The sequence below is a fragment of the Lepidochelys kempii genome, chromosome 20, assembly GCF_965140265.1.
Source record: "Lepidochelys kempii isolate rLepKem1 chromosome 20, rLepKem1.hap2, whole genome shotgun sequence".
Taxonomy (NCBI): Eukaryota; Metazoa; Chordata; order Testudines; family Cheloniidae; genus Lepidochelys; species Lepidochelys kempii.
The window spans coordinates 13,985,670-14,127,511 of record NC_133275.1 but is presented as its reverse complement, the minus strand read 5'-3'; the positions used below and the strand labels follow the sequence as shown (position 1 = coordinate 14,127,511).

The following is a 141,842-nucleotide window of genomic DNA, read 5'->3' as shown; positions in this document are numbered from 1 at the left end:
TGGATCCAGTTCTTGTGTCCCTCGATCTTTGCCACTGTATGGGAGATCAGCAGGATGGTATAGGGTCCTTTCCACTTTTCCTGGAGAGGCTCGTCTTTCCAGGTACGAACAAGCACAGAGTCATCGGGCTGTAAGGAGTGGAAGGGAGAGTCCAAGGGGAGAGGCTGGGAATCCTTGGTATACCTGTGAAGAAACAAGAGAACAGCAGACAGGGAACACATATACTGTGACAAAAAAACATTACCCAGCTCCCATTCCCCTGACAGAACAGAGGTACCATTCACAGGCCATGCCCTTCCAAACATAATTTCAAAGGGACTAAGCCCTAATCTACCCTCGGGAGAATGTGGATACGAAGTAGGACGAGGGGCAAAGCATCAGGCCATCGCAGTGAGGGTTCTTGGCACACTTTTGAGAGATGCCGTTTAAGGGTCTGCTTGGTACGCTCCACTACCCCACTGGCTTGCGGTCTCCAGGGCGTATGGAGTTTCCAGGGGACCTGTAAGGCATGTGAGATGCTTTGAATGATTTTTGACATGAAATGTGTCCCGTTGTCAGATTCCATCCACAGGGGGAGTCCAAAGCGAGGAATGATCTCCTTAACAAACTTGAGGGCCACTGTCCTGGCAGTGCAGTTACGGCATGGGAAGGCTTCTGGCCATCCGCTGAACCAATCCACTATGACAAGGAGATATTTGAACCCTTGGGTCCGGGGAAACTCAGTAAAGTCTATTTGCCACACTTGTCCGGGGCCCGGAGTGGGTTCTAGGGCAGCTGGTGGCACAGGATGTCCCGGTCGGGGGTTATTCTTTTGGCAGACTAAGCAGTCCGCTTGTACCTGGGCAGCCAGGGGTCGGAGTCCGGAAGTGATAAAGTATTTTCCCATTAGCTGGATAAGTGCTTCCCTGCCACCATGAGCGGTTTGATGTAGTTTTTGCAGCACCGGCTGGATCAGGCCCTTTGGTAAGAGGACCTTCCCTTCTGGGGAATGGAGCCATCCCTCCTTTTCCCGGAGACCGAGTTTGTCAGTTAGCTGTCTCTCCTCCCCAGAGTACTGAGGGGTTGGAAGCTCCCCTACTGATGGGATAAGGGCATGCATATGGGCGTTCTCAGTCTGAGGGGATGGCAGGGTGGCAGCATGCTTAGCCTCTCTATCTGCCCGGGCATTACCTCTGGCCACATCTGGATCGTCCCTTTGATGGGCCTTACAGTGTACCACTGCCACTTCCGAGGGGAGTTGTACGGCTTCTAGGAGCTGGAGGATTTGGGGCCCGTACTTGACTGGGGAGCCTTGGGCTGTCAGCATTCCCCTTTGCTTCCATAGGCCAGCATGAGCATGCAGCACACCAAAAGCATACTTTGAATCAGTAAAAACGTTGACCTGCTTTCCTTTTGAAAGTTCAAGTGCACGGGTCAGGGCTATTAGTTTGGCAAGCTGGGCAGAGGTCCCAGCAGGCAAACCTTCAGCTTTCACAGTGTCATGGAGGGTCACAACAGCATAACCCGCCCTCCTTTGCCCATTTATTACAGTACTGCTACTGACAGTGTACCACTCATAATCCCTTGAGGGTAAATCACTTGGTTGCCACTCCTTACCACCATCAAACAAATGGCATGGTGGAGAAGTTTAATGGAACTTTGGGGGCCATGTTCTGTAAATTCATAAATGAGCACTCCAATGATTGGGACCTAGTGTTGCAGTAGTTGCTCTTTGCCTACAGAGCTGTACCACATCCCAGTTTCGGGTTTTCCCCATTTGAACTTGTATATGGCTGTGAGGTTAAGGGGCCATTACAGTTGGTGAAGCAGCAATGGGAGGGATTTACACCTTCTCCAGGAACTAACATTCTGGACTTTGTAACCCACCTACAAAACACCCTCCGAACCGCTTTAGCCCTTGCTAAAGAAAACTTACAGGATGCTCAAAAAGAGCAAAAAGCCTGGTATGATAAACATGCCAGAGAGCGTTCCTTCAAAGTAGGGGACCAGGTCATGGTTTTAAAGGCGCTCCAGGCCCATAAAATGGAAGCATCGTGGGAAGGGCCATTCATGGTCCAGGAGTGCCTGGGAGCTGTTAATTATCTCATAGCATTCCCCACCTCCAACAAAAAGCCTAAGGTGTACCATATTAATTCTCTAAAGCCCTTTTATTCCAGAGAATTAAAGGTTTGTCAGTTTACAGCCCAGGGAGGAGACGACGCTGAGTGGCCTGAAGGTGTCTCCTACGAAGGGAAATGTGCTGGTGGTGTGGAAGAGGTGAACCTCTCCATGACCCTTGGGCGTGTGCAGCGACAGCAGATCAAGGAGCTGTGCACTAGCTACGCGCCAACGTTCTCAGCCACCCCAGGACTGACTGAACGGGCATACCACTCCATTGACACAGGTAATGCTCACCCAATTAGGGTCCAACCTACTGGGTGTTTCCTCAAGCTAAAACTGCTATAGACCGGGAGATCCAGGATATGTTACAGATGGGTGTAATCCGCCCTTCTGGAAGTGCATGGGCATCTCCAGTGGTTCTAGTTCCCAAACCAGATGGGGAGATACGTTTTTGCGTGGACTACCATAGGCTAAATGCTGTAACTCACCCAGACAACTATCCAATGCCATGCACAGATGAATTATTAGAGAAACTGGGACGGGCCCAGTTCATCTCTACCTTGGACTTAACCAAGGGGTACTGACAGGTACCACTAGATGAATCTGCCAAGGAAAGGTCAGCCTTCACCACACATCTTGGGCTGTATGAATTTAATGTACTCCCTTTCGGGCCGCGAAATGCACCTGCCACCTTCCAAAGACTTGTAGATGGTCTCCTAGTGGGATTTGGAGAATATGCAGTTGCCTACCTTGACAATGTGGCCATATTTTCGGATTCCTGGGCAGACCACCTGGAACATCTACAAAAAGTCCTTGAGCGCATAAGGGAGGCAGGACTAACTGTTAAGGCTAAGAAGTGTCAAATAGGCCTAAACAGAGTGACTTACCTTGGACATCAGGTGGGTCAAGGAACTATCAGCCCCCTACAGGCCAAAGTGGATGCTATCCAAAAGTGGTCTGTCCCAAAGTCAAAGAAACAGGTTCAATCCTTCTTAGGCTTGGCCGGTTATTACAGACGATTTGTACCGCAATACAGCCAAATCGCCGCCCCACTGACAGACCTAACCAAAAAGAAACAGCCAAATGCTGTTCAGTGGACCGAAAAGTGTCAGAAGGCCTTTAACAAGCTTAAAGCGACACTCATGTCTGACCCTGTACTAAGGGCCCCAGACTTTGACAAACCGTTCCTAGTAACCACAGATGCGTCCGAGCGTGGTGTGGGAGCAGTTTTAATGCAGAAAGGACCTGATCAAGAATTCCACCCTGTAGTGTTTCTCAGCAAAAAAACTGTCTGAGAAGGAAAGCAACTGGTCAGTCACTGAAAAAGAATGTTACGCCATTGTCTACGCTCTGAAAAAGCTACGCCCATACGTTTGGGGACGGCGTTTCCACCTGCAAACCGACCATGATGCACTGAAGTGGCTTCACACCGTCAAAGAAAATAGCAAAAAACTTCTTCGGTGGAGTTTAGCTCTCCAAGATTTTGATTTTGACATCCAACACATCTCAGGAGCTTCTAACAAAGTGGCTGATGCACTCTCCTGTGAAAGTTTCCCAGAATCAACTGGTTAAAATCGTCCTTGAGATGTGGAAAATATTGTTAGTCTTTATGTACTTGGTAGTATATTTAGAGATGCATGTGTCTTATTAACTCTGTTTTTCCTAGAGCTCCAGGAAGAAATCCCAGCCAGTGTTTCACCCTAGCTGAGATTTGGGGGGCATGTCATAAATATAAAGGGAAGGGTAAACCCCTTTAAAATCCCTCCTGGCCAGAGGAAAACTCCTCTCACCTGTAAAGGGTTAAGAAGCTCAAGGTAACCTCGCTGGCACCTGACCAAAATGACCAATGAGGAGACAAGATACTTTCAAAAGCTGGGAGGAGGGAGAGAAACAAAGGGTCTCTGTCTGTCTATATGCTGCTTTTGTCGGGGATAGACCAGGAATGGAGTCTTAGAACTTTTAGTAAGTAATCTAGCTAGGTATGTGTTAGATTATGATTTCTTTAAATGGCTGAGAAAAGAATTGTGCAGAATAGAATAACTATTTCCTTCTGTGTATCTTTTTTGTAACTTAAGGTTTTGCCTAGAGGGGTTCTCTATGTTTTGAATCTAATTACCCTGTAAGGTATCTTCCATCCTGATTTTACAGAGGGGATTTCTTTACTTCTATTTACTTCTATTTCTATTAAAAGTCTTCTTGTAAGAAAACTGAATGCTTTTTCATTGTTCTCAGATCCAAGGGTTTGGGTCTGTGGTCACCTATGCAAATTGGTGAGGCTTTTTATCTAACATTTCCCTGGAAAGGGGGAGTGCAAGTGTTGGGAGGATTGTTCATTGTTCTTAAGATCCAAGGGTCTGGGTCTGTAGTCACCTAGGCAAATTGGTGAGGCTTTTTACCAAACCTTGTCCAGGAAGTGGGGTGCAAGGTTTTGAGAAGTATTTTGGGGGGAAAGACATTTCCAACAGCTCTTCCCCAGTAACCAGTATTTGTTTGGTGGTGGTAGCGGCCAATCCAAGGACAAAGGGTAGAATATTTTGTACCTTGGGGAAGTTTTGACCTAAGCTGGTAAAGAGAAGCTTAGGAGGTTTTTCATGCAGGTCCCCACATCTGTACCCTAGCATTCAGAGTGGGGAAGGAACCTTGACAGAGTCAAACAACATGGCTGGGGTAGTGGTGGCTGAACCCCCTAAAATGGCATGCAGCTCGTCACAGAAGTGGCATGTTTGGGGCTCTGAACCGCATCGGCCGTTCGCCCCTCTGGTTTTCTGGTAGGCTTGCCTCAGCTCCTTAAGTTTCACGCGGCACTGCTTCGGATCCCTGTTATGGCCTCTGTCCCTCATGCCCTGGGAGATTTTGACAAAGGTTTTGGCGTTTCGAAAACTGGAACAGAGTTCTGATAGCACGGATTCCTCTCCCCATACAGCGATCAGATCCAGTACCTCCCGTTCGGTCCATGCTGGAGCTCTTTTGCGATTCTGGGACTCCATCATGGTCACCTGTGCTGATGAGCTCTGCATGGTCACCTGCAGCTTGCCACACTGGCCAAACAGGAAATGAGATTCAGAAGTTTGCAGTTCTTTTCCTGTCTACCTGGCCAATGCATCTGAGTTGAGAGTGCTGTCCAGAGCGGTCACAATGGAGCACTCTGGGATAGGTCCCGGAGGCCAATACCGTCGAATTGTGTCCATAGTAGCCCAAATTCGACCCGGCAAGGCTAATTTAAGCGCTAATCCACTTGTCAGGGGTGGAGTATGGAAATCAATTTCAAGAGCCCTTTAAGTCGAAATAAAGGGCTTCATCCTGTGGACGGGTGCAGGTTTAGATCGATTTTACACTGCTAAATTCGACCTAAAGTCCTAGTGTAGACCAGGGCTTAGTGACATTGGTGCAAAAACTGAGGCAGAGCAGCCCACAGAGAGGCGGCGGAGCCAGGCCAATCATTTACCTGCTGGCCCAGGTGAGATCTTCCTTTTCCTCTTCCTCCGCTGGGTTCCCCTCTCAGCCCAGTTTTCAGAGGTATTCTGCAGCTCTGTCACTGGCAGTGTCTCTGTCCTGAGCTATCTTGGCGTTGGAGTCAGCCAGCTGGAGATGAGAGCCATTTCTTGAGGAACAGACGATTATTATTTATTTGTATTACAGTAGCATCTAGGAGTCCTGATCAGGTACCAGAACCCAAGATATCATCCCCTTTCTTAGAACTCTACTCAGAACAGAACTCCCTGAGACACCAACATCACTGTTACAGTCTGTGGGCTGGAGAGGTGATTTTGCATCTCTAGGGGCCAGATACCTTTGAAAATCTGGCCCCAAGTGCCTTTTGAAACTGGGATTTATGCTCCTAAATTACTTAGGGTACGTCTACACTGCGATAAAAAATCCACTGCACTGAGCCACAGAACTGGGGTCAATCGACTCGGGCTTCTGGGACTTGTGCTGTGGGGCTAAAAATCGCAGTATAGACGTTTGGGCTTGGGCTGGAGCCCCGGCTCTGAAACATGGTGAGGGGCAGGGTCTCAAAGCCTGGGCTCCCACCCGAGCCCAAATGTCTACACTGCAATTTTTAGCCCCTGCAGGCTGCATCCCACAAGCCTGAGTCAGCTGACCTGGGTCAGCCGCAGCCATGCCGCATGGCTTTTGCTGCAGTGTAGACATCCCCTTAGGTGCTTTTGAAAATATTCCCCCTAGTGATTTTAGTTACACGAGTTGTTTCAGCTCCTACTCCTCCCCTGGGTACTCCTGCCAAGTTTTGTACTTTTACCGTTACATTTTCCTTGTTTTCCCCTCCCTGGTGCTGTGAGAGAGATCAATGCAAACAACAGGGGAACCCGACTCACAGCCTATGCACGGCTGGAAACCAGTGAAATTGACAAGATGCCAAGTGCCATCAATGGCACAAAGACCCTGAAAAGAGAGAAAGATGTTGGTGCCCTTTGACAAGTGGCTTTTCAGGCCCTTGTAGATTGGCTTCCTGTTTGGAGCAGAAATCGGTGACATGGAGTCAGGTGTTTTCTTAGTGCCGTTTGTTTATTTGCAAGATGTTCACCATTCTGTTTCCCTGAACAGCAATGTTCACAGACTGCACACGCGAGAACCCCTCTTGCCGGGCCCAGGGTAAGGACATGCCCAGCTCCGAAAAGATCCTCCCACTTAAAGATTGTCTGTGCTCCTTGGGTCACTGGGTGGGTGGCTATTGTTTGTCAGCTGCACCAGGAATCCTGATTGGATGAAGGCTCCCAGCTGCTAGAGGAGAAGTGACAGGGTCACAGATCTCTGTGTTCTGAAGAGAGGAAGAGTGGCTGGGTACATGTGTTTCCTTTTCCAGGAAAGATGCTCAGAACCTCAGCTGGTATAAAAGCCGTTTGAGCCATTGGGGTAGGAAGAGGCTCAGAGTGATGCCTTCAGGCAGCATTTACCAAAAGTGCAAAGAGTCCGACCAAGGGACGCTCAAGGAACAGGAGACAGAAATGGCTTTTGGGAGAGCAGGTAACCCCAGGCTGCATTAGTGGGAGAGTGCGCAATCATTTCCTGCTAATCAGCTCACTCCTTGATAACACGCCCTGATCCTGCAGACTCCACACCCCAGTGAAGCCAAGAGGAGGGCGGTGTCAGCGAGGTTTGCAGGATTGGGCCCTACTTATGGAGCGGCATAGTGCTCAGCAGCGAAGTCAGACTCGAAGGCAGGTCTGTACTCTGGGAGGGTGGCGTTTCATACATCACAGCAGGAGGTGCTGGGCAGAGCCAGGCTGAGAATTCCAGGCTTGTCTCAGCAGCATTTCATCAGATGTTTATGTTTGGTGCTTGCATACTCTGGCAATGAGGGGTTTAAAAGCGGAGGAGCAAGAGAGAGAGAGAGTGTATGGGGATGGAGGGGTGCTGTATGATGATAGATAGATAGATAGATGTGGATGAACTGGTGTGTGGAGATTGTGAGATAGATAGGGATGGATGTGCGTGTATGGGGATGGATAGATGGATGGGGGGTATATGGAGATGGATGGAGGGGGGTGTATGGGGATGGATGGATGGAGGGGGGTTTATGGTGATGGGTGGATGGGGGGTATATGGAGATGAATGGAGGGGGGTGTATGGGAATGGATGGATGGATGGATGGATGGACGGATGGAGGAGTATGGGGATGGCTGGATGGGGTTATATAGGGATGGCTAGCATTTATGGGATTGAATGGATAAATGGATAAATAGATCCATTTTGCATCCATATTGAACTCAGGACTAGTGTCTACAATGTACGAGTTGCTGGGCGCTGGAGACCGTCGTACACAATTGCAGGTTATACCATCAGGAGCCTTGGCCCTGATCCCTGTCCCAGCCCAGGGGTGGACGTGTTACGAGAGGCATTTCAGAGCCAGAGTTCTGCTGATCAGGCGGGATGTCCCTGCGTTGTGCAATAGGAACATGCCTCGTGCAATTCTGTGCTTACAGCAGATTTGTGCTTCTTTTCTTCCTCTTTTTTTACTTTCATTCCTGGAAAGTGAAGGGGGGTGGGGGGTGGGTGTGTGTGTGTGTGTGTGTGTGTGTGTGCGCTGATTTGAGATGTAGGTGTTGGAGACACAGCTGCTTCCTTCCCCTCCCCACTGACAGCAGCACAGTGGGCTGGGGCAGTGGAGGAAGGGGGGGTTGGCTGGTGAGTACATGGTACTGTGCATGGAGCAACGCTCTGAACCAAGGGCTTGTCCCTGCCTGGAGGAGGCTACAGTGGATGGGACAAAGCAGCACAGAGCGGGGGGCAGCCTTTCTGCCTGGCAGGCTTCATGGCGCATGAGTCTGCAGCAAGATGGGGAGGAATCTTAGAGGACAGTGTATGGGGGAGCATAGGGCACTGGGGGGGAGGCCAGGGCTGGCCATAGGGAGGTGGTACAAGCAACCATCAGGAGGGGAGCACGGACTGAACAGGGGGTGAGGGGGAGATGTAGGCAGGGGTTGCAGCCACGGAGCTGTATCCTGATGGTGGAAGGCAGTCAAAGCAGAGAGAAGAAAGGGTGGGAGGTGAAACCCCAGGGAATCATCCCAGCATCTCACATGGATCTCATGGCCTGGCTCCCCCAAAGGATCCTTGGGAATACAGAGGGGACTCCCAGGAAATGGGGTTCTCTTACTTCTGGGGCTTAGGCTCAATGGAAATCCAGGTGGGCAAATGATAGATAGATAGGGTGGATATAAGGAGCAATGGTCTCAAGTTGCAGTGGGGGAGGTCTAGGTTGGATATTAGGAAAAACTCTTTCACTAGAAGGGTGGTGAAGCACTGGAATGGGTTACCTAGGGATCTGGTGGAATCTCCATCCTTAGAAGTTTTTAAGGCCCAGCTTGACAAAGCCCTGGCTGGGATGATTTAGTTGGGGATTGGTCCTGCTTTGAGCAGGGGGTTGGACTAGATGACCTCCTGATGTCTCTTTCAACCCTAATATTCTATGATTCTATAGGGATAGATAGATAGAGGGTGTGAATTCCCCTGCATGCACTGTGCTACACAGAGATTCCTGACCCCAGTGGCACGTCCATCTCTATTTATGAATTACAATAATAGTGAATTCTGAATTCCCCTAGTGCCTTCCCCGCGAGGCTTCGAGCACACCTGCCCCCGCAGCACTGGTTCGCCAGAGGGCAGGGACCAATGCTCTAACTCCCGCTGTCTCTGCTCCTGCCTTCCAGGGAATTCCTTGCTGCAGTGCGGTAGCGGCCTGAATGGGGAGGAAAGGTCAGTATTACCCCTTAACGCTGTGAACGCCATGTTGTTTGTATTATGGGTCATCCTCCTCGCCATGGTGATTGGAAAGTGTAAGTATGCCGGAGTGCGTTTAGGACTATCACACAGGAATGGACCAGTGGAAAAGACCAAGGGTGAAATCCTGACTCCATTAAGTCAATGGCCAAACTCTCATTGGCTTCAGCAAGGCCAGGATTTCAGGCCAAGAGTCCCTCCCAGCCAGGTCCCCTTGTGTCTGGCAATGGCCAGTGTCAAGACACTGCAGGAGAAGGGATATAGGCCCCCGCAATGTGTTTCATTGTGCCATAGTGCTGCTAATTGTAAGACAAGGCTCATTAAGTCAGGCCACCTGCCCTCCAATTCACAGCAGTGGGGCACCTTCCCAGAGCCCACACTGTGAGCAGGAACACGCTGGTGTTTGATTCTTGAATGTATTCACAGGTACAAGTAAGTACAATGTGTGTTGGGATGCCCTCTAGCAGCTGCTCCACGCAGGATAACAGCCTAACTACTCCTGCCAGTTAAGAGAGTAGCTCCTGTAGCTCAAAAGGTCTTTGCTGTGGCAGGGATTCACATCCTGCTGAGGAGCTTTGGTGGGTGTCATTACACAGAGCAGCCTCAGCGTTGTGAACTCTAGGTGGTGTTTGAATTAAAGCCCCAGCTCCAGGTGTCTTGTGATTAGGTGAGAATCTGAGCTTTCATTTAAAAATACTGAGACGGATTCTAGTTGCAGAGAAAAGCTTGGGAAAGTGATGTAATGGCTCAGAAGCCAGGAGGCAAAGAAAAGAAAAGTAAAGTCTATTATTTTTCAGCCAATCTTGTGATCGGTTTTTAACCTCTGGAGTTGGCCAGACTGCGCCAGGGCAGAGGTCATTCAGAGGGGACTCTGGGTGAAATCCTTGAAGCCAGTGAGGCACCTAAGGCTCCTACTGCAATCCACAAAACTCCCACTGAGCACTGTAGGCACCTAAACTCACTCGACACCTCTAGGCATGCGCACTCCTGCCTCCCTCGAGGCATCTGGATGCTTGTCTCCCACCTAAACCCCTATACAAATCCTTTCTGCTCCTCTGCCAGGGAGGAGGGATTTGAACCTGGGTCGCCCACATCCCAAGTGAGTGTTCTGACCATTGGGCTATAAATTATAAGGTGGGCAGCAGCATCTCCTCCCCTGCATTTTGTGTAGAACGAGGCAGGCACCTAACTCATTCCCAAAAGACACTACTTAGGTGCCTAAGCCAGGAGAGGAGTTCCTGTTTGTGGATCACTAGCAGAGCTAGATACTTCCCATTCCTGCAGCCTGGATTAGCATGCCCCCTAGCTCTGAGAAAAGGGCGGGGATGGCTCATCAGTATCTCCCATTGGCTACTTACACAGCTCCCCGCCTAGCGTGCTGCGTTTTGGGGATTGCACTCAGATGCATTGCTCTCCCCAGTCATTGTATCGGAGCCTGGGCATGTAACTCGGCTTTGTGGGTGTTCCTGGGATTTTCTAGGCACTGTGGTGCTCAGCATTGCAATGCCAAAATCCCTTTGGGGATATCACCCTCAGAGATTATCTCCACAGGGGGAAGTTGGAAAGTAGAAATGCAGCATGTCGCTCTACGCTGTGAGCCCAAATCGAAAACTCAGCCCCCCTCCCCCTGCCCCTCCCCAAACCATATAAACAACAGCTGGCATCTGTCCTTCTGTCTAGACTCGGAGATGTCCAAGGAGCTGGAGCAGTTGCGGACTGGTCAATCTGTGCTGAGAGGCAACGGTAACAATTCAGTTTACTTATGAGTGTCCGTGTATTTGTATTACTGATGTTGCCCCTTTGGCAGAAGCCAAAATCGGAGGTGCTGTCGGGTTTGTTCCTGTTAGGGGGAGCAATCGCTGCTCCCAAGCAGGTCTTTTCTCGCTGTGATCTTGTTTAGTTAGAACATCTTGTTCCCTTGAACACAGCAGGAACAAACAGCTGCAGGCTGTTCCCTGTCTCGGAAATGCCCCTTCTGCCCCTTCAGCTCTGTGCCCAAGAAACTCCATCTCTGCTTCCTGACAGGGTCCCACTCACAGCTCCTTCAGCCTCCCTCACACACAGGCTGTTCTGAACACCTGGGGCTACAACCAGGGTGCCCCTCGGCCCACACAGCTCTTTCCTGCCATGCAGCCTGGTGCCTTGGGTGGTCACTTTCATTGTCTGCAGCTGTTTCACTACATAAATGAGGTTGATTGCTCCTCCTGTTGTGTCTAAAAGTGGATACTTAGCACTCATTGGCTATAACAAGGACTGTGATTGTCTATGGATCCCAGACTCGCCTGTTAGGTGTATTATGGCAGCACCCAGGAGCCCCAGTTATGAACCAGGACTCCATTGTGTGAGGTGCTGTACAAACACAGTACACAAAGCCAGTTCCTGCCCCAAAGAGCTTCCAACCTAAGTGTAAGACATGGGATGATAGGTGGAGACAGACAGACAGGCAAAGGGACACAAGGAAACAAGAAATACCAAACCTCTCTTCTTTTCTGTTCTGCTCCTATTAACTAACTAATGGTTTGATCTGAAACCCACCGAACCAATAGAAAGGCTCCCATTGTCTTCAGTGGTGTTTGGCTCAGGGTCTATCTAACTAGCTAGGTTCCTGTCTGCATTAGGGAAGTTTGCACCATCGTTGCTCATAGATGTTACAGCCAGAAGGGACTGTTATGGGCCTCTAGTCTGACCTCCTGCATAGCAGAGGCCAGAAAATCCCACCCAGCGATTCCTATATCCAGCCCATATCTGGCAGTGAAGCTGGAGTGGAACTTTTAGAAAGAGACAGACAATCTTTTAATAATTCCAGGTGATGGAGAACCTGCCCCTTGTCTATAGACCGTGTCCTGATAGGTAAATGCTGATGCAAAACACTAATGTAGACACACACTGGGATAATGCAAAGTAGGACTCACATCAATGGGTCTAATCCTGGTAACCTGGGCAAGCCTTGTGCCATGTGTCTGCACTAGGGATTTGCACCAGTCCACAGTGACACTAGTACAAATTTCCCTAGACTGGATGGGCCCTAACTAAACTCACTAACAAGCTGTCCCCAGGCAGGGCTGGTAGCTGGAGGTGGGGTCTGAGTGAATGAACACAAGTCAGGGAGCCCCGAGTTCTAATCTTGCTTCACTACCTGGCCTGGGGCAAGTCGCTCTCCATCTCGGAGCCTGAGTCATGGACCGTCATGGCCAGGGGACGAAAGAAAATCCACCCGCGCCGCCTCTTCCCAGGAAGGAAACCAGCCCCGGGAGACCCCAGTACCTGACAGACCCGCTCTGCTAGGGACCACGGCCCTGCCCCACGAGATGAAGAGAGGGGTAGTTCCCAGCTCACCGGCCTCTGTCTCTTCCAGGCTCCAAGACAGCGAAGCAACTGGAGACACTTCATTTCAACCAGTCCGCCATGCACAGCACTGGTACGTACTGAAGCCCTCACAGACCCACAGCCCAGCAATACCTCTACGAACCTCCTGCACCCCAGTCACATCACTCCTCCTCCTTCCAAGCTCCCCCCAACATCCCCCATTCCCTGGCCACCTCCTTGTTCCCGCTGAGCCCTGGGTCCCCTCCCAGGAACGTGATCAGCCCTGTTTATCTCTCAGAGGTGGAGCTGGCCACGGAGCTGAAGAGGCTGCAGTCGGACCAGGCCACGCTGAGAGTGGAAGGTGAGTTCCCATGGTGGGGCGGGGGGCAGGGAGCAGGGCTCAGGCAGAGGAGGGGGTGGAGAACAGCAGAAAGAAGAGAGCGGTGTTGGGGACACTGGGGCATGGCCACTAGGTAACTCGAGGGGATGGAAGACCACGAGTGTCGATGAAGCCCCCTCGCACTCACTAGGCCCCGGTGTCCTTGGCCCCCCCTCCTGCCTGGAGGCACTCGCAGCAGCTCTGCGTACTAGGCCCAAGTGTCCTTGGCCCCCCCGCCTGGAGGCACACACAGCAGTTATGCTGAAAATCTGCAACAATATGTTGCAGAGTCAGACTGCCTGAAACTAAGCAAGGCCAAACAGGGCAAATATAAAAAACCAATGCTAAATAAAGCAGCTTTATATATAGTTTAACAAATAATACAAAGAGTCAGGAAACTAGCTGGGAACTGAATTGGCTGGCTATATGGATACTTGGGGCAGCTTGCTATTAAATAAGTATGCTAAAAAAAAAATGTATAAAAGCCTATGTAACTTCCTGCTCTGTGTGCAGGATTTAAGATTTTATTCTCCCTGTACCTTTTTGCAGCTGCAAATAAACTTTTCTGCTTCTCCACCCCGTTGTAATTATTGGGTGTAGCACACCGGGTAACGAACCAACTCAAGCTGTTGTTCAGCCTCTCGGCACTGGGTGCCGGCAATATGATTAGGGGTCTAGAACACATGACTTATGAGGAGAGGCTGAGGGAGCTGGGATTGTTTAGTCTGCAGAAGAGAAGAATGAGGGGGGATTTGATAGCTGCTTTCAACTACCTGAAAGGGAGTTCCAAAGAGGATGGCTCTAGACTGTTCTCAATGGTAGCAGATGACAGAACGAGGAGTAATGGTCTCAAGTTGCAGTGGGGGAGGTTTAGATTGGATATTAGGGAAAACTTTTTCACTATGAGGGTGGTGAAACACTGGAATGCGTTACCTAGGGAGGTGGTAGAATCTCCTTCCTTAGAGGTTTTTAAGGTCAGGCTTGACAAAGCCCTGGCTGGGATGATTTAACTGGGAATTGGTCCTGCTTCGAGCAGGGGGTTGGACTAGATGACCTTCTGGGGTCCCTTCCAACCCTGATATTCTATGATTCTATGATTAATAGCTTTTGGCGTCCCTGGGTGGGCGACGAGGCTGCAATTTAGCCTTGCCCGGACCCCTCCTGGAGGTCGAGGATTGCGGCGAGAACCGACGCCCAGCGCGCAGCGGTGAGTTCATCGGGGGCCTCGGAGGAGACGCGATTTGATCGACCCCAGAGGGCACAACGGTGCAACGCTCTCATATAGTGGAGAAGCTGTTGTGGACGGCGGTGAAGAACCGGTCCCTCGAATAAGGTAGAAACCTTTCAAAATCCGGATTATATGCTCTGTTGGAACCTGGGGACGCCCAGAGTTACCCTGTAGGTATGGGACAGGGACAGAGCTCAGGGGTTAAGGCACGGTGTACGCCCCTAGAAAAAAAAATGTATAAAAGCCTATGTAACTTCCTGCTCTGTGTGCAGGATTTAAAATTTTATTCTCCCTGTACCTTTTTGCAGCTGCAAATAAACTTTTCTGCTTCTCCACCCCGTTGTAATTATTGGGTGTAGCACACCGCGTAACAAACCAACTCAAGCTGTTGTTCAGCCTCTCGGCACTGGGTGCCGGCAACAGCGGGATGGAGAATCCCAGCGCCAGGTTCCCATGGCGATTTGGGATCCATTCCACCCTACCCCGCCAGGCCAGCCCACACAAGCAGCATTTGGGATCAAGTCACCGAGGCCGGAAACCAGGGCCCTGCCCTACTCTGGGTGACCCACCGGAGGGGCGGGGACACAGCCAGTGCCCACAGAGCCTCTGCACTCAGGGCTCCTCTTGTACCAGGCTCAGTGTGTGTGACTAGCTGGGGTGAACTGGGGAAGCCAGTTCACTCTTCAGTTCCAGGGATTCTCACCCCAGGTGCATTCCCAGTCACTGCAGGAGTCTCTGGCCTTTAAGGACTCCCATGGGCTGGGCTGCTACAGAGGGGGGATCTGGCTGTTACTTTCTCCCTAGGTTCACTTGGGACCGCTAGGAGAGGGGATATGTGTTTTGGAAGCAGGGGAGGGCCGAGGGGAGGGAGATGGGGATGGTGACTCATTAGTGGCTGAGGGGAGGCAGGTAGATTAAAGGGCTGGGCAGAAGATGACCCAGGTGTAATAAACTGAGGAGCCAGAGGTAGGGAATTGTGGGGCAGGGCAGTGTGCCTGGGTGTGAGGCGAGGGCAGGGCTCCTGCTGAGGTTTGGGGGTGGGGACCTGGTTTTAGATGAATGATTTTGACCCTTGTGAAAGGTTCAGGTTCAGCTGGTGATTCCGGCCGGGTCTCCAGTCCCTAATGACTGTATCAGACTGACCGTGTAACAAGCTCTGTGACTCCTGCTGCTGGGATAGGGGCCCCACTTCAGTGTCACAGCCAGGCCCCAAGTCCCAGTGTTTACGATCTGCACACAGGGGTGCCAGGCCTAGCTGCACACACCAGCTGCTCTAGCTGGCTTCTGGCAGCTTCTGAAGTACAGAATATGGTGAGCGCCACTCAAGGCTCACAGACTGCTTAAAGGGATACAACCCTATTCCTACATGTGACAGTGTGTTGTGTTTGCAGTGTCAGAGGGTCTGGCCAAAGCGAAAAGTGACAGAGTTTACATCAGGGCTGAAGCCTACAAGATTCTGGATGCTGTCCAGAAAAGGAACAGTGAGACACACGCCAGCCTCGACTTGCTGAGACTGTCAGCTCTTCACGGCAGGGACCGTCTTTCTGTTTTGTGTTTGTACCATGCCTGACAGAATGGGGCCTGATCTATGACTGCGGCATCTAAGCACTGCCATAATACATGTAATAAATAATGTACGGCACCCAGCAAATGGGGGCCTGGGCCATGGCACCTCGTGCAGTTAGGATTCCTGCTCCTTTTCCCCACAAGCAGTGTTAATGTTCAGGGGGCTAGCTGGGATTTCCCCTAGTTTGTCAAGGAGTCAGTTTTGTCTAATAGTTAGAGCAGGGGACTGGAATGCAGGACACCTGGGTTCTATTCCCATCTCTGGGAGGTATATGAAGTCTAGTGGTTAGAGCAGAGGGCTGGCCACTGGGACTCCTGGCTTCTATTCCCAGCTCCTTGAGGCCAATGTTGTCCAGTGCAGTGGCTTTCAACCTGTGGTACGCGGATCCCTGGGGGTCTGCAGACTATGTCTAAGATTTCCAAAGGGGTCTGCACCACCATAAGAAATGTTTTAAAGGGCCGTAAACGAAAAAAGGTTGAAAACCACTGGGCTAGTGGTTAGAGCAGGTGAGGCTGGAAATCAGGTCTCCTGAGTTCTCTTCTCAGCTTGAGAATTGGTCTTTCACTAGGTGTCTGTGAAGCACCTGGCCCAAGGGGGCCTCGCTCTCAGTCGCTGCCTAACCCAATGGGCCACATCTCGGCACAAGGAGAACAATAGAGAGCCAGAGAGGAGTACGGGCTGTGTGAGGTGGGATTGGGGTGGTGCCTTAGATTTAGGCCATATTTTATTGAAATCAATTATTTTCTTTTTTCAGGAGTTTTTGACAAAGAATGCTAACAGCAAGCAGTACTGGATTGGCCTGCACGATGTTAGCAATGAAGGGACATTTATATGGGTCGACGACAGTTCTGTGTCATACAGGTCAGCCCAATCCCGCTCACTGGTACATGAGGGCAGGGTGGGGGGTTGGCTGCGGTGCAACTGGCCAATCAGTACGTTTCAAACACATTGAGTCACTGGCTGAGTGGGTGGAGCTGCCCTTTCTTGATTCATCTTCCATCTGCTCTGCTCTTTAAACTGTCCAGAGTTTCCCCACAGGGAACCAGAGCTAGTGCGGTAGAGAACAAAGTGGTGGATGATGCTCAGCTTTAAATTGTCACCTTCAGCTGAGCAGTAGCAGTTTTCAGGGTCTTACGGGGCAGTTTCCCCTTTAAGAAGAAATCGGTGGAATCTGGCTCCTTCTTAGTGTAACTTGTTTATTTACACTAGACCTGGGGCAGAGGTATCACCAACAGCACCCAGCTCAGTCCCCTCTTGCATAAACCTCAGCCCAAATAGCCCAGTGTTCCCAGGAAGTGACTCTATCCTGAGAATTAACTCCACGTAGAGAGTCAGGCTGGAAGCGAGGACTGACTAAAGAGAATGTGGATCACAGCACTAACCACGCAGGGTGACCTCCAAGCCTGGTAAGTGCTCAGCCACTCAGGAAAAGCACTTGTAAGACTGTGGGTAACTCTCACTGTAACAGTATGGCCCTGATCCACCACTGTATTACCCCAGGTTTACACCAGTGTAAATTCCATTGAAGTTAATAGCTAGACCAGTTTAAAACTGGAGTAACAGAGGTCAGTCAGGCCCTATATCATTACACTTGGCTCTTATCCAGTGCTCTGTAACATTCAGCCTCAAACCACTTTCCAGAGGGTGAGGCCGGATCACCCTCTCTGGAGGCTTAAGTGGGATTTCAGGGAGTGCATTTCACCAGGGCTTCCCTCGAATGCCTAGCTGAGTTTGCTACTCTCTTTGATCCCCAGCAACTGGGATCGAGGGGAGCCCAACAATTTTGGCAGTGGTGAGGACTGTGATGATGCTCAAAGATGGGAAGTGGAACGACGCTGCGTGTACGATGAATGGGGATGGCTGGATCTGTGAAAAGAAGTGGACTTGTTAAACAGTGGCCAGGAGGAACACACAGCCAGTGCATCTTAACCACAGAGCCACCCCGCTGCCCTCTGCCCCTTCCATGCAAGGTCTGCCAGCTCTTTACAAACTTCAGTGCATTAAACCTCACAGACCTCACCCCTTCCACTCTTGGGAGCAAGATACTATCACCCCAACTTTATAGCTGGCGAAACTGAAGCACAAGGACTTACCCAGGTCACAGCAGTGAATCAGTGGAAGAGACTGGATTAGTACCCAGGAGTCCTGACTCCCAGTCCCCTGCTCTTATTACACCACAGTATTTCACATGGCTGGAAACAGGAGTCCTGACTACTACTGCTCTAACCACTAAACCATCCTCCCCGCCAAGAGCCAGGGATAGAACCCAGGAATCCTGACTCTCAACCCCCCTGACTCTAATCCCTAGACCCCATTCAACTCCCAGAGCTGGGAAAAGATCCTAAGTGCCCTGAATTCCAGCCCCTGCTCTAACTATTAGACAAAACAGACTCTTTCACAATGTGGCAATTTATTGGGTGGAAAACCCAGCTAGCCCCCTGAACTATATTAATCCATTATCAGCATTTATGGGGAAAGGGGGCAGAATCCTTACTGCACAAGAAGTCAAATTTTAGAACCTGCCAGTCAATCCCATCAACATGGTATAGATCTGGTCATTTCTCTATAGTAAAGGATGTGACCAACTTCCTGGTTTAGTGCAAATTTTCCTCCCCTGCTAACTAGGGCTAAAATTTACACAGCTCCAGCCGCCGCTACTGCCCCGGGGCCCTTTAAATCCCTGCCTGAGCCCTGCTGCCGAAGCCCTGGGGTAGGGGTGGGGGGGCTCTGGCGGGGATTTAAAGAGCCCCGGAGCTCCAGTCACCGCTACTGCCCCAGCCCTTTAAATCCCCGCCGGAGCCCTGCTGCCGAAGCCCTGGGGTAGCGGCGGTGGGGCTCCGGCGGGCATTTAAAGGGCCGGGGCAGTAGTGGTGGTTGGAGCCCCGGGGCCCTTTAAATCCCCAATGGAGCCTGGCCACCACTACCCCAGGGCTCCGGCAGCTGGGCTCAGGTGGGGATTTAAAGGGCTCGGGGCTCTGGCAGCTGCTACCACAGCGAAGCCCCAGGCCCTTTAAAGCTCTGCCAGAGCGCAGAGCCCTGGGGTAGCGGTGACAGCCGGGAGCCCCCAGGGCTCCTCAGTGATTTAAAAGGCCCAGGGCTCAGCTGCGGTTGCGGCAGCTGGAGCCCTGGGCCCTTTAAATCGCTCCCGAGCCTCCAAGCCGCCTCTGCAGCTGGTAGCTCGGGTGTGATTTAAAGGGCCCCGGGCTCCCAGCCGCCACTACCGCAGCTGGAGCCCTGGCCTGGGGAGTTAAGGCCCTGCCTCTTCCAGTTGAGGCCACGCCCCTGCTCCGGACTCTGGCGTATCGGTAAGTCCTCTAACTTACTTTCACCCCGGGGGCGCCCCAGGGATGTGGGGAGCTCAGGGACTAGTGGGTAGGGTTGCCAGGTGTCCAGTTTTTGACTAGAACGTCCGGTCGAAAAGGGAAACTAGCAGCATCCAGTCAGCACAGCTGACCGGACACTAAAAGTCCAGTTACGTGCAGTAACCCGCCTCTGCCACCGGGGAGCGGGAAGAGCAGCAGCTGTTGCTGGAGAAGCGGCTCCGCTCAGCAGCTGCTGCTCTTCCCACCCCTCCAGGCCTGACAGACAGAACTGATTGGCTCCTGGATTGGTCTCCAAAGTAGATACCAGTGCCGTCCGGGGGGGGCAGGGGGTAAACTGTCTGCCTCCCACCCCGATTTCCCCAGCCCCTCACTCCAGGGGCCAACCTCCCTCATTCTGCTGTGCCCTGATTTCCCCTCCCCAGCGACCCCCCACCACACTGTGCCCCCAAAAAGTTACGGTTTGCTGAATAGGATTATCCTATCTTTTTATATCTAACATTATGAATAATGATTGTATACCTGTATTTCAAATGTGTTCGCTCCCGGGGTCACACCCACAAGACAGCTTACTTCTAGTCTGGCCAGCACATTGTCAAGGGATTATACAAGTTGAATGGCCCATCAAAGAACACTTAACTCACACTGGACCATAGAAAAGGCTTATCCCTACCTGATGGACTTTCCAGCTAGAGTATGGGTCATGGCCTCTGTTATGACTCATCGAAGCAGGCGTGGGCATGTGACTAGATCATGGGATACTAAACTCCATCTTGTGCCTGTACTGTTCCACAAACTGTGCTGAGGGCTTTGCTTGGAACAGTGGGTTTCCCTCCACACAGCAGAAGCTATAACAGGCCCAAGAAACATCTCCATTTTGCCTCGTTCCTGCTGTAATCTCTGGGCTATGGAAGCATTCTAACCAAAGGCCTGAGGACCTTCTAGGTCATTTGGAAGCAACCAGAGATTTAACAAGCCAGCAGTTTAGTGCATCCCTGCTTCAAGCCTGAACCAAGAATTTTGCAATTATTGTATGTATTTGATTCCTTTAACCAATTTTAAGGCTCACCTCTTGCTTTCTATAAAGAAAGCTTTAGATATGAGATACTAAAGGACTGACAACCGTGTGATTATTGGGTAAGATCTGAGTTATATATTGATCTGGGTATGTGGCTGCTCCTTTGGGATCAGAAGAACCCTTTGTTTGATGAAATTGGTTTTAAATAATCACGCATCATTAGGTCGAGTGTCTGGATGTTGAATCCAGGACTGGAATATCTAAGGAGGCTGAATTTCTGACTTCTTGTTAGCCAGAAGTTTACTTTTGTTGCTGATTTGGTATATTTTATGGAAGAATAACCACCAGTTTTGGGGTGTATCTGCCCTATTTCTCAGCAGTTTGGTCTGAATTTGGTATTCAGTTGTGACCCACTGAGGCATGGTGACAAGGCAGCAGGTAAGTCCTAGGGGCATGAGTCATGGGGGCTGGAGTGGAGAGCAAGCGATGGAGTGGGGGAGAGGTGGGGCAGGGCCTCAGAGGAAGAGGTGGGGCAGGAGTGTTTGGTTATCAGGGTTTAGAAAGTTGGCAAGCCTACTAGTGTGGAGGAGGGAAGGAGGGACAGAGGAATTGTGAGGGTTAGCAATAAATGCACTCCAACCCAAGCCCTGTGAGTGAGTGTCTCATGGCACAGGGGCTGGCCTCTCCAGGGGAACACTCACCATGCCTTTGGCTACACTGCTCCCAAAGGAGCCAGACACTGCAGCTTAGCAGCTACACCTCAGAACACAGCTCCACTTGAAAGACAGCACTTAGACATGTTTATATAGTGAAGCCAAGTATAAGTTCAATTAAGAATAGAAGTTTGAAAAGCAGCAAGTAACAAATATTGGAAACAAATAGTTAAACGTCAAATAAAATCATAACATGGTTTCTAGAGCCTAAACTTAACTAACCAGAGATACTTCCCTGTCTAACAAAGCTTATCTCACCCAAAGTCTTTCTCTCAGCACTTAACAGCTGGGACCCTCCTTTCGTAAGATATGCATGCTGGTAGCCTGTCCCCTAGTTGTAGGCTCATATGTGTACTCCCAGTTATACCCGTCCTCCCACATCCATTGTCTTTGCTGGTAAACAGGATGCCCCCTGCTGGATGCTTTCTCCTGTCTGCATCTTTCTTGTAGAATTTGCAAACTCTTGATTAGGTTCAGGCTCCATAAAGCAAATAGGCATCCAGTGTGAGTCTTACAGCACACACCGGCTCAGACGGAGAGAGAAGCATCTCTCACCTCCTGCTTGAAAGGAACCTGCTTATCCCTGTCACGGCATCACTCGCCACACTGGCGCCACCTGCTGGTCATTTCAGGAATTAGCTCAGTGCAGCAGGTGCGTTCTCAGCTGGTGGCTCTCCCGTTCTCACCTCCGCCTGCAGACCCATTACAGCTCCTTTCTCTCATCTGCTTTGTGCCACAGCCCTCCAGCCATGTCACCATCCGGTTCCCCACTTCCAGGGGACTCCTCCAACAAGCATCCAGCCACTCCTCTCAGCAGCTTGGCAGTCCACAGCCAGGCTGCTCCTTCCTTCCAGCTCACTCTGTCTATTCCCTGGGCCACTTCCCCGCAGCCTCGGTTCCTTCTGCTCCTGCCTCCAGCTCCTTTTCCAAGGGCCTCAAGCCTGTAAGTCCTGGCGGCCTGTCAGGAGCTCTCCCGGTCCCTGTTAGCACCTGCCCTTCCCCCAGTGCTGGTCTCTCTGTAGCCCTCTAGGAAGCCAGTCTTCTCCCTAGGACTCCCTGTAGCAGACTATGTGCTCTGGTCTGCAGCTTCCTTTTATGTAGGTTGTCTGGGCCCTGATTGGCTGCTCCAGCTGCCACCCTAATTTTCTGCAGCCGCTGCCCTAATTGGCTGTTTCCCCAGCAGCCCCTCCTTTGGCTGCCTGCCCCTCAGCCTCCCTAGATGGATTTTAACCCTCTTAGGGCCAGTGCGAGGCAAGCGCCCTGTCACAATCACCCTCTGGTAAGAAGCCCCCAACTTAAACCACATATTTTTCAGCATCTATACATAACTTCTTAACTATTATCCGTACATACGTTTCATAGTGATTGTGATGACCAGTGAGCTACTGGCTTTCGGTAGAGACCTTTCATGTCACCTTTGGTGAATTATTATACTTATTCCTGACCCAGGGGATCCATGTTAACCCTGTGCATCCACTTTGTCCCCTCTGCCAGTTGGCACCAAGAGGTCCCTGGGGTCACATGGATAGGATTTGGGGGAAGGGCAAATGTGTGCGCGGGGGATGGGTTCAGGGGTGGAGAGGGCATGTGTGTGGGGTGCAGGATGGGATCAGGGATGGGGAGGGAAAGTGTGTGGGGTCGGGAGATGGGATCGGGGCAGAGAGGGAAAGTGTGTGGGGTGGGGGATGGTATCAGGGCCCGGGAAGGCTGTCTGAGATGCGGGCCCTGATACCATCCCCTATCCCACTCACTTTCACCAGGCTGGGGCAGGGGGTTGGGGTGCAGGAGGGGGTGCAGGTTATGGGAGGGAGTTTGGGTGCGGGAGGAGGTGCAGTGTGAGGGCTCAGGGAGGGAGTTTGGGTGCGGGAGGGGGTGCGGGTTCTGGGAGGGAGTTTGGGTGCGGGAGGGGGTGTGGGCTCTGGGCAGGAGTTTGGGTGTGGGAGAGGGTGTGGGCTCTGGGAGGGAGTTTGCGTGCGGGAGTGGGTGCAGGGTGCAGGCTCTGGGAGGGAGTTTGCGTGCGGGAGTGGGTGCAGGGTGCAGGCTCTGGGAGGGAGTTTGGGTGTGGGAGGGGGTTTTGGCTCTGGGAGGGAGTTTGGGTGCGGGCTCTGGGCGGGAGTTGGGCTGTGGGGTGGGGACTCAGGACAGAGGCTGCAGAGGTTTGGGGTGCAGGAGGGGATGAGGGGTGAGAGCTCTGGGAGGGAGTTAGGGTGTGGGGTGCAGGCTCAGGGCTGGGGCATCAGGTGTTTGGGGTGCAGGAGGGGATAAAGGGGCGGGCTCTGGGAGGGAGTTTGAGTGTGGGAGTGGGTGCGGGTTGCAGCCAGGCAGTGCTGACCTTGGCGGTTCTCGAAAATGACCAGCACTGCAGCATGGACTTTGTTTGGCCCAAAGCGAGGGAGAGAAGCAGTGGGGTGAAGCTATGGAGTTAGCTGCAATACTGTACCTCTTCAGATGCTTTGAGCAGGGGGTTGGACTAGATGACCTCCTGAGGTCCCTTCCAACCCTGATATTCTATGATTCTATGATTCTATGTGCAAAGAGCAGGGCAGGGAATCACAGCAAAACGGGCCCAGAAATCACCAGAAACAGGCTACAGGGATGAGCAGGGCTTTTCCTATAATGGCTCCTCCTGGCTGCTGGGGGATGCTGTGGTGCTGGGCCTCAGACTGTCTCTCCTGTGCACTCAATGCTCCCCCGGAGACAGAGGAAACAGCCTAACCATAGGGGTGAGAAAGAGGGGAGAAGGGAACACAGCGGGGCTGGCTGTTTGTGGGGCTGAGAAGTAGGGGAGAGTAGTCGGGGAAAAGGATAAGGGCTAGGCGCATAGGCGCAGAGGGGAGAGGGGGAGGAGGAGGGAGATGTTAGGGGCAGGGGCAGAAGGGGTGGGGTGGGGGAGGGGGTAGCAGAGTCAATAGCCCCCGGAACAGATGCCCTTCCCAAAGCTGGCACAGAGCCCAGGATTCCTGAGTTAGCGCCCTTTAAGGGTTTGTGTTGTGTGTACGCAGGCATTTTCAAGCCACACTCATTCTCGTTAGGGTGGACTAATCCGCCGTCTTAGACAAGCCCTGCCTCTCAGCATTCCTCCGCTGTCAGGCAAATAGCTGTGAACCCACTGGCAAAGCGTGTGTCCCATCCCTCTCTAGAGGCTGGTGCAGAGAGAGGATAAGAGTCGACCACTTCTACCAATTCCTCCGTTAGCTCAAGTGGCAGAGGTCCATGCTGTATATTGAAATGCGTCAACTCTCCTGTGGTCCCACAAGGAGGGTTATTTTGGCTCCACTTGGTGGTATTTTGTTTTTTTTCAGGTTGCAAAGCCATGTACTCAAAAGTGTGGAAATGCCAGTATTGGGGCCAGGGTCCTGTGGGTAATAGTGAACGATCATGGCATTAAAAGCCGTGTCATAATGCATATGCACAAGGGCCAAATTAAAGTTGCGGGGGTAACCTTAATTAACCATTGCCTGTTTGGTGCTCGCATTTGCAGCTAATTTTTTTTATGTCGCTTTTTGAATGTAGTTCGTTATAAATATCCCCTACTCATTGGGTCGTCTGCAAACTTCGTCAGTGACTTTATGGTTTCTTCCAAGTCATTGAAAAAAACCTTAAATAATGTGGGGCCAAAACCGGACCCCTGTGGTGCACTGCTGGAATCACCTGTTTGATGATGATTCACCATATGTATAGTCTCAAAGTGTAACTTTCAGTTAGTTCATTCAGCTTTAGTCCATTTAATGTGTATCATCATGTTAATTTTATATCGTTCTAGTTTGAATGCAGTACCAAGTGAAATGCCTTTCAGAATATTAAAGTATATTAAATCAACACTACTGCTGTTATCAAGCAAACTTATAGACTCAACAAAAAAGATATCTAGTTACTTTGACAGGAGCTGTTTTCCATAAACCCATGTTGATTGACGTTACTTATATTACTGTTCTTTAATTCCAGTATCAGCTGCTCTGTTATCTTGCCTGGGATCAATCTCAGACTGACAGGTATATAATTACCTGGGTCATCCTGTTTGCTTTTTTAAAATATTGGCACAGTGTTGGCTTTCTTTGACTCTTCTGGAACTTTCTCCATGTTCCATGACTTGTTGAAAATGAACATTAAAGCAAGCTCTTCAGCAGGCTTTCTTAATACTCTTGTTTGCAAGTTATCCAGACCTACTGATTAAACATGAGTCCCTACTGGTTAACATCCTCCTGAGATACTAGTAGAATGGAAAGAGTGTTATCATATGAAATGAATCATCATTTGTGTTTTTCCCAAATATAGAACAGAAATATTTATCGAACACTTCTACCTTTTCTCTGTTATTATTGATAATTCTACCATTTCCACCTAGTAATAGACCAATACTATTGTTAGGATTCACTTTGTTCCTAATAGAAGTGAACCCTGATCCAGACCATTACTACAGGGAAATAATAGAATAATCAGTCCTAATACAGAAAAGGCAGAAAGCAGAATCCCACTATACATATAAAATGATGGGGTCTAAATTAGCTGTTACCACTCAAGAAAGAGACCTTGGAGTCATTGTGGATAGTTCTCTGAAAAGTGGATACTCAATGTGCAGCGGCAGTCAAAAAAGAGAACAGAATGTTGGGAATTCTTAGGAAATGGACAGATAATAAGACCGAAAATATCCTACTGCCTCTATATAAATCCATGGTACGCCCATATCTTGAATATTGCGTGCAGATGTGGTCTCCCCATCTCAAAAAAGATATATTGGACTTGGAAAAGGTTCAGAGAAGGGCAACAAAAATGATTAGAGACATGGAACAGCTGCCGTATGAGGAGAGATTAATAAGACTGGAATTATTCAGCTTGGAAAAGAGACGATTAAGGGGGGATATGATAGAGGTCTATAAAATCATGACTGGCTTGGAGAAAGTCAATAAAGAAGTGTTATTTACTCCTTCTCATAACACGAGAACTAGGGTCACCAAATGAAATTAATAGGCAGCAGGTTTAAAAGAAACAAAAGGAAGTATTTCTTAACAGAATGCACAACCTGTGGAACTCTTTGCCAGAGGATGTTGTGAAGGCCAAAACTACAACAGGGTTCAAAAAATAAAAACTAGATAAATTCATGGAGGATGGATCCATCAATGGCTATTATGAGATGGTATTTCTAGCCTCTGTTTGCCAGGAGCTGGGAATGGGCGATGGGATGGATCACTTGATTATTACCTGTTCTGTTCAGTCCCTCTGGGGCACCTGCATTGACAGGATAGTGGGCTAGATGGACCTTTGGTCTGGCCCAGTATGGATGTTCTTATGTCTGTCTGACCCCCTTTGTTCGACTCCCAGATGTGTGTCCCGACTGCTTCCCTCAGCCCACCCTTAACCTACACCTCTTACCTCTCCAATCCTTTGTTCTTGAGCTGGGGAGAAGCTGTTCAGCCTCCCTAAGAAGAGGTGGGGAAGTTCATTGTGGCATGACGCCCCATATTCTTTATAGTAATATTACTGTGATGTGAGTATGGCATAATTATGATGTATTTTGTGCAAGATAAGGCATGTGAGAGATCATTGGAAAAGTTATGATTTACTGAATATGATTATCGTACTAGTATGCATGTATCTTTTTTGTATCTGAAGTTTGGGATATTGTCTATGCATCTATTACAAATGTGTTTACACCTGGGGAACACCCACTAGGCAGAATGCAATCAGTGTAGATGGGTGGCTGGGAAAGGCCATTAGGGAGAACAATAGGTCTTTGAAGATGCTAGTCACCCGCCAGGGAGCCTTCCTGAGAAGCCTTCCTGGGGACGCTGCAAACAGTCTCTGAGTTATGGCTGCAGGGACATGTGACCAAGTCACTTGGTACTGGACTTCATGATAATACTAGTGTTTTTCCACTGACCAGGAGTGGGAATCAAACTGGGAGACAAAGGGTCCCTGCCATATGCAAAAACTATTTAAGGCAGGGGGGTGACATCATCATTGTTCGTTCTTCACTGACTCCCCGCCCAAGAAAGAAGGCTGCTGGAAACACCTGAGAAACAAAAGGACTGAACTAGGGGGAAGGGCTGAACCCAGGCTAGAGTGTTGCCTTCCCTGTGTCTGGAATATCTGGAATTTAGTTGGATTTAGTTGGTGTTGGTCCTGCTTTGAGCAGGGGATTGGACTAGATGAAATCCTGAGGTCTCTTCCAACCTTAATCTTCTATGATTCTATTAATTTTAAGCTGCAAGCAAGGGCAGCATGTCTTCAAGACTCTCTGTAAACTGCCTTTAGGGTGAGAATTTGCTGCTCATATCCAATTATGTGAATATATTGAACTTAGATTGCGTTTTTGTTTTATTTGCTAGATAATCTGCTTTGATCTGTTTGCTATCCCTTATAATCACTTAAAATCTATCTTTTGTAGTTAATAAACTTGTTTTGTCTAAAAGTAGTGTGTGGAAATCATAACTTGGGGCAGAAAGCTGTGTATTGCCTTCTCCACACTGAGGGAGGGGGTGAATTTCATGAGCTTATGCTGTACAGTTATCTCTGCAGTGCAAGACGGAACAATTTTGGGTTTACCCTCAAGAGGGATGTGTGTACTTGAGTACTGGGCAATTCCTTAGCTAAGCCTTCCCATGCAAAGGTGATTTCAGTGTCTGTGTGTTTCTGCAGCTAGGTGTGTCCCTACTTGTGTGGTGGTGAAAGTGTGAGGCCGGGAGCATGTCTGCAGCTTGTCACAGCACTACAGGGTGAAAGGGAGTCAAGGCTGGTGGGTCAGGCAAAGTCAGTGGTACCCCAGTTCCAGGCAGCACCTCAAAGAGCTGGGGGGAACCAGTCACATCCTTATCCCCCTGCCTTATTGGTTGCTAGGCATCAGTGTCCTGGCAATTGGATTTGGCATTTTCTTCTCAGATGCTCCACTGATATGGGAAGCATGGCCCAGACAGCTAGGCAACACTCACACTTCTGGTTTAGCCTGCCCAGAGAGCAAACAATCCCTTTCCACCCACTAGGTAACAATGCAGCATATAGGGGAAACTGAGGCACACATAGGCTTTATATAAATATTACAAAAAATTACCACTTTGTCACACAAATCAAAATGGGGTTATGGCAAATAGATCCTGTCAAACTAACTTGATAGCTTTTTCTGACAAGATTACAAGTTTGTTTGATAAAGATAATAGTGTTGATGTAATATACTTAGACTTCTGTAAAGCATTTGACTTGGTATTGTGTGACATTTTGATTCAAAAACTAGAACAATATAAAATTAACATGCCATAGAGTAAATGGATTAAAAACTGGCTAACTAATAGGTCACAAAATGTAACAGTAAACAGGGAATCGGTTCTTGACCCTACGTTAGTTAGCATTTTTATCAATGACCTAGAAGAAACATAAAATCACAAAACTAAGGTGTCATACAGCTAAGGGTAGCCTAGAATTCCTGCTTACCTGTAAGGGGTTAAGAAGCTGAAATAACCTGGTTGGCACCTGACCAAAAGGACCAATGGAGAAAGAAGATCCTTTCAAATCTTGGGGTGGGGAAGGCTTTGGTTTTGTGTGTTCTCTTGGGAAGCAGAGAAGCATCAGGTCAGAAAACTCCTTCTCCTATAAACCATCCTAACAGTCTCCCTTATTACAAAAGTTGTAAGTAAAAGCCAAGCAAGGTGTGTTAGATTATCTTTTGTTTTGCTTGTGAATTTTTCCTTTGCAGGAGGGAGGTTTTTTCCGGTTTTTTGTAACTTTGAAATGAAGCCTAGAGGAAGTTCTGCTGTGTTTTTGAATCTTTTGTTACCCTGTAAAGTTATTTTCCATCCTGATTTTACAGAGGTGATTTTTACCTTTTTTTTTTTAAAGAACCTGACTGATTTCTCTATTGTCCCAAGACCCAGGGGTTTGGGTCTGTGATCACTTTGTAACCAATTGGTTAGGATATTATCCTCAAGCCTCCCCAGGAAAAGGGGTGTAAGGGCTTGGGGGGGTTATTTTGGGGGAATAGGAACTCCAAGTGGTCCTTTCCCTAATTCTTTGTTAAATCATAGAATCATAGAATCATAGAATATCAGGGTTGGAAGGGACCCCAGAAGGTCATCTAGTCCAACCCCCTGCTCAAAGCAGGACCAATTCCCAGTTAAATCATCCCAGCCAGGGCTTTGTCAAGCCTGACCTTAAAAACCTCTAAGGAAGGAGATTCTACCACCTCCCTAGGTAACGCATTCCAGTGTTTCACCACCCTCTTAGTGAAAAAGTTTTTCCTAATATCCAATCTAAACCTCCCCCACTGCAACTTGAGACCATTACTCCTCGTTCTGTCATCTGCTACCATTGAGAACAGTCTAGAGCCATCCTCTTTGGAACCCCCTTTCAGGTAGTTGAAAGCAGCTATCAAATCCCCCCTCATTCTTCTCTTCTGCAGGCTAAACAATCCCAGCTCCCTCAGCCTCTCCTCATAACTCATGTGTTCCAGTCCCCTAATCATTTTTGTTGCCCTTCGCTGGACTCTCTCCAATTTATCCACATCCTTCTTGAAGTGTGGGGCCCAAAACTGGACACAGTACTCCAGATGAGGCCTCACCAATGTCGAATAGAGGGGAACGATCACGTCCCTCGATCTGCTCGCTATGCCCCTACTTATACATCCCAAAATGCCATTGGCCTTCTTGGCAACAAGGGCACACTGCTGACTCATATCCAGCTTCTCGTCCACTGTCACCCCTAGGTCCTTTTCCGCAGAACTGCTGCCTAGCCATTCGGTCCCTAGTCTGTAGCTGTGCATTGGGTTCTTCCGTCCTAAGTGCAGGACCCTGCACTTATCCTTATTGAACCTCATCAGATTCCTTTTGGCCCAATCTTCCAATTGGTCTAGGTCCTTCTGTATCCTATCCCTCCCCTCCAGCGTATCTACCACTCCTCCCAGTTTAGTATCATCCGCAAATTTGCTGAGAGTGCAATCCACACCATCCTCCAGATCATTTATGAAGATATTGAATAAAACCGGCCCCAGGACCGACCCCTGGGGCACTCCACTTGATACCGGCTGCCAACTAGACATGGAGCCATTGATCACTACCCGTTGAGCCCGACAATTTAGCCAGCTTTCTACCCACCTTATGGTGCATTCATCCAGCCCATACTTCCTTAACTTGCTGACAAGAATACTATGGGAGACCGTGTCAAAAGCTTTGCTAAAGTCAAGAAACAATACATCCACTGCTTTCCCTTCATCCACAGAACCAGTAATCTCATCATAAAAGGCGATTAGATTAGTCAGGCATGACCTTCCCTTGGTGAATCCATGCTGGCTGTTCCTGATCACTTTCCTCTCATGCAAGTGCTTCAGGATTGATTCTTTGAGGACCTGCTCCATGATTTTTCCAGGGACTGAGGTGAGGCTGACTGGCCTGTAGTTCCCAGGATCTTCCTTCTTCCCTTTTTTAAAGATTGGCACTACATTAGCCTTTTTCCAGTCATCCGGGACTTCCCCGGTTCGCCACGAGTTTTCAAAGATAATGGCCAGTGGCTCTGCAATCACAGCCGCCAATTCCTTCAGCACTCTCGGATGCAACTCGTCCGGCCCCATGGACTTGTGCACGTCCAGCTTTTCTAAATAGTCCCTAACCGCCTCTATCTCCACAGAGGGCTGGCCATCTCTTCCGCATTTTGTGATGCCCAGCGCAGCAGTCTGGGAGCTGACCTTGTTAGTGAAAACAGAGGCAAAAAAAGCATTGAGTACATTAGCTTTTTCCACATCCTCTGTCACTAGGTTGCCTCCCTCATTCAGTAAGGGGCCCACACATTCCTTGGCTTTCTTCTTGTTGCCAACATACCTGAAGAAACCCTTCTTGTTACTCTTGACATCTCTGGCTAGCTGCAGCTCCAGGTGCGATTTGGCCCTCCTGATAACATTCCTACATGCCCGAGCAATATTTTTATACTCTTCCCTGGTCATATGTCCAACCTTCCACTTCTTGTAAGCTTCTTTTTTATGTTTAAGATCCGCTAGGATTTCACCATTAAGCCAATTTGGTCGCCTGCCATATTTACTATTCTTTCGACTCATCGGGATGGTTTGTCCCTGTAACCTCAACAGGGATTCCTTGAAATACAGCCAGCTCTCCTGGACTCCTTTCCCCTTCAAGTTAGTCCCCCAGGGGATCCTGGCCATCCGTTCCCTGAGGGAGTCGAAGTCTGCTTTCCTGAAGTCCAGGGTCCGTATCCTGCTGCTTACCTTTGTTCCCTGCGTCAGGATCCTGAACTCAACCAACTCATGGTCACTGCCTCCCAGATTCCCATCCACTTTTGCTTCCCCCACTAATTCTACCCGGTTTGTGAGCAGCAGGTCAAGAAAAGCACCCCCCCTAGTTGGCTCCTCTAGCACTTGCGCCAGGAAATTGTCCCCTACGCTTTCCAAAAACTTCCTGGATTGTCTATGCACCGCTGTATTGCTCTCCCAGCAGATATCAGGAAAATTAAAGTCACCCATGAGAATCAGGGCATGCGATCTAGTAGCTTCCGTGAGCTGCCGGAAGAAAGCCTCATCCACCTCATCCCCCTGGTCCGGTGGTCTATAGCAGACTCCCACCACTACATCACTCTTGTTGCACACACTTCTAAACTTAATCCAGAGACACTCAGGTTTTTCTGCAGTTTCGTACCGGAGCTCTGAGCAGTCATACTGCTCCCTTACATACAGTGCTACTCCCCCACCTTTTCTGCCCTGCCTGTCCTTCCTGAACAGTTTATAACCATCCATGACAGTACTCCAGTCATATGAGTTATCCCACCAAGTCTCTGTTATTCCAAATCACTTGGTGGTGGCAACATTTGTGTCTTGGGGAAGTTTTAACCTAAGCTGGTAGAAATAAGCTTAGGGGGTCTTTCATGCAGGTCCCCACATCTGTACCCTAGAGTTCAGAGTGGGGAGGGAACCCTGACATAAGGGGACTAGTAAAAAACAAAGAGGACAAGTCACTGATACAGAGCGATATGGATCTCTTGGTAAACTGGGCACAAGCAAACAAGATGCGTTTTAATATGGTTACATGTAAATGTATACATCTAGGAGCAAAGAATGTAGGCCACACTTACAGGACGGGGATTCGCTGGGCGCAGAGGTGGATAATAAAGTGAACATGAGCTACCAGTGTGACGCTGTTGCCAAAAGAGCTAAACACATAAACAGAAAACTCTTGAGCAGGAGTAGAGAGGTTATTTTACCTCCGGATTTGACGCTGGTCTGACAGCTGCTGGAATACCGTATCCAGTTCTGCTGCCCCCATTTCAAGAAGGAGGTTGATAAACTGGAAAGGTTTCAGAAGAGCCACAAGAACGATTAAAGGATTAGAAAACATGCCTACAATGATAGATCCAAGGAGCTCAATCTATTTAGCTTACCAAAAAGAAGGTTAAAGGATGCCTTGATTACACTCTATAGTTACCTTCATGGGGAACAAATATTTAACAATCAGCTCTTCAATCTAGCAGAAAAAATCTAACACGCTCCATTGGCTGGAAGCGGAACTTAGGCCATGTCTACACTAGCGAGTTTCCAGTGACACAGCTGTACCGATACAGCTGTGCCGCTGTACAATCACTTTTGTAGCCGCTCTCTACTGGTGGGAGGAGCTCTTCTGTCAACATAATTAAATCACCTCCAACAAGCCGTGGCACCTCTGACAACAGGGGGGCTGGAGCCCAAGGGCTCCATCTCTGACTAGCAGAGCCATGGGGCAAACAATGGAGGCCTCAGGCCCAGCACAATGAAGCATGGCTGTGTAAAGGCCGGGGGGCACAGACCATCCTGGAAATCCAGGATACCGACATTGTTTAACTGTAACTTACGTTCATTGCCAGTTACTTCCCCTTTCCCCCACCCCTTATATACTGATTTTTGTGTGTTTTATCGCTGAACCCACATCCCCTTTAACCCAGGCTGGGTTTTGGCCCACTCTCACTTTTTCTGTGTCTGCAGAATTGTAGCTTTTTGGTCATCAAGTAAGTTCTCCCCAAACACCTCCCAGTTTTCGTTACCGTTTCCCACTATATATTCATGGTCCCACTCACGTAAGCCAGCTGCTGCTTTAAGCTTTGGGAAATTGGCCCTCTAGAACTGCAAGTACACATGACCCTAATTGGTGCCGTATTCTGTTCGCACAAAGTAAATGCAACCGGATCATGATCACTGGTACCTCGGCAACTGCTAATGTTCAGCTCAGTGATTAACTGTTCTTTGTCCCTCAGAACGAGGTTCCATACTGAGTTCCTTTGCATTGGGAGCAGGATTCTCTGTGTTAGGAAATTATCATCTATTGTTTTTATACACCCCAAGGAAGTTTTGTTACCAGCCAAAGGAAATGTGTAGCAAGTGTTTCCCAGGTTGAAGTCCCCCATAATAACAGTGTTTCTTCCTACACGTTATTGACAGATGCTTAAGAAGCAGTTTGTTCTGTTTCCTAGTGAGATTAGGTGGTCTGTAACAGATGCCCACCAGTACCCCCCCCCCCCATATCCTCAGTTTTACTTTTAGCAGTGAGAACTTTAATCCATTAGCCTTTGTGGTCCTGTGATTCTGCATGGTCTGGGACAGGTAACGGCGCCTTTGAGGTGAAGTACCACCTCTCCCCTTTTTCCCATTCTGCCCTGACGGAACACGTTTTAACTATTGATTTTTAACGTTCCAGTCACAAATCCAAGCCAGCAAGTTTCAGTAATACCAGCCATGTCGTGTGTCCTCTCTCCTACCTGAGTGTCTCCAACGCCTCTTGTTTATTCCCCAGGCTCCGGGCATTAATATAGAGATAATTAAACATGTGCTCCTTACATGCCCCTTTGTGCTTGGATTTGTCAGATGCATAACACTGAGTCTGGTTTACATATCTGGGGGTTTGTACCATGTGAAGGGGAACACTCGCTGGCAGCTCCACCTAGTGGTCAGGCCAGGTGTGCTGAGTTGTCTTCTTCCCAGGCTTCCCATTTGGGTTGGGGTTTGGGATTCTGGACCCTTGCACCTTCAGGATCATCCCCAGTTAGGTTCCCACCAAGGGATAGACTTCTGTCATTGTCACCTTTTCAGGGGTTGGTAGGGGAGCTCGGGCCCACCCTCTCCACAGGACTCTGATCCAGGGCCCAGCAGTAGGCTGTTGAGATCGGCACTTTGGAGTGTGATGCAACTGCCTCCCTGGATCGCTTCCTACCAGCATCTCTTCCTGCAGGGTAAATTAAAATCGCTGAGCTTCAAAAGTCCCCCGTCCCTCTTGGTTAGGTCTGTATCTCCAAGCCTCAGGCTGCAAGAGTTCCTGGGATGCCCCTTCCCAAGAGTTCAGAGCACAGGTCTGCTCCCTTCCGCTGCCTGCCCCCTTCTGAGATGCTCTGCTTCCCCTTTTAAGCCCTGCCTCCAGCCTGTGCAGGCACGTTCCAGGATCTGCAGAAGTGTGTCTGAATTGGCGTCTTTGTAGGCCACTGCAGAAGGGGTCTCTCCTGCTGACCACAGAATCTAGTTTATTCTGGTGGTGGCGTTCTTCATCTTCGCTCACGGAAGGCAGCTAGCTGTCCTGCCGTGCTTCTACCTATTGCAGAATGCCCTGTCCATTCTTCTTAGCATACAGTCCCCACTAAGGACTGTCTGTCTCCTTTGGGCAGTTGTGGATGTTCTCTTGGGCTTGTCTGGGTCTGTCTAGCCTGAGCTGGCAGCAGTTCTCAGTTCTTTTCTCTAATGTCTGTAGGTCCTTCCCTCTGGTTCGTTCTTGGAGGTTGCTCTCTTCAGATGCCTTACTCTGCGCCTGGCAGCGATTTGATACTTCCAGCTGTGAGCAGATCCTTGGGGTTCTCCTACCTCCGGAGATAACAAATTTCCAGTCATCTTTTCTGTTTTCTTGTCTCCCTTGGTCACTGGACTCCACAGCCTCCCAGTGTGGTATCTGCCATGGTGCTGGCTGGATCTGAGTACCCAGGAATTTCGCCATAGCCTTGGTGTTTTGCAACATGATCAGCTGTTCCTCCGGACCACAAACCTTCTCCTCCATCAAGCTGCCAGCCTCACACCTCATGCAGATGGAGTCTCCTCAGGCAGGAAGTGAGTGTGGCATATCTGGTGCAGGTCACAATAGCTGTTCACTCTTGTAATGTGCCGATAAAGGCTTCAAACGCTCTTCCACAAACTCCCATGGAAACTCGGCCCTTAGCCGCTTGCTGTTATCCTGTCCCTATGGAGGAGATTGCTGATGATCTAGGGCTCTTTAATCTAAGAGACAATGGCTGAATGAGATGCTGAAGTGAGACAAAAATCAGACTAGAAATTTTTATCAGTGAGGAACCATCAGAACAATGGATCTAGGGACATAGTGGGGTCTCCATCACTTGGAGTCTTTAAATCTGACCTTAACATCTATTAATTAAATATATATCTGGTTTAATTGGTTTGCAAAGTGCTTGAATTTCTCAAGGAGAAAAAAAATCCAGTGATGGCTCATAGGTGTTTATATCCCAAGGCTGGAGTATGAAATGGGGTAAAGGCGGCATGCCCCAAGGTCAGTATATGCTGCCTTATCACTCGACAGAATCATGAAATGTGAGGTTAATATAACAGTATTTACAACTCTCTCATAAACATTGTATCCTTGGTAATGAAAAAGCAAAGTAATGTTTGTTGGGTTGCAGTAGGGATAATGCAGGGCCTGTGTACTTATATGTATATTTTGCTAACCTTTTACCTCAGTAGAACAAACATTTAAACATAGAGTCGTGTGACTGAAAGGAAACCTGACTCACTCTTCTAGCTCAGATCTACCTTGCATAGGACAGCCCAGGATTCAGTCACCAGTGCCCTGAAGGACCAAGGGAACTTGTGCATCCCCTGGGGCTGCAGTTGCTGCAGGATGGGGGTCTTGGTTTGGAGGAAGTGAACTTGGAGGAATGAACTCAGGAGATGTGGATTCTCAGATGATGTTGGGCAAGGCCCTTCCTTACCCTATGCTTCAGTGTCCCCATCTGTAAAATGGCAATAATGATACTGACTGACCTCCTTTGTAAAGCGCTTTGAGACCTGCTGGTGGAAAGTGCTATATAAGAGCTAGGTGTTGTTGTTATATAGCTCATAACCATGAAGACAAGAAATAAGTTTAAAAACTACCTTTCTGGGGAGCATCCCCTCTCAGAAAAGCTCCTTATCTCTTATCCTTATTTCAATTGTCTTCAGCTACTGTGTGCTGTTTTCAGTTATTTTCTGTAAAAGCCCTGGAAGCAAATCCAGCCCCACACTTAGTTTGCTGGAAGTCAAGGTTGCTTTCAGACATCCTCAGAACGCAATGAGACCAGGAGTAAGTGAACAAGGTGTGATAAATGAAGGGTGGGGGGTAGCCCCCGTTTATGAACACCCAGCCAGCCAGTTAGCTGTAACATTCCTCCTTGTCTGTTCTCTGCTTTACCTGTAACGGGTTAACAAGCCCGCAGGTAAAAGGAAAGGAGTGGGCACCTGACCACAAGAGCCAATGGGAAGTTAGAACTTTTTAAAATTGAGAAAGAAACTTTCCCTTTGTCTGTTCTCCGGAGAAGGAGACATGGAGCAGCAGTGTTGTGTAAGGCTTGAACCTGGTATGACATTTCATCTTCCATACCTAGAAGAAATTATTTGGACAGGGAATGTTTCGTTAGACACAGTCAGGTTTATTTTTTTATTTTGGCTTGGGGATCTCCTCTGTGCTAACCCCGATGCTATTGTTTGCTTGTAACCTTTAAGCTGAACCCCCCCAAAAGCTAGTTGGGTGCTTAATATTTGGAATTGCGCTTTTAAAATCTAGCAAAAGCCTAAGCTCTAGATATATTTTTTTCTTTTTAATTTTTTTTTTTTACCTTTTTTAAGAACAGGATTGGATTTTTGGTGTCCTAAGAGGTTTGTGCATGTTGTTTGATTAGCTGGTGGCAACAGCTAATTTCCTTTGTTTTCTTTCTCAGCTCTTCCCCGGAGGGGCATGAAAGGGCTTGAGGGTACCCCACAGGGAGGAATTCCCAAGTGTTCCTTCCTGGATCCAAGGGTTTTCTTTGGGGTTTTTTATTGTTGTTGTTGTTGTTGTTTTGTTTTGCATTTGGGTGGTGGCAGCGTTTACCAAGTCAAGGTCAGAGAAAAGCTGAAACCTTGGGAGTGTAATACAAGCTTGGAGTGGCCAGTATTAATTTTTAGAAGCCTTGCAGGCCCCCACCTTCCGCACTCGGAGTGACAGACTGGGGATTCAGCCTTGTCACACGGACATGAGCTTTGACACACGTTGGCTACATCTTCACTGACAAAACAGTTGTTTCTACAGGGGTAGGGTGACCAGACAGCAAATGTGAAAAATCGGGACGGGGGGTGAGGGGTAATAGGAGCCTATATGAGAGAGAGAGAGCCAAAAATCGGTACATGTGGTCACCCTGTACAGGGGTGATAGCTCTGTAAAGGGGGATTAGCCATTGGAATAAACTCCCAGGGGAAGTGGTGGATTCTCCATTTCTTGATGTTTAGAGATCCAGGCTGGAGGCCTTTCTGGAAGATGCTTTAGTCCAACGCAAGTTACTGGGCTCAATGCAGGGGTAGCTGAGTGACGTGGAAGGGCCTGTGGAGGTCAGACTGGATGATCTAATGCAGCGTCTCCCAAACTGTTTTGGCCACGGAGCACTTTTTAGTCTATTACCGAATACTTATAATATTATTCTGTAGTCGTTTGGTTTTCAAATAAAAAATTGCGTTATTTATGCTCAAATATATTTTATTTTATAAAACAAAGCAAAAATACAAATTTAAAATAACTTGAACTAACAATTTTGAACTGGAAAGTGCTTATAAAGTAGTACAAAAATGAAGGGCAAGAGTCATAATTAAACTCTAGATTCTTTCACGGAACACCTCTTCACCTCATGAGGAACACCAGTGTTCCACGGAGCACAGCTTGGGAAACGCTGATCTAATGGACTCTTCTGGCCTTAAATTCTCCGCATCTCAATATACAGCCCTAGTGGAGACGAGGGACAAGTAGTTTTTACCTCCATGTAACTTGCTGAGGTCAACACTAGACCCCCCCACACGCACACACTTCAGCTTGAGCTCACCTAGCTACATGGAAGTAGAAATTCCAGAGCCTTGTCTCCACTAGGGTTGTACTTGATCAGCGCTATGCCCGTTTTGCAGTGACGCCATAGCCCTAGAGGTCTACTGAAGCTCCAGAGCTGCTCCTTTGGCCCCCAAAGAGACTCACACTTGTATGTGCTGAGGCTCAGGGTCACTCACCGCCAGTGACCAGCGAGCACCATTATTAATATGGAGTTATGACTGCGTTCCAAGCTAGTTTTTTATTCTGTACCATAACTGGTGTCAATTTGCTAGTAGAGGTAAATTGATGAAAGATTAACAGTGTGTTAACTTCCTGCATGTTTAACTTTGAATTAGGTCTCAGAGCAACCTGGACTACTGTTTGTTTACACTCCCTAACTTCGCTTTCAGACACACACAAGGGAGCAGTCCCAGGCTGTGGGTGTCAGATGTTCACGGGGTGTAAAGTGGCGGGTTAGTTGGGCTTTTTCTGAAAATGACACTGTTCTGGATGGGCTCCCTGGGTGTGTGTTTGGCTCTGTGCAGTGGCTTCGTGTGATTGGCCCAGGTTCATCCAGTGCAGAGCCAATTCACGCTGGCTGGTGGGGGGAGGCTGGGCTTTCCCCTCCCGTGTCCGGCCAGCTGCAGAGGCCCTGAGCACCAGGCTGGGCTCCCTGCCCCCTCGCCAGAGAGACAAGGGCCCCTGGCTGGCACCAGCATAGCGCTGCGGCCTCTGCAGTCGCTATGGGGAGAGCTGCGGGGGGAGCAGGGAGGGGCAGCGGCACAGTGCCCCCCGGGTGGAACCGGGCAGACAAATCAGCTGCTGATACAAGAGCAGAGGTGGCTCCCGGGCCCTGCGGGCTGGAGCGTGAGCTGTGGCCCCTGCTCTCTGGAGCTGGCGGGCCGGGCTCTGCTGGCGCTGGAGCCAAGCGACGGCCCCGGGCTGCGGCCGCTCGGAGCCACACCCCGACCCGTGCGGACCCCCGGTAGGGGGCAATCGTGTCCCAGCCTGGAGCCCATCACCCACGGAGCCGAGCTGAGCCAAGCCGAGCCGAGCCCCTCCTCTGGCCCCGCCTGGCTATGAAGGCCGCTCCCGGAGCTTAGCCCGTGAGTCCCAGCGTCCGTGCCCGGCCCAGGTGAGCGGAGCGGCTGGTTCGTCCCCTGCCCGGGTCGGGCTCTGCATGGCCCAGCCCCCCCACTCGGTGTCAGCGGGGCTTCCCATGAGCCGGGATCCCGGCAGCAGCGTATGCCCCGGGCTGGGAGGGGGAGCCGGGGGCGGGGGGCAGGGCTCGGAGGGCTGCTGGCGGGGCGGCAGCGGAGGTGCCCCATAACTATTGAGGGCGCGGAGCGATGCAAAGGCTCTGGGGGCACGCAGCGGGGCTCAGGGCAGGCGCGCCGGGGACAAAGGCGTTTTGGTTTCCAGAGCGGCTTTGCACGCTGTGCTATGGAGTCTCAGCCGGGGAACGGTCTTGCAGGCAGCTGCTCCTGAGGTTACAGCCCACCGCGACGGGGAAGTCCCTCCTTGGCTGCACCAGACTTGTCAGGCTGTAGGACTCAAGGGAAAGGCTGCTGCAGCTGGTGTCCAGGGAGCTCTGGCAGGTAAGGAAGCCAGGGCCTGGGGAAGGCCGGCTTTGGGGTAGGTAGGCAGGCGGGGAGTGGCCGTTGTGCCCCCCAGGAGAGCCCAGCCCCAGGTGTGTGATGGGGGGAGACGGGCAGGAGCTGGAGGCGCCGGGAGTAAAAGCTTGAAGCCAGCTGTGTGCAGGAGGGTCCCGGAGAGGCTCTAGCTGGGCGGGAACCGCCCTGAGCCTGCAGGCAGCTGGGGCAAGGTCCAGCTCTGTGCGGCAGCCCTGAGCCAGTTCTGTGCAGGGGGGAAGGGCAGGAAAGGAGCCAGCTGCGCCAGGGAGGTGCTGGGCACGGAGGGCTAGAGCCAGCTGTATGCGGAGGGAGCAGGAGCCGGGAAGAGGTGCGAGCACTAGCCACTCTGCAGCATGGCCGAGGGAGCCAGCGCCCTGCTGCCAAGTGCCTTGCCCTGCCCGCCCAGGGGAAGCTCGCGGCAGTTTTGTAGAGCCCAGGCCTGTGTGAGGAGAGGGAGAAGTCGGCAGTGAGTCTCATACACCAGCCAGCCCCAGCCTGTGCCCTGGGGAAGAGCCAGTTGGCTCCGGTGGATATAAACCGTGGTAGAAGTCTTGGGGGGAGAGGGCGATATGTGACCCTGTGTGACCCCCCCCACACACACACGCACACGCTGCCTCTGGGGAGCAGAAAGGGCTATTGGCTGTGTGGGGGAGCCTGGGGGGTTAGGAGCAGGAAGGGTTATTGGCTGGCTAGGGGGGCTGGGTTCTCTCCTGGCTCACACATAAAATCATAGAAGATTAGGGTTGGAAGAGACCTCAGGAGGTCATCTAGTCCAACCCCCTGCTCAAAGCAGGACCAACCCCAACTAAATCATCCCAGCCAAGGCTTTGTCAAGCTGGGCCTTAAAAACCTTGAAGGAAGGAGATTCCACCATCTCCCTGGAGAACCCATTCCAGTGCTTTACCAACCCCCCAGTGAAATAGTGTTTCTTAATATCCAGCCTAGACCTCCGCCACTGCAACTTGAGACCATTGCTTCTTGTTCTGTCATCTGCTACCACTGAGAACAGCTGAGCTCCATCCTCTTTGGAATCCCCCTTCAGGTAGTTGAAGGCTGCTGTCAAATCCCCCCTCACTCTTCTCTTCTGCAGACTAAACAAGCCCAGTTCTCTCAGCCTCTCCGCGTAAGTCAGGTGCCCCAGCCCTCTAATCATTTTCATTGCCCTCCGCTGGACTCTCTCAAATTTGTCCACATCCTTCCTGAGGTGGAGGGCCCAAAACTGGAAGCAGTACTCCAGGTGTGGCCTCACCAGTGCCGAATAGAGGGGAATAATCACTTCCCTCAATCTGCTGGCAATGCTCCTACCAATATGCCGTCGGCCTTCTTGGCAACAAGGGCACACTGCTGACTCATATCCAGCTTCTCATCCACTGTAATCCCCAGGTCCTTTTCTGCAGAACTGCTGCTTAGCCAGTCGGTCCCCAGACTGTAGCGGTGCATGGGATTCCTCCTTCCTAAGTGCAGGACTCTGCATTTGTCCCTGTTGAACCTCCTCAGATTTCTTTTGGCCCAGTCCTCCAATTCGTCTAGGTCACTCTGGACCCTTCCCTACCCTCCAGTGTATCTACCTCTCAGCAGCTCAGTAACGTACATACAGCTTGTAACAAAGGGACCCAGTGGCAGTTCACCCCCGGTAACTGCCCAGTCTTTCCCCCCAGGATGCTGCCACTCACGGACTGGGTGCTGGAGCTGCTGAGCATGGAGCGGACCCCCTTCCGCGCCTACATCGTTTCCGCCCTGCTCCTTGCTCTGCTGGCCCTGCTCTTCCGCACCCTCCTGCAGCTTGGGAGATCCTGGCACCGCTACTATGTGACCTGCCAGCGGCTGCACTGCTTCCCGGAGCCCCCGCGTCGCAACTGGCTGCTGGGACACTTGGGGATGGTAGGTGTCATGTCCCGTGGGGGCGAGAAGGGGGTGAGTGTCTTTTCTCCCCTCTTACTCCTTGTTGCCACTGAGACATGGCTTGACCCCTGCTGGGAGGAGCCACCCTGGCTCACCCCAAGGGAGGGGCTGGTAGAATAGTCCCTGAGAGCGCTGGGGGCAGGTGACCCTGCTGGTTCAAGCCTCTCCCTCTCTCCCAGGTGAAGGGCTTTGGCCCCAGCTGGTGCTGGCAAGGGGAGCATGGCATGGCAGGTTGCTCAGGGCGCCGTGCTCGCTGCAGCTGCATGACACATGGGAATGGGGTTGGGACCGAGCAGGGGTAGGAGACGAGGGTCCTGGGACAGCTCCGCCAGGTTCTCAGCACGCGCCCTGTCTGGCACCAGAGTGAGCAGCATCTGAACTCAGTCAGACTTCCTGACCCAACGAGGCGGGCCTGAGCTGGAGGCAGAGGCATTAGCCACGCTGCTGCTCCCCCTCTGCTGTGGGTGGGGCCCTTCCTATGGCTGCTGGGTCTGATGCACCCCGGATACGGCAGGGCCCTGGGATCCACCTCTGGCACTGGATGGGGCAGGTGGGATGCCGGCCCACATGCAGAGTGAGACAGAGGTGCAAATGGCCTGCTCTGGGGAGCATCCCCCAAGATGGATGGGATGTGAGCACTGGGCCAGGAGTGAGGGTCTTGACAGATACACTTGGTGAGGCATTGCACACGGCAGTCCTGCCTCTGATCACAGGATCCGATTCTGCCCCTGCCTGGCATGCGCTGACTTGCTCAGGAGTCCCAGGTACGATTGGGTCCCTCCTATATTAACTCTGCCCCGTTCCTCCTGCAGTTCATACCTGGAGAGGAGGGGCTGAGCCTGGTGTCCCAAACAGTGGCTACATTCTCCCAGGTCTTTGTGACATGGATGGGGCCCTTCCTGCCAGTCCTGTGCCTGGTGCACCCTGATTTCCTCAAGCTGATCACAACAGCCTCAGGTACGCTGACTCCTGGGGGTGGTGGTGAGGCTCTGAGGGTATGTCCGTACAGCACGTAGACACCTGTAGCTGGCTCGGGCTCAGACTGTGGGTCTGTTACCCTGCAGTGTAGATATTCCAGCTGGGGCTGGAGCCTGGCCTCTGGGACCTCCTCCCTGTGGGATCCCAGATCTTGGGCTCCAGTTAAGCCCAAATGTCTATACCTCAGATTTACAGCCCTGAGTCCGAGTCAGCTGACATGGGCAGGTCACGGGTGTCTACGTGCACTATAGACACAACTTGTGGGGCCAGAGATGGGAGACACCAGCTGGGCCCCTCTAGCCCGTCCCCTGGGAACCTATGCAGGACTGGCCCCAGCAATCTGTTCTCCAGGGCCCTGGCCAGGCTAGCTGTGAACATCCCAAGGGACAGGGCTCCCAGCCAGTCCCTTACCCCCAGTAAGACATCATGACATCATGGTGGTATGAAGGCTTTCCTGACTTCCCCAGGGCAGGGCTGGGAGCCAGTCACCTGAGACCCTGCAGAGCAGCCTGACCAGAGCCCTGGGGAAGGCACCAGACAGGACAATCCGCCTGGGGAGCTAATGGCCGTCTCCCTGCAATAGCTCCTCGGAGTCCGCACTGTCCAGCCTGGGTTTCCCTCTGCTCCAGGTCAACCCCCCAGCCCCGTGGGTCACAACCCTCGTGTTCTCATACATAATCAGTGCAGGCCCCTTGGCTCAACTGACTCGCTCCTCTGCCCGGGTGAACCAATCCTTCCCTGCCACCTTGGCTGCTCTCCCCTGTGTTCTGCACTGTGTGGGCCCAGCAGCCTCTTCTGGCCTTGACCCCTGGGATTGGTTTACTATCCAGGGGGCCCAGAGCTGAATGCAGGGTGGGTCAGGCCAGGAGGGACCATTCTGCTCCTCTAATCTGACTGCCGGTGTCACACAAGGCAGAGACCCTCCCCAGAGCTCCCTTCAGCCAGCCCCAAGCTCCTGGCTGTGCTGGAGGGAGCGTTACAAAGGGACAGCCCATCTCCATGTAAAGACTCCCAGGGATGGCAAAGCCCCTGTGTCCCTGGGCCAGCTGTTCCTGTTAGGGGGCTTATTCCTTCACCCACTTACTTCCCTGGTCCTTCTCGCATGAACCGAGAGCAACAATACCCGAAATCCAAAGGTGCAAACAATTCGATGTTTATTGGGGTGAACTTCCAGCAAGCATGATTCCAGTTTCCTTCCTTAGTATCCTCCTTCCCAGCTCTGACACCACAGAGCCTTACACCTGTGTCCCTGTTCCCATTCCTGCCCTTAGCCAAACATTATTCCAATTTCCCCAGCCCCATTCCCTGTTCCCATTTCCCTCACCCACATGCCCACCCCCTCCCACCCACACCCACTCACTTCCTCATTGACTACAGATTATATAGTAAAACTTGAGTTCTGCTTAGCTATACCTTAACCAATCATTTTCCTGAAATTTAACTAACCAGTCCTAACATATTGTAAGATGATTATGTACCCAATTATATCCCACCACCTTAATTAGTTTACACCTAGCAAAATTACAAAAATACAAAAGACAGGAACAATCACAGAACCAGACAGAGATGATACAGACAAACAATAGCAAAGTGGGAACTATAATGACAAGACAATACAGAAATGAGGATTTCACATCCCAGCTATTGATAAGTGAGTTCTTGCCAGACAGGATGCTATCAAACTAAGTTTCCGTTTACATTTTCTAGGCACTTCCCTTTCTCTGGAGGTGATAGGAATACAATCCTGTCCTGATAGTGCCTAACAGCCCAATAGCACCTTATTTCAATGTGACTAGTTTGGAATGTGAGGATGTGACTGTTCGCTTCCCAGCTTATGGCTGCCTCTGCTGCTTAGCCAAAGGTCTTAGCTAAGAACAGGGCCTCAGACTGTCATAGTAAGAGAAGGCCCTTACACCAGCAGACAGTGATTTTGATTCTTTCTTTTATACCTCTATAATTAGCCAAGTGATAAGAATACACCTAAATTCTTAGGGGATAGGCCTTTACAGGCAGGCCTGAATATCTATATCCTAACAGTTCCCAGGGCTCGATCCCCTCCCTGTTTAACACCTGCACTGTGTTGTCAGTCTGAGTTCGTTCCCGCTGGATCTGACTCTGCCGCTGTCTGCTGGATGGCAGAGCCCCCTGCTCCCAGGCATCCCTGCCCATGGAGGGGCTGGTAGCAGGGATCTAGGCACCTCTTTTCCTGCCCTTGAAGAAATTAAATCCATTGGGCTCCTGTAGCCTCCCCCAGAGAGGCAGGTTTCCCAGAGCTTGAGGTGTTCTGGTGGCTCCTCCCAGACCCCTCCCCAGCTGTCGCTGTGCTATTTGAGGTGGGGGCACATTGGAGGGAGGGGCTATTGCCTCCCTGCTCCATTGTGGGACAGCTCTGCCCAGGCAGCCCCAGGAAGCTTCAGCCTGTCTCTGGGGCCGTGCTGCAGTGGAAACCTTGTCGGGCAGGCTGGGCTGTGCAGCTCTACAGAATCCCCTTTTCCCCCCCGGGCGGTTCTGGATCCCCCCTGGAGGACAGGCTGCCTTAGTCCAGCTCCTCCAGCTCCCTTGATGTGACTGCTCTTGCTGCAGGCCACTGTCTGCACCAGCTCACCCTGGGCAAAGGCCGTCAACGTGCTCTGTGCAGGGAGGCAGGGGAATAAAATGGGGCCATGTAGCTGCGGGGGCCAGGTGTTTGGGGGGTGGGGTCTTCCTTGTGCCCTAGTTTGTACCAATTCCTGTTTGGCTCTTGAGAGATTGTGTCATTTACTGCTTTGGGGAGTCCAGCCCAGCCCCTGCTACTCTCTGGATCCAGGGGCACCCAGAAGGCTGCCTGCTGCCATAGGGGGATGGGGCAGAGTCCCACTGGGGTGTGGGCGAGGAGTGCAGGAGCAGGCAGAACGCCTCCAGGTGTCCCAGCTCCGCCAGCGCAGGCCCCTCTCTGGTGAGCGAGTTGCTGGGGCTGTGCGCTGCAGGGGGACGCGCAATGAGCTGAAGCCAGACTCCGACGGAATCCAGCCCCCAGCCTGGTCGCTGCTCCCTGGCCTGGGGGCTCCTGCTCCAGCCTCTTCTGCCCCCTTGCGGAGGGGACATCTGTCCCCGTTAACGTACTGCTGCCACTCTTCCCAATTAGCCCTGCTCCAAGTGGCGCCTGGGCCCGCAGGGCCAAGGGCACGTGGCGCTACGCTGGGGCTTGTTTGCTCATCCCTGAACTGCTGCCCTGCAGGGTGGTTGAGAAGTGACTCTGGAAGTTTCACCAGGGCCCTAAGTCCAGAGCCAAAGCAACAAATAGAAATGCTGCCCCTCCCCGCCAGCCTAGCATCCAGCCCTACCCCGCCAGCCCTTTGTATGACTCGCTGTGCCCAGGAGCCCAGTGCAGTCTGCGGGAACTTTGTAAACAATCCCGTTGCTGATGCAGCAGCGGGAACAGAGTCCAGCTCCCTCCCCCAGTGCCAGGCGGGCTTGGCAGGACACAGAGAGGGGAGGTCTGGCCTTAGTCCTCAAAGCCAGCAGCTGGGTCTGAGCAATGAGCGTTGCTCCCTGGAGCAGAGTTGGATGTCACGGGGCCAGGAGAGAGGTGCTTCGGGGCTCAGGAGCCCTCAGTCTCCTGCTCAGCTCAGCTGGATGGCAGAGAAGCGCAGGGCGGGGATGCAGTGCTGGGGCTCTGTGAATGCATGTAGCCAGTTCATGCCAGGGCTGAGGGCTCATGCTCACTGCCCACTGAGCCCCCGGGTTCACCTCTGCACGGAGAATGGCTGGGAGCCGTGTTTGCAATAACACAGGGAGCCCCAAGTGGCCCCATCCAACCGACTGCCAGGTGAGGGCAGCCCTCCCTCCCCCATTAGAAAGGAAGCCAGAGGTGCTCTGAGAGCAGCCAGCAGTGGGTCTGCTTGGGGAGCTGCCGCTCCTGCAGTGGGCTGAGTCGGGCGCTGGGCCCAGCATGTCGCCCTGGCCGGAGACGTGGCCGGAGTCCCAGCTGGCCCGTGGCTAACCCCTGGCTCCTTGTTGTAGGGTCAGAACACGGAGGAGGGGATGCAGTGCGTAGATGAGCTCGTTGGGGGCTACAGCCACTCCTGCCTTTGGTGGTTTGGGCCCTGGTTTCCCATTCTCCGGCTCTTCCACCCAGAGGCCGATAAACCCGTGCTGCTGGAGTCAGGTAGTGAGGGTGGCCCCAGCCCCAGGAGTTTGTGTGTCCGTCCGTCTGTCTGTCCTGGGGCTCAGCAGGGGTTGGATTCCCAGCAGGCGCCTGGAGCTCTCGATGTTATGTGTGCTGCACCCGCCATGACGGGACCTCTAGGGACATGGGCCCAGTGGTGAGAGGGCAGCTGCTCCCTAGAAAAGCCCCCGGGCAGGAGGACTGGCTGCTGCGACCAGCCCTCCTCCACGTGGCTGAGGAGGAAGCTGCCTGGCTGTCGGGGCTGGGGGAAGGGATCAGGTCTCAGGCCGAGCTCAGCTCCGCAGGTGGCTGTTCATTGGGCTGCTTGTCTGGCTGGGTGCTGCCAACCCAGGGTCCTTAGTGAGTCCCCCTGGCCCCAGAGGAGTTAGGGCAGAGGCTGTAGCCATCCCTTGGCGTCCTGAGAGGAGCACGTCCCACTGGCTGAAGCCCAGCTGGAGCTGCCGTCAGGCTCTGGGCCAGTGACCCATGGGAGCAAAGGTTCATTGCAGCCCTGCCAGCATCCCTGGCTGGTGATAGGCGAGTGGGGGATCTGATAGCATCCAGCTGGCTCAGGGACACCTTCATCAACTCAGTCCATGGTCCCAAAGGGGGCACGGCAGGGCTGTGGGGTGAAGGGGACAATGAGGGAGGTGGTCCAGGGGAGAAACAGGTCAGGGAGAGTCATAAGGACCAAATGGCCGATATTCTTGCGGGGGCCTATGGGGAGCAGCAGAGAGTGTGAGGCTGATACTGTTGTGGGGGTGCATGGCCGTGAGGCTAGTGGGATGTTGGGGGTGGGGGAATCTGGAGAATGGTGCAGAGAGGGGGTGGTCCTGGGGCTAGTGGTGCAGGGGGGGCAGTTTCTGCCCCTTATTGTCTCTGGCTGACCCAGGGAGAGGAGCAGCTGTGGCCAGCTCAGTCTCAGAGAGCTGGGCCTGCCAAGCCACCTTTGCCCGTCTCCCGTGTCACCCACCCGAGTGCCAGCCATTCACACAGCCCTGCGAGGTAGGGAGTCACTGAGGTACAGAGGGGGCAGGGGACTCACACAGCATGTCCATGTAAGAGACAGGAATAGAACCCAGGAGTCCTGGCTCCCAGCCCCCTCCAGACCCTGCTGTAGCCACAGGATCCCCACTCTGCTCGCAGAGCCAGGGAATACAGCTAATAGGGAGTTTTAAGGATGCCAAGCTCTCTATTGTGAAGGCCCCACGTGACTGCCAAGCTCACGCAGTCCGTGGGTCACAGGCACTGCCCCAGGAGGAGTCTCTGTCGCGCTGCAGGCCCAGCCCAGGCTGCGGATGCTGCTTGTGCCCCGTGTCCTCCTACCTGTCTGTGACTCGCTCAGAGCAAGCCTGCTCTGCGTGAGGGGCCTGGTGGTTCAGCACCTGGTCCCTGTCGTGTGGCTCCTTCACGCTGTTCACTGAGCCTGTCCCGTTGCCCCAGCAGCCACCCTCCTGGCTCCTAGGGTAGAGCCTGGAGCAGGGTGTCCAGCAGGGTTCTGCCTTGTCTGATGGGGGCTGCTTTCACAGGGTGATGCGCCAAGGCTCCTTAGGAAACAGCCTGTGGAGCAGGTGGGCACTGGACAGACCCACATTCCTGCAGCTGCCCCTTTCCAGACCAAAAGGGGGCCCAGTGGAGCTGCAGCTCCAGCCGGGGCTCTGATAACAGTAGTCCTGCACTCCTTCCCTGTGTCCTAAACCGTGTATGTGTGTGTGAGCGCTAACGCCAGGGTGCACCCCATTACCGCCCCCAGTGCCGTGTGTGTCTGAGCACTAACACCGGGGTGCGCCCATCTCTGTTCCACTCTGCCGTGTGTGTGTCTCAGCACTAAACCCCAGGTGTGCCGCATCTCTGCACCCCCGAGCCATGTGTGTCTCAGCACTAACCCCTGGGCCTGCCCGTCTCTGGTCTCCCCCACAGTTGCCATCGCACCCAAGGACTACCTGTTCTACGGCTTCCTGAAGCCCTGGCTAGGTGAGTGCCCTTTCTTCTGGGCTTGGATCTGTTGTGCTTGGTGTCATGGGGCCCGGACCCCAGGGGAGGGGCTTGTGGGGAATGGAGGGTGTGATGTTCCCCTCTGGTGTTATCTGGACCGATGATCAGCTAGGTCACTCCAATCCTTGACTCTGGGAGCCAGCCTTACCCTGCTCTTCTGTGAGAACCCCCACTCTGGGGCTGTTCACACACAGCCCCTGGCATGTAAGCTGCTCCTTGGTCTGTGCAGTCGAATGACACTAGCCAATATCTCTGGTCCCAGACACAACCCTAGGAACCTCCGTCTTGCAGTGTCCAGTTATGCCCGCTGCAAGCTTATGAGATTTCATCAATTTAACAAAGAAATTGATATTTACCAGGCTTGTTCTCCCAAGGGGAGTCTCTGACACACTTCAAACCAAATGCACTGCGTCAGGTAGAATAAACAAAGAGATTTATTGACTACAAAGATAGATTTAAGTGATTTATAAGTCAAAGCAAAACAAGTCGGATTTGGTCAAACAAAATGAAAGCAAAACACATTCTAAGCTGATCTTAACACTTTTATTGTCCTTACAAATTTAGATGCTTCTCACCACAGGCTAGCTGGTTGTCCTTCAGCCAGGCTCTCCCCTTTGATCAGCGCTTCAGTGGCTTGGTGAGGTCTGTAGATGGAGGTGGAAGAGAGAAGAAGACCATGGCAAATGTCTCTCCCTTTTATCATGTTCTTTCTTCCCTCTTGGCTGTGTCCCCCCACCCTGACCTTTCGGGGTCAGGTGAGCATTACCTCATCGCAGTCCCTGACTGACCAAGGGAAGGGGAGTGACTCACCAAGTTCCTACACCAAAGGCTCTTAAGCAAAGTAAGCTATCATGGGATAAGAGGGAAGGTCCTTTCTGGATCAGTAACTGGTTAAAAGACTGGAAACAAAGGGTGGGAATAAATGGTCAGTTTTCAGAATGGAGAGAGGTAATAGTGGTGTCCCCCAGGGGTCTGTACTGGGACTAGTCCCATTCAACATATTCATAAATGATCTGGAAAAGTGGGTAAAGAGGTGACGACAAAATTTACAGATGATACAAAACCGCTCAGGATAAGTCCAAAGCAGACTGCAAAGAGTTTCAAAAGAATCTCTCCAAACTGGGTGACTGGGCAACAAAATGGCCGATGAAATTCAATGCTGATAAATGCAAAGTAACGCACATTGGAAAACATAATCCCAACTATACATAAATAATGATGGGGCCTGAATCAGCTGATAACACTCAAGAAAGAGATCTTGGAGTCATTGTGGATAGTTATCTGAAAACATTCACTCAATGTGCTGCGGCAGTCAAAGAAGCGAACTGAATGTTGGGAACCATTAGAAAAGGGAGAGATAATAATGCAGAAAAATATCATATTGCCTCTATATAAATGCATGGTACCCCCACATCTTGAATACTGCATGCAGGTGTGGTTGCTCCATCTCAAAAAAGATATATTGGACGTGGAAAAGGTTCATAAAAGGGCAACAAAAATGACTAGGGGTATGGAACAGGTTCCATATGAGGAAAGATTAAAAATGACGGGGATTTTTCAGCTTGGAAAAGAGACGACAAAGGAGGGATATGGCCACTGTTGGCAGACAGGAGACTGGGCTGGATGGACCATTGAGCTGATCCAGTCTGTCCATTCTTATGTCAGTGTGGAGCTGGAGCTACTCGTGCCATAGCCGTGAGCGCCAGCACATGGGTGTGCCCAGGATCACACACACGCCGTCACATGCGCACGTACCTCTATGTGCATACCACCACGCACCTGCACGTACACACACGCATGCCCCTGCATGTTCATGCCCACACGTGCCCCCACAAACACACACACACATGCTTCACTCACACCCCCACCCATGCACGCATTGCACACGTGCACGCACTCTCGTGCTGCCCAACATGCACCAGGGAGGTTGATTCTCGCTGAGCACCCCAGCTGGCTGCGACTCAGCGGGCTGCAGGGGGCCTGGGCTGCGGGATCTCTGCCAGGGCTCTGAGCTGAGTGCCTGTCATCTCAGGGGACGGTTTGCTGCTGAGCAATGGTCCGAAATGGGTCGGCACCGGCGCATGCTGACGCCAGCCTTCCACTTCGACATCCTGAAGCCCTACATGAAGATCTTCAACCAGAGCACTGACATCATACATGTGAGTAACCCCCTCCCGTCATGGCACCAAATCTATGCCTGTGCCTCTGGCCCCTCCCACGGCACACACTGCCCTGGCACCCGCCAGCCTGCCCGGGACCCTCCCCCATGGCACACGCTGCCCTGGCACCCGCCAGCCTGCCCGGGACCCTCCCGCATGGCACACGCTGCCCTGGCACCCGCCAGCCTGCCCGTGGACCCTCCCCCCCACGGCACACGCTGCCCTGGCACCTGCCAGCCTGCCCGTGGACCCTCCCCCCCACGGCACACACTGCCCTGGCACCCTTCAATTCCCAGCCTGCCCGTGATCCTCCCCCCATGGCACACACTGCCCTGGCACCTGCCAGCCTGCCCGTGACCCTCCCCCCATGGCACACGCTGCACTAGTGCCTTCCTCCCTTGGCATATGTGGAACCAGCAGCCTGCCCTCCCCATGCCTCCCCCACGCCCTATGCAGTATGCTGTACCATCACTACGCAGTGCTTCTGGCCCTGCACCGCCCCCCGGGCATATACTGCACCGATACCCTGCCCATCCACCCGCCTGCCCACTGCTCTTTCACCTGCCCCCACCACATGCCCAGCCCTGTCACTGCACCAGTCCACTAGCCTCCTCCCCTGTCTGCTTGCCTGTCTCTGACGCTGGCCCACCCGCATTGCATGGGCACTGGGCTCCGCAGTGCTGTCCCTGCAGGCAGCTGCTCGGGGGCTGTTGTTCCCCCACAGGCCAAGTGGCGCCGGCTGGTGGCGTCAGGCTCCACCTCCCTGGACATGTTTGGTCAGATCAGCCTCATGACCCTGGACAGTTTGCAGAAATGCGTCTTTGGCTGCAACAGCAACTGCCAGGAGTGAGTGACGCGGGGGCAGCTCCCCCAGCAGGGCCCCGCGCTGACCCGAGGGTGGGAGCCCCCTCACTGGGGGAGGTCAGAGTGGGGCGAATGGGCTGCAGGGTCCCTCCCTCCCTTCCTGGCCTGGCCCCAGTGAGCCTGGCCGGATTCACGGAATGGGTCCCTGAACTGGAGATCCCAGGGCGGGGAGGGCGTTACTGCAGGCCTGGGCAGGGGCTCTCCAGTGGGGTGTCTGGAGGCGTTGGGGGGTTGCTATAGTGGCTGCGCCAGGCCCGGGTCAGCACTGGGGGTGGAGCTCCTGCAGCTCACTGCGCGGAGGCTGGTGCTTGGTGCTTGCACTCGCAGGTCTGTCTGCTAACGCCTGTGGGGTCGGCATGGCTGTGCTGTGACTCTTGGGGGATGATCCTGCTGTTGCATGCCTCTCGCTGCCAGGAAGCTCCTCGCCTCAGTCCCATCACCCCAGAACCCTCCTTCCCCCAGTTTGTACGTGTACTGCAGGGCCCTCGTCGGCAGCTTGTACCTGTTTTACTGCACTGGTGCACATACAGACATGAGTATAATTCTTGAGGTTCAGATTTATAGCCGAGATGGAGAGCTTTGCAGAGGCAAAGAGTTCTTTCAGAAATAGTCCATTGGTTATAGTCCAGTGTTTATATTCAGGGCGGTCCAGTCAGAACTGGGATCTCAGTCCTTGTGGCTTAGGCTTCCCCTGCATGAAGCCTCAAGCAGATCTGAGATAAACAGGATCAGGACCCAAGGGTCTTTTTGTACAACTCCAGGCCTTCTTTGACAGGTTGGAGTCCTTAGACCAACAATAGGCAATCGGGGCGACTCTGAAGTAGGTCCATCACCGGTAATTAGCTACACGAAGTAACACAAGGCAGTTGCCGGTTTTTCCACCAGTCGCAGATGATTGGCTGTACATTTCAAAGAGAGAGGAATACAGCGACGATATCCTGCGTTTACAGTTCATTGATGTTCTTTTGATCTCTGAATTAACCGAATACAGCATGGACAGGGACTGTTTGATTACATTGTTGACCTCTGCTAGTATGTACGTAAATACCCAAAACCACAAACGTGATCTCCCCGTATGTTTTTAAGGGTTGAATCTGAGTCATTTGTCCTGCAGGATGCTTAACCCTTTCTGGTCATTTGTCACCGTCCCACACTGGCTGAGCCGCAGCAGCAGCCAGAGGCACCCAAGCTTGGTCCCTTCCTCGCCGGCCCGGCCCGGAGATCCCGTGGCTGGGAGATCACGCCATCGCTCTGTGGCGAGGCCCAGCCCGCCGGGATCCCCCAGCTCTGATCAGGGGGCCCCCGCCCCGGCCTGTCAGGCACATGCTGGCCTGTTGTGTTGCAGGACACCCAGTGACTACATCGCAGCCATCCTGGAACTCAGCTCCCTGGTGGTGGGACGCCAGCACCGCCTGCTCCTGCACTGCGACTTCCTGTACCGCCTGTCACCCGACGGGCGGCGCTTCCGGCGCGCCTGCGACACCGTGCACCGCTTCACGGCCGACGTGGTGCAGCGGCGCCACCAGGCCCTGAGCCACCAGGGCAGGGAGGCCTGGCTCAAATCCAAGCAGGGCAGGACGGTGGACTTCATTGACATCCTGCTCCTGACCAAGGTAACGTGGTGGGGGGGCCTGCCCCGTGGGGGTGGGAGGAGGTCACGGATGTCCTGCGATTGGCCAAGAGGACATGGGGGGGCCTGCCCCGTGGGGGTGGGCGGAGGTCACGGATCTCCTACGATTGCCAAGGGGACATGGGGGGCCTGCCCCGTGGGGGTGGGCAGAGGTCACGGATCTCCTACGATTGCCAAGGGGACATGGGGGGCCTGCCCCGTGGGGGTGGGCAGAGGTCACGGATCTCCTGCGATTGGCCAAGGGGACATGGGGGGCCTGCCCCGTGGGGGTGGGGGGAGGTCACGGATGTCCTGAGATTGGCCAAGAGGACATGGGGGGGCCTGCCCTGTGGGGGTGGGCGGAGGTCACGGATCTCCTGCGATTGGCCAAGGGGACATGGGGGGCCTGCCCCGTGGGGGTGGGGGGAGGTCACGGATGTCCTGCGATTGGCCAAGGGGACATGGGGGGGCCTGCCCCGTGGGGGTGGGGGGAGGTCACGGATGTCCTGCGATTGGCCAAGGGGACATGGGGGGGCCTGCCCCATGGGGGTGGGCGGAGGTCACGGATGTCCTGCGATTGGCCAAGGGGACACAGTGGGAGATCCTGCCCTCGGGAGTGTGGGGGTTCGTTGACGTCCAGGGCAGGGCCTGGAGTTCCCATTTGGCACTGCCAGAGAGTCCTGGGGAGCCAGGTGGAAGGTGCTGTGTGATGTCCGTCACACCGGGACTTGCCCCCCGGCCCAGCTCTCTGGGGCGGCCCAGCCAGAGCTGCCTTCCCGGCATGCTCAGCGTGGAGCGATATGAACTGCACTTGGCGACATGAGGCTGGCACCTCTGGGGAGCTCTAACGCCAGAGCCAGGCTGGGCATGGGGGAAGGGGGGAGCCCACCTTGGGGCCTGGGGCTGTGGGGCAGGGCAGGGACTGCCTCTTTCCCCGGGCTGGGTGGAGGGGAGATGGCCAAGCTCACTCCACCCCAAGATGTCCCATCCTCCCAGGCTCTGAAGTGGGGGAGGCGTGGGCCGGTGGGGCTGGGGTCCCTGAGTCACGGGGAGCCAGGTTACCCATCCAGCAGTGTGTGCTTTGTGCAGGATGAGGACGGCCAGGACCTGTCAGACGATGACATCGCAGCTGAGGCCGACACCTTCATGTTTGAGGGTGAGGAGCCCCCCTGGAGAGGAGGTGGGGGGGCTCGCCTGCTGACCTCACCGCCTCATGTGGGAGGACGGGGTCTCTGCGGATGACATGGCTCTGGGGGGAGGGCAGGAGAGCTGGGTTCAGTCCCTGGCTCTGAGTGAGCTGGGTGTGCCTTTCCATGAAATGGGGCTCAGACAGATCTGCCCCTGGGCACTGCCAGACAGTCCCAGCAACGGAGGAGGTGGTGGTAGGGGAGACAGATGCTCAGAGTCACCCCATTTGCCCCGCAGGCACGAGGGGCCTGGAGTTCCCAGCTGGCACTGCCAGAGAGTCACGGGGAGCAAGGCCCCGGAGGAGGTGCTGGCAGGGGGTGGCTCCCTCCAGCCCCGGACTCTCCACGGTCCCTCTCTGCCCCCGGCGGCTCTCACGCTGCGCTGGCCTCTCTCTCTGCAGGCCACGACACCACAGCCAGCGGCCTCTCCTGGGTGCTGTATAACCTGGCCTGTCACCCCGAGTACCAGGAGCGCTGCCGGGAGGAGATCAAGGACTTACTGCGGGACAAGGAGTCGGAGGAGGTTAAATGGTGAGATGGCTGCTTCAGCTGCAGTGCTGACCCCCAGCACCCCCACTTCCACGCCCTGTAGTTCCAGCACAGCCCCCACCCCACCTGTGAGGGTTAGCCCAGCCGCTGCCCTCCCCTCCCCTCCCCACCAGTCTATGCCTAGCACTGGGGTCCCTTCACCTCTGCCAGCCCCACAAGCTGGAGGGCTTCCCCTGCAAGATGGGCCTAGGCTGCTCCACAGTGCCCGAGGGCCCTGCTGCTCTGGGTTTTGCATGTCCCCCCTGGATGCCCAAGGACCCTGCCACTCAGATGTGCATGCTCCCCCCCCCACCTCGTCACGGTGTTGTTTGTCCCCTCAGTGCCAGCTCCATGCCTATGCGAGTCTGTCCCAGCCCCATTGCCTGGCTCATGGGCTCACACTGGGTCCCCCATGCATCCACCTCTGGGGCCAGCGCTAAGCTCTGCTCTCTGCAGGGAGGACCTGTCCTGGGTGCCCTTCTCCACCATGTGCGTCAAGGAGAGTCTGAGCCTGCACCCGCCCGTCACGGCCATGTCCCGGCTCTGCACCGAGGACATCAAACTGCCCGACGGACGTGTCCTACCCAAAGGTACCAGCCTTCTTCCCTGCCCCCCAGCCAGGGGCATGGCACCGGAACTGGGCCCATAACCCCTGTGGTGCACAACCCCTCCCCTCCTTCTCCCTTTCCTCTCTCTAATGAGGCAGTTTCCTCTCTGGCAGGGAACATCTGTCTGATCAGTATCTATGGGACGCATCACAATCCTGCTGTCAGGCCGGAGACCCAGGTACCACTGGTCACTCTGTTCTGCCCCTTTGGCTCTACTCCACCCCACGGCCACCTCCAGCGTGGCACCAAGGGGTGCTGTGCTGCAGAGAGTGGGATTGCGGGGCTCGGTAGGGGCACTGTCCCCTCGGAGTCATTGCTGACCCAATGCCCCAGCGTGGCACCAGGGGGTGCTGAAGCGCCGTCAAAGTAGCAGCTTCCTATGCCCAGTGACCCTCCCCAGAGAGGAAGCTCCTCCTCCCCCCCCAGCTCGCCTAGAGGGGAGTGAGGGTCGCACCCCCATTCACACTGGGTGGGGATGGGTCACTGAGTGCTGGGTGGAGGCAGAACCATCCCCGCTGCCAGCGCATGGCCCCAGTCAGAAGCTCACTCTTGGGGAGCCTGGTGCCCAAGCTGCACCCGGGGAGGGGCTGCCTTTGCTCCCCCTTGGCTCAGGGACCAGCCCCACACCCCACCCTTCGCCCTCGCTCCCCTCACCGTGCCTTGTGCTTGCTGCTCCAGGTCTATAACCCACACCGCTTCGACCCAGAGAACTCCAAGAACCAGCCCCCACTGGCCTTCATGCCCTTCTCTGCTGGACCCAGGTAACCTGCCTGCCGGGCTCAGAGCCCCTCGCCGCACGAACTGCCCCCTCCCCCACCCCCGGCTGCCCACCAGCAAGCGGCTCCCTGGCTGCAGTGAAGCATTGTGGGACAGGCAGGAGGTGGCCTCTGGTCAGTGCTGGGGCCAGCTGTTATTGCTGAGGATCTGTCCCTTCTCCCACAGGGGGGTGGGCTCCCCCCAGCATCTGTCTGTCCCTGCTCCCCCATCCCTGCCCTCACAGGGGGTGTGGCTTCCAGGCGAAGAGCACTGGCTGACACCCCTGGCTTTCTCGCAGGAACTGCATCGGGCAGAACTTCGCCGTGGCAGAGATGAAGGTGGTGCTGGTGCTGACCCTGCTGCCTTCGCCCTGCGGCTGGACCAGAGCAGGCCCGTGCGGCGCAAGCCCGAGCTGATCCTGCGCAGCGAGAACGGGCTGTGGCTGCACCTGGAGCCGCTGGGGCCCAGCCGTGAGGGCCGGTCCCCCGCACCGCGCTCCTAGGGCCGTGCGCTCCCGCCCGCTGCAGGGATCCAGCCTGCTCCGCACAGCTCAGGGGCCTGCCGAGTGGAGGACCAGGTGGGGATCATGGTGGGGCCAGCTCTCTCCTCTAATCTAGACCAGCCCTCTGTACCAAAGGAGGCGCTGTGGGGTCCGGGCATGGGGCCCCTCAGGTGCTGCAGGCTCCTTTCAGACACCAGCTGCTTAGCCCTCCCCCACCTGCCCCTGGGAGGCAGGGTGACAAGTGCCTCTCCCCAGCCCCGCTGGATGCCCACGGCCACCTGGTGACTCAATGTCAGAGCTAGAAATGGAGCCAAGCAGCCTGGCTCCCGGCGCTGCCCACTCACAGCCTGGGCGACCCCTTGGCCTGCGTTCCCTGCCCCCACTGGCCAGAGGCAGGGTGCCAAGCTGTCTGGCCACTAGTCTAGGATGTGGGAGACCCATGTTCAATTCCCCGCTCTGCCACAGGCTCCCTGAGTGGCCTTGGGAAAGTCACTCAGCCTCTGGCCCTCAACTCCCATCAGTGCAATGGGGCTAATGGCCCTGCCCACAGGGGATGAGGGTAAATGCAGTTGGGGGGTGAAGTGCCACATACTTATGGTGGGGCATCTAAGAACACGTGGTCAATAACCCTAAATGCTATGGGCTTGTTAGTGGATCAGCCCACCTGTGCCCCGATGCTGCTGTCTGTAGCTGAGGGTCTGGTCTGTCTCTCACTCCTCTTCCCCGGAGGGTAGGCATCTTTCCTCCTGCTCTGTCCTGCTCCCCCCACTCCTGCACTCATCAATCCACCTGCCTGGCCTGGGGCATGAACAGCTGAGAGGCCTGCAGGCACGTGGCTCAGTGCTCTGGCCGATCTTCCTGAGGGGCCCCCAGTGCCCCAGGTGAGCGCTGGCAAAGGCCATTTCTCACTCTGCTGCAGGTGGCTTTGGGGTGGGGCAGCGATCCAGGGGGCAGCTGCCCAGCAATCGCAACTTGCTGTCTGCAGTCACCTGCGGGAGTTGGGGCAGGGAAGCCTTTGTTACTCATGCACATGTACAATTCCCCATTGTGTGTGTGTATCGCCAGACCGTGCCCGGGAGGGCTGGCTGCAGACCCAGCAGGGACCCACTCCCTCCCACAGGGAACTCATGGCTCAAAGAGACAAACAATGGTTGAGAGAGTGAGCAGGGGGCCATATGTGGCCGCTGGGGCAGATGGACCTGGAGCTGCGGGACAGTTGGTTTCATGATATTTCTAAGTTGGTTCCGGAGCATGGTGAAGTCCAAGGCCCCTGCTGCAGGGTCAAGGCCACGAGGCTTTGGGATCTGGCCTCGGGGTTTCAGGATCTGGCCCTGGAATCTGGCCACTGAGCTTTGGGTTCTGTCCACCGGCCACGTGGCGGCAGGCTCCAGCCCCAGCCCCCCCCCACCCCTCCCGCCATCTCCCCAGTCCCCACTGCCTCCTTGAGCCCCAGACTTCAACCGCGTGCTCCATTCCTTGGCCACAGGGCTTCAGGCCCCAGGATCTGGCCACGGGTCTTCTGGCTCTGGTCCCCAGCTGTGAGGCAGCAAGTGCCAGCCCCAGGCTCACCAACCCCCCTTTGCCCAAGCCCACTCTGCGTCCTCCAGCCCCGGGTTTTTGGGCTCTCTGGCTCTGGCTCCTGACCATGCAGCAGCGGGTGCAGGCCCCCAGCTCCCCCCTCTCCACCATCAACTCTGGCCCCTGCTGCCATTCCCACCCCCACAGTCCCACATTGCCTCCACCAGCTCTCTATTCATTCCCCCCAGTGCCCCGGGCCCCCACTGCCTCCATATCCACCTCCCCATACAGGGTTTAATTTGTCTCCGGGCTTGCCAGGGCTGTGTAACTGCTGTGAAAAGTGATATTTGTATGTTTGGTAATGTCACTTTTCACAGCAGACTTAGTAGCTAGCTGGGAGGCTGTGAAAAGTATATTAACATACAAGTATCACTTTTCACGGCAGCAGATTTACTAGCTCACAAGGCTAAAAATAACCAAAGCAACCAAAAAAGCAAAAGAAACTACAATAAAAAAGACAAGAACATGCAAAGCACGTTTGTTTGCGTTTCTATTCTGTTTAGGGCCAGTAAAGAATAGAGAAAACTGTACTTTATTTTTATTATTCAGTCTGCAAAAAAACCCCAAACCCTACGTAAATAAATTACACTAATTTGGACGTGTGTGTATGTGCGTATTTGTTTATTTTTTTCTTAAAGTTAATTAAGTATTTTAGGAACAAGTGTCAGAGTGGCCACCAGCAAGAGTCACTGCTGCTGGCGAGGGGCCCCTGCGTAACGGTCAGGCTTAAGAAAACTGGGGGAGATGAAAGAACTGCTTGTTGACCTGTGAACGACTGATTCTTGTAACATCGGTGTTGTCCAAAGTCGCAGTGAACACCTTTGTGTAGTGATATCTAGCTGTATTCATATTCTATGTGGAAAAATTGAGTAGTTTATTTAGACATCATGGGCTGGTTTGCTTCATTAATAATGCGTTGTGTAAAGAGTGAATGGAATCTTTGTATTAATACATTTTGATACATTTGTGTTTGAATGGGGTGGGGGCCCAAATGTTCTTTGTGCCCAGGGCCTCAATAAATTTTAACCCACCTCTGCCTGCTGTGACCTCTAGGCTAGCGCCCAGTCACTGGCAGGGAAACTCTGGGCAACTGAGCGGGGCGAGGGGCAGCAAGGGCCCAGGTCTCAGTGCCCAGTTCTGTGTGTTATCACCACCCCCTTGTAACAAAGCAGCCTTTGACGGGACACTACTGAGAGTATCAATTCAGGACAAATTGCTTAGAGCAGGGCCGTCACAGCCCAAGGCTGGGGGTCCTTTACTACTAAGGCCCACGAAACCAGCCAAACGGAGAGGACTTCAGTTTTATCCCACTGGCTAACCAGAAGTCAGACAGTCCAGTTTCCCAGTATTACCACCAGCACCGCTCCTTATGGGGATGAATGGTTATGAAAACCAATACCCCAGTAACAGGAAAAAGGTTATCCCGATCCCAAGGGACCAAGCCCCAGACCCAGGTCAATGTACCAGTCAGATCTTACCCACAAATCATGAATCTAAAGGTTTAGAATCTAAAGGTTTATTCATAAAAAGAAAGAAATATAGATGAGAGTTAAAATTGGTCAAATGGAATCAAATACATACAACAATTGCAAAGTTCTTAGTTCAGGCTTGATAGGATTACTGCTGATTTAAACCAATCAAGTCTCTGGACTACAGACATCCCAGCTTGGATGGGTTGTTCTGTCCTTTGTTCAGAGCTTCAGGTTCAAGCACAGTTCCTCCAGAGGTCAGAAGCAGGACTGAAGACAAAATGGAGGGGTTTCCAGGGCCTTTTATATCCTCTGCCATGTGGAAGGACCCATTTGTTCTTTCTGTGGAAAATCACAGCAACAAGATGGAGTTTGGAGTCATGTGGGCAAGTACATGTCCATGCATGACTCAGTTTGCCGGCGGCAGCCATTGCTCACATGCTACCTTGAACGTTCCCAGGAAGGCTCCTCAGATGTGGATTGGAGTCTCCCAAGGTCCATTGTCAGTTAAGTGTTTCCTGATTGGACACTTACGCAGAACAGTCCTTTCTCAAGAAGCCGACTGAATGCTTCACTGATGCTACTTAGAATCAAATACATTGAGATACAAGTACATAACCAATATTCATAACTTCAAATACAAAAATGATACACACATACAGACAGCATAATCATAACCAGCAAATTACAGCCTTTTCATAGACACCTTACTAGACCTCTGTACAAGATTTGGTGCAACTATAGGACCTTGGTTGCAACAATGATCTATACTGTCACAGTTCATGTCAATAACGTCACACCCCTCGTCTTCTCTGCCTGCTGGGTGTGACAGCAGCATCCATATGGAGTAATGCCATCTGCAGCAAGGAACCTTGGTCCGGGTTGCCCAGCGCACCAGGACCGGCAGCTCCAGGCATTTGAACCGGCCAATGGGGTGGTGCTAAAATAACTCAGCGGCTGAAAAATAAAACCAGAGTAACAGAAATCCTGTGTGTAGCTGCTTCTAAACCATGTGGGCAGGAGCCCAGCCCCAGCTATGCTGCCTGGGCAAAAGGGCCAGGGATTAGCCCCCGACCCCGCCCATGTGAGCCTACTGGGGTGTGGGGTGGCACTCACTTTGATGATGGGTTACACAGGTATTTACTAGACGGCAGCAGGATATTGGGGCTCAGGAGTCTTGGGTTTTGCATCTGTCTTGGGGAGGAGAGACAGTGGTCACAGCCAACGGCTGGGCGGCAGGACTCCTGGGTTCTATTTCTGGCTCTGGGAGGGGAGTGGGATCTAATGGGTTATAGAGTCATAGATTTCAAGGCCAGAAGGAACCACTGTGCTCAGTCAGTCTGTCCTGCATAGCACAGCCAGAGATCTTTTAGACAAGAGACCTTCTTAGAATACATTAAAGTGGCAGTTATTCTAATACTTAGATTCACCAAGCCAGCAACAAAACAGCTTCCCCAATACCTTACTGGTTACCCAGAAGCCAGAAATATAGTTCCCTTATAGCAACCCAGCCTTCAGCTCCCACCCAGACAGCCAAGTCAAATATGATGAGGATTACTGAAAATCTTGTTCATTATATAAAAAGTTCTACCAGTCCCAAAGGATCGCACACATTACCCACCAAGTTAATGAATATTTCAGATCTTATCCAAACCCATGCTTACAGCCAATTCTTATCAACTAAATTAAAATTTATTAAAAATGAAAGGAGAGAGTATCGGGTAGAGATCATTACACATACAGATATGAATAGAGTTCTTAGATCAGTTTCATAATAGAGATGACAGGTTTCAGAGTAACAGCCGTGTTAGTCTGTATTTGCAAAAAGAAAAGGAGTACTTGTGGCACCTTAGAGACTAACCAATTTATTTGAGCATAAGCTTTTGTGAGCTACAGCTCACTTCATCGGATAAAGTGAGCTGTAGCTCACAAAAGCTTATGCTCAAATAAATTGGTTAGTCTCTAAAGTGCCACAAGTACTCCTTTTCTTATAGTAGAGATGGTGAGCTTTAGAGTTGAAAAAAGTACTTTCAGAATTAGTCCATATGTGTGGCAGTCCAATGTCCAATATCAGGGTGACTCAGGTGGGACTGGAGACCTCATTCTTGTGACTCAAACTTCCCCTCATGAAGCTTAAGCAGATCAGAGATGATAGGATCAGGGCCCTAGAGTTCTTTTTATAGTTTTCTAGCAGCCTCTTGACAGCGTGCAGTCCTTGGGTGAACAATAGGCAATTATCCTAGCTTTGAAGGAGACCTCCTATTTCCTAAGCATCACCGATAATTAGCTACATGGATTAACATAAGGCAACTGCCCATCTTCAGCCATTTACAGGTAGTTTACCACAAACTTCAAAGAGAAATAAGGACGATGATATTACTACATTCACAATTCATCTAAACGTTAACATTGCCTTTTGATCTCTGAATTAACAGAATCCAGCGATAGACAGGAACCATTTGCTTACATTGTCAAACTCTAACAATATGTAAACAGACAAAAAACACAATCATTATCTACTAATATGTCTTTAAAGGTTGAATCTGGGTCAATCAGCCTGCTAGTTGTGTAACCCTTTCTGGCCCTGTGTCACAAACCTAATACCTAGTTTAACAACACTAACACCCAGGCGAGCCAGACTGGTTCCAGCTATGTCTTTGTCAGGGTTCAGTTGAGGCCTAGGGGTCTTGACATGAGCTGGCACCTGGTCTTCCAGCTTCCCAGTCTCTATTCCTAGACTGGGTGATCCCCTGTCTGTTGTAAAGTTCCTTTCTTTACCTCCAAGAGGTTTTGACTACTTGCAGTTCTCTCTGATGGTTTTCCATGGATAGTCTTGGGATGGAGCAAGGCTGGACAACTGAGCCTTGCATTACATCACCGGCCAACCAGGGCAGGTACACCTCTCTCCTGCTTAAACAGGCCATCCCGGAGACATATTATCCCCTGGTGACTGACTTTGACTCCAAGTTTATAAAGCTTAATAATTATTATTATTAATACATTATTCCTTAAATATTACCTGTGCATACGTATGTCTTGTAATGAGTATGAATCTTGACAAGTTCTGAGCTTTCTGTAGATACCTGATATGTTACTGTTCATGGAGCAATATCCTGCAAGTCCTGGTTGGCGTAGAGAGTTTATCAGGTCAGAGGTGAGAGATGTGTGCAAAGAACAGGGGACCCTTTGCCAAGGAGTCTCTATGTAACACCTCCCCTTTCGTTATTACCACCCCTTGGTGCTGCTCATGTAATTCCACTAGCAGCCTTTTCTGTAAGCTTTCGGGTATTATTACTAATGGGCGCCATGGCAAACGACCATTGTCCATGGATAACTCCACTTTCCTGAAATAGCAAGGGCCAGATTGCTCTTTGATTGTGTGATTTGGCCACCATGAAAGTGCTTAGTGCATCACCTTAACTAAAGCGGGGTCTGTGGTTGTTTCCAGAGCAATTTCCTTAGCTGTAATAGGGTGGTGAGCCAAGAGACTGTACACACAGGGTTTTCATAGAATCATAGAATATCAGGGTTGGAAGGGACCCCAGAAGGTCATCTAGTCCAACCCCCTGCTTGAAGCAGGACCAATTCCCAGTTAAATCATCCCAGCCAGGGCTTTGTCAAGCCTGACCTTAAAAACCTCTAAGGAAGGAGATTCTACCACCTCCCTAGGTAACACATTCCAGTGTTTCACCACCCTCGTAGTGAAAAAGTTTTTCCTAATATCCAATCTAAACCTCCCCCACTGCAACTTGAGACCATTACTCCTCGTTCTGTCATCTGCTACCATTGAGAACAGTCTAGAGCCATCCTCTTTGGAACCACCTTTCAGGTAGTTGAAAGCAGCTATCAAATCCCCCCTCATTCTTCTCTTCTGCAGGCTAAACAATCCCAGCTCCCTCAGCCTCTCCTCATAAGTCATGTGTTCCAGACCCCTAATCATTTTTGTTGCCCTTCGCTGGACTCTCTCCAATTTATCCACATCCTTCTTGTAGTGTGGGGCCCAAAACTGGACACAGTACTCCAAATGAGGCCTCACCAATGTCGAATAGAGGGGAACGATCACGTCCCTCGATCTGCTCGCTATGCCCCTACTTATACATCCCAAAATGCCATTGGCCTTCTTGGCAACAAGGGCACACTGCTGACTCATATCCAGCTTCTCGTCCACTGTCACCCCTAGGTCCTTTTCCACAGAACTGCTGCCTAGCCATTCAGTCCCTAGTCTGTAGCGGTGCATTGGATTCTTCCATCCTAAGTGCAGGACCCTGCACTTATCCTTATTGAACCTCATCAGATTTCTTTTGGCCCAATCCTCCAATTTGTCTAGGTCCTTCTGTATCCTATCCCTCCCCTCCAGCGTATCTACCACTCCTCCCAGTTTAGTATCATCCGCAAATTTGCTGAGAGTGCAATCCACACCATCCTCCAGATCATTTATGAAGATATTGAACAAAACCGGCCCCAGGACCGACCCTTGGGGCACTCCACTTGATACCGGCTGCCAACTAGACATGGAGCCATTGATCACTATCCGTTGAGCCCGACAATCTAGCCAGCTTTCTACCCACCTTATAGTGCATTCATCCAGCCCATACTTCCTTAACTTGCTGACAAGAATACTGTGGGAGACCGTGTCAAAAGCTTTGCTAAAGTCAAGAAACAATACATCCACTGCTTTCCCTTCATCCACAGAACCAGTAATCTCATCATAAAAGGTGATTAGATTAGTCAGGCATGACCTTCCCTTGGTGAATCCATGCTGGCTGTTCCTGATCACTTTCCTCTCATGCAAGTGCTTCAGGATTGATTCTTTGAGGACCTGCTCCATGACTTTTCCAGGGACTGAGGTGAGGCTGACTGGCCTGTAGTTCCCAGGATCCTCCTTCTTCCCTTTTTTAAAGATTGGCACTACATTAGCCTTTTTCCAGTCATCCGGGACTTCCCCGGTTCGCCACGAGTTTTCAAAGGTAATGGCCAGTGGCTCTGCAATCACAGCCGCCAATTCCTTCAGCACTCTCGGATGCAACTCCTCCGGCCCCATGGACTTGTGCACGTCCAGCTTTTCTAAATAGTCCCTAACCACCTCTATCTCCACAGAGGGCTGGCCATCTCTTCCCCATTTTGTGATGCCCAGCGCAGCAGTCTGGGAGCTGACCTTGTTAGTGAAAACAGAGGCAAAAAAAGCATTGAGTACATTAGCTTTTTCCACATCCTCTGTCACTAGGTTGCCTCCCTCATTCAGTAAGGGGCCCACACATTCCTTGGCTTTCTTCTTGTTGCCAACATACCTGAAGAAATCCTTCTTGTTACTCTTAACATCTCTTGCTAGCTGCAGCTCCAGGTGCGATTTGGCCCTCCTGATATCATTCCTACATGCCCGAGCAATATTTTTATACTCTTCCCCGGTCATATGTCCAACCTTCTGTCACGGAGTCCCCGGGCGATGCTCTGGAACTGCTCCCCATGAAGCCAGTCAGGACTCTGGGGCAGTCACCTTTCTGTGAGCAGCCTGTCTGCAGGACACACAGCTCACACAGCTTCCACCTTCCTGGGTCTGGCCTCGGAGCATTCAGCATCCTCTGCCCCTCCGTGTGCTTCCCCCCAGCGAGTCCGCTCAGGCGGGGCTCCTGGGGAAGCCAGAGGGTCCTGCACCCCAACTTCGCAGTCAGACGTGACTCTCAGCCAGCCAGTAAAACAGAAGGTTTATTAGATGACAGGAACATGGTCTAAAACAGAGCTTGCAGGTGCAGAGAACGGGACCCCTCAGCTGGGTCCATTTTGGGGGGCCGTGAGCCAGACAACCACGTCTGCACTTCACTCCATGTCCCAGCCAGCCCCAAACTGAAACTCCCTCCAGCCCCTCCTCCTCTGGGCTTTGTTCCTTTCCCGGGCCAGGTGGTCACCTGATTCCTTTGTTCTCCAACCCTTTAGCTCTCACCTCGCAGGGGGGAAGGGCCCAGGCCATCAGTGGCCAGGAAACAGGGTGTCGGCCATTCTCTGTGTCCAGACCCCTGCACACACCTGCCCTCTAGGGCTCTGCAATGATCATACACCCTTACCCCACCACCTAGATACTTAAGAACTGCATAGGGGAAACTGAGGCACCCCCACACTATTCGGAGGAAACATTAAGAACAGGCCCACTTCGTCACATCTCTCCCCCCTTCGAGATCGAACTGAGCGGGGTCACTTTACCCGGTGACCTGGGGAAGTTCGAAGCCACCAATGTTCCCATGGATGCCCCAGCATCTCTCCCATTCCTTGGTAGGAGTTACACCAGGCCCTTCCAGTTTCACGCCCTCCCTTAGGTCGGGGGTGGTCGATAGCACTAGCAGGCTGCATGTGGGAAGGTTTCTGCAGCCCATGCCCTTTGGCCACCCCAAAACCCCAGGGGGTCAAACTGGGATTGGGTTTTCTCCGAGTGCTCCAGTCTGGAGGGCTGCAATTCGGGCTCTCTTGGTTAAGAGCCCCCATCTTGACCTGGGCCACATACTGTTCACTTACAGAACTAGCATGGAGACATCCCTTTCTCCACAACCTTGTCTCCCAACAAGCTGGCCAAACACAGCCACTTGCTTATAGGACGGTATACCTTTCTTAACAGCTTTCACTTCATCTGAGACCTTCTCAAAGCTATCCACACTGGATCTTTCAACAGGAAAGTCAGTGGATCCATTCACAACAGAAAATTTCTGGCTGTTAGGAACTGAAACTTTCTTGATTAAATCATTTTCACACCCTTCAGTTGCAGTAAACTGCTTGCAAAGACTCCATGAGGATTCCTTTCCGTAGGGCTTCTCTATGCAACAATTCACCCCTCCCAGAAATTCTGCTCTTACCCTCTTTACCTAGGGCTTGCTCTAGGGGAACACTTTCCTGAGCAACAACAGACTCTTTCTGGGTCTCCCTTACATCCAGAATCATTTCTGGCCCATCAGGAGGATTCCTACATAATCCCCTTTGAGGCAAACTTACAGACTTCCTAGATAAAAGGTTAGAAGCCTTCTCCTTCCCTTTGCCACACACAAGTTCAGGAATCTTTTCCTTCTTGCTACAGGTTTCCACACCCTCAGTAGGTAACACAATCACACACCTTCATGCTCTCCTTGTGCCCTGGCTAGGATCTCACCCTGATTAGACAGAGTTGCTCCACCCTTTCCAACAACACACTAGCAACAGGCAAAATACAAGCACCAGAATTGTCTGGTCTCTGGGATTTTACATAGACCCTAACTGGATGTGACCTAGTTACAGGGCCATTCTCCCGAGCAGACAGAAACTTAGGACCCTTCCCTTCCTGGGCTTTAGCTGAGTCCAGAACCAGCTCTGAGACAACTGCACGACCCTCAACCATCACAGGCTGAAAGGCCCCTTCTGTCTGCTCCACAGACCAAGAAGACCCAGACACACTTTCTCCTTTACCAGACACACAGGTTGGGATCTCATTCCCTTTGTCCCAGCACACAAGGCTGGTCACAGACAACTGCTTGGAGATCAGGGTAGCTCCCTCCATAGGCAAGTCAATACCCCTGACAGACAGAGACCCATTTCCTTCACTGTCCCAATTCTCCACCCAGCTAACAGGTAAGGTCCAGGGACTCTCATCTTCCGCTCTCCTCGCCTTCCCACCCTGCTGACTGGACACAGCCATCAGATCACAAGGCTGCCTAGGCTCATCCAAACTTTCCTTACCAAGCACCTTGCCACTCCCCACAGATCCCCTGCCCTGCCTGTGTCTCCCCCCACTCTGCTGGGGTCTCAGCTCCCACTGTGCTCAGCGCTGCCCTGGCTGTCCCAGTGGGGCAGGCCACTGCTTTCCTCAATGCATCAGAGCCAGGGAGAGTCCCCACTCTTGTGTGCAAGGGGGCAGGGAGCATCTCTCTGTCCCACCCAGCCCCAGGGGTCTGGTTACAGGCAGGCAGGTATCCTGAGCCTAGCGGCTCCTCCCTGCTGCCAGCCAGGTCATCTGCATTTTCACTGACCATTTCCCTCTCCGCCGATTGGTTCCCTGGATTCAAATTCAAACCCTTGGCAGTTACAGGAACAGGGCCTGGATCCTGTCCCAAAGAGACACAGTCACCCCATAACAGGGTCTCGCAGCTGGTGTCCTGGGGCACCCCAACGACCAGCCAGCCCCACTCCTCCTGGGTCTGCACAGGGATCTGGACCATAGGGAAGGCGAGGGGCTTCGTCCCTGGGACCCTCACACAGCTCACACAGCCCCTCAGCATCTGAGGCTGCACCACCCAGGGTCTGACACCAGTTCTCTCTGTCCCAGGATCTCGCCACCCCAGGAATGTCTCCCCATTGACCATCACCTTCCGCTCCCACTGGGGGTCCGAGGGGCCTGGCCCCAGGAGACTCCACACAGACACATAGGTTGGGGTCAGGAGTGGGAGCGTGTCCACCTCCCCACCCATCTGGCTGATGGAGTCTGTGGCCTTGGGACCCAGCAAGGGAGCTAGACACCGGGGCTTTTCCGTAGGGTCCCCTTGGTTCAAATCGCCAGCCTGCTCAAAGGCAGTGAGGTGGGCATCCACACCCCCCCCCCTTAACTAGGGGCAGCAATTTAGTCTCGAGGTTCCCTGCGGAACTGGCCCCCCGGGGTCTATCCCCACTCACCCCGGGGAGGTCCCCTAGGCCTCTCCGCTCCCCCACCGCCAGTTCATGCTGCTGCTGCTTCTGCAGCTCTTTCTCGGGCTCTCGCTGTCTCCCACAGTCCTCTTGCTCCCTCGGACTCAGCTCCAATCCCGTCCGTCTCGATCCCCCGATGGGGAACCCGATCGTGAAGACCCCCGTCTGGACGGGGACAGGAGTCTTGGGGATGCCTGGCTCCCACTCCAGCTGCTCCCAGATCCTGCGATAGCCCCAGTTGGGGTCAGGAATCTGTTCCTTAGAGCGGTCATCCTCCTCCAGCTGCACGATTAACTCTGCTTTGGTGAACTTTCCAACGCTCAACCCTCTCTTTCTGCACAGGGTTACAATGTCCTTCTTAAGGAGACGGTGACAGGCCATCACTCCGCTCCTCCCAAGTTGTTGTGGACTCACAGGCCCGTGTGTTCTCAGCTCCCCACGGTTTCCAGGGAGAACCCCTAGTGTGCCAGCCCTTCTCGAGGTCACCACCTCTTTGCCAGGGTCGAGCTGCAGACTCCTCCGCCCCTTGGACTGCTCACTGCAATCCCCAGGGGAACCCTGTTACTGCAAAAGTCCTTCTCTCTCCCCGGGCCAAGCTGCAGGCTCCTCCGCCCCTGAGACTGCTCACTGCAGTCCCCAGGGGGACCCCATTACTGCACAGTCCTTCTCGCTGGTCACACACTCCCAGGGGTTAACCGCCCCCCGAAACCGCTCCTCTCTGAGCCTTCAGCAGGCCTGGTCCTCGGCAATCCCCCTTCGTGTTACTGCTCCCCAGTCACTTACTGCAGGAAGCGCCATCCACGGGGTGCAGTACATCCCACCGCTGCCACCAGTTGTCACGGAGTCCCCGGGCGATGCTCTGGAACTGCTCCCCATGAAGCCAGTCAGGACTCTGGGGCAGTCACCTTTCTGTGAGCAGCCTGTCTGCAGGACACACAGCTCACACAGCTTCCACCTTCCTGGGTCTGGCCTCGGAGCATTCAGCATCCTCTGCCCCTCCGTGTGCTTCCCCCCAGCGAGTCCGCTCAGGCGGGGCTCCTGGGGAAGCCAGAGGGTCCTGCACCCCAACTTCGCAGTCAGACGTGACTCTCAGCCAGCCAGTAAAACAGAAGGTTTATTAGATGACAGGAACATGGTCTAAAACAGAGCTTGCAGGTGCAGAGAACGGGACCCCTCAGCTGGGTCCATTTTGGGGGGCCGTGAGCCAGACAACCACGTCTGCACTTCACTCCATGTCCCAGCCAGCCCCAAACTGAAACTCCCTCCAGCCCCTCCTCCTCTGGGCTTTGTTCCTTTCCCGGGCCAGGTGGTCACCTGATTCCTTTGTTCTCCAACCCTTTAGCTCTCACCTCGCAGGGGGGAAGGGCCCAGGCCATCAGTGGCCAGGAAACAGGGTGTCGGCCATTCTCTGTGTCCAGACCCCTGCACACACCTGCCCTCTAGGGCTCTGCAATGATCATACACCCTTACCCCACCACCTAGATACTTAAGAACTGCATAGGGGAAACTGAGGCACCCCCACACTATTCGGAGGAAACATTAAGAACAGGCCCACTTCGTCACACCTTCCACTTCTTGTAAGCTTCTTTTTTATGTTTAAGATCCGCTAGGATTTCACCATTAAGCCAAGCTGGTCGCCTGCCATATTTACTATTCTTTCGACTCATTGGGATGGTTTGTCCCTGTAACCTCAACAGGGATTCCTTGAAATAAAGCCAGCTCTCCTGGACTCCTTTCCCCTTCAAGTTAGTCCCCCAGGGGATCCTGGCCATCCGTTCCCTGAGGGAGTCGAAGTCTGCTTTCCTGAAGTCCAGGGTCCGTATCCTGCTGCTTACCTTTCTTCCCTGCGTCAGGATCCTCTCTGCTTCCCTGTGTAAAGACACAAATGGGACAGCGCCTCTGATGGGGTATGATACACACCTACTGGTAGGCAGCGGAGATCACAGCCCATCTCTGAAGCTCAGCTCAGTTCAGTGGAACCCCTGCCTTTGGGCCTAGGGTTTATGATCAGTGATGAGGGCAAACATTTGTCTAAACAGGTCCTCATGGAGTTTAATTACCCCCAAAATGGTGCCGAAAGCCTCTTTTTCTATCTGTGAATAGTTTCTCTCAGCCTTTGAGAACATTCTGGAGTGAATTCTCTGGGGTTTTCACTCCCATCTTTACCAGTGTGCAGTGACAGCCCCAGCACCTATAGGAGAGGCCTCACTCACAGACCAGTGCTAGGGGATCCCGGACTGAAATATTCCAGGAGCCTGGAATGACTCCGATTCTTTTTTGAGGCCTCAAAACCCTTGTTTTCCTTTTCTGTCCAAACTGGCTTCGTATTTGTCCATAACAGCGTGGACATCGGACTGCTTAATGCGGCTCCATTTGGAAGTAGCCTTCCATAGCAGTTTAACGGGGCCAGAAACAATCTAAACTCCAAGACATTCTGTGTTACTGGTGCATTCTCAGTGGCTTCTTTTAACGGGTTTACCCTTCTCCACCGCCACAATGCTCCAAGCGAGTAACCTGATTTTGAAACACGTACACTTATCTTCGCAAAAATATAGCGTTAGAGTTAACAATCTCTGTAGAACCTCCTCTAGCCCTTCTGAATTCCTCTGTTATCAATAGGTCATCAAAATAACCGTCCTCACCATTCACCCCCTGCCGCGCCTGACCGTTACTCTTCGATACACAGCAGGTGCACTAGCTCCCCGCAAGGGGGTCATAAGATCAGCTTTCACACCCAATGGCCCCTTATGTGGCTTCAAGGTCAGATATTTTTTAATCTGGTTCCAGCACCCCCTGCTGGTAGGCTTGAGACAAGTCTAGCTTGGGAAACATCACTCCTGCTGTCAGTTCTGCAAATCTTGTAGTTTAGCAATTGGATATTGGGCCACTTTCAGCCCGGAGTTTATGGTGATGTTATAGTCCCCACAAATTCTTCTGCTGCCATCCCTCTTTGGGGTACACACAACTGGGGCAGCCCATTCAATGATCTTGAACTTACACCATTTTGCAATTCCTCCATTTGGTTTTCCGCTGTCTATCGCAGAGCATATGGAACAGGTCTCTGTCACCAATCCACAGGACCGGAGCTATGAGCCCAGCTTTGCAACAGCCTCTGGGAGAACTCCTTCAGTGAGCCAGGCCCCTAGTGACCTCACTCTTCCTCCAGGGAAAGCACATGGCTTCATTGCCTCCTTAGGCTGGACCTCTGGGCCTTCAGCACCCCTGCTTCACACTGAGTGTGCCACTCAGCAAGTCCAACTGAGGCAGATCTCTGAGGGGGACTTGTACAATCTCATGGAGTAATGCTCCTCTTCCAGCAGCATCCGTAGGGACACCCAGCTGGAACACAGCAAAGGAAGTCCTTGGCTAGCACAGAGAAAAGGATGTTACAGCAGAGTCCATCCTGGTCAGGACAGAGCCCAAAGCTCTGTCCCTCTGATCACTCTGTCCCAGTTCAGGTGTGTGCCCAGAAGCCCTCAGAAGCCAACACTTAATCACCCCCTGGCACCTCCCCAGTCCTTTGTTCTCCAGCTGGGCAAACACTGCTTGCTTCCTGCTGAGAGGTGGGCCATCCATGGTCATTGCTATCAAAGGCTCTGTGATTGGGTTTGCCATTGTCTTATTGAGAACTCCATTGATATGGGGCCCAAGCCCCAGACAGTTAGGAGCCATTCACACCAGAGTCTCTGAGCCTCTTCAGAGAGCAAACAAGCCTTTTTACCCCCTAGGGTAACCCTGCAGCTCATAGGGGAAACTGAGGCACATATAGGCATAATAAAAAATATCACAGAAAATTCCCACTTTGTCACAGTGGGTTTAGAAATGGCCTTGTCAGATGCAACCAGCCTTGCTGCTGTGCCTTCTACCAATCCCATGTCTGTATTATATACAGCTTTGTAGTTTTCTTTCCGTTCCCCATCTCTGTCTGGCATGTGGTGCACCACACTCCAATCCAGTCAAACGTTGGATACCCACTTTCTGCCCATCAATGGGGGACCATTTCCTTCCGTTACAATTAACTCTAATGGGGAACAGCTACCTTTATATATTGCAGTGACTGGGAGACTGCCTAATACTCCTGTCTGCCCAGTATTGTAATTCTGTAAAAGCAGCTCAGTGTCTCTCAATCATCCCACAGGGGATTTGTAACTGTGGAAGAAAACTCAGTCTTCACTCTTACAACAAATCAGAGACAGTTTATTCATGCAATTTCAGGGATGACAGCAATTGGACAGAGTGTCTGTCCTTAGGCAAATCTTCAAAGTACAAACAATATAAAGCAATATTTATCCCCTTTCATTACATATATCTGTGTCCTGTTTATACATTTTTCATCCCATTATCCTGAGTCAACATTGCGTTCCATTCTTATCTTAAAGCAAGGTCCCTTGTAGTTTTCCCATCCGCCTCGCACAAACCCCGCTTCTACAAATCTCGCATTATTAGGGTTAAGGTTGGCCTGTTTCTTGCTCGGTCTCTTAACCAAACTAAAATACCTGCACACAAGTCCTCTTTTCCCTTTCACACTTCCACATAACCCCCTGAGCGACCATGGGCATCGCCACTCCTGTATCTAGTTCCAGGGTCAATGTCACATCATTTCTCTTTGCATTAAGATAACGAGGGGGATGACAGGACCAAGCCTGGGTCATTATCGTACTCACGCCCTACCAAGGCCCTTCTTCCTAGCCCCATGGTCTTTTCAAATGTCTGTGTATTTTTCTTTGTGGATTCAAAGAGTGCAATCTCCATGGCTCCCTCTAGTGGCCGTTTCTGCCTCTCTCGTAATTCAGGTTTCAGAGGGGTAGTCGCATTAGTCTGCATCAGCAAAAACAACAAGGAGTCCTTGTGGCACCTTAGAGACTAACAAATTTATTTGGTCATAAGCTTTTATGGGCTAAAACCCACTTCATCAGATGCATGGAGTGAAAAATACAGTAAGCACTATATATATATGAAAAGATGGAAGTTGCCTTACCAAGCGGTGGGTCAGTGCTAAAAGGCCAATGCAATCAAGGTGGACGTCTCCCATTTCCAACAGTTGATAAGAAGGTGTGAGTATCAGCAGAGGGAAAATTACTTTTTGTAGTGGTGACAAGTTTCAGAGGGGTAGCCATGTTAGTCTGTATCAGCAAAAACAACAAGGAGTCCTTGTGGTACTTTAGCAACTAACAGATTTATTAGGGCATAAGCTTTCGTGGGCTAAAACCCATCTGATGAAGTGGGTTATATCCCACAAAAGCTTATGCCCAAATAAATGTGTTAGTCTCTAAGGTGTCACAAGGACTTCTCATTGTTTTTACTTTTTGTAGTGACCCAGCCACTCCCAGTCTTTATTCAGGCCTAATTTGATAGTGTCCAGTTTGCAAATTACTTCCAGTTCTGCAGTTTCTCGTTCAAGTCTGTTTTTGACGATTTTTTTTGTTGAAGAATTGCCACTTTTAAGTCTGTGTAACCCTTCTGCCCGTCAGAGTTGGCAGCAACAAGGGCCGGGTTCAATATCTAGGGGTTCCATTCCAATAACAGAATGCAAACGGGCTCGAGCCCCCACCCAGTGACCTGGGACAAATATATACCACCCCTGCTGGGCACCTCCAAGAGGCAATACTTCCCCTCTCGCAAGCACAGAGTCTGAGTGTAGCAAAAAGCCTTTTAATAACAGAGAGAAACAATGTGGCATTATGTTGGGGAAACACCACCAACAGGATTCATAACACAACCCATGAGCAAAAACCCCACCCCAAGCAAATTGGGGCATGCCCTTTCCCTTTGGTTCTTGAGTCCAGCAACCCCAAATCACCCAAAGTCCCAAAAGTCCAATGGCCCAAAAGTCTCTGTCCCTGGTCAGGGCAGCCCCAGAGTTCTGATCTGCAGAGCTTTACCTCCCAACCTGGGTGGAGATGGGGGCGGGGGCAAAAGGCCCCCTGACCGCCCCACAGCTCCATGGGCCTTCGCTCCGCTCCGCTCGCTGCACCACAAACTGCTCCGCTCCGCAGCCCACCAGCAGCTCCCGCCGTCCCACAGACCGCCCCGCGTCCCACCAGCAGCTCCCGCCGTCCCACAGACTGCCCCGCGTCCCACCAGCAGCTCCCGCTGTCCCACAGACTGCCCCGCGTCCCACCAGCAGCTCCCGCCGTCCTACGAACTGCTCCACCAGCCTGTCCACAGGGCGCTCCCGCCGTCCCGCAAACTGCTCCACACTAGATCTTCAGGCTCCCCCACTACTTAACACAGCGCTCAGGGATTGCAGCTCTTAGTAAATTTAGCTCTTTCATGATTTCAGCTTCTAGTAGGGGAGCCTCAGGGCTGGTGCACCATGAGCCCAAAGTGAGCTCCACAGCCTGTAACGAGACTCCCAATGGAATCAAAGTTAGCTCTGATATTCCACAGTGGAGAGAGGAGGTGAACAGCCCTCCCTAGGGGACTGGTGCTGGCCCTGGCCCTCCAACAGCCTCTCCCATGTGTTCCCTGGCCGGCCAGGGCTCTGTCGGCATCCCCTTCCCCTGAGACCACAGAGCTCGGCCTTGGCCGGCGAAGGTTAAGCTGCCCCTGTGTATCGCCGCTTTGCCTGCCCTGCCCGTGTGTCCAGGCTGCAGCAAGCGAGTTCCTGGTGAGGTCCTGGTGTGCAGCGAGAATGTCCTGCTGGAGCCATTTCAGCCCAGGGTCGGCGCCCGCACGGGGGGCTGGGGCAGGGCAGCACTGGCAGGAGAGGTTGCAGGGGCAGCACTGGCTAGTGCTGCTCTGATGGAAGCCAACACAGCGTGGGGGAGAACGTTACTAACGAGGGATTGGGGGGTGCGGGGGTTGTCCCTCTTGGAGGGAATGAGTGAGTCTGTCTTATCACCCCCTCCTCTCTAGGGGCTGGCACCCCCTTGGACATCCTTCCTCATCTGCCCCAGGCAACACACGGCCTGGGTGGCCTTAACTGGCCTCTCCCTGCCTACGGTCTGTCTCGGGGTGGCCACCCTGCGGCTCCAGAGCCACGTGCGGCTCTTCAGAGGTTAATATGCGGCTCGTTGTATCGACGCCAACTCCAGGGCTGGAGCTACTGGCGCCAACTTCCCAGTGTGCTACAGGGTGCTCACTGCTCAACTCCGGGCTCTGCCCCAGCCCCAGCCCCCAGCCCCACTCCACTCCTTCCCCCAAGGCCCCCCCCTCCCCGGAGTCTGCCGCGCCCTTGCTCCTCCTCCCCCCTCCCCCGCGAGCCTTCGGCACGCCACAGAACAGCGGATGGCGGCGGGGGGAGGCAGAGGGATGGAGAGTTCGGTGCTGGTTGGCGGTGCTGCTGGTGGCTGGGAGACACGGGGGGCGGTGGGGGGGGGCTGACGGGGGGCTGCTGACGTGTTACTGTGGCTCTTTGGCAAGGCACCTTGGTAAATTCTGGCTCCGTCTCAGGCTGGTCACCCCGGTCTATCTGCACAGCAGCTAGGAGGTTGCTCCCTAGCCAGGTGGAGAGAGGCACAGTTTTACACAAGCTGGCGCGTGAACAATAGCCGTGTGGCCCCAGTGTGCGGGTGGCCGCCAGAGTACAATTCCGCTCACCCCCAGGGAACATACTCAGCTGGGAGTCAACCGGCTGCCGTGGCCATGCTGCTGTTGGAAGCAGCCGAACTCCTGTGTACCCGTCTGCCCATGCTGGGAGGCAGCCCCTGCGTCTCAGTACAGGCCTGACCCCCAGTGCCCAGCCCTGTCCTGAGCTGGAAATTGCCCACTTCCACAGTGCGAACTGGGACTCTCTCCTCCACACCCCGCACGCTGCACGGCTGGCAGGGGCTTGGGGTCTGAGTCATGGTGCCTGTGTTCTTGGGCAAAGCATCTCCGGTCTGTGTCTGGTGATAGACAAGGTGGTGACTTGGAGGGCAGGTGCAGAGGGCCCATCTGCCCTGGAATGGGGCAGGGACACCCCTGGCTCAGGAGGTGAGTGGGCAGGGTCTGGACTCTGCCTGAGACCTTTCTCCTTGGCAGACATCAAGCAGCAACACTCCTGCCCCAAACAGTGGGACTAGCACTGGTGGGAAGCCCCACAGGACCAGCTGCTCCCCAGGTGTGTCTGCAGTTCAGGTCAAGGGCAGTAGGGTAAGGATCAGTGAGGGAAGGGCCAGCCCCATGTTGCCCAGTGACCTGTGTTCCCAGCCAGGAGGTAACAGGCTGGCTGGGAGGGTGCTGTCTTGGGGAGGTGGGGTGGGGGGAATGGGGCCCTCGGTGAGGGAGGGACACTATTGGGAGGGTGAGGAAGGAGATCTGTGGTGCTGGGGGGTCATGGGAGCTGGGCATGGTGGACCCTGGCTTCCCCCAAAGGGCACAGCATAAAGGTCTCTGCTTGTTCTCAGGCACCTTTCTGGGACAGGCCTGGGACCAGGGCCGGGAGCAGACATGGGGCAGAGTGAGTCCGAGCCCCAGGATGAGCAGGAGGTAGGTGCTGTCTAGTTCCTTGCTGGGGCCCCTGGCAGTTTGTCCTCCGCAGCCTGGCAGTCGCTGGAGCGAACGAGTTCCCAGCCTCTCAACCCATCGTGCTACCCGGGCCACCCACGTTCAGAGAGCTCCCCCTTCTGGTGCTGTCCACTGACTGGACAAGGACCTGAAGAGACCCTCCCCACCAGCACCATTTCCTGGGGGCTGGGGACACTTCCCTAGTGCAGGGCACCTTGGCTGGAATCCCAGTCAGAGTCCTCCCCAGGACCTGCACTTGCCCCAGCAGGATGCCCCTCCCCTCTGACTTGGGAATGTTCAATCCAGCATCCAGGTCACGTTCCAGCTCCAAGGATCCCCCATCTCCCATGGGAACCTTCTTCCCAGATGTGGTCCTGGGTTTGGCAGAAGCCTCTCCAGAGCCCAGCGGCCCTCTGGGATGTGTCTGGGAAGGTGTGGCCTCCTGGGGCCTGCCCAGGACACAGTCTCCCAGGATTGCTGGAGTCTTGCCCTCCACTTCAAGGTCCTTTCTACTTCTGCACTGTTACGTGCCCCTTGAACAGCTGTCAGCCTCACTCCAGTGGTGGCTGCATTTCTGTGGTGGGCCAGTGGTCCCTGCACACACTGCACACTCAGCAAGGCGTGTTGGGATGGAAGGTGCTATAGAGAAACCCTTATGCCCAGATGTTGGGGGGAGCAGCCAGAGGGCTGGGCCCATGGGCTTTGATGGCAGCATCAGCCTGCCTGCCGGCGCTGAGGCGCTGTCTGCATCTCTCTCCACACAGGATGCAGTGCTCACAGCCGTGCTGCCCAACCTTAAGGTCTTTGTGGAAAATCAGCTCCAGACCAGCATGGTGAGGAGGGGCGGCTGGGGGTTATGCCTGGCAGGTGGGGCCAGGTGTGGTGTCTCCTGGAGGGATTGTGTTTCTGGGGGATATGGAGCAGTGTAGTGGTCCCTCCCGTGGGCAGTGGAAGTGCTGGCCCGCTGGCATAGCCCACGGTCCCGGGCCCAAGGCAGCACAGCTCCTGGTGGGATGGGAGGCTCTGGTACTTGCCCAGGAGGTGGGTGGAGGGGCTGATGGGGTCAGACACTGTTCTTGGACTGCTGGAGGGACTGGGAAAGAATTTCCCCCTGGTTTGAGCTGTGGGGAGCCTGCTGGCTTCCAGTTCCTCTAGTGCTGTGTGTGGCTGCCTTGCCCCGCTCACATTGGTCCCTCTGCCAGCAGGGGTGGGGTGTGTGGCAGGCGGGAATAGTCACTCGCCGAAGGGCAGGCTGTGGGGGGTTCTCCCTCCTCTCCCAAGACCTGGCCAGGGGCAGCCTCGCTGATGGAGCAGCCAACCCAGCTACTGTACAGCCCGGGCACCCTGCAGTGCAGCCCCCCTCCCTGTGATGTGGCCCATGCGGTCACAGCCTGGTCAGGTCAGGTGCTTGGCTTGTGGTGCTGCTCTATGTGCTGGGACCGGTTGTTCCTGATTCACAGGGTCTGGGGTCTGAGCTGCGGCCTTTGCAGAGCATCCTGGGGTGAGCCCTGTAATGCATCAGATCCCAGGGGTCACATTGTCTCCGCAGGGCAAGCCACACAGCCTCAGCACCTCTGAGCCTGGGCCTCTGGGCTCCAGCGGCCCCTGCTGCCCACAGTGAGCTCATGTTTGGGGACAGTTCCCTGTCAGGGATTGCTGCATAAGCTAGTACCTGCAGTGACACTGTGCGGCCTTTCCAGAGCGGGGGTAGTTACTAATCCCCTGCAATAGGGTGTTGGGGACCCTTAGGTTAGCATGAGACAGGTGAGCATGGGACAGTTTGTCGTGGTGGGAGCCAGGGCTGTGCCACGTCCTGATCCTTTGAGCTCCATCCTCGTGGTCTCCTATTTGGAGTCTCTGCTCCCAGAAGCACCCTGCAGCCATCTGTTCCCTTGGTCTCCAGCCAGGCTGCATGCCCACACCCAGCCTGCCTCGGCTTAACTGTGAACAGCCCAGTCCTTGGGGCTCTGTTGTCTCTTTGGGATCCTACACCACAGGGGCAGGTGTGACAAAATGGGAATTTTTGGTAATATTTTGGAGTCCCGTTGCCTCGGTTTCCCCTATATTTTGCATGGCTACCCAGTAGGGGAAAAGGATTGTTTGCTCTCAGGGCAGACTGAGAGACATGAGGGGGAGGGGGAGGGGTGTGTGTGTGTCCTCGCTGTCTGAAGGGGCTGAAGTGGTCATTAGACAGGACTGGCTGAGGCCGACCCATATCAGTGGAAAACCCCGGTCACCAGGACATGGATAACTGGCAACCAGTGCCCCACCGCCTGTCAGCAGGGAAGCTGAGCAGAGACCCTGGCTTGAGACCAAAGGACTGGGTGGTGGGAGGTGGGGGGAAAAGAGTGCGCTTCTGGAATAGGCTGGGAGCTCTCACTGCTTGGCCCAAGGAAGGGAGTCAGAGACAGCTGGCATGGCGTTGCTCTGGGCTGGCGGGAACTGCCTGTGCTTTAAGGCTCATGGTGAAGCGAGCACTTCCCATGCTGGGTTCCAGCTGCCGAATCAACCCGCCTGGGTGAGTGTCTCTGGTGCATCGGTCCCTGTGGAGTGGACTCTGCCAGGAATCTCTCCGTTGGACTCGCTGAGCAGAGTTCAGGGGGTGAAGCCGGAGTGCTGCCGGCACCGCAGCAGTTCGGCCTCAGGGGGCGGTGCGGCTCCGTGGCCTGCCCTGGAGGAACCTTGGCAGCAGAGGTGACACGTGGGGGTATCATGCCATACGCCCTGTGGGCTGCAGCACGGCCTCCCAGTCACTCGCTGTGCCTTCTTCAGTGCCATGCAGGGCCACTTCCCAGCTCAGAACCAGCTCCTGCTCGCCCCCCGCCCACCCTCCTCTGCCAGCCCCACCTTTGGCCACAGGCTCCCGGTCCTGCCTGGCCTTTGGCCGCGGGATCCGGCTCCCCATGCTCTATTCCTGGCTCCGGGGTGGACTCCGCGAGGTTGGACACTGGTGCTGGTGCAGCCCCGGCGCACACACGTGCCCACACAGCTGCAGGAGGTTAAATGCCAAGGCTTCCCCCTCTCTCTGGTGAGTCATCCTCCCTGTCACAGAGCTACAGGGTCTAGCCTATGCCTCTCCCCCTGGAACCAGTCCCTTGGGAGTGACCCCTTCAGTGTGATGGGTCCCAAGGACCACACAGTTACACAGGGTAGGCCCAAAACGTGGTCCTTGGGTGCCAGCCTTGCCTGTCTGCAGGAAATTAGGCTGAGCCAGTGTGACGGGTTGGATCACAGAAACCCCCTTGGGGTTGCCAACTGATGTGCCAAGACTACTTCTGCCCCTGCTTTCCTGCCCTGGCAGCTTGGGACTTCAGTGCCCTACCCGGTTGGAGCCAGACCCACTAGCCTGCTGCAAACCCAGACCCAGGTCTGAACCACGTCCCCTAACCGCTGTAGGCTCAATTGAAAACAGGTTAGGAAGTGTTCCTGTCGTTAACACTCAGATGCTCAACTCCCAACGGGGTCCAAACCCCAAATAAATCCATTTTACCCTGTATAAAGCTTATACAAGGTAAACTCATAAATTGTCCGCCCTCTATAACACGGATAGAGAGATACGCACAGCTGTTTGCCCCCCCACGTACTAATACATACTCCAGGTTAATTAATAAGTAAAAAGTGATTTTATTAAATACAGAAAGTAGGATTTACGTGGTTCCAAGTCGTAGCAGACAGAACAAAGTGAATTACCAAGTAAAATAAAATAAAACACGCAAATCTATCTCTAATACAGTAATAGAACTGAATACAGATAAAATCTCACCCTCAGGGATGTTTCAATAAGTCTCCTGGCTAGAGTGAGGAGGGTGGGACTGGGCATCAGGACTCCTGGGTTCTCTTCCAAGCTCGGGGAGGGCTTGTGGGTTAAAACAGAGAGCCAGGATGCCTGGGTTCTGTACCTCTCCAGGTGCCTCTCTCTCGGATGCCAGGCAGCCCTTGGCTGGGAGGGCAAAGGTCTCCCCTACCTGGTCTCTCCTGTGGCCTGTGTGTTCTTCTCTAGGTGGAAGCCCTGACCCGGCAGCCCCGAGACACCACTCTCCATGCCGAGAGAGACATAGAGCTGGCCAAGCTGCCCGAGGGCACCCTGAACAATATTAAGTGCAGATACTTCCTGCAGGGAGGGATGGGAACAGCCCATCCCCATGCCTCAGCTGGCCACGCTGTGGGTGCTGCTGTCCAGGCAAGGGCAGGCCGGGGTGGGGGCAAGTTGTGGTGATGCAGGAGCTCTGTCCTCTTGGGGAGAAAGCTGCTCAAGAGCTAGGCCTGAGAATCACACCACCACCACGAGGAGGCAGGTCAACATGACTGGGGACTCCCCTACTAAGAAGAACACACAGGCCTGTCACCAGAGCTGATCCGGAGCACAGGATGAGCTGTCTGCCAGGAGCTAAGATTCAGGATGTGGATATGAGGCTGAAGAGGATCCTAATGGGAGCAGGAAAGAATCCACTGATTGTCCCTCATGTGGGAACAAATGACACTAGATTCTCGCATCAAGGGAGACTGTGCCAGGCAAGGGAAGATACTTAAGGAAATGGAGGCTCCGGTGATCTTCAGTGGGATTCTTCCCTCCCTAGAGGAGAGAGTGAAGGCAAGACAAGATGAGATGATCAATAGAGGGCTCAGGCAGTGGTGCTAGGAGGAGGGCTTTGGGATGTTTGACTGCTGGGAGGCATTCACGAGCAGAGGACTGTTCTCATGGGATGGACCGAAACCTGAGTAGGGAGGGAAATAGCCGTTTGGGATGGAGTTGGTGCAACTGGTTAAAAGAGCTTTAAACTAGGAACTCACAGGAGATGGTTGGGAGATGCTCACGTAATCTCCATGCCTGATTCTAATATTGACCGGAAGGAAAAAATCAAGAAGGACAGACACAGCAATGGAGAAAGGACCAGCAGTGGGTAGGAGAATGGACATTTAGAGGAAGGACAGTGCCGATACCATTCAGGAAGGCGATACTGGAAGCAGAATGACTGTACCCAATTGGGCGAGGAATGTGGGTGAAGCCAAGCAGCAGCAATTAAGATGCCTGTACACCAATGCAAGGAGGCTGGGTAACAAAATGGAGGAGCTAGAGTGACTGATACAGGAAGTGAAACCAGACGCTCTAGGGATAACAGAAACCTGGTGGAACAGGCATGACTGGAGTACAGGGATTGAAGGGTATGTGCTGTTCACGAAAGACAGAAACAAAGGCAAAGAAGAAAACCCTTGAGTCATCAGTTTACCCATAAACAAATCTAGTGTTCTCCCTTGAACTATTGTATTTTCTCTACAAACCCCCTACCTATGCCCAAGTAAGGGTTCTGATGTATAGACCCAAACTCTGCATCAGTTCCACTGGGATTCCATCTCCTGACTGATCGTGCGGGGGGCTCTGCCTGTCTCCAGCACTCAGGACCCTGAGCTACCACCATTACCGGGAACCCCGCCCAGTTCAAGCCTCATGGAGTGGGTGAGATTCCCCTGCCCCTCGCCCCTCCGTTTTCTTTTCTTCCTCAGGTATTAACCTTTCAAATGTAACCATTATGTTTGTTTAGCCCTCCTTGTGTAGTTATCACTATGATTCAATAAATAACTTCTATGGTTCAGCTGGTTGCCTCTCTCTCTCTCCCTCCCAATTTTACTCTGTATTTTCCGCTTCCCCCATTTACTCTGCAGCAACCCTTCTTTTACCGAAGCTAAAGGTCCTGGTAGCGCCCAAAAATACTGTGGGGTTTGCTCATGAAGTGGGTTACTGCCAGTACAACTGTAACGTGAAAGTGGGATGGGGATGTGTTAAACTTGGGGCACATAAGGGGGATGGGAAGCTGAAAGTGCTGCTTCACCCAGCCCATTGAGTACAGGGACATATGTGGGGATCAGCTGGAGAGGGCTGATGGACCCGGTCCACTCAGACTTGCTCTGCTAGTGCGTGTGTGTGTGCGTGCGTGCGTGTTCATCTAGTTCTAGGCTGGAGGGACCCAGCCCTGGGGAACCGAGGTCCTGCAGGGTGGCTCCACTGGGAGGGGACTTGCAGAAGGAAGGAGTAGAGCTCCCTATGAACACACAAGTGACAAAAGCAGCACATTAATAGAATTACAGAATCCCTCCCTCCCCAGAAGAGTAACCCTAATCAATGAGCCTACCAGATGTGCCTGTTACTTTGGGGTCACAGCATGCAAAAAGCCTTTTTCCTTCCTCATGAAAGTTGGATCCAAGGCACGGTGGTTAATGATGCTGGGAGATTACTTTAGGTGGAAAAACTGCTGTAATAGTTGATTTTAGCCTGTTAATGTTAAATTTAGACTAAGAAGCATGTTATGATTTTCATTTTGTATGTAACAAGTTCTGTTTCCATTATCCTGACTCAGTCCCTCTTAACTCTTAACCTTTGATAATAACTTTAGGATTATTCCACTCTGCATATATCTCAGTGCTGTGAGGTTATCAAAGATCTGATCCTGAGCTGTACCAATCACGCTGTTTGGATTCTGTTCCCTTGGGGACAGCTAACCTGGTAATTTCTGTGAGTGTGAGTGGTAATTCCTGTGACTGTAACCTGATGCTACTGGGGGACACTTTCAGAGGGGCTTGGGGGCTGCGGTGCAACTACTGTTACCGTGCACGGCAGAGCAAGGGCTGGCAGAGCCCTGTGGAGATTGGTAGGATGGCTAACAGACTGGTGATGTTATGCTTGACTAGATATCAGCTCCCTGAGAAAATCTTCCTCTCGCCGGATGGGTAACAAGGTGACTCAGAGCCCTGGGCAAGCCAAGAAAGCTGCACACATACCCCTGTCACCTGCTTTCCCTCCTCCAGATGCCTCTTTATCTTAACATATTTGAGGTTTGGCTAAGGACTGTTCTAAAGAGGACCCCGATCAACTGTTCTCCATGTGCACTGGAAGTAGGAATCAGCTTAATCTGCAGCAAGGGAGATTTAGGTTAGATATTAGGAAAAACTTTCTAACTATAAAGATAGTTCATCTCTGGAACTGGCTTCAAAGGGAGGTTGTGGAATCCCCATCTGTCAAGGTTCCTTCCCCACTCTGAACTCTAGGGTACAGATGTGGGGCCCTGCATGAAAACCCCCCTAAGCTTATTTTCACCAGCTTAGGTTAAAACTTCCCCAAGGTACAAACTATTTTACCTTTTGCCCCTGGACCTTATTGCTTCAACCACCAAGTGTCTAACAAATATACAACAGGGAAAGAGCCTGCTTGGAAACGTCTTTCCCCCCAAAATCCTCCCAAACCCTACAGCCCCTTTTCTGGGGAAGGCTTGATAAAAATCCTCACCAATTTGCATAGGTGAACACAGACCCAAACCCTTGGATCTTAAGAACAAAGAAAAACCAATCAGGTTCTTAAAAGAAGAATTTTAATTGAAGAAAAAAATAAAAGAATCACCTCTGTAAAATCAGGATGGTAAATACCTTACAGGGTAATCAGATTCAAAACATAGAAAGAAAAGGAGGACTTGTGGCACCTTAGAGACTAACCAATTTATTAGAGCATAAGCTTTCGTGAGCTACAGCTCACTTCTTCAGATGCATCTGAAGAAGTGAGCTGTAGCTCACGAAAGCTTATGCTCTAATAAATTGGTTAGTCTCTAAGGTGCCACAAGTCCTCCTTTTCTTTTTGCGAATACAGACTAACACGGCTGTTACTCTGAAACCTGTCAAAACATAGAGAATCCCTCTAGGCAAAACCTGAAGTTACAAAAAGACACAAAAACAGGAATACACATTCCATTCAGCACAACTTATTTTATCAGCCATTTAAACAAAACAGAATCTAATGCACATCTAGCTAGATTGCTTACTGACTTTTTACAGGAGTTCTGACCTGCATTCTTGGTCTGGTCCAGGCAAAGGCCACACAGAGACCGAGAGAACCCTTTGTTTTCTGCCCCACCCTCCAGCTTTGAAAGTATCTTGTCTCCTCACTGGTCATTTTGGTCAGGTGCCAGCGATTGTCTTTAGCTTCTTAACCCTTTACAGGTGAAAGGGTTTTTTCCTCTAGCCAGGAGGGATTTAAAGGTGGTTAGCCTTCCCTTTATATTTATGACACCATCATTGGAGGTTTTTAAGAACCCATTAGACAAAGAGCTGTAAGGGAGGGTCTAAGTATAGTGCTGGACTGGGATGATCTTTCTAGGACCCTTCCAGCCCTACATTTCTAGGATTCTCTGAACTGTGGAGTTTAACTGGTGAGCCCTACAGTGAACTGACCCTTCAGCCTTCACCCAGCTCTAGTCCAATGTGAATTATTAACAAAATGAGCTGGTCCCTGATACAGAGAAGTCACAAGACCAGTCAGCACAGCAGGACATACCCTATCAGAGATACCCAATGACAGTCATTCCCTTGTAGTGCAGTGGGGGAAGTTAGGGAATCCTATGGGTCTTCTCTGATAAAGTCTTGCAGTATACAAACAGGGACTTGGCTTAGAAAAGCAGAGATGCCTTCCCACACACACTATTACAGGCACCTATCCTAAGTCTGTAAGTAAACAGACGCAGTTCACAGATAGCCTTCTGACCCAGAAATAGGCTAGACAGGAGGGAGGCTAACTCACCAAAACACAGTCCGTGCCGCTTACAAGCCAGAATTCATCAGCAACACTGAATTCCCAGAAAAACAAAGAAGAGAATATGATTAAGAACCAGTCCCCAGATCACTAACTACAGAGATTAGATCTAGCTTTGTGGGGATCCCGAAAGAGTGGTTAGAGACCCCAGAGAGGCACTGAGGTCTTCTTCCATCTCCATGGAGAATGGGCAAGGGAAGAAGCCCGCACATCATGGTTACAGTGGACAGGCAGGAAGCCCCAATTTCTCTGAAAGAAGAAATCAGGCCTCTGAGCAATTGAAGCAGATACTTCAAACAGTTTCGTAGGAAATGTGTGCACAGTGAATACAAAGTCTGGGGCTGGGTTATTTACATCTGACCTTATTTGTGAGATACATGGCCAGCACCTGAAAAAGAAATGTGAAGAGTCGTCAGTCTTTTGTACAGTGCCCCTTACTACACATAAACAGAGAGGAGAATACTAGGGAACAATAATATGATGACATGAACAGGGAATAAGCTGCAAGATATGGTATAGAAAGCAATCACCAGAACAGGAAACACTACAAGATATGGGGAACCCATATTACTTAATATTGTCGCTTTTGAATGAGCAGAATGTGTCAATTCAACAGGGGTCTCTATTGATTTCCTTCCAATATCCAACTGTTAGAGGAACATTGTCTCCCCATTGAGAGCTGTAAGCAATAACATCCCAGACTCCCTCTGCCTTTCGCCCTCCTCTGCTAACTGCTGCCTGAGGAATCCTCACAGGCCCTGAACCCAGGGGGACAGTAAACTGGAGAATGAGGTGGTGATGGAGACTAGAAACCTGACCATACAGTGACCTTTTTATATGGAGGTGGAGGATCACAGTAGCTAACTTGGGAGGATGAGTTATATCTGCTGAGTGCCTTCTTTGAAGGGCAGAGCATCCTTATCTCCCAACAACATCAGTGGGAGTTTGAGAACACTCAGCAACTCATAGGATTGGGCAATACAAATACAAAGGCTTTGGGTGACTAAAGTTAAGCACTAAAATCTGCAGTTATGCCTAAATACCCATTATAGCCACCTGCAGAGGTGCTGATTAGGGCACCTAAATCTCTATCAACATTGTGGTGTTTAAAATAGATATTTGAAAAACAAGGGGAATGATGTTTAAAGGCATATTTGTCAGACAACTTTATGCCAGGTGACTGAATTTTCCAAACCTGGGTACCTAAACTTAGACTCCTAACAATCACATGTAGGTGCATAAATAGGGGTGGGGTTAGTTGTAAAGTCACCTTTTTGCTGCCCTATGTTGCAGTGGAGCAGGGCAAAGTAGCCACAAAGCTGCCCTAAGAGGCCGCTAGGAATTCCCCAGCATGTGCAAATCCCTAACACACAGAGAACTAGCAGATATAGCGTAGAGCCAGCATAGCTGGCTGTAGGTCACCAACTCCTAGCTTCCCACCCAAGTATATGGGGTGTGAGCTGGAAACAGAAGATGGCACGGGAGCAGCACTACGACTCACCCCTGCGGCGCCTCCTGCTGGTCGTTCGGGAATTAGCTCTTTCCAGCACGGAGCACCCTCTTTCGGCCGGTGTCTCACTGTCCCCTGGCCCCCTGGCCCTCCCGGACCCTGGTGCCTTTTTATCTGGGGTGCTGCCCCCTGGCAATACCCCCCACACCCTGCCTCTGGGTCTCCCCTCTCCGGGGAACCCACAACCCTCCAATCTCCACCTTGCCTCAGTCTGCGCTACTGCCAGTCACTATCAAGCCCCCACTCCCTGGGGCAGGCTGCAGTGTAAAAGCCACTCATCATAGGCCAGGGGGGTTTGGACCAGCTGCCTTCCTCTACCACCCACTACCTCTGTGGGCCTAGGACCAGGCCCTGCAGCCTGGGGAGTTGCCAGCCTGGAGCTCCTCTGGCCTTTCCCCAGCCCGGCTTCACTCCCACTCCCCTTTCTGCAGACAGCCAGGCCCTACGCCCTACAAGCCTGGACAGAGCCTTTCTGAGCGCCTAGATCCCAGCCTTTTCATACAGGCCAGCTGTGGCCTGGTTGGGGCATGGCCGCCTCTGTGGCTCTTTCCCCAGTCAGCCGAGGCTCGCTGCTCTCCTAGCAGCAGCAGCCCTCTGGCACGCTGAGCCCTCTCCCAGGGCCGATTTCAAGCCCTTCAGAGCAGGAGCCGGTGACCAGCCCACTACAGGCACACACAGTGTGCGCTGTGCTACCGCAGGGTTTGGCAACGTTTGGCACGCAGCCCCCCAGGGTAAGCCCCTGGCGGGCCAGGCCAGTTTGTTTACCCGCCGCGTCCGCAGGTTCGGCCCATCATGGCTCCCACTGGCCGTGGTTCCCCGCTGTAGGCCAATGGGGGCTGTGGGAAGCGGCGCGGGGCGAGGGATGTGCTGGCCACGGCTTCCTGCAGCCCCTGTTGGCCTGCAGTGGGGAACTGCGGCCAGTGGGATCCGCGATCGACCAAAGCTGTGGACGCGACAGGTAAACAAACTGGCCCGGCCCGCCAGGGGGCTTACCCTGCGGGGCTGCATGCCAAACGTTGCCGACCCCGGTGCTACAGCAATCTCCCGTACAGCAATCGCTGTTACAAGACAGCATAATTTAGAACAACCCAGAGTCTAAAGCTCAGGTGTATTTGAGGATCTGGGCCAGTACTTGGCTGTTTCTATAGTAATGACCCCTGAGCAAGCAGTGTAATATACATGCTTATCACTGAGCTTGTCCAGAGGCTGCACATCCATCAGAATGACTAGATGTCCTGATGTGTAATAAAGACACCTGGAGTCATAAAAAAATCACCCCGGCCTACTTTACAGGGCCTGATCCATCTCTCCCTTACAGCATCTGAGCAGTAGGAGAATGGCTAATACGGGCCAGTATTATGGTTGCTGTATTCTATTTATAAAAGTATAATACTGGCCAGTATTATAGTTGCTGTATTGTTTTATAAAACAACAAAAAAATAGAAAAATAAAAAATACAAATGAATGTTTTGAATTAATTTGGGGAAAAGAATTTACAGCACAGTACAAGAATTTAAAACATTTAAAGCATTCCTTTCTTTCTCTCCAGTATTATAGTCTCTCTTGTTCCAATTTTGGGTCGCGGGAGCGAGTAGTATAAGGGCCCTACCATCAATCAAATGTTAACCCCACCCCTTGACCCTGTAAGCCCTGCACACAGGTCACTGGAAGTCCCACCTCATGGGAGTATTACTTCCGGGGTCACTACACAAAGGTGTTCACTGAGACTTTGGACAACACCGATGTTACAAGAATCAGTCGTTCACAGGTCAACAAGCAGTTCTTTCATCTCCCCCAGTTTTCTTAAGCCTGACCGTTATGCAGGGGCCCCTCGCCAGCGGCAGTGACTCTTGCTGGTGGCCACTCTGACACTTGTTCCTAAAATACTTAATTAACTTTAAGAAAAAAATAAACAAATACGCACATACACACACGTCCAAATTAGTGTAATTTATTTACGTAGGGTTTGGGGTTTTTTTGCAGACTGAATAATAAAAATAAAGTACAGTTTTCTCTATTCTTTACTGGCTCTAAACAGAATAGAAACGCAAACAAACGTGCTTTGCATGTTCTTGTCTTTTTTGTTGTAGTTTCTTTTGCTTTTTTGGTTGCTTTTGTTATTTTTAGCCTTGTGAGCTAGTAAATCTGCTGCCGTGAAAAGTGATACTTGTATGTTAATATCACTTTTCACAGCCTCCCAGCTAGCTACTAAGTCTGCTGTGAAAAGTGACATTACCAAACATACAAATATCACTTTTCACAGCAGTTACACAGCCCTGGCAAGCCCGGAGACAAATTAAACCCTGTATGGGGAGGTGGATATGGAGGCAGTGGGGGCCCGGAGCACTGAAGGGAATGAATAGAGAGCTGGTGGAGGCAATGTGGGACTGTGGGGGTGGGAGTGACAGCAGGGGCCAGAGTTGATGGTGGAGAGGGGGGAGCTGGGGGCCTGCACCCGCTGCTGCATGGTCAGGAGCCAGAGCCAGAGAGCCCAAAAACCCGGGGCTGGAGGACGCAGAGTGGGCTTGGGCAAAGGGGGGTTGGTGAACCTGGGGCTGGCACTTGCTGCCTCACAGCTGGGGACCAGAGCCAGAAGACCCGTGGCCAGATCCTGGGGCCTGAAGCCCTGTGGCCAAGGAACGGAGCACGCGGTTGAAGTCTGGGGCTCGAGGAGGCAGTGGGGACTGGGGAGATGGCGGGGGGGGCCTGGGACTGGAGCCTGCCGCCACGTGGCCGGTGGACAGAACCCAAAGCTCAGTGGCCAGATTCCAGGGCCAGATCCTGAAACCCCGAGGCCAGATCCCAAAGCCTCGTGGCCTCGACCCTGCAGCAGGGGCCTTGGACTTCACCATGGTCCGGAACCAACTTAGAAATATCATGAAACCAACTGTCCCGCAGCTCCAGGTCCATCTGCCCCAGCGGCCACATATGGCCCCCTGCTCGCTCTCTCAACCATTGTTTGTCTCTTTGAGCCATGAGTTCCCTGTGGGAGGGAGTGGGTCCCTGCTGTGTCTGCAGCCAGCCCTCCCGGACACGGTCTGGCGATACACACACACAATGGGGAATTGTACATGTGCGTGAGTAACAAAGGCTTCCCTGCCCCAACTCCCGCAGGTGACTGCAGGCAGCAGGTTGCGATTGCTGGGCAGCTGCCCCCTGGATCGCTGCCCCACCCCAAAGCCACCTGCAGCAGAGTGAGAAATGGCCTTTGCCAGCGCTCACCTGGGGCACTGGAGGCCCCTCAGGAAGATCGGCCAGAGCACTGAGCCACGTGCCTGCAGGCCTCTCAGCTGTTCATGCCCCAGGCCAGGCAGGTGGATTGATGAGTGCAGGAGTGGGGGGAGCAAGACAGAGCAGGAGGAAAGATGCCTACCCTCCGGGGAAGAGGAGTGAGAGACAGACCAGACCCTCAGCTACAGACAGCAGCATCGGGGCACAGGTGGGCTGATCCACTAACAAGCCCATAGCATTTAGGGTTATTGACCACGTGTTCTTAGATGCCCCACCATAAGTATGTGGCACTTCACCCCCCAACTGCATTTACCCTCATCCCCTGTGGGCAGGGCCATTAGCCCCATTGCACTGATGGGAGTTGAGGGCCAGAGGCTGATTGACTTTCCCAAGGCCACTCAGGGAGCCTGTGGCAGAGCGGGAATTGAACATGGGTCTCCCACATTCTAGACTAGTGGCCAGACAGCTTGGCACCCTGCCTCTGGCCAGTGGGGGCAGGGAACGCAGGCCAAGGGGTCGCCCAGGCTGTGAGTGGGCAGCGCCGGGAGCCAGGCTGCTTGGCTCCATTTCTAGCTCTGACATTGAGTCACCAGGTGGCCGTGGGCATCCAGCGGGGCTGGGGAGAGGCACTTGTCACCCTGCCTCCCAGGGGCAGGTGGGGGAGGGCTAAGCAGCTGGTGTCTGAAAGGAGCCTGCAGCACCTGAGGGGCCCCATGCCCGGACCCCACAGCGCCTCCTCTGCCCGATGCAGTTCCTGCGAGAAAGCCAGGGGTGTCAGCCAGTGCTCTTCGCCTGGAAGCCACACCCCCTGTGAGGGCAGGGATGGGGGAGCAGGGACAGACAGATGCTGGGGAGAGCCCACCCCCCTGTGGGAGAAGGGACAGATCCTCAGCAATAACAGCTGGCCCCAGCACTGACCAGAGGCCACCTCCTGCCTGTCCCACAATGCTTCACTGCAGCCAGGGAGCCGCTTGCTGGTGGGCAGCCGGGGGTGGGGGAGGGGGCAGTTCGTGCGGCGAGGGGCTCTGAGCCCGGCAGGCAGGTTACCTGGGTCCAGCAGAGAAGGGCATGAAGGCCAGTGGGGGCTGGTTCTTGGAGTTCTCTGGGTCGAAGCGGTGTGGGTTATAGACCTGGAGCAGCAAGCACAAGGCACGGTGAGGGGAGCGAGGGCGAAGGGTGGGGTGTGGGGCTGGTCCCTGAGCCAAGGGGGAGCAAAGGCAGCCCCTCCCCGGGTGCAGCTTGGGCACCAGGCTCCCCAAGAGTGAGCTTCTGACTGGGGCCATGCGCTGGCAGCGGGGATGGTTCTGCCTCCACCCAGCACTCAGTGACCCATCCCCACCCAGTGTGAATGGGGGTGCGACCCTCACTCCCCTCTAGGCGAGCTGGGGGGGGGAGGAGGAGCTTCCTCTCTGGGGAGGGTCACTGGGCATAGGAAGCAGCTACTTTGACGGCACTTCAGCACCCCCTGGTGCCACGCTGGGGCATTGGGTCAGCAATGACTCCGAGGGGACAGTGCCCCTACCGAGCCCCGCAATCCCACTCTCTGCAGCACAGCGCCCCCTGGTGCCATGCTGGAGGTGGCCGTGGGGTGGAGTAGAGCCAAAGGGGCAGAACAGAGTGACCAGTGGTACCTGGGGCTCCGGCCTGACAGCAGGATTGTGATGCGTCCCATAGATACTGATCAGACAGACGTTCCCTGCCAGAGAGGAAACTGCCTCATTAGAGAGAGGAAAGGGAGAAGGAGGGGAGGGGTTGTGCACCACAGGGGTTATGGGCCCAGTTCCGGTGCCATGCCCCTGGCTGGGGGGCAGGGAAGAAGGCTGGTACCTTTGGGTAGGACACGTCCGTCGGGCAGTTTGATGTCCTCGGTGCAGAGCCGGGACATGGCCGTGACGGGCGGGTGCAGGCGCAGACTCTCCTTGATGCACATGGTGGAGAAGGGCACCCAGGACAGGTCCTCCCTGCAGAGAGCAGAGCTTAGCGCTGGCCCCAGAGGTGGATGCATGGGGGGCCCAGTGTGAGCCCATGAGCCAGGCAATGGGGCTGGGACAGACTCGCATAGGCATGGAGCTGGCACTGAGGGGACAAACAACACCGTGACGAGGTGGGGGGGGGGGAGCATGCACATCTGAGTGGCAGGGTCCTTGGGCATCCAGGGGGGACATGCAAAACCCAGAGCAGCAGGGCCCTCGGGCACTGTGGAGCAGCCTAGGCCCATCTTGCAGGGGAAGCCCTCCAGCTTGTGGGGCTGGCAGAGCTGAAGGGACCCCAGTGCTAGGCATAGACTGGTGGGGAGGGGAGGGGAGGGCAGCGGCTGGGCTAACCCTCACAGGTGGGGTGGGGGCTGTGCTGGAACTACAGGGCGTGGAAGTGGGGGTGCTGGGGGTCAGCACTGCAGCTGAAGCAGCCATCTCACCATTCAACCTCCTCCGACTCCTTGTCCCGCAGTAAGTCCTTGATCTCCTCCCGGCAGCGCTCCTGGTACTCGGGGTGACAGGCCAGGTTATACAGCACCCAGGAGAGGCCGCTGGCTGTGGTGTCGTGGCCTGCAGAGAGAGGCCAGCGTAGCGTGAGAGCCGCCGGGGGCAGAGAGGGACCGTGGAGAGTCCGGGTGTCCTTGCTCCCCAGGACTCTCTGGCAGTGCCAAATGGGAACTCCAGGCCCTGCCCTGGACGTCAACGAACCCCCACACTCCCGAGGGCAGGATCTCCCACTGTGTCCCCTTGGCCAATTGCAGGATATCCGTGACCTCCCCCCACCCCCATGGGGCAGGCCCCCCCATGTCCCCTTGGCCAATCGCAGGACATCCGTGACCTCCCCCCACCCCCACGGGGTAGGCCCCCCCATGTCCCCTTGGCCAATCGCAGGACATCCGTGACCTCCCCCCACCCCCACGGGGCAGGCCCCCTCATGTTCCCTTGGCCAATCGCAGGAGATCCGTGACCTCCGCCCACCCCCACGGGGCAGGCCCCCCCATGTCCTCTTGGCCAATCTCAGGACATCCGTGACCTCCTCCCACCCCCACGGGGCAGGCCCCCCATGTCCCCTTGGCCAATCGCAGGACATCCGTGACCTCCCCCCACCCCCACGGGGCAGACCCCCCCACCACGTTACCTTGGCCAGGAGCAGGATGTCAATGAAGCCCACCGTCCTGCCCTGCTTGGATTTGAGCCAGGCCTCCCTGCCCCGGTGGCTCAGGGCCTGGTGGCGCCGCTGCACCACGTCGGCCGTGAAGCGGTGCACGGTGTCGCAGGCGCGCCGGAAGCGCCGCCCGTCGGGTGACAGGCGGTACAGGAAGTCGCAGTGCAGGAGCAGGCGGTGCTGGCGTCCCACCACCAGGGAGCTGAGTTCCAGGATGGCTGCGATGTAGTCACTGGGTGTCCTGCAACACAACAGGCCAGCATGTGCCTGACAGGCCGGGGCGGGGGCCCCCTGATCAGAGCTGGGGGATCCCGGCGGGCTGGGCCTCGCCACAGAGCGATGGCGTGATCTCCCAGTCACGGGATCTCCGGGCCGGCCGGCGGGGAAGGGACCAAGCTTGGGTGCCTCTGGCTGCTGCTGCGGCTCAGCCAGTGTGGGACGGTGACAAATGACCAGAAAGGGTTAAGCATCCTGCAGGACAAATGACTCAGATTCAACCCTTAAAAACATACGGGGAGATCACGTTTGTGGTTTTGGGTATTTACGTACATACTAGCAGAGGTCAACAATGTAATCAAACAGTCCCTGTCCATGCTGTATTCGGTTAATTCAGAGATCAAAAGAACATCAATGAACTGTAAACGCAGGATATCGTCGCTGTATTCCTCTCTCTTTGAAATGTACAGCCAATCATCTGCGACTGGTGGAAAAACCGGCAACTGCCTTGTGTTACTTCGTGTAGCTAATTACTGGTGATGGACCTACTTCAGAGTCGCCCCGATGGCCTATTGTTGGTCTAAGGACTCCAACCTGTCAAAGAAGGCCTGGAGTTGTATAAAAAGACCCTTGGGTCCTGATCCTGTTTATCTCAGATCTGCTTGAGGCTTCATGCAGGGGAAGCCTAAGCCACAAGGACTGAGATCCCAGTTCTGACTGGACCGCCCTGAATATAAACACTGGACTATAACCAATGGACTATTTCTGAAAGAACTCTTTGCCTCTGCAAAGCTCTCCATCTCGGCTATAAATCTGAACCTCAAGAATTATACTCATGTCTGTATGTGCACCAGTGCAGTAAAACAGGTACAAGCTGCCGACGAGGGCCCTGCAGTACACGTACAAACTGGGGGCAGGAGGGTTCTGGGGTGATGGGACTGAGGCGAGGAGCTTCCTGGCAGCGAGAGGCATGCAACAGCAGGATCATCCCCCAGGAGTCACAGCGCAGCCATGCCGACCCCACAGGCGTTAGCAGACAGACCTGCGAGTGCAAGCACCAAGCACCAGCCTCCGCGCAGTGAGCTGCAGGAGCTCCACCCCCACTGCTGACCCGGGCCTGGCGCAGCCACTATAGCAACCCCCCAACGCCTCCAGACACCCCACTGGAGAGCCCCTGCCCAGGCCTGCAGTAACACCCTCCCCGCCCTGGGATCTCCAGTTCAGGGACCCATTCCGTGAATCCGGCCAGGCTCACTGGGGCCAGGCCAGGAAGGGAGGGAGGGACCCTGCAGCCCATTCTCCCCACTCTGACCTCCCGCAGTGAGGGGGCTCCCACCCTCAGGTCAGCGCGGGGCCCTGCTGGGGGAGCTGCCCCCGCGTCACTCACTCCTGGCAGTTGCTGTTGTAGCCGAAGACGCATTTCTGCAAACTGTCCAGGGTCATGAGGCTGATCTGACCAAACATGTCCAGGGAGGTGGAGCCTGACGCCACCAGCCGGCGCCACTTGGCCTGTGGGGGAACAACAGCCCCCGAGCAGCTGCCTGCAGGGACAGCACTGCGGAGCCCAGTGCCCATGCAATGCGGGTGGGCCAGCGTCAGAGACAGGCAAGCAGACAGGGGAGGAGGCTAGTGGACTGGTGCAGTGACAGGGCTGGGCATGTGGTGGGGGCAGGTGAAAGAGCAGTGGGCAGGCGGGTGGATGGGCAGGGTATCGGTGCAGTATATGCCCGGGGGGCGGTGCAGGGCCAGAAGCACTACGTAGTGATGGTACAGCATACTGCATAGGGTGTGGGGGAGGCATGGGGAGGGCAGGCTGCTGGTTCCACATATGCCAAGGGAGGAAGGCACTAGTGCAGCGTGTGCCATGGGGGGGGAAGGTCCCAGGCAGACTGGCGGGTGCCAGGGCAGTGTGTGTCATGGGGGGAGGGTCCACGGGCAGGCTGGGATTTGAAGGGTGCCAGGGCAGTGTGTGCCATGGGGGAGGGTCCTGGGCAGGCTGGCGGGTGCCAGGGCAGTGTGTGCCGTGGGGGGGAGGGTCCACGGGCAGGCTGGCGGGTGCCAGGGCAGTGTGTGCTGTGGGAGGGGCCAAAGGCACAGGCATAGATTTGGTGCCATGACGGGAGGGGGTTACTCACATGCATGATGTCAGTGCTCTGGTTGAAGATCTTCATGTAGGGCTTCAGGATGTCGAAGTGGAAGGCTGGCGTCAGCATGCGCCGGTGCCGACCCATTTCGGACCATTGCTCAGCAGCAAACCGTCCCCTGAGATGACAGGCACTCAGCTCAGAGCCCTGGCAGAGATCCCGCAGCCCAGGCCCCCTGCAGCCCGCTGAGTCGCAGCCAGCTGGGGTGCTCAGCGAGAATCAACCTCCCTGGTGCATGTTGGGCAGCACGAGAGTGCGTGCACGTGTGCAATGCGTGCATGGGTGGGGGTGTGAGTGAAGCATGTGTGTGTGTGTTTGTGGGGGCACGTGTGGGCATGAACATGCAGGCGCATGCGTGTGTGTACGTGCAGGTGCGTGGTGGTATGCGTATAGAGGTACGTGCGCATGTGACGGCGTGTGTGTGATCCTGGGCACACCCATGTGCTGGCGCTCACGGCTATGGCACGAGTAGCTCCAGCTCCACACTGACATAAGAATGGACAGACTGGATCAGCTCAATGGTCCATCCAGCCCAGTCTCCTGTCTGCCAACAGTGGCCATATCCCTCCTTTGTCGTCTCTTTTCCAAGCTGAAAAATCCCCGTCTTTTTAATCTTTCCTCATATGGAACCTGTTCCATACCCCTAGTCATTTTTGTTGCCCTTTTATGAACCTTTTCCACGTCCAATATATCTTTTTTGAGATGGAGCAACCACACCTGCATGCAGTATTCAAGATGTGGGGGTACCATGCATTTATATAGAGGCAATATGATATTTTTCTGCATTATTATCTCTCCCTTTTCTAATGGTTCCCAACATTCAGTTCGCTTCTTTGACTGCCGCAGCACATTGAGTGAATGTTTTCAGATAACTATCCACAATGACTCCAAGATCTCTTTCTTGAGTGTTATCAGCTGATTCAGGCCCCATCATTATTTATGTATAGTTGGGATTATGTTTTCCAATGTGCGTTACTTTGCATTTATCAGCATTGAATTTCATCGGCCATTTTGTTGCCCAGTCACCCAGTTTGGAGAGATTCTTTTGAAACTCTTTGCAGTCTGCTTTGGACTTATCCTGAGCGGTTTTGTATTATCTGTAAATTTCGTCGTCACCTCTTTACCCACTTTTCCAGATCATTTATGAATATGTTGAATGGGACTGGTCCCAGTACAGACCCCTGGGGGACACCACTATTACCTCTCTCCATTCTGAAAACTGACCATTTATTCCCACCCTTTGTTTCCAGTCTTTTAACCAGTTACTGATCCAGAAAGGACCTTCCCTCTTATCCCACGATAGCTTACTTTGCTTAAGAGCCTTTGGTGTAGGAACTTGGTGAGTCACTCCCCTTCCCTTGGTCAGTCAGGGACTGCGATGAGGTAATGCTCACCTGACCCTGAAGGGTCAGGGTGGGGGGACACAGCCAAGAGGGACGAAAGAACATGATAAAAGGGAGAGACATTTGCCATGGTCTTCTTCTCTCTTCCACCTCCATCTACAGACCTCACCAAGCCACTGAAGCGCTGATCAAAGGGGAGAGCCTGACTGAAGGACAACCAGCTAGCCTGTGGTGAGAAGCATCTAAATTTGTAAGGACAATAAAAGTGTTAAGATCAGCTTAGAATGTGTTTTGCTTTCATTTTGTTTGACCAAATCCGACTTGTTTTGCTTTGACTTATAAATCACTTAAATCTATCTTTGTAGTCAATAAATCTCTTTGTTTATTCTACCTGACGCAGTGCATTTGGTTTGAGACTCCCCTTGGGAGAACAAGCCTGGTAAATATCAATTTCTTTGTTAAATTGATGAAATCTCATAAGCTTGCAGCGGGCATAACTGGACACTGCAAGACGGAGGTTCCTAGGGTTGTGTCTGGGACCAGAGATATTGGCTAGTGTCATTTGATTGCACAGACCAAGGAGCAGCTTACATGCCAGGGGCTGTGTGTGAACAGCCCCAGAGTGGGGGTTCTCACAGAAGAGCAGGGTAAGGCTGGCTCCCAGAGTCAAGGATTGGAGTGACCTAGCTGATTATTGGTCCAGATAACACCAGAGGGGAACATCACACCCTCCATTCCCCACAAGCCCTCCCCTGGGGTCCGGGCCCCATGACACCAAGCACAACAGATCCAAGCCCAGAAGAAAGGGCACTCACCTAGCCAGGGCTTCAGGAAGCCACAGAACAGGTAGTCCTTGGGTGCGATGGCAACTGTGGGGGAGACCAGAGACGGGCAGGCCCAGGGGTTAGTGCTGAGACACACATGGCTCGGGGGTGCAGAGATGCGGCACACCTGGGGTTTAGTGCTGAGACACACACACGGCAGAGTGGAACAGAGATGGGCGCACCCCGGTGTTAGTGCTCAGACACACACAGCACTGGGGGCGGTAATGGGGTGCACCCTGGCGTTAGCGCTCACACACACATACACGGTTTAGGACACAGGGAAGGAGTGCAGGACTACTGTTATCAGAGCCCCGGCTGGAGCTGCAGCTCCACTGGGCCCCCTTTTGGTCTGGAAAGGGGCAGCTGCAGGAATGTGGGTCTGTCCAGTGCCCACCTGCTCCACAGGCTGTTTCCTAAGGAGCCTTGGCGCATCGCCCTGTGAAAGCAGCCCCCATCAGACAAGGCAGAACCCTGCTGGACACCCTGCTCCAGGCTCTACCCTAGGAGCCAGGAGGGTGGCTGCTGGGGCAACGGGACAGGCTCAGTGAACAGCGTGAAGGAGCCACACGACAGGGACAAGGTGCTGAGCCACCAGGCCCCTCACGCAGAGCAGGCTTGCTCTGAGCGAGTCACAGACAGGTAGGAGGACACGGGGCACAAGCAGCATCCGCAGCCTGGGCTGGGCCTGCAGCGCGACAGAGACTCCTCCTGGGGCAGTGCCTGTGACCCACGGACTGCGTGAGCTTGGCAGTCACGTGGGGCCTTCACAATAGAGAGCTTGGCATCCTTAAAACTCCCTATTAGCTGTATTCCCTGGCTCTGCGAGCAGAGTGGGGATCCTGTGGCTACAGCAGGGTCTGGAGGGGGCTGGGAGCCAGGACTCCTGGGTTCTATTCCTGTCTCTTACATGGACATGCTGTGTGAGTCCCCTGCCCCCTCTGTACCTCAGTGACTCCCTACCTCGCAGGGCTATGCGAATGGCTGGCACTCGGGTGGGGGACACGGGAGACGGGCAAAGGTGGCTTGGCAGGCCCAGCTCTCTGAGACTGAGCTGGCCACAGCTGCTCCTCTCCCTGGGTCAGCCAGAGACAATAAGGGGCAGAAACTGCCCCCCCTGCACCACTAGCCCCAGGACCACCCCCTCTCTGCACCATTCTCCAGATTCCCCCACCCCCAACATCCCACTAGCCTCACGGCCATGCACCCCCACAACAGTATCAGCCTCACACTCTCTGCTGCTCCCCATAGGCCCCCGCAAGAATATCGGCCATTTGGTCCTTATGACTCTCCCTGACCTGTTTCTCCCCTGGACCACCTCCCTCATTGTCCCCTTCACCCCACAGCCCTGCCGTGCCCCCTTTGGGACCATGGACTGAGTTGATGAAGGTGTCCCTGAGCCAGCTGGATGCTATCAGATCCCCCACTCGCCTATCACCAGCCAGGGATGCTGGCAGGGCTGCAATGAACCTTTGCTCCCATGGGTCACTGGCCCAGAGCCTGACGGCAGCTCCAGCTGGGCTTCAGCCAGTGGGACGTGCTCCTCTCAGGACGCTAAAGGATGGCTACAGCCTCTGCCCTAACTCCTCTGGGGCCAGGGGGACTCACTAAGGACCCTGGGTTGGCAGCACCCAGCCAGACAAGCAGCCCAATGAACAGCCACCTGCCGAGCTGAGCTCGGCCTGAGACCTGATCCCTTCCCCCAGCCCCGACAGCCAGGCAGCTTCCTCCTCAGCCACGTGGAGGAGGGCTGGTCGCAGCAGCCAGTCCTCCTGCCCGGGGGCTTTTCTAGGGAGCAGCTGCCCTCTCACCACTGGGCTCATGTCCCTAGAGGTCCCGTCATGGCGGGTGCAGCACACATAACATCGAGAGCTCCAGGCGCCTGCTGGGAATCCAACCCCTGCTGAGCCCCAGGACAGACAGACGGACGGACACACAAACTCCTGGGGCTGGGGCCACCCTCACTACCTGACTCCAGCAGCACGGGTTTATCGGCCTCTGGGTGGAAGAGCCGGAGAATGGGAAACCAGGGCCCAAACCACCAAAGGCAGGAGTGGCTGTAGCCCCCGACGAGCTCATCTACGCACTGCATCCCCTCCTCCGAGTTCTGACCCTACAACAAGGAGCCAGGGGTTAGCCACGGGCCAGCTGGGACTCCGGCCACGTCTCCGGCCAGGGCGACATGCTGGGCCCAGCGCCCGACTCAGCCCACTGCAGGAGCGGCAGCTCCCCAAGCAGACCCACTGCTGGCTGCTCTCAGAGCGCCTCTGGCTTCCTTTCTAATGGGGGAGGGAGGGCTGCCCTCACCTGGCAGTCGGTTGGATGGGGCCACTTGGGGCTCCCTGTGTTATTGCAAACACGGCTCCCAGCCATTCTCCGTGCAGAGGTGAACCCGGGGGCTCAGTGGGCAGCGAGCATGAGCCCTCAGCCCCGGCATGAACTGGCTACATGCATTCACACAGCCCCAGCTGCATCGCCGCCCTGCGCTTCTCTGCCATCCAGCTGAGCTGAGCAGGAGACTGAGGGCTCCTGAGCCCCAAAGCCCCTCTCTCCTGGCCCCGTGACATCCAACTCTGCTCCAGTGAGCAACACTCATTGCTCAGACCCAGCTGCTGGCTTTGAGGACTAAGGCCAGACCTCCCCTCTCTGTGTCCTGCCAAGCCTGCCTGGCACTGGGGGAGGGAGCTGGACTCTGTTCCCGCTGCTGCATCAGCAACGGGATTGTTTACAAAGTTCCCGCAGACTGCACTGGGCTCCTGGGCACAGCGAGTCATACAAAGGGCTGGCGGGGTAGGGCTGGATGCTAGGCTGGCGGGGAGGGGCAGCATTTCTATTTGTTGCTTTGGCTCTGGACTTAGGGCCCTGGTGAAACTTCCAGAGTCACTTCTCAACCACCCTGCAGGGCAGCAGTTCAGGGATGAGCAAACAAGCCCCAGCGTAGCGCCACGTGCCCTTGGCCCTGCGGGCCCAGGCGCCACTTGGAGCAGGGCTAATTGGGAAGAGTGGCAGCAGTACGTTAACGGGGACAGATGTCCCCTCCGCAAGGGGGCAGAAGAGGCTGGAGCAGGAGCCCCCAGGCCAGGGAGCAGCGACCAGGCTGGGGGCTGGATTCCGTCGGAGTCTGGCTTCAGCTCATCACGCGTCCCCCTGTAGCGCACAGCCCCAGCAACTCGCTCACCAGAGAGGGGCCTGCGCTGGCGGTGCTGGGACACCTGGAGGCATTCTGCCTGCTCCTGCACTCCTCGCCCACACCCCAGGGGGACTCTGCCCCATCCCCCTATGGCAGCAGGCAGCCTTCTGGGTGCCCCTGGATCCAGAGAGTAGCAGGGGCTGGGCTGGACTCCCCAAAGCAGTAAATGACACAATCTCTCAAGAGCCAAACAGGAATTGGTACAAACTAGGGCACAAGGAAGACCCCACCCCCCAAACACCTGGCCCCCGCAGCTACATGGCCCCATTTTATTCCCCTGCCTCCCTGCACAGAGCACGTTGACGGCCTTTGCCCAGGGTGAGCTGGTGCAGACAGTGGCCTGCAGCAAGAGCAGTCACATCAAGGGAGCTGGAGGAGCTGGACTAAGGCAGCCTGTCCTCCAGGGGGGATCCAGAACCGCCGGGGGGGAAAAGGGGATTCCGTAGAGCTGCACAGCCCAGCCTGCCCGACAAGGTTTCCACTGCAGCACGGCCCCAGAGACAGGCTGAAGCTTCCTGGGGCTGCCTGGGCAGAGCTGTCCCACAATGGAGCAGGGAGGCAATAGCCCCTCCCTCCAATGTGCCCCCACCTCAAATAGCACAGCGACAGCTGGGGAGGGGTCTGGGAGGAGCCACCAGAACACCTCAAGCTCTGGGAAACCTGCCTCTCTGGGGGAGGCTACAGGAGCCCAATGGATTTAATTTCTTCAAGGGCAGGAAAAGAGGTGCCTAGATCCCTGCTACCAGCCCCTCCATGGGCAGGGATGCCTGGGAGCAGGGGGCTCTGCCATCCAGCAGACAGCGGCAGAGTCAGATCCAGCAGGAACGAACTCAGACTGACAACACAGTGCAGGTGTTTAACAGGGAGGGGATCGAGCCCTGGGAACTGTTAGGATATAGATATTCAGGCCTGTCTGTAAAGGCCTATCCCCTAAGAATTTAGGTGTATTCTTATCACTTGGCTAATTATAGAGGTATAAAAGAAAGAATCAAAATCACTGTCTGCTGGTGTAAGGGCCTTCTCTTACTATGACAGTCTGAGGCCCTGTTCTTAGCTAAGACCTTTGGCAAAGCAGCAGAGGCAGCCATAAGCTGGGAAGCAAACAGTCACATCCTCACATTCCAAACTAGTCACATTGAAATAAGGTGCTATTGGGCTGTTAGGCACTATCAGGACAGGATTGTACTCCTATCACCTCCAGAGAAAGGGAAGTGCCTAGAAAATGTAAAAGGAAACTTAGTTTGATAGCATCCTGTCTGGCAAGAACTCACTTATCAATAGCTGGGATGTGAAATCCTCATTTCTGTATTGTCTTGTCATTATAGTTCCCACTTTGCTATTGTTTGTCTGTATCATCTCTGTCTGGTTCTGTGATTGTTCCTGTCTGCTGTATAATTAATTTTGCTGGGTGTAAACTAATTAAGGTGGTGGGATATAATTGGGTACATAATCATCTTACAATATGTTAGGACTGGTTAGTTAAATTTCAGGAAAATGATTGGTTAAGGTATAGCTAAGCAGAACTCAAGTTTTACTATATAATCTGTAGTCAATGAGGAAGTGAGTGGGTGTGGGTGGGAGGGGGTGGGCATGTGGGTGAGGGAAATGGGAACAGGGAATGGGGCTGGGGAAATTGGAATAATGTTTGGCTAAGGGCAGGAATGGGAACAGGGACACAGGTGTAAGGCTCTGTGGTGTCAGAGCTGGGAAGAAGAAAAGGAGTACTTGTGGCACCTTAGAGACTAACCAATTTATTTGAGCATGAGCTTTCGTGAGCTACAGCTGTATTGGTTAGTCTCTAAGGTGCCACAAGTACTCCTTTTCTTTTTGCGAATACAGACTAACACGGCTGTTACTCTGAGAGCTGGGAAGGAGGATACTAAGGAAGGAAACTGGAATCATGCTTGCTGGAAGTTCACCCCAATAAACATCGAATTGTTTGCACCTTTGGATTTCGGGTATTGTTGCTCTCGGTTCATGCGAGAAGGACCAGGGAAGTAAGTGGGTGAAGGAATAAGCCCCCTAACAGGAACAGCTGGCCCAGGGACACAGGGGCTTTGCCATCCCTGGGAGTCTTTACATGGAGATGGGCTGTCCCTTTGTAACGCTCCCTCCAGCACAGCCAGGAGCTTGGGGCTGGCTGAAGGGAGCTCTGGGGAGGGTCTCTGCCTTGTGTGACACCGGCAGTCAGATTAGAGGAGCAGAATGGTCCCTCCTGGTCTGACCCACCCTGCATTCAGCTCTGGGCCCCCTGGACAGTAAACCAATCCCAGGGGTCAAGGCCAGAAGAGGCTGCTGGGCCCACACAGTGCAGAACACAGGGGAGAGCAGCCAAGGTGGCAGGAAAGGATTGGTTCACCCGGGCAGAGGAGCGAGTCAGTTGATCCAAGGGGCCTGCACTGATTATGTATGAGAACATGAGGGTTGTGACCCACGGGGCTGGGGGGTTGACCTGGAGCAGGGGGAAACCCAGGCTGGACAGTGCGGACTCCGAGGAGCTATTGCAGGGAGACGGCCATTAGCTCCCCAGGCGGATTGTCCTGTCTGGTGCCTTCCCCAGGGCTCTGGTCGGGCTGCTCTACAGGGTCTCAGGTGACTGGCTCCCAGCCCTGCCCTGGGGAAGTCAGGAAAGCCTTCATACCACCATGATGTCACACTGGGGGTAAGGGACTGGCTGGGAGCCCTGTCCCTTGGGATGTTCACAGCTAGCCTGGCCAGGGCCCTGGAGAACAGATTGCTGGGGCCAGTCCTGCATAGGTTCCCAGGGGACGGGCTAGAGGGGCCCAGCTGGTGTCTCCCATCTCTGGCCCCACAAGTTGTGTCTATAGTGCACGTAGACACCCGTGACCTGCCCATGTCAGCTGACTCGGACTCAGGGCTGTAAATCTGAGGTATAGACATTTGGGCTTAACTGGAGCCCAAGATCTGGGATCCCACAGGGAGGAGGTCCCAGAGGCCAGGCTCCAGCCCCAGCTGGAATATCTACACTGCAGGGTAACAGACCCACAGTCTGAGCCCGAGCCAGCTACAGGTGTCTACGTGCTGTACGGACATACCCTCAGAGCCTCACCACCACCCCCAGGAGTCAGCGTACCTGAGGCTGTTGTGATTGGCTTGAGGAAATCAGGGTGCACCAGGCACAGGACTGGCAGGAAGGGCCCCATCCATGTCACAAAGACCTGGGAGAATGTAGCCACTGTTTGGGACACCAGGCTCAGCCCCTCCTCACCAGGTATGAACTGCAGGAGGAACGGGGCAGAGTTAATATAGGAGGGACCCAATCCTACCCGGGACTCCTGAGCAAGTCAGCGCATGCCAGGCAGGGGCAGAATCGGATCCTGTGATCAGAGGCAGGACTGCCGTGTGCAATGCCTCACCAAGTGTATCTGTCAAGACCCTCGCTCCTGGCCCAGTGCTCACATCCCATCCATCTTGGGGGATGCTCCCCAGAGCAGGCAATACATTTCCGAGACTGCCCCTCTCCCCAAGGACCTACAGACTGGCCTGACCCCTAGTGTCAGGGGACCCTCCGACACCAACCCTATCTCCCCTCACTGCGCTGGTGGCTGCTCTGAGGCCAAACATGCCTCACTCCAAGCAGCCAGTTGGGTCTCCTAGGTCCCTCTGTGCTCTGAGGGGCAGAGTTCCTGCAATGCCCGATGTCACAGCACATGGTGATTGGCTATGCCCTTGCCAAAGCTACACCAGGTGGGGCCATCCTGCCAGGGGCTTTATAACCCTCCCTGCTCCACAGCAAAGGCGGCCGAACAGGCCCAGGGGCCACTTACCACCAATGCAGGCAGAGCCATTGGGGTGCAGCTGGCTGGCAGGGGTGTCACGGGGCTGGGCCAGGGAGCATGGCAGGGGCCAGTGGTGAGCAGAGATGCTTCTATGGATTGGTTCCCTTAGAGCCCCTGCCACTGGGCAAGTGTCTGGGCACCAGCACCCAGAGCCACCCACCAGGGCACATCCCACACTCAGCCTGGGGCCCTGCCTGGAGAATGTGGCATTTGAGTGCAGGGCACTGAGTGGTTAGGGGGCCATTTGCACCCCTGTCTCACTCTGCATGTGGGCCGGCATCCCACCTGCCCCATCCAGTGCCAGAGGTGGATCCCAGGGCCCTGCCGTATCTGGGGTGCATCAGACCCAGCAGCCATAGGAAGGGCCCCACCCACAGCAGAGGGGGAGCAGCAGCGGCAGCGTGGCTAATGCCTCTGCCTCCAGCTCAGGCCCGCCTCGTTGGGTCAGGAAGTCTGACTGAGTTCAGACGCTGTTCACTCTGGTGCCAGACAGGGCGCGTGCTGAGAACCTGGCGGAGCTGTCCCAGGACCCTCGTCTCCTACCCCTGCTCGGTCCCAACCCCATTCCCATGTGTCATGCAGCTGCAGCGAGCACGGCGCCCTGAGCAACCTGCCATGCCATGCTCCCCTTGCCAGCACCAGCTGGGGCCAAAGCCCTTCACCTGGGAGAGAGGGAGAGGCTTGAATCAGCAGGGTCACCTGCCCCCAGCCCTCTCAGGGGCTATTCTACCAGCCCCTCCCTTGGGGTGGGCCAGGGTGGCTCCTCCCAGCAGGGGTCAAGTCATGTCTCAGTGGCAACAAGGAGTAAGAGGGGAGAAAAGACACTCACCCCCTTCTCGCCCCCACGGGACATGACACCTACCATCCCCAAGCGTCCCAGCAGCCAGTTGCGACGCGGGGGCTCCGGGAAGCAGCGCAGCCGCTGGCAGGTCACATAGTAGTGGTGCCAGGATCTCCCAAGCTGCAGGAGGGTGCGGAAGAGCAGGGCCAGCAGAGCAAGGAGCAGGGCGGAAACGGTGTAGGCGCGGAAGGGGGTCCGCTCCATGCTCAGCAGCTCCAGCACCCAGTCCGTGAGCGGCAGCATCCTGGGGGGAAAGACCGGGCTGTTACCGGGGGTGAACTGCCACTGGGTCCCTTTGTTACAAGCTGTATGTATGTTACTGAGCTGCTGAGAGGTAGATACACTGGAGGGTAGGGAAGGGTCCAGAGTGACCTAGACAAATTGGAGGACTGGGCCAAAAGAAATCTGAGGAGGTTGAACAGGGACAAATGCAGAGTCCTGCACTTAGGAAGGAGGAATCCCATGCACCGCTATAGTCTGGGGAACCGACTGGCTAAGCAGCAGTTCTGCAGAAAAGGACCTGGGGATTACAGTGGATGAGAAGCTGGATATGAGTCAGCAGTGTGCCCTTGTTGCCAAGAAGGCCGACGGCATATTGGTAGGAGCATTGCCAGCAGATTGAGGGAAGTGATTATTCCCCTCTATTCGGCACTGGTGAGGCCACACCTGGAGTACTGCTTCCAGTTTTGGGCCCCCCACCTCAGGAAGGATGTGGACAAATTTGAGAGAGTCCAGCGGAGGGCAATGAAAATGATTAGAGGGCTGGGGCACCTGACTTACGCGGAGAGGCTGAGAGAACTGGGCTTGTTTAGTCTGCAGAAGAGAAGAGTGAGGGGGGATTTGACAGCAGCCTTCAACTACCTGAAGGGGGATTCCAAAGAGGATGGAGCTCAGCTGTTCTCAGTGGTAGCAGATGACAGAACAAGAAGCAATGGTCTCAAGTTGCAGTGGGGGAGGTCTAGGCTGGATATTAAGAAACACTATTTCACTGGGGGGTTGGTAAAACACTGGAATGGGTTCTCTAGGGAGATGGTGGAATCTCCTTCCTTCAAGGTTTTTAAGGCCCAGCTTGACAAAGCCTTGGCTGGGATGATTTAGTTGGGGTTGGTCCTGCTTTGAGCAGGGGGTTGGACTAGATGACCTCCTGAGGTCTCTTCCAACCCTAATCTTCTATGATTTTATGTGTGAGCCAGGAGAGAACCCAGCCCCCCTAGCCAGCCAATAACCCTTCCTGCTCCTAACCCCCCAGGCTCCCCCACACAGCCAATAGCCCTTTCTGCTCCCCAGAGGCAGCGTGTGCGTGTGTGTGTGGGGGGGTCACACAGGGTCACATATCCCCCTCTCCCCCCAAGACTTCTACCAGGGTTTATATCCGCGCCCTCAATAGTTATGGGGCACCTCCGCTGCCGCCCCGCCAGCAGCCCTCCGAGCCCTGCCCCCCGCCCCCGGCTCCCCCTCCCAGCCCGGGGCATTCGCTGCTGCCGGGATCCCGGCTCATGGGAAGCCCCGCTGACACCGAGCGGGGGGGCTGGGCCATGCAGAGCTCGGCCCGGGCAGGGGACGAACCAGCCGCTCCGCTCACCTGGGCCGGGCACGGACGCTGGGACTCACGGGCTAAGCTCCGGGAGCGGCCTTCATAGCCAGGCGGGGCCAGAGGAGGGGCTCGGCTCGGCTTGGCTCAGCTCGGCTCCGTGGGTGATGGGCTCCAGGCTGGGACACGATTGCCCCCTACCGGGGGTCCGCACGGGTCGGGGTGTGGCTCCGAGCGGCCGCAGCCTGGGGCCGTCGCTTGGCTCCAGCGCCAGCAGAGCCCGGCCCGCCAGCTCCAGAGAGCAGGGGCCACAGCTCACGCTCCAGCCCGCAGGGCCCGGGAGCCACCTCTGCTCTTGTATCAGCAGCTGATTTGTCTGCCCGGTTCCACCCGAGGGGCACTGTGCCGCTGCCCCTCCCCGCTCCCCCCGCAGCTCTCCCCATAGCGACTGCAGAGGCCGCAGCGCTATGCTGGTGCCAGCCAGGGGCCCTTGTCTCTCTGGCGAGGGGGCAGGGAGCCCAGCCTGGTGCTCAGGGCCTCTGCAGCTGGCCGGACACGGGAGGGGAAAGCCCAGCCTCCCCCCACCAGCCAGCGTGAATTGGCTCTGCACTGGATGAACCTGGGCCAATCACACGAAGCCACTGCACAGAGCCAAACACACACCCAGGGAGCCCATCCAGAACAGTGTCATTTTCAGAAAAAGCCCAACTAACCCGCCACTTTACACCCCGTGAACATCTGACACCCACAGCCTGGGACTGCTCCCTTGTGTGTGTCTGAAAGCGAAGTTAGGGAGTGTAAACAAACAGTAGTCCAGGTTGCTCTGAGACCTAATTCAAAGTTAAACATGCAGGAAGTTAACACACTGTTAATCTTTCATCAATTTACCTCTACTAGCAAATTGACACCAGTTATGGTACAGAATAAAAAACTAGCTTGGAACGCAGTCATAACTCCATATTAATAAAAAAAAGAAAAGGAGTACTTGTGGCACCTTAGAGACTAACCAGTTAGTCTCTAAGGTGCCACAAGTACTCCTTTTCTTTTTGCGAATACAGACTAACACGGCTGTTCCTCTGAATCCATATTAATAATGGTGCTCGCTGGTCACTGGCGGTGAGTGACCCTGAGCCTCAGCACATACAAGTGTGAGTCTCTTTGGGGGCCAAAGGAGCAGCTCTGGAGCTTCAGTAGACCTCTAGGGCTATGGCGTCACTGCAAAATGGGCATAGCGCTGATCAAGTACAACCCTAGTGGAGACAAGGCTCTGGAATTTCTACTTCCATGCAGCTAGGTGAGCTCAAGCTGAAGTGTGTGCGTGCGGGGGGGTCTAGTGTTGACCTCAGCAAGTTACATGGAGGTAAAAACTACTTGTCCCTCGTCTCCACTAGGGCTGTATATTGAGATGCGGAGAATTTAAGGCCAGAAGAGACCATTAGATCAGCGTTTCCCAAGCTGTGCTCCGTGGAACACTGGTGTTCCTCATGAGGTGAAGAGGTGTTCCGTGAAAGAATCTAGAGTTTAATTATGACTCTTGCCCTTCATTTTTGTACTACTTTATAAGCACTTTCCAGTTCAAAATTGTTAGTTCAAGTTATTTTAAATTTGTATTTTTGCTTTGTTTTATAAAATAAAATATATTTGAGCATAAATAACGCAATTTTTTATTTGAAAACCAAACGACTACAGAATAATATTATAAGTATTCGGTAATAGACTAAAAAGTGCTCCATGGCCAAAACAGTTTGGGAGACGCTGCATTAGATCATCCAGTCTGACCTCCACAGGCCCTTCCACGTCACTCAGCTACCCCTGCATTGAGCCCAGTAACTTGCGTTGGACTAAAGCATCTCCCAGAAAGGCCTCCAGCCTGGATCTGTAAACATCAAGAAATGGAGAATCCACCACTTCCCCTGGGAGTTTATTCCAATGGCTAATCCCCCTTTACAGAGCTATCACCCCTGTACAGGGTGACCACATGTACCGATTTTTGGCTCTCTCTCTCATATAGGCTCCTATTACCCCTCACCCCCCGTCCCGATTTTTCACATTTGCTGTCTGGTCACCCTAACCCTGTAGAAACAACTGTTTTGTCAGTGAAGATGTAGCCAACGTGTGTCAAAGCTCATGTCCGTGTGACAAGGCTGAATCCCCAGTCTGTCACTCCGAGTGCGGAAGGTGGGGGCCTGCAAGGCTTCTAAAAATTAATACTGGCCACTCCAAGCTTGTATTACACTCCCAAGGTTTCAGCTTTTCTCTGACCTTGACTTGGTAAATGCTGCCACCACCCAAATGCAAAACAAAACAACAACAACAACAAAAAACCCCAAAGAAAACCCTTGGATCCAGGAAGGAACACTTGGGAATTCCTCCCTGTGGGGTACCCTCAAGCCCTTTCATGCCCCTCCGGGGAAGAGCTGAGAAAGAAAACAAAGGAAATTAGCTGTTGCCACCAGCTAATCAAACAACATGCACAAACCTCTTAGGACACCAAAAATCCAATCCTGTTCTTAAAAAAGGTAAAAAAAAAATTAAAAAGAAAAAAATATATCTAGAGCTTAGGCTTTTGCTAGATTTTAAAAGCGCAATTCCAAATATTAAGCACCCAACTAGCTTTTGGGGGGGTTCAGCTTAAAGGTTACAAGCAAACAATAGCATCGGGGTTAGCACAGAGGAGATCCCCAAGCCAAAATAAAAAAATAAACCTGACTGTGTCTAACGAAACATTCCCTGTCCAAATAATTTCTTCTAGGTATGGAAGATGAAATGTCATACCTGGTTCAAGCCTTACACAACACTGCTGCTCCATGTCTCCTTCTCCAGAGAACAGACAAAGGGAAAGTTTCTTTCTCAATTTTAAAAAGTTCTAACTTCCCATTGGCTCTTGTGGTCAGGTGCCCACTCCTTTCCTTTTACCTGCGGGCTTGTTAACCCGTTACAGGTAAAGCAGAGAACAGACAAGGAGGAATGTTACAGCTAACTGGCTGGCTGGGTGTTCATAAACGGGGGCTACCCCCCACCCTTCATTTATCACACCTTGTTCACTTACTCCTGGTCTCATTGCGTTCTGAGGATGTCTGAAAGCAACCTTGACTTCCAGCAAACTAAGTGTGGGGCTGGATTTGCTTCCAGGGCTTTTACAGAAAATAACTGAAAACAGCACACAGTAGCTGAAGACAATTGAAATAAGGATAAGAGATAAGGAGCTTTTCTGAGAGGGGATGCTCCCCAGAAAGGTAGTTTTTAAACTTATTTCTTGTCTTCATGGTTATGAGCTATATAACAACAACACCTAGCTCTTATATAGCACTTTCCACCAGCAGGTCTCAAAGCGCTTTACAAAGGAGGTCAGTCAGTATCATTATTGCCATTTTACAGATGGGGACACTGAAGCATAGGGTAAGGAAGGGCCTTGCCCAACATCATCTGAGAATCCACATCTCCTGAGTTCATTCCTCCAAGTTCACTTCCTCCAAACCAAGACCCCCATCCTGCAGCAACTGCAGCCCCAGGGGATGCACAATCTGGCGCAGGATCGGGTCCTACAGTTTTTGGCTGGATAATATTGTTCTATAGAGTCCTGTGGAAAAGAAAACCCTGCCGCCACCTGAACTCTGGGTCGCTCCAGCCCCACCAAACCAACATGGGATAAGTTCCCTCGGTCCTTCAGGGCACTGGTGACTGAATCCTGGGCTGTCCTATGCAAGGTAGATCTGAGCTAGAAGAGTGAGTCAGGTTTCCTTTCAGTCACACGACTCTATGTTTAAATGTTTGTTCTACTGAGGTAAAAGGTTAGCAAAATATACATATAAGTACACAGGCCCTGCATTATCCCTACTGCAACCCAACAAACATTACTTTGCTTTTTCATTACCAAGGATACAATGTTTATGAGAGAGTTGTAAATACTGTTATATTAACCTCACATTTCATGATTCTGTCGAGTGATAAGGCAGCATATACTGACCTTGGGGCATGCCGCCTTTACCCCATTTCATACTCCAGCCTTGGGATATAAACACCTATGAGCCATCACTGGATTTTTTTTCTCCTTGAGAAATTCAAGCACTTTGCAAACCAATTAAACCAGATATATATTTAATTAATAGATGTTAAGGTCAGATTTAAAGACTCCAAGTGATGGAGACCCCACTATGTCCCTAGATCCATTGTTCTGATGGTTCCTCACTGATAAAAATTTCTAGTCTGATTTTTGTCTCACTTCAGCATCTCATTCAGCCATTGTCTCTTAGATTAAAGAGCCCTAGATCATCAGCAATCTCCTCCATAGGGACAGGATAACAGCAAGCGGCTAAGGGCCGAGTTTCCATGGGAGTTTGTGGAAGAGCGTTTGAAGCCTTTATCGGCACATTACAAGAGTGAACAGCTATTGTGACCTGCACCAGATATGCCACACTCACTTCCTGCCTGAGGAGACTCCATCTGCATGAGGTGTGAGGCTGGCAGCTTGATGGAGGAGAAGGTTTGTGGTCCGGAGGAACAGCTGATCATGTTGCAAAACACCAAGGCTATGGCGAAATTCCTGGGTACTCAGATCCAGCCAGCACCATGGCAGATACCACACTGGGAGGCTGTGGAGTCCAGTGACCAAGGGAGACAAGAAAACAGAAAAGATGACTGGAAATTTGTTATCTCCGGAGGTAGGAGAACCCCAAGGATCTGCTCACAGCTGGAAGTATCAAATCGCTGCCAGGCGCAGAGTAAGGCATCTGAAGAGAGCAACCTCCAAGAACGAACCAGAGGGAAGGACCTACAGACATTAGAGAAAAGAACTGAGAACTGCTGCCAGCTCAGGCTAGACAGACCCAGACAAGCCCAAGAGAACATCCACAACTGCCCAAAGGAGATAGACAGTCCTTAGTGGGGACTGTATGCTAAGAAGAATGGACAGGGCATTCTGCAATAGGTAGAAGCACGGCAGGACAGCTTGCTGCCTTCCGTGAGCAAAGATGAAGAACGCCACCACCAGAATAAACTAGATTCTGAGGTCAGCAGGAGAGACCCCTTCTGCAGGGACCTACAAAGACGCCAATTCAGACACACTTCTGCAGATCCTGGAACGTGCCTGCACAGGCTGGAGGCAGGGCTTAAAAGGGGAAGCAGAGCATCTCAGAAGGGGGCAGGCAGCGGAAGGGAGCTGACCTGTGATCTGAACTCTTGGGAAGGGGCATCCCAGGAACTCTTGCAGCCTGAGGCTTGGAGATACAGACCTAACCAAGAGGGACGGGGGACTTTTGAAGCTCAGAGACTTTAATTTACCCTGCAGGAAGAGATGCTGGTAGGAAGCGATCCAGGGAGGCATTTGCATCGCACTCCAAAGTGCCGATCTCAACAGCCTACCGCTGGGCCCTGGATCAGAGTCCTGTGGAGAGGGTGGGCCCGAGCTCCCCTACTAACCCTTGAAAAGGTGACAATGACAAAAGTCTATCCCTTGGTGGGAACCTAACTGGGGATGATCCTGAAGGTGCAAGGGTCCAGAATCCCAGAGTGTTGCTGCTCACAAACAGGGAAGAATTAGTAGGGGAAGCAAAAGTGGATGGAAACCTGGGAGGCAGTGACCATGAGATGGTCGAGTTCAGGATCCTGACACAAGGAAGAAAGGAGAGCAGCAGAATACGGACCCTGGACTTCAGAAAAGCAGACTTTGACTCCCTCAGGGAACTGATGGGCAGGATCCCCTGGGAGAATAACATGAGCGGGAAAGGAGTCCAGGAGAGCTGGCTGTATTTTAAAGAATCCTTATTGAGGTTACAGGAACAAAGCCTCCCGATGTGTAGAAAGAATAATAAATATGGCAGGCGACCAGATTGGCTTAACAGTGAAATCCTTGCTGATCTTAAACACAAAAAAGAAGCTTACAAGAAGCGGAATATTGGACAAATGACCAGGGAGGAATATAAAAATATTGCTCGGGCATGCAGGAGTGAAATTAGGAAGGCCAAATCACACTTGGAGTTGCAGCTAGCAAGAGATGTTAAGAGTAACAAGAAGGGTTTCTTCAGGTATGTTAGCAACAAGAAGAAAGTCAAGGAAAATGTGGGCCCTTACTGAATGAGGCAGGCAACCTAGTGACAGAGGATGTGGAAAAAGCTAATGTTCTCAACGCTTTTTTTGCCTCTGTCTTCACGAACAAGGTCAGCTTCCAGACTACTGCCCTAGGCAGCACAGCAAGGGGAGGAGGTAACCAGCCCTCTGTGGAGAAAGAAGTGGTTCAGGACTTTTTAGAAAAGCTGGACAAGCACAAGTCCATGGGGCTGGATGCGCTGCATCCGAGGGTGCTAAAGGAGTTAGCGGATGTGATTGCAGAACCATTGGCCGTTATCTTTGAAAACTCATGGCAATTGGGGAAGGTACCGGATGACTGGAAAAAGGCTAATGTAGTGCCCATCTTTAAAAATGGGAAGGAGGAGGATCCAGGGAACTACAGGCCAGTCAGCCTCACCTCAGTCCCCGGAAAAATCATGGAGCAGGTCCTCAAGGAATCAATTGTGAAGCACTTAGAACAGAGGAAAGTGAAGAGGAACAGTCAGCATGGATTCACAAAGGGCAAGTCATGCCTGACTGACCTAATTGCCTTCTATGACAAGATAACTGGCTCTGTGGATGAGGGAAAAGCAGTGGACGTGTTATTTCTTGACTTTAGCAAAGTTTTTGATATGGTCTCCCACAGTATTCTTGCCAGCAAGTTAAAGAAGTATGGGCTGGATGAATGGACTATAAGGTGGATAGAAAGCTGGCTAGATCCTCGGGCTCAACGGGTAGTGATCAATGGCTCCATGTCTAGTTGGCAGCCAGTGTCAAGTGGAGTGCCTCAGGGGTCGGTCCTGGGGCCGGTTTTGTTCAATATCTTCATAAATGATCTGGAGGATGGTGTGGATTGCACTCTCAGCAAATTTGCGGATGATACTAAACTGGGAGGAGTGGTAGATACGCTGGAGGGCAGGGATAGGATACAGAGGGACCTAGACAAATTGGAGGATTGGGCCAAAAGAAATCTGATGAGGTTCAATAAGGATAAGTGCAGGGTCCTGCACTTAGGATGGAAGAACCCAATGCACAGCTACAGACTAGGGACCGAATGGCTAGGCAGCAGTTCTGTGGAAAAGGACCTAGGGGTGACAGTGGACGAGAAGCTGGATATGAGTCAGCAGTGTGCCCTTGTTGCCAAGAAGGCCAATGACATTTTGGGATGTATAAGTAGGGGCATAGCGAGCAGATCGAGGGACGTGATCGTCCCCCTCTATTCGACATTGGTGAGGCCTCATCTGGAGTACTGTGTCCAGTTTTGGGCCCCGCACTACAAGAAGGATGTGGATAAATTGGAAAGAGTCCAGCGAAGGGCAACCAAAATGATTAGGGGTCTGGAACACATGAGTTATGGGGAGAGGCTGAGGGAACTGGGATTGTTTAGTCTGCAGAAGAGAAGAATGAGGGGGGATTTGATAGCTGCTTTCAACTACCTGAGAGGTGGTTCCAGAGAGGATGGTTCTAGACTATTCTCAGTGGTAGAAGAGGACAGGACAAGGAGTATTGGTCTCAAGTTGCGGGGGGCGGGGGGGAGATTTAGGTTAGATATTAGGAAAAACTTTTTCACTAGGAGGGTGGTGAAACACTGGAATGCGTTGCCTAGGGAGGTGGTGGAATCTCCTTCCTTAGAAGTTTTTAAGGTCAGGCTTGACAAAGCCCTGGCTGGGATGATTTAATTGGGGATGGGTCCTGCTTTTGAACAGGGGGTTGGACTAGATGACCTACTGAGGTCCCTTCCAACACTGATATTCTATGATTCTATGATGGCATATATCACATTGGTGGATGTGCAGGTGAACGAGCCTCTGATAGTGTGGCTGATGTTATTAGGCCCTGTGATGGTGTCCCCTGAATAGATATGTGGGCACAGTTGGCAACGGGCTTTGTTGCAAGGATAGGTTCTTGGGTTAGTGGTTCTGTTGTGTGGTATGTGGTTGTTGGTATTTGCTTCAAATTGCGGGGCTGTCTGTAGGCAAGGACTGGCCTGTCTCCCAAGATTTGTGAGAGTGTTGGGTCATCCTTCAGGATAGGTTGTAGATCCTTAATAATGCGTTGGAGGGGTTTTAGTTGGGGGCTGAAGGTGACTGCTAGTGGCGTTCTGTTATTTTCTTTGTTAGACCTGTCCTGTAGTAGGTGACTTCTGGGAACTCTTCTGGCTCTATCAATTTGTTTCTTCACTTCCGCAGGTGGTACTGTAGTTGTAAGAATGCCTGATAGAGATCTTGTAGGTGTTTGTGTCTGTCTGAGGGGTTAGAGGAAATGCGGTTGTATCGCAGAGCTTGGCTGTAGACGATGGATCGTGTGGTGTGGTCAGGGTGAACGCTGGAGGCATGTAGGTAAATCTAAATCTAATCTAAAATCTAAAGGTTTATTCATAAAAGAAAAATATATAGGTGATAGCTAGAATTGGTTAAATGGAATCAATTACATACAGTAATGGCACAGTTCTTGGTTCAGGCTTGTAGCAGTGATGGAATAAATTGCAGGTTTAAATCAAGTCTCTGGAGTACGTCCACAGCTGGGATGGGTCATTCAGTCCTTTGTTTCAGAGCTTCAGTTTGTAGCAAAGTCCCTCCAGAGGCAGGGCCGGCTCGAGGCACCAGCTTTCCAAGCAGGTGCTTGGGGCGGCATTTAGAATGGGGCGGCAGTCCGTGTCCCGCTGAGGCAATTCAGCGGTGGCTCCGCCGCTTTTCCCGCTGCAGTGGCTTTCGGCGGCAGCTCTGCCGCTGTTGTGGTGGTGGCAATTTGGCGGCAACTGCTTAGGGTGGCAAAGTTGGTAGAGCCGCCCCGTCCAGAGGTCAGAAGCAGGATTGAAGACAAGATGGAGGAGCTGCAGCAGCAGATTTTTATAGTGTATCTGCCTTCCCTCAATGGGTCAATTCAATAGCTGATGGTCCTTAATGGGCCCTCGAGCAGGCTAGGCAGAGCTGACACCAACGTGCCTGGGGTGTCACCCAGAAGCTTAGCACAAGTTTTTGAAAGACAGACAGTATAGAGCCAATACTTATAACTTTAAACAAAAAAATGATGCATGCATACAGATAGCATAATCATAACCAGCACACCATAACCTTGTCCATAGCACCTTACACGACAACCTTTGTACAATATTTACTGCAAATATATAACTGTGGTTGCAACAGTGATCTATACGGTTACAAATTATGTCAAGAACATCACACGGGAGAATAATTTCTGGCTAAGATATAAGAACGGGTGGTCTTCTCTGTCGATTTCTTGGGACAGGATGGCCCCGATCCCCCCCTCCGAGGCATCCTTATGGAGGATGAAGTAACTGTCGAAGTCCGGGCTATATGGGACCGGCTCCCAGCAGAGGCACTCCTTGAGTGTCTGGAAGGCATCTCCACATTCTTGGATTCACAGCACGTGCTGCGGGCTGTCCTTAGTCAAAAGCCCTGTCAAGGGGGCTACGATGGAAGCGAACTGGGGGATGAATCGCTGCTAGTAGCCGGTGAGCCCCAGGAATTGTCACACTTGGCGTTTCATGGTGGGTGGCGGGCAGGCTGCCAGTACTTGAACCTTCCCCACGAGGGGTTTCATCCGTCCTCCCTCTATGGTGTATCTGTATCTATGGTTGCCTCTTTCCATTCAATGTGGCCCTTTTTTGGACTGGCCGCTAGTCCTGCCTTTCTCAGGGATCTCAGGACCGTGGCTACATGTTCCAGGTGGTCCTCCCACTGGTGGCTGTAGACTACCACATCATCCAAATACGCCACTGCGTAGTCTTGATGGGGCCATAGAAGGCAATCTATTAGTCGTTGGAACATCTCCAGGGCCCCATGGAGGCCAAAGGACAGCCAGGTAAATTGGTAAAGTCCCGTTGGGGTGGCGAATGCCGTCTTCTCCTTAGAGATGGAGTCGAGTAGGATCTGCCAGTACCCTTTATGAGGTCAAGGGTGGTGATGAAACGGGCCTTCCCTAAGTGACCAAGCATTTCATCCACACGGGGCATAGGATATTCATCGAACCTTGAGATCACGTTGACCCACTGGAAGTCTATACAGAAGTGCCTTGTTCCATCGGGCTTGGGTACCAAGACCACCCGACTGCACCACTCACTCTGTGATGGCTCAATGACTCCTAGAGTTAGCATGGCCTGTACTTCCTCCTCGACCTCCTGCCACATTCGGTGCGGCAGGGGCCTGGTCGTCTCCCGGATTACCTTCCCCGGTTCAGTTTGAATGGCATGATGGACCAGGGTCATGTAACCGGATAGGACCATAAAGGTTATCCTGAAAGCCTGCAGGAGACATTAGGCTTGTGCTGCTCCTCCGCGAGCTGGGGGCCTGTGGGGTCCTCTGTCAGGGGTGCGCCGGGACCCAACTCTGGTTCTGGCGGGTAAAGGTTAATTAATAGGCCCTCCCACTCCCACCATGGTTTCAGTAGATTCACATGATATTGCTGGGTCTTCTTGCACCGGTTGGGCTGGTGGACCCCATAGGTGACAGGCCCGACCTTCGGGCCACCTCATAGGGTCCCTGCCAATGGGCCAGCAGCTTTGATTCGATCAATGGTAGGAGGAGCAGGACCCGCTCACCTGGCTCAAAGGCATGAACCTGAGCTTCCTGGTCATAGGTTCGTGCCTGGGCTTACTACGTGGCTTTTAAGTTCTCGCGTGCTAGGGCTCCAGCCTGAGCGAGGTGCTCCTGGAACTGGAGGACATACTTCAGGAGGCCCTGGGTTGAAGATGGAGACTGCTCTCATGTCTCCTGCATTAAGTCTAATAGGCCCCCACGGGCGGCGGCCATATAGTTACTCGAACGGGGAAAATTTGTTGCTGACTGGGGTACCTCGTGGATTGCCAGCAGTAAGGGCGGGAGTTGCTGGTCCCACCAGCCTAGCTTCTCTGGGGGGAATTTGCACAGCATCTCCTTCAGGGTCCAACTGAATCGTTCCACCAGCCCGTTAGTCTGTGGGTGGTAGACGGAGGTGTGTAACTGTTTAACTCCCAGGAGCTCGCATACCTGATGCAACAGCTGGGAGGTGAAGTTGGTACCCTGATCCATTAGGATTTCCCGGGGCAGGCCCACCCGAGTGAAGACCTTCACTACTTTGCTGGCGATGGTTCGGGGGGCGGTGCTCCACAATGGCACGGCCTCGGGAAAATGGGTGGCATAATCAGCAATGACCAGCACATACTGGAATCCCGTGGCACTTCTCAGGAGCAGGCCCACCAGGTCCATGGCCATCCGCTCAAAGGGCATCTCCACTATGGGCATGGGAACCAAAGGGGCCTTGGGTACCTGTGAGGGAGCCACTAATTGTCACTCCGCGCAGGAGCTACAATAGTTCCTCACCTCCTGGTGAACGCCGGGCCAAAAGAACCGTGTCAAAATCTGGGCGAAGGTCTTTTCATGGCCCAAGTGCCCTGCGGCAGGGATGTGGTGTGCAAGCTTCATTACTGCTCGTCGGTGGCATCGAGGCACCAGCAGCAGGGTCCGTGGTTCTTCTGTGCGGGGATCCCGTTCCACCCGGTAAAGACGGTCATGGCGTAGCTCAAAACAGGACCACTGATTTGCGCGATGCGGGTCGATCTCGGCCCCATTGACAGTAGCTAGTTGTCCATAGGCCCGACTAAGGGTGGGGTCTGCTCTTTGATCATGGCAAAAGTCGGTGTTAAGTCAGAGTTTGACAGCCAGCCCAGGTGGGAGGTCCTCAGATTCCTCAGTCCCTTTCTCGGGATCCGGGGCCTCTTCCTCCTCTGGTTGGGCCTTGGGGCAATCTCCTTCCAACAGAGAGGTTGAGCGCAAGATCTCCTCGAACGCCTGCCAGTCATGCCCCAGAATCACCAGGTAGGCTAGTCGAGGAGCCAGACCGACGACCATCCGTCTTGTGACCCCGGCCACCATTAGCAGGATCCGGGCACTGGGGTAGGGCTGCCCGTTGCTGTGGATGCATTGCAGCCGGATTGTCCCCAGGTGGGGGTCGCCCTGGGGCCCCAAGGTCTGACAGATTAGCGTCTGGCCACGCCCAAATTGATCAGGGCCAGGGTTGGGTGGTCCCCAACAACTACCGGAACCATGATCTTGGGGACCTCTGGCATCAGGCCCGAGTCTCTTCCACAGAGACGTGGCCGAAGCTGCAGTCCATCTCAGTGCAGTCATGCTGTAAATGTCCATATTTCCAGCATAAAAAACAGGGCCCAAGTTCCGAGCGATCACCCTGGGTGGGGGCTCCCGTTGGGCCCCTGGGGGGACTCTGATTGATCCTCGAGACACTCAGCATGGGGGGCACAGATCCTTGTCGAGGTGGGAGTTCAGGGCATCTGGCCCAAAGCCCCGAGCAAGCCTCTTGCCCGTGGGGGAGGCTCCGCACTTTGGTCTGAGTGTCCCCTTTCTTTTCGGGGTTAGGGAGCTCTGGCCCTGGGGGATGCGCTCTGGTAGCTGGCCTCACCAGCGCTTTGGCTGCAAGGAAGTCTTCCATCAATGCGACGGTGGCGGCTAGTGTCGCTGGCCGATGGCGAAGCGCCCAGGCCCTTCCTCGCGCCAGGAGGATGTTTATGAACTGTTCTAAAATAATTTGCTCCGTGACCTCATCCGCGGTCCTACTCTGGCTGTAGCCACTGCTTGCACGCTTCCTTCAGCTCTTGGGTCTGGTGCCTGTGGGGTAGGTCTGGCTCTGGAACAGCTGCTGAAAGGTTTCTGGGCTGACGTCCAAGGCATCCAGGATTGCTGCCTTTACCTGGCTAGACCCTTGCATCCTCCGTAGACAGCCCACTGTATACTGTTTGGGCTGTCCCGGTCAAGTATGGGGCCAAAAGAGTGGCCCATTGGTCAGGGGCCCACCCTGCAACCAGCTCCACTCTTTCAAAAGTTGCCAAAAAGGCTTCAGGGTCATCATCAGGTCCCATCTTGGTCAGCCGCACTGGCGCAGTGATGTGGGATCACCCAGCCGCGTCTCCCGGTTGGGGCTCTGCGGGACGAGCCAAGTACTGTCGCCAGCTGCTGCCGGCATTGCTGCTGTTGTTCCTGGTTCTGACCCCCCAGTCCCGAAGCAGCTGCTGCTGCTGTGCTCCCAGCTGCTGGATGAGCTGCTGCTGGAGCTGGGCCGCATGCTGCTGCTGATGGAGCTGGAGCTGGGCTGCCTGCTGCCGCTCCTGGCTCTCAGTCAGGAGCTTGATAAGTTTGACCATATCCATGACTCTTTCTGGGGTATGCTCCCCCCCAGACCTCTTCTCACAGGGGTCGAGGGATCATGCCCAGGTTCTCCACCATGTGTAGTGAGGTTAGCCAGGACTCATCTCTCTCTGGGACAGCAGGGAACAACACCGCCTCGCTAAATTCGGGAAGAGGTCTTGCAGGAAATTAGTCCGGCTGTGGGAGTCTTCCTCTGTGACCTTTGTGAGGGCAGAAATAAACACAGTAAGCCCAAGTCCTAGGTCAGGGCGGGGCAATGGTGAGTCAGGCCCTCAGGCAGGGACTGACAAACCAGAGTATATAAACAGTAAGCCCAGGCCCTTAGCGCTGAAGGGCCTGGGAGAGGGGGAGACTGCCACCTACGAGCTGAGTGGATGGGGGACACAGGCCCTCCAACTCCACTGCGTCCCAGCCCAAGGCCCTAACAGAAGCAGAAGACCCACTGCTGCGTCAGTGGGGATCCTGGCCGCAACACCCTGACAGGGGTTCTAGCAGTGCCGCAGCCAGACTAGGGTTGGCTGCCCCCGGGCTACTTCCAGACTCCCCCTCTTGAGGTACCTGGGTCAGGGTGGTGTCCTTAGTGGGTCCAGCACCATGGGTTCCTCGGGAAGCTGGAAGGGGTAGACTCAACAACTCCTTCTGGTAGCTGGCCCTGGGCAGGTCAGACCAGTCCTTGGGTTTACCGCAGGCCGCTGGGGTTTACCGATCGTGAGCTAGGCCGGAGGTGTCTGGCCTCCCCGGCGGCTGCTCTCTCAGTGAGTTCTGGGGTCAGGCCTTTATACTTCCTGTGCCATTCCTGACCCCCTGGGGGGCGGGCTCAGAGATCCCTGGCTCCGCCCACTCTGGTGTCCAGAGGGACTTGTCTCTCTCTGGGGCAGCAGGGAACCACACCGCCTCACGACCGTCTGTAACTCAGAGGAGCAAGGAATGGATCTTCTTGCTGTCAGATGTTCTTGGCTGTCTGTACGGCTCTCTCAGTCTCTCCATTTGCTTGTGGGTAACGTGGGCTGCCAGTGATAGGATCAAAATCATATTTCATTCAGACCGACTTAAATTCTGCTGCAGTGAATTGTGGGCCATTGTCCATCACTAGTTGTTCTGGATACCGAAGTGAGCAAACGTGCTCACTGCAACGTTATGTCTTTCAAGTACATTATTTCTATATAGCTGGAAAAATAGTCCACAATGACCTGGTAATGATGTCCCGTGAATTCACAAAAATCTGCAGCTAGTCCTTTTGCAGTTCTCTCTCTTGTAGAGATGGTTATTCACTAGTTCAGCATTGCCTGTTAAGTTGATTTGGACTAGATCAACTTTCAAAAGCCCAATAGCATCAGATCCTCAAGTTCTTCCACCTTTCTCACTAGGCCCATCATGGCTGCCACACTGCAGCTGAGAAAATTGTTGGTCTTTCATCACATACACACTGAACACAAAGATTTTATCTTTGTAAATTGGTTCAGTGATAAATTGGCATATGCAGTTCAGAATCCCTTCAGGGAGGGTCAGAGCGGAGTCAGATGAAGCTCTGGGAGGGGTTGATGATGATAGTAAGTCCTTTATGAGATGACTGTGACATCTGCTTTTGAGTCAATTTTAAAGTCAATAGTCTTGCTTTGAATATTCAATGTCACTCTCCAGGCATGTGCCATGTCATCACAAGTGATAGATCCCAGAAACAATGGGTCTTGATTGTCTGCAATATGAGTCAACTCCCTGACTGCTTCCGTGCAACTAACAGCTGCAAAATGTCCATATTAGATGCATTTATTACACCATACGCCTCTGGCTGGACATGCATCATCCCTTGGGATATGACTTTTCCACACCTTGTGCATGTAGGCTGGCATTTCATAGAATCATAGAATCATAGAATATCAGGGTTGGAAGGGACCTAAGGAGGTCATCTAGTCCAACCCCCTGCTCAAAGCAGGACCAATCCCCAATTAAATCATCCCAGCTAGGGCTTTGTCAAGCCTGACCTTAAAAACTTCTAAGGAAGGAGAGTCTACCACCTCCCTAGGTAACGCATTCCAGTGTTTCACCACCCTCCTAGTGAAAAAGTTTTTCCTAATATCCAACCTAAACCTCCACCACTGCAACTTGAGACCATTACTCCTTGTCCTGTCCTCTTCTACCACTGAGAATAGTCTAGAACCATCCTCTCTGGAACCACCTCCAGGTAGTTGAAAGCAGCTACCAAATCCCCCCTCATTCTTCTCTTCTGCAGACTAAAAAATCCCAGTTCCCTCAGCCTCTCCTCATAACTCATGTGTTCCAGACCCCTAATCATTTTTGTTGCCCTTCGCTGGACTCTCTCCAATTTATCCACTTCCTTCTTGTAGTGTGGGGCCCAAAACTGGACACAGTACTCCAGATGAGGCCGCACCAATGTCGAATAGAGGGAAACGATCACATCCCTTGATCTGCAGGCTATGCCCCTACTTATACAACCCAAAATGCCATTGGCTTTCTTGGCAACAAGGGCACACTGCTGACTCATATCCAGCTTCTCGTCCACTGTCACCCCTAGGTCCTTTTCCGCAGAACTGCTGCCTAGCCATTTTGTCCCTCGTCTGTAACGGTGCATTGGGTTCTTCCGTCCTAAGTGCAGGACCCTGCACTTATCCTTGTTGATCCTCATCAGATTTCTTTTGGCCCAATTTTCCAATTTGTCTAGGTCCCTCTGTATCCTATCCCTGCCCTCCAGCGTATCTACCACTCCTCCTAGTTTAGTATCATCCGCAAATTTGCTCAGAGTGTCCCTCTTAGCCTTGGAATTCTTTCTCCTTACCTCAGGGGTTTTATGATAAAGACTCGTAACACTTAAGTGTCTGTTTGTAAGTGGGAACAGCTTTAGTCAGGCCTGTGCCAATACTAAATAAAGAGCGGCAGGGTCCCAGCACAGTTAGGGAGGACTGAAGGTAGGATTTAGTGTTGTGAGAGCTGGGGAGCTGGGTGGTCCCTCCAGGAGCCCCCACTGGGGAGTTACCCCTGGAAGGCAGTAATGGATGGGGCCCTTGCTCCTGCCCGCTTTGCTGGATCTTGCCGTCCAGTGGGGGACTGAACATCAGTCTGGTGAGCGTGTCGGTGGGGGCTAGTTTGCGGTTATGACCCGTTTCCTTATGGAGCTGACAGGCCAGCTGTGGGATTACTGGCCAGGGAGGGAAGGGGCAGGATTTTCACCAGGGTACCGTCACTTGTCACCGGGAAAGCCAGCGAGAGCATTGCAGCACCCTGTGCTGCAGAGACCACTTGCTGCATGCAGGCTCAGGAATGCATGTTCTTCCCCAAGGGGAGCCTCGTCCCCAGGCTGCCCTGATCCATGTCAGCAGGCCTGCAGGACACCAGGATCTCCACCCTTACTGCCATACGCTCTGATGGAAAATGGGGTAGCAGAGGAAGGCGGGAATGGGCTCACATCATTTCCCCGGCAGTAAGGAAGGTGTGCACATATCCACATTTAGAGGAAAGTATTCTGCTTTTGGCAATCCCCTCGCATTGCTGCACCCCGGGGTCGGCCTGGCTGTTCACCTCTCCTGCCCCGGCCTCATAAGGCTAGATTATCGATTCAGACAGGACCACTGTGAGCACCTCATCTGACCTGCGTAACACAGGCCACAGGACTTCCCTGAATCAACTCCTGTTGGAATTGGAGCCGATCCTTCTGAAAAACCTCCCATCTCGATTTAAACAGCGTCAGTGATGAAGAATCCACCACAATGCTTGGTGAATTGTTCCAACGGCTAATTACACCCCCCCTCCCCACCCCAGTTAAAAATCTGCCCTTTTTTCCTGTCTGAATGTTTCTAGTTTCAGCTTCCAGCCACTGGCTCTCCTTAGACCTTCGTCTGCTAGCGGGACTAGCCCATTATCAGTTTTATTCCCCATGTGGGTACTTGGAGACAGGGATCACGACACCCCTTAGCCTTCGCTTTAAGAAGCTCCTTGCATCTCAGCATAAGGCAGGTTCCCCCCCATTTAATCATTCTCATGGCAACTCTCTGCCAATTTTTCCCCTTCCTTCTCGAATTGTGGGTGTCAGACCTGGCCATGGTATTCCAGCAGTTGTCGCCCCCCGCCAGACAGTGAGATAAAATAACCCCTCCGCTGCTGCTTGCGATGCCTGTTTATCCATCGGCCAGATGCCACCCTCCCATTGACGTGCGGACACTCGCCCCTTGGGGCTTCCTACTCCAGGTGAGTTCAGGTCCCGCTTATGGCAGCCGCCGGCCCCCCGGCTCCATCCCTGAACTCCTTGAGCCTCCGGGGATTTGAACAGCTCCCGGCTCATCCCAGCCACGACAACTGTCCCCTGGAGCCCAACAGCCCACATGCCAGTCTGATTTTTTTTTTAAACAAAACTTTATTGGTAATTGTTTCAAATATGTTTACAACAAAGCACACTGTTAAAGAGGAAGTGGGGGCAGTGACACAAGTTTTGTCGGAGGACACAGACGTGTTTCCCGGGGTGGGGTGGGATCAAATCCAACCCCACCCCCACCTGCTCCGTGCATGCCCTCCTGGGGGTCGGGGGCGGAGGGGTGCCCTGCTGGCCCTAGAACTCAGCAAACTCCTCGGCGCACTGCTCAGTGGTGGAGACCTGGATCTCCTCTTCCTCGTAGTCGTCGAAGTTACTCGTGTCGCCAGGGCCTCTGCACTTTGGTATAAAGGGAGCTTCCACCTGCAAAGGGAGGGGAGGGGGAGGTTGGGGACGAGGTGAGGGATCAACATTTGTACACCCCCCACACACTCCTGGGTCTGCTGCGGGGGCACGATCAGGCCCCAACTTTGCAACAAGGCAGGCAAGGATCAGCCCCCCCATCCCCAATCCAGCCAGAAACCCTCACATTTTGCAATCATGGAAGGGGGAGCCCATGACCCCACTTAGGAGCCCAGGATCAGGGCCCCCAGCACTCTTAAGGGAAACAGGATCGGGCCCCTACGCAACAAGGTGAGGGATGCAGGATCAGCGCCTCCTCAAGCTTCCTTTTATCTAGCCAGAACCCCCTCCTCTCACTTTGCAATCAGTGAAGGGTAGGGGGGCAGGAGCCCCTTGGATCCCCGTAAGAGCCCCCACTTGCATCATCAGAAGGGTTTTAATCCGGACCTTCAGCACAGCCCTCTCCCACCAGACATGGAGTAATAACGCCATTAGCTGGCAGCAACAGTAGTAGGCTGTTGTCCTCAGGGGGTGGGGACAGGACCTTGCTTTTGCCACCATGTTACAAACAGGTGACTGAGGGCTCCCGACTTTAAACCAATGCTGGGTGAGCATATCTCCCCCTAGTGGTTGCACCCAGCCACAACACCCTGCTACAGAGTCCCAGTAACCAATGCGCTCCTAGAGGCCTGGGAATTGATGATCTCAGGTTCAATTCCTGCTGACGGAGGCTGCACCAGGTGGGAGTTACCCAGGCTCTCCTCTGCCTGCCGCCGCCCTCCTATCTTCCTCTGGTAGATGGCGATCCAGTCGGTGGTAGCAAACCACCTGTGGTTCTTGATGTCGTTGACCCCGTTCTTGAGGTTGCCAAAGCGTTTGGTGAGGTCCACCTGCAGTAGGTTCTGGAGCAGGTCCCTCAGGTCAAAGCTGAAGTAAGCCGGGAACCGGACTTGGGGTGGGGAGGAGAGACAGAGGTCTGCCCTGCCCTCATGGCTAGATTCATAGATACACCTAGTAATGTACAGCCCCTAGCGCAGGGGGGGTCCTGGGCTACACCTGGGGCACGTAGGCACTACCATAATACACGTAGTAATGTACGGCCTTATAGCACAATGGGGTCCTGACCCATGACTGGGACTTGTAGGCACTATTGTAATACACCTAATAATAAAGAACAAGCCCTTTAAAAACACTCCAGGACAATGAGTGGACAAGAAGTTAGTCCTCAGGCTACTGAGGACTGACACAGGAGCTGAAATGGTTAATTAGCAGCAGCTCCCCAGCTCTTATTGAGCATTTTTCCTCCACAGGGCTGCCACATCACTATCCTCATTTTACATAAGGGGAAACTGAGGCACAGGGAGAAGTGACTTGCTCAAAGTCACTCAGCAGGCTGGTAGGAGAACCGCGAACAGAACCCAGGTCTGTTGAGTTCCCACTAGGCCACACAACTTTGCTTTTTAAAAACCCCACTAGGTTTAAAGCTGACCGTGTCCGACACGAGTGCTTTGAGATCCTTGGCGAGAAGGCGCTGGGGTGGGCAGAGGAATATTATGGGCTCTTGGTTACTATGGTGATGAGTGCTCTACCACTGCCTGGAGGTGACTGATGTGTTTAAGGAACATTTAGTTTTGCAACGTAGCAGAGTTGTGGAGAGTTTTGCAATTCACGACAGTGTATAAGAAAACCAAAATCACCTGTTCCAGGAGTCCCCATGAGAGTTACAGGGAGCCCAGTGGTGGTGGGGTGGGGAATGGAGTCCATGTATTGGAGAAGTAGGGTACACAGCAAGGGAGGGTCCATGTTTGGGGCGTAGGAGTGGGGGACATAATGGGGAGGATGTCCATATGTTGAAGAACAGGAGTATGTGGCAAAGGAGGGTCTATGTGTTGGGGTGCAGGGGGAATGGGGTACATGACAGGGAGGATGCCCACGTGTTGGGGATTGGGGGAGCATGGGAGGGCATGAACATGTGTGTGGTGCATGTAAACATCTCTCTGATCAGTCACTGAGACTTGGCACAACCCTTTTGCTGGCGAAATCCTGCCCCCCACAAAATCACACAAGTGTCCCCTCCCACAGCCCAAATACCTCGCCAGAGAGGATCTTCTCATGGAGCTTCATGGTCTGGTCCGCGAAGAATGGGAGGTAAACAGCCACCATCTTGTAGATGAAGATGCCCAGACTCCACCAGTCCACAGCCTTGGGATAACCCTGCCCAGGGAAAGCAGGCTGGGGTCATGCACCGAACATTTGGGGGTCGGGAGGAACCACCTGGTGGCCAGGGATCAGCTAGAGATCAGGCAGAGGACAGGCCCTCCCCAGCTCACCTTGCTGAGGATGATCTCGGGGGCCAGGTATTCTGGGCTCTCACATGGAGTCCAGGTTCGGTCTTTCACCTGCTTGGCAAAACCAAAATCCGTCATCTGGAGCCAAAACACAGAGAGGGGAGAAGCTGGATCAGCCTGGAGGCTGTGACAGCAGGAGGGGAATGGGGGGGGGAGCAGACGATTGATGTATTCTGTCCGTGTTACATTTCTGGGGGTGTCTTGGCTTTGGGAAGGGGATGGCAGCAGAGAGAGACTTAGACAGGCAGGAGATCACGGCAGGGAGCCAGGAACCAGTGCTGGGATGGGGATGGAGATGGGAAGGAGTGGGGGAGGGGCATCACCAAGATGATGCATCACCAAGGGGCATCACCAAGATCACTTGCTGGTCTATCAGGAGATTCTCTGGATTCAGGTTTCGGTAGATGAGATCCAGCGAGTGCAGATACTCAAAGGTCAGGACGATCTGCGCAGCGTAGAACTGGGCGTGAGGTTCACTGCAATGAGGTGGGAGGAGAACGTGGGCATCCCGGGCCAGATCCGCCCCCTTTCAGCCAGCCCAGCACCCTCGGCCCCCTGTTGCCCCCACCTTCACCTCAGTGGCGTAGCTAGGGGGGGAACGGGGGAGCGGCCCCTCCCCCACTGAGCACAAGTGGCGCCTTTTGAATGTCTTGGCGATAAATAAAGAAACCTCCACCTGCTGCGGGCCTTCGGCGGCATCTCGGCAGCGGGAGCGTCAGGGCGGCTGCAGACACCCGGCGCAAGTGAGGCCGGCCGCCGGAGCGCCGCTGGGTGATCGCTCCCCCTGTGCCCTCCACCTGGCTACGCGGCTGCTTCACCTTCCTTATAGATCCCTGACTCCATCTACCCAGGCAACCCCAGACAAGATGCCCCAACCCTTCTGGGCCTGGTGGCCCCATCTGCCCTAGCCCACACATCCCACCCACCATTGCTAGCCCCTGAGTCCACCCAGCCTGGCAAACCCCTCCCAGACCAGCATCTCCCCTCTCCCCCCAACACACACCCCCATGGACCTCCAGCTCCATCCAGCCTGGCCCCATCTGGCCCTGGCATCCCTGCCACTGACTGTGGCTCATGCTGGCAGAAGATCTCAGCAGCTCTCTCCATGGGGAATCCCTTCCTGACCAGCCCAGCTGGGGATCAGGTCACGCCCTGCAGCATGAGGATCAAAGCCAGCATCACTGCAGATGCTGCTAGTGGATAAAAGGTCTAGTTCTCTACTCAACTAAATCCCAAATTTACAGCTGCGGAAACGGAGGCACAGAGTGATTCTCCCCCATCCCCACAAGGAGTGAATGGCAGAGGCAGGATTAGGACCCAGCTCTATCTATTAGCAACGCTGTCCCCAACATCGGCTCCCGTGGCAACACTCACCTGAACCTCCCGATCCGCCGTAGGTGGGAGAACATCTCCCCGTCCGGGATGTATTCCTTCACCATGTACAGATTGGAGTTATCCTAGAAGGAAATGCAGCAGAAACTGAGTGCAAGGGATGGAGTCACTCTGGCCCCCCATCAGTGCCTGCAACACCGGGATGAAGCTGCTCACCACACCCCTGCTCCTTTATTAGCCCTGTCCTTTTCAGGGCACTAACCCCACACTCCTCAAGGGAGCCTGATGAACTGGCCTGGCTTCCCCCTAGCACACAATGCAGTGCACCTGCTGCCTGGGAGATAACAGCCTACTACTGCCACCAGCTGCTGCTGTTACTTCTTTGGCTCAAGGGCCAGAGGGGCTGCGCTTGGTGCCGAAGGTCCCAGGCACACACCTGCAGTGGGAGTTGCTGCACAGACGCGGCTGGGGAACAGACTCACTAATGAGAGGGCGCAAGGTTTATTTGCTTGGAGTATTTAGTACTAGAGCCCTAGAAAATTCAACTCCTCCCCCACCTTTGGTCTAGGGGCAGGGGCGGGCAGGCCCAAGAGGGATTTCCCAGCTCTGATGTCTCCGATCAAAGGGGAAACCCAACCTGCCGCCAGGTCTGACAGCCAAAGGAGCAGAAGCAGGAAGTGAAACTTCTCAAAAGCAGGTTTCAGAGTACCAGCCGTGTCAGTCTGTATCCATAAAAAGAACAGGAATACTTGTGGCACCTTAGAGACTAACAAATTAAGGTGCCACAAGTACTGCTGTTCTTTTTTCTCAAAAGCGGTGTGTGAAATTGACCAGGCTGGCTTCACCCTCCCTCACCACTGCAAAGTAACTCCGCTGAGCCCAACAAAGCCATTCCGCTAGTGGGCTATTCTCAACAGTTGACAAGAAGGGACGAAAAAATCACTTTTGTAGTGCTAATGAGTTCAATGTAATCAAGGTGGCCCATTTCAAACAATTGACAAGAAGGTGTGAGTATCAGCAGTGGGAAAATTAGTTTTTGTAGTGACCTATCCACTCCCAGCCTTTATTCAGGCCTAATTTGATGGTGTCCAGTTTGCAAATTAATTCCAGTTCTGCAGTTTCTCGTTGGGAGTCTGTTTTTGAAGGTTTTTTTGTTGAAGAATTGCCACTTTTGAGTCTGTTATTGAGTGTTCAGGGAGACTGAACTGTTCACCTACTGGTTTTTGAATGTTATAATTCTTGATGTCAGATCTGTGCTGTTAGGATATAGATATTCAGGCCTGCCTGTAAAGGCCTATACTTTAAGAATTTAGGTATATATTTATCATTTAGCTAGTAATAGAGGTATACAAGAAAGAATCTGTGTAAGGGCCTTCTCTCACTGTGACAGTCTGAGGCCCTGTTTTTACGCCAATGCCTTGGCTAAGCAGCAGAGGCAGACATAAGCTGGGAAGCGAACGGTCACATCCTCACATTCAAACTAGTCAATATGGGGCTGTTAAGAAGGTGGTCCGATCTATCACCACCAGAGAAAGGGAAGAGCCTAGAAGATGTAAAAGGAAATTTAGTTTGATAGTTTTCTGTCTGGTAAGAACTCACTTATCAATAGACATACCTGGGAAACCCTTATGTCTTTATAGATGTAGTTGTGAAATCCTCACTTCTGTATTGTTTTGTCATTATAGTTCCCACTTTGCTATTGTTTATTTGCATGGTCTTTGTCTGGTTCTGTGATTGTTTCTGTCTGCTGTATAATTAATTTTGCTGGGTGTAAACTAATTAAGGTGGTGGGATATAATTGGTTAGCTAATCATGTTACAATATATTAGGATTGGTTAGGTAAATTTCAGTAGAATGATTGGTTAAGGTATAGCTAGGAATATTACTATATAAATTAGGGACAAACAGGAAGTAAGTTGGGATTCAAAAATAAGGAAAAAGGAACTTGGATTTAAGCTTGCTGGAAGTTCACCCCAATAAACATCGAATTGTTTGCACCTTTGGACTTCGGGTATTGTTGCTCTCTGTTCATGCGAGAAGGACCAGGGAACAGGGAGAGTGAAGGAATAAGCTCTCTAACGTGTCCATTTATTCTTCTGCGTAGAGACTGTCTGGTTTGGCCAATGGACATGGCAGAGGGGCATTGCTGGCACATGATGGCATATATCATATTGGTAGATGTGCAGGTGAACGAGCCTGATGGTGTGGCTGATGTGGTTAGGTCCTATGATGGTATCCCTTGAATAGATATGCAGACAGAGTTGGCAACGGGATTTGTTGCAGGGATTGGTTCCTGGGTTAGTGTTTTTGTTGTGTGGTGTGTAGTTGCTGGTGAGTTTTTGCTTCACGTTGGGGGGCTGTGAATTTTCCCTCTCTACTGTATTTTCCACTCCTTGTATTTGATGAAGTGGGTTTTAGCCCACGAAAGCTTATGCCCAAATAAATTTGTTAGTCTCTAAGGTGCCACAAGGACTCCTCGTTTTTGCTGATACAGACTAACACGGCTGCCCCTCTGAAACATTCTGCTAGTGAAAGCCGACCCGGCTCAGTGATGAGAACATGAGCACTAAGCACCCGCGCACAAGCCAGCAGAGACCACTGCCCCTGCCCTCGAGCCCAGGGTCAATTTCCAGCTAGCCCTGAAGAGAGGGTCCAGCCGGGGCATGGGCACAGTGCCCCGTGCTGGACGGTCAGAGACCTTTTTCTGCAGCCGCATTAGGAGAGCAGGAGCCAGCAGCCAAGAAGCAGAAAGTCACATCCTCACATTCCAGCTAAATTATATCAAAACAAGGTAATATCGGGCTGTTCAGAAGGCAATTCTGTCCTACTAGGACCCACCATCACCAGGCAAAGAAACAGATCTTAGGATGTTCAAAGGAATCACTTATCAGCAGTGCGGGTGTGAAATCTCTACTTCTTTATTGTTTTCCTTGCTGGTCCCCACTTCTCTATTGTTTATCTGTCTGCTTTCTGTCTGGTTCTTTGATTGTTTCTGTTACATAACTAATTTTGCTAGGTGTACATCAACTAAGGTGGTGGGATCCGACTGGGTAAAGAATTGTTTCACACTATGTTCGGATTGGTCAGAGAATTATTTTGTACTACTTGTATAAAAAGATGGGTTAAGGTAGAGCTAAGCAGGACTCAAGTTTCACTCTATAAACTGGGGTCCAAAAGGAAGTTCTTGGAACCAGCTCCAGGACACAGCCCAATATCAGACCTCAACACCCTGCCAGTGACACCGGGCAGAAGCTGGAGACCCAGGACGACCTGATCCCGACTGGCCACCAGGAAAAGTTGGTCTGCCTTATTGGGAGTAATGGGCATTGTATGCGGAGCGGGTGTATTCTGTTCTGGTAACTGTTAATAAACAGAGGTTAAGGATGTTACTGTGTGAGGCTCTTTCACTGGGAAAAGACCCTACAAACCCACAGAGTGTGAGGTGATGCCCTGAGCCAGGACCAGGGTAAAGGTGGGTGCCCTAGAGCATACGGGGAACAATGCCTGAACCCTGCTGTCCTCGAAGGGGACGAAGGCAGCCCATCCTTGATCTCCCTGCTCAGGCCGTTCTGGGCTGTGACATGGGCCTTCCTGACCCTCTACCAATGAGACAGGCCCCAACGCCCAGTCAGCACGTACCAGGCCAGACTCCTAGCTCAGTGGGATAAATCCAAAGCAATCGCATTGATTTCAATGAAGTTCTCCCACATTTACACCTGCGGGGTATTTATTTTACGCTGTCGTAGGAGAAGCGACTGGCTCAGCGAGCCAGCCTGTGTGACAGCAGCCGCTGGCCCCAGTGCCACCGTGTCACCCGAGCGCTACACAGCCCAGCCCCACACAGCTGGCACGGAGCAGGTGGGATATTTCTATTGTAGCAGCTTCTGCGGACAAGGGGCCAGAGATCAAAGCTATTTAACCCTGGGACGATGAGGGGCCCCCAAGAAAACGACCCTTCCAGCACTGCCTACTGCTAACACACCCATCACCCTAGCCTCCAGGCTCCCGCAGGGGGCTTCAGTTTATCCTGTAGCCTCCTCTGAGCTGACAACTCTTCCTCGCTACAACCCACTAAGCACAGGCTTACAGACGAGGAGACAGGTCTCTCTTCAGAACCAGCCCCTCTTTAATCAGGCCAGCCACAGGGGGTGCTGTGGAGCTCTAAGGGACAACTACCTTTGCTCTCCCCCCTACACACAGGGTGTAGCTCACAGGCCCCAAAATCCAGGTTCAGGGAAGAGGGTCCAAGCCGCATCACCAGGGGCCTGAATTTTAGCTTTCACAGAAACTCCATCAGGAGGAAATGATCCCATGTGATAGTTTCAAAGTCTCCACAAAGTCAACTGTGCATGGAGTTAGGACTTCCTCTGAGACTCCCCTGCAAGCCAGACCTCATGCCCTAGGGCCAGCGCATGGGAGCCGGAAACTGAAACTGACTAGGAACGAAAGCAAAACTGACCAGGTTGCGTGGGGGAAGTATCACTGTTCAAAACCTGGAGTCAAAAGCAGAACAGAAGAGAGTGAAAAAGGGGAATGATCCAAACTGATTTTTCTTAGCTCCAAACCTGATCCCAGACGTCACACCAGGAAGGTTTGTTCTCAGGATACAAGAGATGCAGACTGTGCCCTTCGATCCCTTCAGCACAGCTTTGGTTTTAAATAGGAAACAAATCAAGGGGATTGTGGGAGTCGGAGGCAGACAGAGCCCAGGGCCGGGCTGGCAAGCGAAGGACACCTACCTTGAAAGAATACTCTAGCTTGGTGAGGAATGGAAAGCTGATGGCCTGGAGGATCCATTTCTCGTTGAGGGGGTGCTCAATTTGTTTCATCTCCACTACCTGGGAGAGAAAAGGAAGTAGCAACACTAGATCTTCCTCTGCTGGCGCAGCACCCCCTACACCTCCCACGCACTCCCCTCTCCAGCGTCCCCACGCAGGGTTTAGCCCCAAATCCCTCCCCTGCACTGGGGATTCCACGGCCCCAGGCCAGATCTCTATGGCAGCCCTCAGCGTCTTACCTTCTGTTTATCTAGGATCTTCATGGCATAGTGATTCCCAGTCTCTTTGTGTTTCACCAGCATCACCCTCCCAAATGAGCCCGTGCCCAGGGTCTTGATTCGATCAAACTGATCCAAACTGGCCGTGTTCTGGAAGGGGGAAAACAAACGTGATGTGGGGCCAGACTGGTCCTGGGGGCATCAGGAAGGAACCTGCCCAGGACAGTGGGATTTGCACTGCAAGACTGGAGGGATCTTTAATGACCATGAGGGGGGTCAGAGCCAGGACCGGCTCCAGGCACCAGCTTTCCAAGCAGGTGCTTGGGGCGGCATTCAGAATGGGGTGGCAGTCCATGTCCCACAGCAGCAAGTTGGTGGCAGCTCTGCCGCTGTTCCGGTAGCAGCAATTCAGCAGTGACTGCTTGGGGCAGCAAAATTGGTAGAGCCGCCCCTGGTCAGAGATTCGGTTTTTATAGCTCACCAGAACGGCAGCCCCCCCAGGGTCATCACTGACTGCGACGGAAGATCGCCCCCTACTGAGCCCGCCACTCCCTGCAGCACAGCACCCGCTAGCCCCGCACTGGGGTTGTTCTTGAGAACATCCATATGAAGTACATGTCACATTTCACCACCAGAGGGCGCCAAAGGAAACCACTACATTTTTAAGGAGACACTGACAAGGGATTCCCTGCTCCTTGGGCAGAACCAAACTCCAGTTCCAGACAGGCGACCCGCCCAGATCCATTCAGTGGGGCAGGGGGGGAGGGGGGGCTGGGAGTCAGGACTCCTGGGTTCTAGCCCTCGGTCTGTGAGGAGAGGGAGTGAAGTGTAGTGGTCAGAGGGCAGGAGACTAGGAGTCAAAAGATCTCTTCCTAGTTCTGCCACCAACTTCCTATACCCATGACCAAGTCCCTTTCCCCTCTGGGCCTCAGTTTCTCCATCAGTGCCATGGCGTTAATGACACAGGGTGTGCGGTAGGACTAGCAAAGTGACAGTGCTGCAGAGGGACCAGAATCTGCCTCAGGAATTACCCACAACCACCCCAGGCGGGATTTCCAGTGGGGACAGACCCAGGGCACTGGGGCATTGCACTCAAGCGTAAGCAGCAAATGGAGGCCCTTTGAACAGGGTCCCTGTTAGCACAACCCCCCTGGGAGCCAATCTGGGGCTGGGCTGAGCTGGACGACCACGCTGGAGCCTCAGAAGGAGGATGGGGGACACAGGCTGGATCAGGAGGAGTCCCACATGGTTTGTGTCCCCCTCCCTCAGCAGAGTGGAGTTGAACCTACAGAGTTCTTGGCCCTCCAGTTACCAGAGGGCAGATTGGGGGGGCCGGGGGGAGAGCAACATGGTCCACTCAGCCCCGCCCCCCAGGAACAAAAACAGCCCCCAGACCATCAGAGGAGGCTGTGTGGCAAGGTGGCTCAGTGATGGGGAAAGAGATCTAGGGGGTGACTGTGGAGTAATCAGCCTGGGGCTGCAAAGGCCTTGATTGCGGGGGGTGTGATCTGGGTTGGGGGCACAGTACCTGAGAGGGGCTCTCCCATTTCTTAAGGAAGTCTTCTTTGGCTTTGGCTAAGACCTCCTCCACTGTAAGGGAAAGAGAGAGGGAGCAGCGTGAGGAGTCAGGAGGGGGCGCACCCAGCCTGGGGGACAGAGCTCCCCTTTCAGGCCCCGCCCCACTCAGCAAAGAGGCACACAGTCACAAAGGGGACGGGGATTTTAAGCATATCAGCAGGATGGTGGTGCCTCATTGGCTATAAAGGGCGGCTCAGGTGGGATTGGCTAGGGAGAGGTCCATGTGGCGGTGCTCCCGCAACATCCCCACCCCCATGCCCCTGGACACACCAAACAGCCCCGTCAGGGAGGGCTAATGCAGCCCCCAGCACCAAGGGGATGCACTTGTGCCTCTATCCCCCCACTGAACATGCCACTTGGGGTGCCTGTTCCACGCCCCTCGACACAGAACCTGCACCTCACAAGGAGACACTCGTACAACCCTCCAGCGAAAGGACGTTAAGGTGCATGGATCAAGTTGCCCTAATGGGAGGATTCGGGATCTACTACTGCTGCCAGCAAAGGGGGGTGAAGGGGAAGGAGATTCCCCCTTAGCTCAAAGGGCAGAGGCCTGTGTGTAGCCTTCTCTCAACCATGCAGGCATCACAGATCAATGACACCAACAGCCCACAAGGGGGTGCTCCGTGCACACACACAGAGCTGCAGAAGGCAGCCGTGAAAGTCGCAAACCCCAGTTGGGCTTTGCCCACAAAGGGGTTAAAACAACCTGCCACAGCCTCCACAGCAGCAGCCTGGGACCAGCCAAGTGTCCCACTCTCTGGCATCCAGCCAGGTGAACCTTCCTTCGCCATCCGGGCTCCCTGTCCTTGCTGCCAGATCCCAGAACCATGGGAGGGAGGAAGCGGGATGGGGGTTGAAGCAATCTGCAGCATTTGGAGGGATATTTGGTACTGAGAGCCCCTTTTATCTTCGCTGCCTCCTGCTGCTCCCAACAGGGACAAGTCCTGCAGCTCCTAACAGTGCAAGAGATGCCCACGGGATTTGAATGGCTGCAGCAGCGAGGACAAGCACAGAGCAGCAGCAGGGGGTGGCTTTGAACCCAGAGCTCACCCCTGCCCCCACCATCACAGGCAAGTCTCCCCCACACCCGAGGTGCATAAAGTTAATTGCCTCCACCAGGGATCATTGGTGCTGAGATGCCAGGGAGGGGACAAGCTAAAAGCCTAGATCCAGATCTAGGTGCTGCAGTTCTTGTGGTCACAGATGCACAACCCAGGAGTCAACTCCCTGCTGCCCCACTCTCTCCACTACAACCCACTCCCTTCCCAGAGCTGGGGACAGAACCCCAGGTGCCCCCCACTTTAATCGCTAAAGAGCAAAACTTCTGAGGAAACCCGGCATCACCGCGCTCTAGTCCTGTCATCCCTGCCCTAAAGAAAGGGCTGAGAAATAGGCTAGGCGAGGGCCTGAAATGCACCAGCGAAGCAGAACAACATCCTACAGATGTGACTGATTCACTGCTGGAGGGAAGGAGATCAAGATTACGGTGATTCCCCTGATCCCACAGGACAGGGCAGGGCAGCCCTGAAAGCGTTCTGGGGATCAGCTATTTGCTGGCTAACTACCCCCGCCCACACTCCCTTCACCCTCTAGTCCCCACAGCCCATCTCCCGTGGAGCCCCACAGAGCGGGATTGAATTCACATCTGCTTCCCCCAGATGCTCAGTCTGTCTGACCTACTTTCACTTTGTCTCCTACTCTCTCCGGATTATTTATAGAAACAGGCTTGCCTCACCAGCCACTGTCTCCCACCATCGACCCCAGCCCCAAGGGGGCGGGGAAGAGGGATCCTTGCATGGACATGGGACAGAGAAGACAATTTCCCTGCACTATCCTGGCTGTACCTTACAGAACTAAGTTTAAGTAGCTTAGCAGTTCATTGTATTACAAAGGCAGGCGGTTATGTATTATTGTGGGACTGTATGTGACGTCTCCGATGGAAACCCAGGGAAGGGTTATGGGCTTTGAGGGACCATCTGAAACTATGGGGCTTTTTAAAGTTAAGTACATTTCCCAGGAAATCTCTAAGGGGAGGGGTATGCAAATGTAACGCCTCTGGTTGTGCAAAACCTCAACCGCTGGAAGCCGCTCCCCGAGGAGAAACCCACTGCCTGTGAGTTACCTGGCTGGAAGCAGGGTGATCTTTGGAAAGCTTATTAGCAGGCGTGTTGGTTCTTTGCTGGTTTTTAAGAGGTTTTCCCTACAATGCTTTTACCTTAAGAATCAATGTGCTTGCTAACAGCTGTGTGGTATCTTATACCCGTGGAGACTGGGCTGTTTGTAGCCTCTGAGGAAGGAGGGAAAAGCAGGCCAGTTCAGGCAGCCTGGCTTGCTGGGGAGCGCACAGTGTAGGCAGGGAGCTCTGCAGCCTGGAAATCCCCCGGAAGGAGAGAGATCCAGGTCTCTGCCCAAGAGAGGTGATCACTGGGATCCAGAAGCCTAAGTGGCTTCCCTGGCTGGATCATGAGGGGCAAATACAGGTGCAGTTGCCCTGACCTGCAATACCCCTCCCCCCACTGTTCTTCCCTGGCACCATCCACACCAGATCAATGCCTTGGGAGGGGAGATCAGCCATTCTGCCTTCTTCTGGAGGTCTAGGAAGACTTGTGAGGCTCTGCTAACCAGTTACATAAACTGGGAGCAGCCCCAGTCAGTGATGAAGGAATCTTCTCTGCATCACCAGCCTCTAATTCACTTGGCCCAACACCAATAATTTCTTCCCTTTTTGGGCCTCTCTCATCTCAGAGTCTCGTTCTTTCTCTTCAAGGCCATGGGCCTGGGTCAGGGACCCCTAGAGCCGAAAGCTCTGGGATGGAGATTGTGGCTGACAGCCCCACTCCTCCAGTCCCACGGCACTTTCTACCACCCAGGTGAAGCTCCTCTGTGAGAGAGACAGAGCTTCTTTGAGAGCCCATCCACGATGCTGGAACTGACTGCCACAGGATCTAGGGATCATCTCAAACTTCCCCACCTCTTCCTCCTAGTTCTATGTGCCCTCCCTGATCAGCCTTCTCCACTATAAAAACAGCACAGCACAGGCATATATAAAAAGACCCTACCAAAACCAGCACCTCCACTGCACACACAGCTCTCCCCCTGGTGAAAGAATGAACTGCAGGGGACAGATGGGAGTCACCTTGCTTATGGCATGGACTGAAAAGTGACCAAACACTATGGTAGTGAGGGCAGGATAGGAACGTACACAGTGCCTCTACACTGGTCAGTTTCACTCCTTCGCCAGCAGGGCTAAGATGCCATCCTGCAGGTTCTCGGCACTGTGGCAGGACGAAGGGTTAACTGAGGCTCCAATCCCGCAATTGAGTGTATGGATAGACCCCAGCACTAAGCCCCATTGATTTCCAAGGGGATACCCCCTGTACAATCAATTGCAAGCTCTGGGAGTTCCATTGTAAGCTCTTTGGGGCAAACACTGGCTCATTTCAGGTCTGTACAGAACCCAGACACAAGAAGTCCTCGGTTGCAATCAATATCTCTGGGGGCTACTGTAATTAAAAAACCATTTAACGCGCAGCCAATTCAAATCTGGCCTCCAAAAATTTAAGTTTTGGTTAAACCCGCCAATTCTGTCTAAAAACAAATCCTGAAATATTCCAATTATTTTTGAACTAAGTCCCACTTGAAACAGACGAAGGGCCCCCCACCCCTCTTGCAGCTCAGAGAGCCCTAGAGTGAAAATGACTATAAGCAGGAGTGTGTATATAAAGTCTGCTGCAGTTTCCATGGTATGCATCCGATGAAGTGAGCTGTAGCTCACGAAAGCTCATGCTCAAATACATTGGTTAGTCTCTAAGGTGCCACAAGTCCTCCTTTTCTTTTTGCGAAGACAAACTAACACGGCTGTTACTCTGAAACCTGTCATTATGCAAGGCACTGGATTTAGCTGTATGGAGTGGAAATCTATCAACTGCATGAAAAAACTTGTACAGATACAGACAGACATCATCTTCCTTTCCAAATGCAAACAGATGGACATCGTACCAAAAGGACTGAAGGTAAAAAATCCATTACAATCTACATACCACACAGACTATGCTGACAGCTTGTGCCACACGCTCTCAAAGAAACTGCGGAATCACCTGATCAACATCCTCTACAGCAAACAGGGAAAGATTAAGAATGAGCTCTCAAAAATGGATACTCTCATAAAAAACCAACCTTCCACACAAACTTCCTCGTGGCTGGATTTTACTAAAAGTAGACAAGCCATTTACAACGCACACTTTGCTTCTCTACAAAAGAAAAAGGACACTAAACTTTCTAAACTACTACATGCTACAAGGAGCCACAGCAATGGTTCCCTCAACCCACCTAGCAATATTGTTAACCTATCCAACTATACTCTCAGCCCAGCAGAAGCAGCTGTTCTATCTCGGGGCCGCTCCTTCTGCCCCTCCACCCCCACGAACATGATACAGTTCTGTGGTGACCTAGAATCCTATTTTTGACATCTCCGACTCAAGGAATATTTCCAAAATACCTCTGAACAACATACTAATCCACAGAGGTCTCCCTACCAACACTACAGAAAGAGGGATTCTAGGTGGACTCCTCCTGAAGGTCGAAACAGCAGACTGGACTTCTACATAGAGTGCTTCCGCCGACGTGCACAGGCTGAAATTGTGGAAAAGCAGCATCACTTGCCCCATAACCTCAGCCATGCGGAACACAATGCCATCCACAGCCTCAGAAACAACTCTGACATCATAATCAAAAAGGCTGACAAAGGAGGTGCTGTTGTCATCATGAATAGGTCAGAATATGAACAAGAGGCTGCTCGGCAGCTCTCCAACACGAGTTTCTACAAGCCCTTACCCTATGATCCCACTGAGAGTTACCAAAAGCAACTACAGCATTTGCTCAAGAAACTTCATGAAAAAGCACAAGATCAAATCCGCACAGACACACCCCTGGAACCCCGACCTGGGATATTCTATCTACTACCCAAGATCCATAAACCTGGAAATCCTGGGCGCCCCATCATCTCAGGCATTGGCACCCTGACAGCAGGATTATCTGGCTATGTAGACTCCCTCCTCAGGCCCTACGCTACCAGCACTCCCAGCTACCTTTGAGACACCACTGACTTCCTGAGGAAACTTCAATCCATCAGTGATCTTCCTGATAACACCATCCTGGCCACTATGGATGTAGAAGCCCTCTACACCAACATTCCACACAAAGATGGACTACAAGCCGTCAAGAACACTATCCCCGATAATGTCACGGCTAACCTGGTGGCTGAACTTTGTGACTTTGTCCTTACCCATAACTATTTTACATTTGGGGACAATGTATACCTTCAGATCAGCGGCACTGCTATGGGTACCCGCATGGCCCCACAGTATGCCAACATTTTTATGGCTGATTTAGAACAACGCTTCCTCAGCTCTCGTCCCCTAAAGCCCCTACTCTACTTGCGCTATATTGATGACATCTTCATCATCTGGACCCATGGAAAAGAAGCCCTTGAGGAATTCCACCATGATTTCAACAACTTCCATCCCACCATCAACCTCAGCCTGGTCCAGTCCACACAAGAGATCCACTTCCTGGACACTACAGTGCTAATAAACAATGGTCACATAAACACCACCCTATACCGGAAACCTACTAACCGCTATTCCTACCTACATGCCTCCACCTTTCACCCTGACCACACCACACGATCCATCGTCTACAGCCAAGCTCTGCGATACAACTGCATTTGCTCCAACCCCTCAGACAGAGACAAACACCTACAAGATCTCTGTCAAGCTTTCTTACAACTACAATACCCACCTGCGGAAGTAAAGAAACAGATTGATAGAGCCAGAAGAGTTCCCAGAAGTTATCTACTACAGGACAGGCCTAACAAAGAAAATAACAGAACGCCACTAGCCGTCACCTTCAGCCCCCAACTAAAACCCCTCCAACGCATTATTAAGGATCTACAACCTATCCTAAAGGATGACCCAACACTCTCACAAATCTTGGGAGACAGGCCAGTCCTTGCCTACAGACAGCCCCGCAACCTGAAGCAAATACTCACCAACAATCACATACCACACAACAGAACCACTAACCCAGGAACTTATCCTTGCAACAAAGCCCGTTGCCAACTGTGCCCACATATCTATTCAGGGAACACCATCACAGGGCCTAATAACATCAGCCACACTATCAGAGGCTCGTTCACCTGCACATCCACCAATGTGATATATGCCATCATGTGCCAGCAATGCCCCTCTGCCATTTACATTGGTCAAACTGGACAGTCTCTACGTAAGAGAATAAATGGACACAAATCAGATGTCAAGATATATAACATTCATAAACCAGTCGGAGAACACTTCAATCTGTCTGGTCACGCAATCACAGACATGAAGGTCGCTATCTTAAAACAAAAAAACTTCAAATCCAGACTCCAGCGAGAAACTGCTGAATTGGAATTCATTTGCAAATTGGATACTATTAATTTAGGCTTAAATAGAGACTGGGAG

At 53.0% G+C, this 141,842-nt stretch overlaps 3 protein-coding genes and 1 long non-coding RNA gene across 4 annotated transcripts; 1 reads left to right on the top strand and 3 right to left on the bottom strand.

Moving 5' to 3' along the window:
• The first annotated feature begins 39,773 nt into the window (after positions 1-39,773).
• LOC140900798 (ultra-long-chain fatty acid omega-hydroxylase-like) lies at positions 39,774-59,300 on the top strand. Its single transcript, XM_073318634.1, is given in 15 exon segments — positions 39,774-40,000; positions 41,193-41,415; positions 42,249-42,393; positions 48,482-48,535; positions 50,589-50,621; positions 50,624-50,715; positions 51,440-51,561; positions 52,925-53,192; positions 54,278-54,344; positions 54,777-54,906; positions 55,360-55,493; positions 55,625-55,689; positions 56,190-56,272; positions 56,566-56,627; positions 56,630-59,300. Coding segments are annotated over 15 exon segments (1,731 nt in total). The 5' UTR covers positions 39,774-39,887; the 3' UTR covers positions 56,770-59,300.
• A 21,184-nt stretch (positions 59,301-80,484) lies between these two features.
• LOC140900827 (uncharacterized) lies at positions 80,485-84,321 on the bottom strand. The gene is made up of 4 exons (XR_012155724.1): positions 84,271-84,321; positions 83,655-83,785; positions 83,009-83,148; positions 80,485-81,453 (listed from the first exon to the last, which is right to left on the bottom strand). It is a non-coding gene; the product is annotated as an uncharacterized lncRNA (long non-coding RNA).
• Positions 84,322-90,859: 6,538 nt separating this feature from the next.
• LOC140901052 (ultra-long-chain fatty acid omega-hydroxylase-like) lies at positions 90,860-110,068 on the bottom strand. Its single transcript, XM_073319218.1, is given in 13 exon segments — positions 90,860-90,947; positions 91,241-91,323; positions 91,825-91,889; positions 92,021-92,154; positions 92,610-92,813; positions 93,303-93,575; positions 94,938-95,059; positions 95,686-95,777; positions 95,780-95,812; positions 97,853-97,906; positions 104,143-104,287; positions 105,711-105,933; positions 109,996-110,068. Coding segments are annotated over 12 exon segments (1,515 nt in total). The 5' UTR covers position 105,933; positions 109,996-110,068.
• A 14,915-nt stretch (positions 110,069-124,983) lies between these two features.
• Positions 124,984-138,695, bottom strand: LOC140900691 (cAMP-dependent protein kinase catalytic subunit alpha-like). The gene is made up of 11 exons (XM_073318335.1): positions 138,686-138,695; positions 135,293-135,354; positions 133,786-133,914; positions 133,508-133,606; positions 128,811-128,893; positions 127,798-127,912; positions 127,419-127,553; positions 127,180-127,302; position 127,114; positions 125,876-126,037; positions 124,984-125,111 (listed from the first exon to the last, which is right to left on the bottom strand). The coding sequence occupies exons 1-11, from the start codon at positions 138,693-138,695 to the stop codon at positions 124,984-124,986; spliced, it is 1,047 nt and encodes a 348-aa protein (XP_073174436.1).
• Between the last annotated feature and the right edge of the window lie 3,147 nt (positions 138,696-141,842).

What these genes read in the sequence shown, in the direction of transcription:
- LOC140900691 (XM_073318335.1), bottom strand. An exon ending in AATGGGAGAGCCCCTCTCAG is followed by an intron (nt 133,915 to 135,292) that starts GTACTGTGCCCC and finishes TCCCCCTTCCAG; the next exon opens with AACACGGCCAGTTTGGATCA. An exon ending in GATCGCCATCTACCAGAGGA is followed by an intron (nt 125,112 to 125,875) that starts AGATAGGAGGGC and finishes CCCTCCCTTTGC; the next exon opens with AGGTGGAAGCTCCCTTTATA.